The 121,896-nt window shown below is 52.7% G+C and overlaps 4 protein-coding genes, 1 long non-coding RNA gene and 2 other non-coding genes across 15 annotated transcripts in view; 3 read left to right on the plus strand and 4 right to left on the minus strand.

The window, feature by feature from the left end:
* The window catches only part of LOC132245834 (zinc finger protein with KRAB and SCAN domains 1-like), a 4,799-nt gene extending 4,650 nt beyond the window's left edge, over positions 1-149 (plus strand). The window contains exon 5 of one of the 2 annotated variants that reach the window (XM_059718940.1): positions 1-149. This exon is cut by the window's left edge and continues 1,223 nt beyond it. The gene's annotated coding sequence lies outside the window, so the exon portion shown is untranslated. The other variant, XM_059718941.1, reaches the window with a different exon arrangement.
* A 22,066-nt stretch (positions 150-22,215) lies between these two features.
* Positions 22,216-22,287, minus strand: TRNAA-CGC (transfer RNA alanine (anticodon CGC)). The gene has a single exon. It is a non-coding gene; the product is annotated as a tRNA-Ala (tRNA).
* Positions 22,288-24,475: 2,188 nt separating this feature from the next.
* Positions 24,476-106,750, minus strand: LOC132245819 (zinc finger protein 420-like). 3 transcript variants are annotated; one of them, XM_059718885.1, is made up of 7 exons: positions 37,661-37,863; positions 37,380-37,452; positions 36,066-36,238; positions 35,215-35,341; positions 33,464-33,580; positions 32,054-32,238; positions 24,476-31,393 (listed from the first exon to the last, which is right to left on the minus strand). In XM_059718885.1, the coding sequence occupies exons 2-7, from the start codon at positions 37,408-37,410 to the stop codon at positions 29,450-29,452; spliced, it is 2,577 nt and encodes an 858-aa protein (XP_059574868.1). In that variant the 5' UTR covers positions 37,411-37,452; positions 37,661-37,863; the 3' UTR covers positions 24,476-29,449. The 3 variants fall into 3 exon arrangements, with proteins under 3 accessions (XP_059574868.1, XP_059574867.1, XP_059574869.1); XM_059718884.1 differs by having other exon boundaries at positions 37,242-37,452; XM_059718886.1 differs by lacking the exons at positions 36,066-36,238; positions 37,380-37,452; positions 37,661-37,863 and adding an exon at positions 106,697-106,750.
* Positions 37,876-46,251, plus strand: LOC132245845 (uncharacterized). Of its 5 annotated transcripts, none has more exons than XR_009457571.1 (5): positions 37,876-41,116; positions 42,099-43,718; positions 43,843-44,053; positions 44,403-44,585; positions 45,077-46,251. It is a non-coding gene; the product is annotated as an uncharacterized LOC132245845 (long non-coding RNA). The 5 variants fall into 5 exon arrangements; XR_009457574.1 differs by having other exon boundaries at positions 37,876-39,622; XR_009457573.1 differs by lacking the exon at positions 37,876-41,116 and having other exon boundaries at positions 41,185-42,316; positions 42,711-43,718.
* Positions 72,039-72,110, minus strand: TRNAA-UGC (transfer RNA alanine (anticodon UGC)). Its single transcript has one exon. It is a non-coding gene; the product is annotated as a tRNA-Ala (tRNA).
* On the minus strand, positions 74,348-94,844 carry LOC102573576 (zinc finger protein 420). 2 transcript variants are annotated; one of them, XM_059718881.1, is made up of 8 exons: positions 94,761-94,844; positions 89,078-89,390; positions 88,373-88,583; positions 87,188-87,360; positions 86,579-86,705; positions 83,546-83,662; positions 82,222-82,361; positions 74,348-81,636 (listed from the first exon to the last, which is right to left on the minus strand). In XM_059718881.1, the coding sequence occupies exons 3-8, from the start codon at positions 88,539-88,541 to the stop codon at positions 79,504-79,506; spliced, it is 2,859 nt and encodes a 952-aa protein (XP_059574864.1). In that variant the 5' UTR covers positions 88,542-88,583; positions 89,078-89,390; positions 94,761-94,844; the 3' UTR covers positions 74,348-79,503. The 2 variants fall into 2 exon arrangements, with proteins under 2 accessions (XP_059574864.1, XP_019340234.2); XM_019484689.2 differs by lacking the exon at positions 94,761-94,844 and adding an exon at positions 91,912-94,009.
* An 11,063-nt stretch (positions 106,751-117,813) lies between the features above and the next one.
* LOC102573106 (ribonuclease) lies at positions 117,814-119,673 on the plus strand. Its single transcript, XM_006266697.4, has 2 exons — positions 117,814-117,889; positions 118,722-119,673. The coding sequence occupies exon 2, from the start codon at positions 118,748-118,750 to the stop codon at positions 119,198-119,200; it is 453 nt and encodes a 150-aa protein (XP_006266759.1). The 5' UTR covers positions 117,814-117,889; positions 118,722-118,747; the 3' UTR covers positions 119,201-119,673.
* Positions 119,674-121,896: the final 2,223 nt, after the last annotated feature.

The raw sequence follows: 121,896 nt of genomic DNA on the forward strand, positions 1-121,896 counted from the left end.
GGCTGTTGTAAGTAAAACCGACATGCACAAAAACCCTTCAATGCTCTGAAGGCTTCTCATTTGCTCAATTATAGTGTGGCTTGATTGCTGGAACCCGACACCCTAAACCAGGGTATACTACATGATTAACTGCAGTAGAGCTCAATTACTTGAATTGAGCACCTTAGCCCACAAATTGTAAGGCATTGTATAGGCTGTTGTAATAACAGGGCAGAACTCAAAATATTTTCCAGCTGGCACAGACACCTCGATTGGCGAGGGATCTGATAACAAGGGAGAGGCAATCACTTGGAAAAGGGAGCTTACTCATAATCAATTTAGAGTAGTTGGGCTCAGGGTGTACTTGATACCAAAGCCAAAGATGAGATTAACTGTATTGTTATGTCTCAGCTGGCCCCAGTCATGAGTTTGCCTTCTTGTGGAAAAGGGCACTGATATTATAATTTAGTCATTTGAATTTTGCACGGAGGTGCAGACAAGCTCTGTGTCCAGCAGTGTGACAGAAAAGCCAGTGTCTAATTCTCTTTTAATCACACAGTTCCGAATCAGGTTTCTCGTTGTAGACATCCCTTTCCCCCTAGTCCCTACGTTTTCAAGTTTCAATTTTAATAGAAAAGACAAGTGTGGCACGTCAACAAGGGAAGTGCCCATTTGACAGCCAGGGCTCCTCCAAAATGTGCATAGCCCGGCTCTGGTCTTGGGGTGTTCCTGACACTCGATTCTGCTGATGCTTCCCTTTCTGTTTTGGGTTCGAATAAAAACACCCGAAAATACCTTCCTAGCTGACACCATGGCTTGCACAAGTGTACCAGGCTAGAGCTGATCACACATGAACATCCTCTGTAAAAAGAGACCAACGCACACAGTAGTGAACCTGTTTCAAGGGAATATCGGTGCATGCACACGGTGACCCACTACGTTCAGCCCTGTTTGGGTGAGACCGGGATGTGGGCTTTCAATGTGGGATGTGGGGTCCCTGATGGGGTCTGCTCCATGCCTCCTGGCAAGGGCAGGAGCTCTGATCTCTCAGGAAGGGGCTGCCCCTGCCCCTGCCCCTGCAGGATGGGGGAGAGAGGTTTGGGTCTGAAGAACTGCACCCACCCCAGTATCTGCCCAGATTCACACCACGGGTCTCTACCCAGTCCTGCCGGGATTCACACGTGCTCCCTGCAGGAACTCGGTGAGCCTTCCCCATGAGGCGCAGCCCACAGCCCAGGAGCTGTCTTGGCCCTGCTCATGGCAGCCCCGAGCAGACAGAGGCAGTCCCTGCGGCCCTGCCCTGAGCGCTCTGAGCTGGCTTTTGAGGACATCAGCCCCTGAGTGCAGAGCTGTGTGCGTGTTGAACGTGCAGGCGATAATCTGCGGTTGTCGCAGAGCTGCTCATGGCAATCCAGGCCGCGTGTCCCTGGGTGTTCACAACGTTGTCTGCACTGGCCAGGCTGGCAGATCTTTCCCAGACTTGTGGCCTGGAGTCCTTTATTTCTGCGTGCCCTTGGACAGTCTTCCAGAGCCTGTGCCTTATTGGGGGTGCGCGGTAAGCGTGAGAGCAGAGCACTTGGGGCATCCCGGCAGCCTCTTCTGCAGGGGAGGGCAGCTACAGCACAAGCACCGTGAAAGGTGGGACTCCCAACGTCAGCAAAAAAATCTGCTACGAGCTGACGAGGCCTGAGCGATTCTGGTGAAACAGAGGCATTTGGGAATAAAAAGAGGCACTTGTGACATAACCCAGCTCGTTCTGGGTGGCCAGATGAGAGACAGCTGAGAGGGGTTTGGGGAGAGGGACTTCTCTGAAGTGCTCCCCAGAAAGTGCCACAGAAAGGAGGCGAATACAGGAGCGTGGGGCATCTCTGAGGAGACAGCAGGGGCAGTGCCAAGGCTGCTACAAGCCAGGGGAGCCCTTGGACTAGTCTGCCAACTATAGCCCAAGGGCTGAGCTGGGAGTTGTGACCCCGGAGGGCACGTCCCTTTGGGGCAGGCAACGAGTCCCGGCCTGCTGCCCTCTCTGGGGTAAGGTTTCAGCAGCACTTGCTGAGCTTGTTCTATTTCCATCGATGCCCTTTACATCACTGGACCGTGTGCTACGTCCTGTCCTGCAGGGGCAAGCTGCCCAGCCCCTGGCACCCCCTGAGGCTGCATGTCAGTGCCCCTCGCTGTGCTAACATGAGGGGCAGGGAATGGGACACTCTTTTTTAAAATTAGATTATAGTTCTATATATATACAGAGAGAGTTATATGTATACATCCTCTACCATAAGCTTTCCATCGCACATCTTAAAACTGCATTAAAAAACCTGAGCTTCCTGTTACAATAAACTCACCCCATCCCCTGCGCCCCCCCACCTCCAATGGCAATGGGACGCTCGTCCTTTCCTGTCTTGTAGGCTCCGGGTCCATTCTGGGTCCAGTGACCAAATCCCTTCCTGCCCCGTGCCTCTCTCTGGACCATTTGTGCAGGATGTGCTGGCTCCAGTGGGGGCCGCCGGGCGCCTCGTCTACCCTTGCTTCTCGGGCTAGCACCCCTTCACTTTGCTTGCCATACTGTGTTCTTATTCGATCCCTGGAAAGAAAGGCTGCCTCAGGGATCCCTGACCCCGCGCTGCTGTTCAGGTATCAGCGCTTGGCATTTTATTACAGGGCTCCAACTGCCCCTTCCACCACTCCCGTCCCATCCAGACATTATCATTCAATATGCCCTGCTCCTGGGCCTGAGCCCACTCTGGACACACCTCGGCTCTGCTCCTGGGCCTGTTGAAACCACCAGTGCCCCCGTCTCAGCCCTACCACAGCTCTGAGGCTGCCTCGTGACCGCTGGGAGTGCAGAGGAGCTCCGTCCACGTCAGCATCCAGGGGAGACTCCCGGCCCCAGCTCTGCCCAGCCCCAAGGGGTGTGCGGGGACATACGGGGGCCATGGGGCGCAGCAGGAACTATGGGACCATCAACACCCACGGGTGCATGTAGTCTTTGTGAAGAGACCAGCTGAGGGCCTCACAGAGATGGGGCTCCCCGCTCTGGTTGGTGCCTCTGAGGCAGGGCTCATCTCTGGGGCTAGGAGAAAGCTCCATGGCTCTGGGGCTGCACCCAAACCTTAGCCCCGGACTAAATTCACCATCCGCACCTGTGAGATCCTGTGCCAGGTTCGGGACAATGCCAGCCCAAATAGTCTTCAACTGCAACTCACACCCTTGTTGCCCAGGAACGCTTGCCCTATAGGCAACCCTGCAACACAACCCAGTCCACACTCACCATCATCCACCCACCCAGGACCTCAAGTATTAACTCGGTCCCGAGTCTTTCCCAGCCCCTGAGACGGAGCCTCGGGCTCACTGCTGCTCCGCCCGGACCGTCCTCCTGCTTCGCCAGGGTCTGCAGCCCCATTCCCAGCTCGCAGCTCAGCGTTTCTGGCTTCCAGGTCTCAGGACCTTGCCCCTGTTCTCCCCTGTCTCTCTCCATTGCTCGGGTCCCTCTCTCAGGTCTCCCTCTGGGGAGCCTCATTGCTCCCAATTGCATCCAACCCTTCCTCTCCTTCTGGCTCCTTCCCCCCAGGGCCCAGCTCTGCTCCCTGGCTTCTTCCCCCAGGCAGGCTCTCCCTCGGATCCATTTGGGAAGTCTCCCTCTGGCTTCCCCTCCCTGGGAGCCATTTGGCTTCCTGCAACCACTGCTCATCTCCCGCAGCTGGCTCCGTGCTCCTGAGCAGCCTGTGATCAGGGCTCCTGGTGGCCGCCAGGCTGGAGCCTCTGCAACTTGGACAGCGCTCCCCGGCCCCTTGAATGACAGACCGCTCCACGTTTTGAACACCCCCAGGTGCAGATCCATCAATTCAGTTCCTCGGGCTCTTGTGTGTCTGCTCCGGGATGGCTGTGCCCTGGGCTGCCCCCAGATCCGTATCAATTCAGGCACTATGCAGACCTCCATGGGGCCAGGGAAGAAGAAGGTGGGATTGTCCCACAGCCCATCCCCAGGCACTGACTCTGCTGCAGGAGGGAGAAGTGTGCGCTGGAGCCCTGCTGAGCCTGGATCTGCCTGCAGACAGATGACACCATGAATGCCGCGTGCCCTGGAGGCTGGGGGGGAAGGTTAGTCCCTGGCGGCGGTGGCGCTGTCAGGGTGGGAGCATGGTGGCAGTAAGCAGGGAGCTCTCACAGGCGGCTGCAGCGCTGTCGGTGTCAAGGATGTGGGGGATGGCGAGCACCAACCAGTGACCACCCACAGATGCTGCCAGTGGCGATCGTGGACTGCTCGCAGGTGGGGGGTGGCGAGCAGCGACCAACTGCAGGCACCACCAGCAGTGTCGGCAGCACCTTTTCATAGGAGGTGCACCGCCACGCTCAGGGGGCGCATGTGCACCCACGTGCACCCCCTACGTGTCGCCAGTGGATGACACTGCTCAGTTCTGATGCTAACTGGTCCATTTGGTGGGGCTGCCCAATCCCTGGGGCTGGGACAGTGTCCTGGGTTTTAGTACACAGCCACTGGCACGGCTGTTCGAGCACTCGTGGCACTTGGGGCAGGTCCCGGGGGACAAGAAAAGGGCCAATGTGGTCCCTATTTTCAAGAAGGGAAGGAAGGAGGATCCGAATAATTATAGGCCAGTCAGACTCACCTCCATCCTTGGAAAAGTCTTTGAAAAGATTGTTGCACAAACGGCTAGTTTCGTGCCCCTGGAGGCTTGCCCAATCCACCCCAGGAGAGAGTCACACACACAGGCTAGGTTCAATTTCAGATTTATTGTTTGCAAACAGTTCGACCCGGGAGCTGAGTGCTCAAATCAGAGTCGACCACAAATTGTGTTTGCAACTTCTTTTTACAGCCAAGGTAAACAATAGATTTCAACGTATCGTGCAATTATTGGCAGACTTAGCATTACGTCTTGCATTGTATGTCTAGCAGTTACATGTTCTATGACGATTTACATACATGTTTCATTTACATCTTAAATCCCCTCCCAGGGGCAGTTCTTAAGTTCCTTTGGTCATCCTTCGGTCAGGGTAAAATTTCTTTGCATCAATATTTTTCCCTGTCCCTCTTCGCTTATCTCTTGTAAGGAGTTATTTATTGCATCCGTTCCTGGCTCCGTCTGCAGAATTTTAGTTTTACCCGTAAATCAATTGTTAGTCTACTTGTCTTAGTGATAAGTGTGGAAGCGAGAGTAAAAACATGCGGAGTGCATAAGCAATTAGAAAAGCAGGGTGTATAGATTATGCTGTATTTTTACCACAAGATGATGAAGGATCATATTTGTGGGAGTCCAGTGGGAAAAATAATGCAGCAGGGAAACCAGCATGGATTTGTAGCAGGTAGATGATGCCTGAGCAATCTGGTTTTGTTTTATGACAGGGTCACAAAACACTTAGACGCAGGAGTAGACTTGGATGTCATTTTCTTGGACTTTAGCAAGGCCTTCGATACGGTATCTCATCCCATTGTCATAATAAATTAAGAGGCTGTGACATAAACGTTTACGTGGTCCAGTGGGTGGCAAATTGGCTTGGGGTCACACTCAGAGAGTGGTGGTAGATGGGTCGATATCGACCTGGAAGGATGTGGGTAGTGGTAGGATTATTTTTATCGTGGTAGTTTTGCGACCTGTATTCTCACACAGGCAAAACCACCATTGTCCCTGGTCTGCCGCAGTTTGTCCACCAGGTGCCCCTTGGGTTCATTCAGAAATCCTTGCAATTTCTGTTGCAATGTGGCCACTGCACACCAGATGGAAAGGATCAAAATTGTTGTGTTCATAAATCAGGTTAATTAAAAATGCTTTTTGTTGGACTGAAACCTTTTCCAGTGAGTACATTTCCTGTTAGCACACAACACTGGGGCACTGGAGGGACTTCGGCGGGGGCCCACCCAGGGGACCACCAAGGTCCCTGCAGGAGACAAGACACTCTGCTCTTTGCTGGCAGCTCACCACTTCAGGGCAGGGCACTGTTGGGGCAAGCACGCATCACTGGGCACTGGTGTGGGGGCCCCCTGTCATTTAGGCTTGTGTCATTGTGGGGGAAAACTTCGTCCCCGGGTTCGTTGGGTGGAGGCTCAAACGAACAGGCCAATTTTAACTTTAAGACTTAGTTTATTAAAGAAAGCATTCCTGGTCAGCGTCCTACACAAATTCAGAGTTTTGCCATGAGGTCTGACTCTGAACATAGGCAGTGAGGGGGTAATATAGAAAATGTGACATCATAAGCATAGCAACAGTATAAACCGATCTACATAAGCCATAATGCAGACAAGTTTGCACATGTCTTCAACTTGTTACTGGTGAAAAAAACTAGTTTCAACCAGTCTGTAACAGCAAGGTCATGACCGGGCTACATGACTCGCTCACAAACAAAATGGTGGACTGGAACCATTTTGTTTTTCCCCTTCATTTCCCCCCTTTGATCCTTCCGAAGGAGGATCACTCTATTTCTATTTGGCACAGGTCTGTCCATAGTGTAGTGCGCAGCTTTGTTATTACCCTAAAATAAAATAGTTTTCTGATAGCGTACTGTTAGGTTTACAATCATTTGGATTATTAAGAAGTATTAGCTTTACAGCTGAACACAAGGCATGACCTGTGGCCTAGCAATGCAGCTGACCACAAGGCAAAATGATAGCTAAGCCTTTCCTTGTGTCATGTAATCATTTTAACTGTATTAAGCATTTTCTGAGTTAAAAAGTGGATCTGTGTCTGTGTGCTGAAAAATCAGCTACAGCAAGAAGTAAGATAAGACAGGGAAGCCATTGTTCTGGGTGCACTGGTTGTGTCCTTGAGAAGTATCTACTACTGTGCAAGGTTTGGTAACATATTATAATGTTACTGTTACTTAACCTTTAGCTTTTAAAAAAGTGCTAGTTCAGCTTAATAATAATATGCTGTTAGAAAGATTTGTAAAGCACCGCCCAAATATTGCTTTTGTTAACCCTGTAAGTCTTGCCTTATTGTAATAAGTATAAAAGATCGCCTCACCCTTTATGGGGGCCATTTTGCCTTTTGCTGGCTTTATGGTCTTTGCTCGAACAAATAAACAGCTGTCTTTCTTTACCCGCGTTGTCTGTCGATCAGATTAAAGCTAGACAACGAACCTTAGGGAGGTTTCTCCCACCACAATTTGGCACCCCAGATGGGACCCATCTAGCTTGGCGCCTTTGGAGACCTCCATCCCCCGACATCCCAGTGTGCACCAGGTGAGTTCACCTATTGGGTCAGTCTCGGGAGGTGGACGGTCCCCTCAGGACCAATAAAGCGGGATCCTCAAGTCGGGTAAAGGAACGGTACCGGCGAGTACCTCAGGTCAGGTATGTTTTTGGTTTCTATCTGGTTTCTGGTTTTACCTCTAGAGGTCTCTGGAAGCAGTCTTTGAGGGTATCTGTCTGCTGATTTAAACGCTGTTAGAGCCAGCAGCCTGGCCGAAAGGCAAAAGACACGGATATAAGGTAGAAATGCTGTTATAACGGCCAGTGACTAGGGTCTCGAACTCAAGACGCCCCTCCTCACGGAGAAAGCCAGTGGGGTCCGAGAACACCGGTTGTTGTACGTGGACGAAACAGCTTCTAGGCAGGTAGGACTTAGGGAAATAAGACTGCTTGTGCTTGGATATAATCATGGGTTCTGGCCTAGGGAAAGGGAAAGCTATTCCCGATTCACCCCTTGATTTTATGATTAGAAATTGGAAACATTTGGAGGGACAGGCAGAACTGTCCAAGTCTCGTATGGCAGAACTCTGTTTAACTAATTGGACGTCTTATACGTCCCAGTTAGATTTGGGAAGACAATGGCCAGAAAATGGATCATTTGACCTAAATCGCCTGGCTGCCTTACGAAAGATCTTGGAGGACCTCCGCCCTGGCCAAATGAGTTATTGGTATTTATGGGACAACATTGCTAGCAAACAATCAAAACCTTTAGCTACCCTGACCCCTGCATCTTTCCCGAATTTTTTAGCTCCCCTTCAATGCCCAAAACCTGCCGCACCACTGTCATATTCAGAAGATGATTACAGACCCATGCCCAGGCCTCCTAACCTACCGTTGATACCACCTCCAATGTTTGAACCCCAAAACATTGCCCCCGGGCCGGCCGAGGGACTGGGAAGTCTTCGGGAGGCATCACCTCGATTGTCTCTCTCAGAATCCCCGAGTCCCGGATCTGGAGAGGGATCCAGAGATCCAGAGATCCCTCTCCAGATTCCAGTTCCACTCCGATTTCAAATCGCACTCGTCAAAAATTGTCTAAGCCTGCACTTCAGTTACCTCTAAGAGAATACCCTGTGCCTGGCGAGGGTAAAAAAGTTATCAGTCACTGGACACACGCTCTGTTCTCCACCACCGACCTCTTAAACTGGCAAGAAAACACCCCCAGGCTCAGAGATGATCCCGAAGTAGTTCTAAGGCGCTTCAAAACCATTTTCATGACTCATAACCCCTCCTGGTCAGATGTCATGCAGCTTCTCGAAAGCCTCTTAACTACGGATGAGAAGACTCAAGTACTACGCCATGCTGACCAATTTCTAGCCGATCATCCCCATGAAAACCACCCCATGCCTAATGACGTGCCTAGGCAAAATCCAAATTGGAATTACAATCAGGAAAGGGGAAAAAAATCAATACGAATGCTGAAAGACAGCATTGTAGAAGGATTAAAGAAAGCAGGAGATAAAACTACAAACTGGTCCAAAGTGACAGCTACTGTTCAAGGTCCCGAAGAACACCCTTCAGACTACTTTGAAAGACTCTATAAAGCTATACGTCAGTATGAAAACATGGACCCCGAGACACCTGCCACTTTGCCTGTGTTAAGACTTGTGTTCATAAGTCAGGCTAGCAAAGATATTAGAAAGAAGCTCCAACATAACACTGAGGGTGTTAAGGATAAATCCATGGCAGAAATCTTAGCCATTGCTACTAAAACTTTTAATGGAAGGGAAAAAAAAAAAGAAGAAAAAAAAACAAAAGGAAGACCAGTCCAACATTCGCATGTTGGCAGCGGTAATACAGCCCCCAAATCCCTATAGAACCAATCTGCCCCGTGGCCCGAGGCCCTTTGTGGCTAGGCCACGGCGCTGTACCCACCAACCGTATGGGCCCAACGTGTGTCATTACTGTAAACAGGAAGGACACTGGAAAAGAGAGTGCAAGTTAAGACCAAAAAGATCCCCAAGTGATAACCCTGAAAATCAAAAATTCAAGAACCGTCAGTTCATAGATTTCATAGATTTCATAGACATTAGGGCTGGAAGGGACCTCGGAAGATCATCGAGTCCAGCCCCCCACCCAAAGGGCAGGAAGTCAGCTGGGGTCATAGGATCCCAGCAAGATAAGCATTCCAGTTTCATCTTGAAGGTGTTCAATGAAGGCGCTTGAACCACCTCCGGTGGCAGGCTGTTCCAGACCTTGGGGGCTCGGACAGTAAAGAAATTCTTCCTTATGTCCAGCCTGAAACGATCTTGTAATAGTTTATGTCCATTTGACCTCGTCATCCCTTGGGGCGCTCTGGTGAACAAACGTTCCCCCAGATACTGGTGGTCACCCCTGATAAACTTATAGGTGGCCATCAGATCACCCCTCAGCCTGCACTTTTCCAGGCTAAAGAGCCCCAGGGCTCTCAGCCTGTCATCGTAGGGTCTGCTTCCCTGACCTCTGATCATGTGCGTGGCTCTTCTCTGGACTCTCTCAAGCTTCTCCACATCCCTTTTGAATTGTGGAGCCCAAAACTGGACGCAGTACTCCAGCTGCGGCCTCACTAAGGCCGAGTACAGGGGGAGAATGATGTCCCGGGATTTGCTTGAGAAGCATCTATGGATGCAAGCCAGCGTTTTGGTCGCTTTACTAGCCGCAGCATCGCATTGCAGGCTCATGTTCATCTTGTGGTCAATGATGACCCCCAAGTCTCTTTCTTCCTTAGTGCTAGCCAACATAGCACTGCCGAGCCTATAAGGATGCTGCGGGTTTTTTTTCCCCAAGGTGGAGAACCTTGCATTTATCGGCGTTGAACACCATCAGATTCTCATCCGCCCACTTGCTGAGCCTGTCCAGGTCAGCCTGGATCATCCGCCTGTCTTCTGGTGTGGATGCTTTGCCCCAAAGTTTGGTGTCATCTGCGAACTTGGCCAGTCCACTTCTGACTCCCGTGTCCACATCATTAATGAAGATGTTGAACAGTATGGGTCCAAGGACAGAGCCTTGGGGGACCCCACTGGTCACAGGACACCACGATGAGTGACTTCCATCAATTACTACCCTCTGGGTCCGACCCTGGAGCCAATTTTCCAGCCAGTGGATCGTGGAGGACCCAAGGCGACAATTGGCCAGTTTCTCCAAGAGATGATCATGGGACACCAGATCGAAGGCTTTTTTGAAGTCAAGATGTATGACATCAATCTCATCTCCCTTGTCCAGGTGATAGGTCACCTGGTCGTAGAAGGAAATGAGATTGGTCAAGCAAGACCTACCCGCAACAAACCCGTGCTGGCTATCCCTTAAGATGTTGGCGTCGGCCAGTCCATTAAGGATGGCCTCCTTAATAAACTTTTCTAAGATCTTCCCCGGGATAGAAGTCAGGCTGATGGGCCTATAGTTAGCCAGATCCACTTTCCACCCTGGTCACCAATATCGGCTTGCAGGGACGCGTAGCTTTCCTTAACATAGAGAGCTACACCCCCGCCCCTTTTCTCTACACGATTCCTCCTGTACAGGGTATAGCCATCTATCCCCGTGGTCCAGTCATGGGTGGAGTCCCACCAGGTCTCTGTTATCCCTATGACATCGAGCCTCCTCCCCAGGGGAAAGAGGTGGAGACCATCTCTTCCCAGCAGCTTGCTGCCTCTCTCGCCAAAGAGCGGGCTGTGGTCATGAAAGCCAAAGCCTTCCTGACGACACCAGCGCCGCAGTCTTTGGTTGACCACATGGATCCTCCTGTCCCTTCTCAGCCCATAGCCTGAGACTGGGAGGATCGACGAGAACACCACCTGTGCCCCCAGACCCTTAAGCCCCGCTCCCAAATCCCTGTAGCGCCTCATGACCTGGCTGGGAGTGCTCCGAGCCGTGTCATTGGTGCCCACATGAATAAGGAGCATGGGATAGTGGTCTGTGGGTTTGAGGAGCTTGGGGATCCTCTCCGCAATGTCCCGGATGCGGGCCCCTAGGAAGCAGCAGACTTGCCGGGCTAAGGGGTCGGGGTGGCAGATTGGCCCCTCCGTCCCCCTCAGGAGGGAGTCTCCCACAACAAACACCTTACATTTTGTCTTGGGGAGAGCAGGGGCGGGAGCTGCAGTTAGGCCCATGTTGCCTGCGGGAGCCGGCAACTCAGCAGGCTCTGCTGGGGCGGCAAGAGGTGCGTCCCTGTTGCTCAGCTGTGGTGGGGGAGGGGCCTTGGTGCGGCGGGCCTTAGGGCCCTTGACCACCGTGGTCCATGCCCCTGGCTGGAGACAGCAGGAGGTCGCAGAGTCCTCCTTTGGCGTGGAAGGAGACTGTGATCTACCCTCTGCCTCCCGGGGGAGAAGGGCCTGGCAGTAGGAGTCGATCTCCTGCTCGCAGTCCCTGATGGCACGCAGTCTCTGGACTGTGGCCTGGAGCTCCTCCAGCTGGTGCACCAGAGACCCCAAAATGGAGCAGACCCCGCAAGGGGAGGCCACCATGCTCCCAGGCCCCAGAGCCTGAAAAAGGGACAGGCAGCCCCCGCAGCCGAGAGCCAGGGGCTCCGTCCGCGTGGAGCCCGGGACCAGGGGCTCCGTCTGGGTGGCCGTCTCTGAGGTGCCGGGGGGGGCCGCGGAGCCCGAGGGGACCCTCAGGGTGCGGCGCGTGCCCATCCGTGTCATGCCTCTGGTAGGCTGGCTACGGCTGGGGCTGTCTACCCTGGGGGGTGCGCAGGCAGGGTCCGGCGCCCTCCCGCACGAACTCCGCGCTAACTCACGCGCCAGCAGAGAAGCGCGCCTGTTTGTGCAGCCTGTTCGTGCGGCTCCGGTCGCGCGGCTCCCTGGGGGGCTGGGCCAAGTAGGGGCCTGGATGGGGCTTGACCCGGCCCGGCTCCACTCAGCCACCGCCTCCCACACACACACTAAGGGGTTAGCCCCCTCTCTCCACGGGCCCCGCTTACCCCGGCTGTGCTGGGGGTCAGCGGGGGCTCCGTGGCTGCTGGAGGGTCTCTGGGGGGCTTTGGGGGAGCGGGGGCCCAGCGAGCTTTCACCCGCGCGTCTCTCGCCGCTCCCGTGTCTAACTGGGCTTTTTCCCGGTCGGCGGGCCCTTTTAAACTGTGCGCATGTGCAGTGGGCCTGCCGTTGAGGGAGCTGCTCTTAGGGCAATAAGGGAGCCCTGCCCGGGATTTGGGGGACCCTGCCTTACTGGAGGGGGGGCTGGTGAGTACCCCCCCTCCTCTCTCTCTCTCCCTGGGGGGCTGGGCCAAGTAGGGGCTTGGGCGGGGCTTGACAGTTCACTGCTGTTACCCCAGATCTTGCTCAAAACCAATTTAACGACTGACGCGATGAGGGAGATTCTACATGCCACTTTTTACAACTATTCTCTGTCCAACCTAAAGAAGTCACCCTAAACTGCAGTGCTCAAGATCCCCTAATACCCTTAAAGATAGGAGGACACGTCTACGAGTGCCTGCTAGACACAGGGGCAACTTTTTCCAGTATTTCCAAAGGACATCTTTCACCAAGTGGAAAACAAGTCACAGTTATGGGAATTGAGGGAAAACCCTTCCGTTGCTCATTTTCTCAACCCACGAACGTAAAAATTGGCCCCCTCTCAGCAGAACACTCTTTTCTTCTAGCAACTGGCCCTGTTAACCTTCTTGGACGGGATCTTCTTTGCAAACTACAAGCCACCATACAGTGCTCACCTGACAGAATTATTCTAATGTTTCCGTCCTCCCTGGTCCCAACGATAGCCACAGTGCTTGCAGTTACGGAAAACTCGAGCTTGCAGTCTCTTCCCCTTGTTCTAAAAGAAAGGGTACCCCCAGAGCTTTGGGGCCTCACCTCCAGCTCGGTGGGACTCCTAAAATCTGCAGATCCTGTCAAAATTCTAATTCCCACCAATCTCGAGCCACCTAAAGTACCCCAGTATCCTTTAAAAGCAGAAGCTATTGAGGGACTCAAGCCTTTAATGAAAGATTTTTCTAAACAAGGAATTTTAATTCCCTGTCAGTCCCCCTGTAACACACCTATACTTCCAGTAAAGAAACCCAAGCCTGGTCCAGACGGGAAACCCATTTATCATTTTGTTCAAGATCTCAGACAAATTAATAAGTATGTCATTCCTCGACACTCGGTTGTTCCTAACCCCAATACTATTTTAACTGCAATACCCCCTGACACTGCCTTTTATACAGTAGTAGACCTCTGTTCTGCTTTCTTCAGCATCCCCATCCACCCTGAATCCCAATATCTTTTTGCCTTCGCCTGGGGTTCTTCTCAACTGACCTGGACAAGGTTACCCCAAGGATATGTAGAATCTCCCAGCGTTTTTTCTCAAATTCTTCACAGAGATTTGCAAGATGTTACTTTTCCTAACTCCTCATCCCTCCTAATATACGTGGATGATTTACTCTTATGCTCTGCCTCATCAGAAGCATGTATTCAGGACACCATCGTTTTACTCACTGCACTAGCCGCCAAAGGCCACAAGGTGTCACCAAGCAAGCTTCAGTTTTGTAAATCCACTGTTAAATACTTGGGCCACATTTTGGAGCCTGGCCCACGTCGCCTGAGTGATGACAGAATCCAAGCCATCCTAAATATTCCCAAGCCTATAACAAAGCGTCAAGTTCGGGGTCTGCTGGGAATGGTGGGGCTCTGTCACTCCTGGATCCCAGCCTTCGGAGAGTTAACCAAACCACTTGTACAGCTTACCACAAAAGAGGCAGAAGAGCCAGTCTTTTGGGATCATGAAGCCGCCCACAGTTTCAATAATATAAAATCTGCTTTAACTTCTGCCCCTGCCCTAGGGCTACCAGATTATCAAAAACCTTTCACGCTCTTTGTCCACGAGCGACTAGGAGTAGCCTCTGGGGTACTTACTCAACCCTTAGGCACCACCCAATGCCCGGTAGCTTACTTCTCTGCACAATTAGATCCAGTGGCAAAGGGGGGAGTAGGCTGCCTTCGCGCAGCGGCAGCAGCTGCAACAATAGTCGAGAAAGCCCAGGAATTAGTCCTCGGATACCCCCTTATCCTAAAGGCTCCACATGCAGTAGCCCTCCTCCTCCTCCAGAAAAATACTCAACATTTTTCTCATCAGAGAATGAACAAGTATAGAACCACACTTTTAATGGCTACAAACCTGGTCATAGAGAGATGCAATACCCTGAATCCGGCTACTCTATTACCTCTACCCAGCGACGGGGAACCAGACTCCCACGATTGCCTTCAAGTTGCAGCATTTTCAGACAAACCCAGGGCAGATCTTAGTGACTTACACTTAGACAACCCTGACTTGATTTTTTTTATAGATGGCTCTTCAAAATTAGTCAATGGAGTTAAAAAAAACGGGTTATGCAGTAGTAACTCCATTTAAAGTACTTGAAGCTGAACCACTGCCTGGGCAGTTGAGCTCGAAGGCGCCTGAACTTACTGCCCTTACACGAGCTTGTCAATTAGCATCGGGCCACTCTGTAAATATTTGGACTGATTCTAAATATGCCTTTAAAATCTGTCATGCCACTGGACAATTATAAAAACAGAGCGGATTTATAACAGCCTCTAGAACTAAAATATCAAATGCTAAACAAGTCAATGATCTCCTACAAGCTATAATGTTGCCAAAAGCCATAGCTGTAATGCATTGCCCAGCCCATACCAAAAAGGGAGAGCAAGTCTCAAAAGGCAACGCCCTGGCCGACACTGCAGCTCAAACAGCAGCCTTTCAGCCACTATCCACCCTCTCCTTCCAAGCTCATATTCCTCAGTCAAAGGCATATTTGGAAATATTGCTAAAGCCAAAAATGTACGAGTCTGCACCACCTTTAAAACAACAGAGATGGAAAGCGGCAGGAGCCACCTGTGAAAAAGATGGAATATGGCGATTGCCAGATGAAAGGATAGTGCTACCTAAAACAGCCCTTAGACCCTATCTGCAACAACTCCATCAAAGTGAGCATTTAGGTTGTGAAAAACTTGCCACTATCACTAACAAGCTGTTCTATGCACCCGGAGTCTACCAGGAAGCAAAAAGGCTTTTAAAACACTGCAGTATATGCAAAAAGTTTAATATCAAAGGAGAAAAATCAGGACCCCCTGGAGCCCGTCCCTAGGCTCATACTCCCTTTAAAAGACTACAAATAAATTTTGCTGATATGCCTAAAGACAATGGGTACAAAAACCTCCTAGGAACTGTTGACCAACTCACGGGGTGGGTAGAAACCTTCCCCACCAGAAGAGCTACAGCACAACAAGTAGTAAAAATACTCCTTAACAAAATTATACCCAGGTTTGGTCCTCCACGTATCATTGAAAGCGATCAAGGATCACATTTTACTGCTGACTTAAACAAAACACTGGCCAGCTGCCTAGGAATAGAATGGAAATTCCATACCCCTTGGCACCCAGAAAGCTCAGGACAAGTAGAGAGACTGAATCAGACCCTGAAACAAAAAATTGGAAAGCTATGTGCTGAGAGCGGGTTAAAATAGACTAAGACTCTCCCACTGGCCCTTATGTCCATCAGAACCACCCCCAGGAGAAAACTAAAGCTCAGCCCTTACGAGCTGCTGTTTGGACACCCTGTCCCCCAACACTTCCCCTTACTACCGGCTCACACTTCTTCTCTTTTAGGTGATGAAGGACTCACCTCTTATATTTTCTCTCTACAGTCTCAGTTAAAATCTCTCCATAGGTATGCTGCTTTAAGCCAACCCCTCCCTGCCGATGTCCCAGCACATCGCATCCAGCCTGGAGACTGGGTGTATGTAAAAACTTGAAAAAGGTCTCCCCTTAAACCTAAGTAGCAAGGACCATATCAAGTCCTCCTCACCTCCCACACCGCCGTAAAAGTAGCAGAAAAGGACAACTGGATTCATTATACTCGTACAAAGAAGACAGAAGTTTCACCAGAGCTCAGGATCGGCTCCAACGCGAGCTTCCCTGACCTGGAAAAGGGGAAGCCAGAAGAAGACGACTGCGGACTTCGCGGGAGCACCGCACGCCCACCTGACCGCGACAAGGGTGAGCCAGAAGCAGACAAAAAAATAAAACCAAACACCTCCTGGACCTGCAGCCCGTTAGATAATATAAAACTCAAACTAACCAAGGTCCACTAATAAACTGTCACCCTTTTGGGGTGCTGTCCAGCCCAGAGAGCACCGAACTCCAAGTACTGCATCCTCTAAACACTTTTGGATCAGCTGAAACCGAGCACTTGAAACTGTAACATGTCCCAGAAGATCAGTTATTGGAGCTGCAGGGTTGTACATACTATACTGTTTGTGCTAATTTTTGTTATAATATGGTTTTTATAACTATGTTATTTCTAATCTTTCTCTTTGCTGGAAAAATAAGTCTCTCACAGGGGTCGGCTATAGCTGCCAGTTGCTGCAGATGTGCTAATCCTGGTGCCCGAGGTTTTCCTGTCTGAATAAGCGATTCAATCGAACTCTCTGATATAGACGGGAAGGTCAACATTGCCCGTTGGTATCCTCCCTCACATTGCTGTAGTTCAGCAGAAGTTTGGGTATTTACTTATGAAACAGAATATTGTGTAAAGCCCAGCCACCCAGTTTTCAGACAATTTGCAGAGTCTCCTCAGGCTAAGACTACTCTTAAACCTAGTGTTGCCCATATCTGTGATAATAATATATATCTCCAATACGTTGAGAGAGCCGTTAAAACAAAAAACCAAAGTGATTGTTGGGTGTGCAGTCATTTTCCTCTCCACACCCAAGGAGAATTCCCATGACTCCCATCCCCTTGGGCCCCACCGAGTCACTTTTAAACCCCTCTAATAACCAAGCTTGGGACCAAAGTCAGCAGGAGTTCCTTTTAGTAAAGCCTGTTGTTGGAGATTAGTGTTTTTATGTAAACTGCTCAGTATCAGACTGCATTAATTTAGGCACAAGCATATGTCACCACTATTTTACTAGTTCAAGTGGAGGAGACTGGCGTAATAATAATACAGCAACTCCTACCTATTGCAGCTCTTACATTGATTTCTACAGCAGCAAAAATTTAACCAAGGGCACTAATCCTATCTGCACCCCCATCTCCTCTTTAAATAATACCTTGTGGTATTGTTTGTACACTGATACCTCCCGGGGACAATGCTTCTTCAATGGAACTGCAAATCCTTCCTTTAAATCAAAGGGTGAACGCGGGGTGCTAGGATTAGGAAACGGGGGCCGAATACGTCTGTGGTAAAAATATAGCATAATCTATATTTTCCCGTTTTTATAATTGCTTCTGCATATTTTCATAATTGCTTTTGCTAAGGCATATATGCTAATGATAGATTTACGAGTATGCACAAAGACTTCTACAGACAGAGCCAGGAACAGATGCAATAAATAACTCCTTACGAGAGATAAGAGAAGAGGGGCAGGGAAGATGCTGAGGTGGAGAGACCAGACCCTGACCGAAGGATGACCGCGAGGGGCTTAAGAACTGCCCCTGGGAGGGGATTTAAGATGTAAATGAGACATGTATGTAAACCATCATAGAACATGTAACTGCTAGACATACGATGCAAGACGTAATGCTAAGTCTGCCAATAATTGCACGATACGTTGAAATCTATTGTTTACCTTGGCTATAAAAAGACGTTTCAGACCCAGTTTGTGGTCGACCCTTGATCTGAGTGGCACAACTCCTGGGTCGGTCTGTTTGCAAACAAATAAATCTGAAATTGGACCTAGCCTGTGTGTGACTCTCTCCTGGGGTGGATTGGACAAGCCTCCAGGGGCACGAAACTAGCCGTTTGTGCAACACTCCTAAGTATTCAAACCTCGCTGCTTTAAAAGGACAATACTGGGTCTGTGGCTCCCACACCTACCATAAAATCCCTGCCAAAGGAAAAGATATCTGCTATCCGACAATGCTAAAACCCTCTACATCCTTCGCCACACACCTTCCACGGGGCAGGTAGCAAAACAAGAGGGATTTGCAAGAAAGCTGTGATATAGTAGACAAATATCAAAAAACTCCGCTTACCAAAGGAGTATTAGTCGGGTGTTCTTTAGCAGGTATACTCCCAGGAGTAGGCACTGCTTGTCTTGGAAGATTTACACTATGCCTGCAAGCTGTGATAAAAATCATGGCTCATAAATTCAATAAAGGTCACAAAGACCTCTCGAAGGCCGTTGCTGCCTTGGCTAACACCCAAGAAGAACTCCGACAAATAATAATTCAAAACGGCATAGCCCTTGATTTTCTCCTTGCTGCTCAAGGGGGAGCTTGTGCGGTTATCGGACCAAAATGTTGCGTTTGGGTTAACAGTTCTTTTACAATAGTACAAACCGACCTCAGTGATGCAGCTGTCCATATCCAGAAAGCTGAAGATGTAGCTAAAATCCCCAAAGATGCATCTCTTAGCTGGCTTACTAACTGGTTCTCTTCCCTTACAGGATGGCTTAGACCTTTTATGCTAAGTATAATTAAAACATTTATAACTATAGTCTGCCTGTTATGTTGTTTCCAGTGTTTATGCTCTCTAAGACAACAGTTTATACAAAGGCAAATAAAAATATATGGTCAGTTTGTACAAATATCCAGCATCAATCATCAAAACCTAACCCCACAAGAAGTTGAATACCTAAAAGTGTGTTCCAAAATTTCCTCTCGAAAATTGGAACAAAGGGAGGAATTCTAGTGTGCAGGTTTGTTATTACCCTGAAATAAAATAGTTTTCTGATAGCATACTGTTAGGTTTACAATCATTTGGATTATTAAGAAGTATTAGCTTTACAGCTGAACAAAAGGCATGACCTGTAGCCTAGCAATGCAGCTGACCACAAGGCAAAATGATAGCTAAGCCTTTGCTTGTGTCAGGTAATCATTTTAACTGTATTAAGCATTTTCTGAGTTAAAAAGTGGATCTGTGTCTGTGTGCTGAAAAATCAGCTACAGCAAGAAGTAAGATAAGACAGAGAAACCATTGTTCTGGGTGCACTGGTTGCGTCCTTGAAAAGTATCTACTACTGTGTAAGGGTTTGCTAACATATTATAATGTTGCTGTTACTTAACTTTTAGCTTTTAAAAAGTGCTAGTTCAGCTTAATAAAAATATGCTGTTACAAAGATTTGTAAAGCACCGCCCAAGTATTGCTTTTTTTGTTAACCATATAGTCTTGCCTTGTTGTAATAAGTATAAAAGATCACCTCACCCTTGAGGGGGGGCCATTTTGCCTTTTGCTTGCATTATGGTCTTTGCTCAAACAAATAAACAGCTGTCTTTCTTTACCCGTGTTGTCTGTCAATCAAATTACAGCCAAACAACAAACCTTAGGGAGGTTTCTCCCACCACATCGTGAAGATCCCATCGGGATGGGCGTCCACTCGATTTTCCCAAGATAAAATTTCCTCTAGCCCAGAGATGGCTGCAGGTCACCCATCCGGGGGCAGAAACAGACTGATTTTTGGGGCCCAGCGTCTGGCACATCTGAGAAACTGGCAGGAGCTACTGATGGGAGAGCTCCCCGATGTGACAGTGCCGGGCTCCAGAGACGTCTCAGGCCATTCGGCGGTAGGTAAGAGGCACGGGAGACGGGGCGATGCTGGGGCTCGAGGGTGTAGCGTGTCTCTGCCCCTGGGGAACAGGCGAGCAGTCAAGAAGCTACACGCCTGCAGGGCCCAGACTCCAGTGGGTCCCAAGCCACCTGCTTACACAGCCAGCCTGGGAAGGTCGAGGCTCTCTAGCCTACACCAGATGTGGGGTATGCACCACAGCATCGCAGCACGCAGGCTTACGGGTGGTCGCAGGCCATCCAGCCTACCCCAGTGCTGACCCCACCCTGCTCTTTCCCAAAGCCAGATGCCCCTTGTCCTGAGACCCCTTGTCCATGGCTGCACCCATTTCACATGTCGGGGAAACCGAGGTGCCCCATGAAGCCCATAGACCCTTTGCCCCTGCCTGTGCCCCTTTCACAGGTGGGGAAACCAAGGCACTCCATGAAACCCATAAACCCATTGCCCCTGCCTGCATCCATTTGACAAGTGGGGAAAAGCGAAGTGCCGCATGAAGCCCTTAGACACTTTGTCCCTGCCTGCACCCCTTTCATGGCTGGGGAAACTGAGGTGCTCCTGAAAGCCCATGCAACCTTTGCCCCTGCCTGTGTGCATTTCACAACTGGGGAAAACTGAGGTACCCCACAAACCCCTTTACCCCTGCCTGCACCCACTTCACATGTGGGGAAAACAAGGAGCCCCATGTAGCCCACATAACCTTTGCCCCTGCTTGCATCCATTTCACAGGTAGGAAAAACCAAGATATCGCCTGAAGCCCATAACCCCATTGTCCCCACCTGTGACCATTTCACAAGTGAGAAAAACTGAAGCTTCCCATGAAGTCCTTAGACCCTTTGCCCCTGCCTGTACCCCTATCACAGGTGGGGAAACTGCGGTGCCCCCTGAAGCCAAAAGGCTGCTGCATCCATTTTACAAGTAGGGAAAACTGAGGCATCCTATGAAGCCCTTAGACGCTTTGCCCCTGCCTGCTCCCCTTTCACAGGAGCGGATAACCGAGGTGTCCCCTGAAGCCCCTCAGCTTTGCTTCCTAGCCCCAGCCTCCCTGGCCCCTACCTCTGAAGGCCACTCTTTGCTGACAGCTCATCGGTTCAGGGCACTGTTGGGGCAAGCACACACCACTGGGGCATGGGTGGGACTTTTGGGGGTGCCCACCCAGGGTACCACCAACCTTTTGCCAAGTATCTCTTTGAAACCAAGTCCCCCCCACCACAAACTTCTGTCAGCACTAGACAATCTTTCTCCCTCACAGATGTGGGGTGTCCCACTGGCTCCCTGCAATGTTGGCTTTCTTTGCAAGCATCCAAAGTCGCTTTGCCCAGCAGCTAGCCATTTCTTTCAGTCTGCAAATCAGGGGGAAGCTCACAGCACTGGGCATAGTGAGTGGGTGGGTATGTGGGTGTGAATGGGGTTTGTGGGGTGTGTGAAAGGGTAGGGTGGCTGGCGGTGTGTGTATGGGTGCATGCATGTGGTGGGGTATGTGCATATAGCAGTGAGTGGGGTTTCCTCCAGAGGTGTGTGGGTGTGAGTGTGGGGTTTGTGGGTGAGTGTTGGTGGCTGCAGTGTTTATGGGGTGTGTAATTGTCTTTGGGGGAGGGTGGGCGCAGTAGTGGGGCTTGTGGGAGATGGTTTGTAGGTGTGGTGGGGTGTGTATGGTAGCTCTGTGCATGTGCCCCCTTGAACCGGTCAGCACCCGTCCCTGCTGGGCAACAGCCTGACCCCACGTTCTTTGCAGCACCTCCCTGCCATCGCCACTGCCAGCAGCGTACAGCCACAGACACGCCCCACGCCCACTCTGACACATCCTGCCGCCCCCTGGGTATGCAGTGGGGCTGAAGTGGCTCCGCGTTGGGACTGGATTTCTAGGCAGCCTGGGCAGCAGCAGCTCCTTCCGGCTGGTGCTGCCACTGTCCCCAGCCCCGCAGTTCCAGCAGGGACCCTTACGCTCAGCCTCGACCCAGCACACTGCTCCAGACTTGCCCGTTTGGGCTCAGCAGTGGCAGCTCCAAGCAGAAACTGTTGCTCCACATGGGGGGAAAGCAGTTCCTCCCACTCATCGCTGCTGGGCAGTTCTCACTGCAGCCACCCAGAGCCCCACATCTCTGTCACCACTGCCTCTGGGTTGCCCAGCACAGCAGCGGTGACAGTGCAAAGCAGCTGCAGGGCAGGCTGGGATGGTGCGGGCTCCGGGCGGCTGCAGTGAGTATTGCCCAGCGGCAGCGAGGGCTGCTTTCCCCTCACCCTAAGCAACAGCTTCTGCCCAGTGCTGTTGCTGCTGCTGCTCACCCTGGAAGGGCAAGTCTGGAGCTGGTGTTTCCCTACCAGTACCACGGGGCTTGGGCCAGTGGCAGCAGCAGCCAGGAGCCACTGTCACCCAGGCTGCCTAGGAAGGAAGTCCAGCTGCAGAGCCTCGCCCAAACTCATGGCTTGCCCAGGGCTGGCAGGATGCGCCATGGCCAGGCAGGTGCAAGGGACTCACCACGGGTGGAACAAAGCCACTCTGCAGGTCAGATCCAGCTCCCAGACTGTATTTTGCCTGCCCCTGGTTTGGAGGGACAGGAAAAGATGGAGATGCTGAAGATTGAACCCAGGACCTCATACATGCGAAGCATGCGCTCTACCACTGAACTACACCCCCTTCCAAAAAATGTGGTATCCACATTCTCACCCACCCTCACTCCCCCTCACCTTCAGCTCATTGTCCAGATGCTGGAATCTATCCTTGGAGAGCTCTAATCCTCTCTCACCTTCCTATTGCCCTATTTATCTGCATTTAGTGCTGTTCAGGTGTAGGGTAAGGCTGTGCTGAGTCCTGCTCAGGGTTGCAAACTGTCACAAAGTATACTGACTGCCATTAAAAAATAGGGCTAAGAATGACAGTCAGTAAAGTCAGGAAAAACACTGTAGCTCTCAGTAAAAACAATAAACAGCAGCAGCTTGACTAGAGCTCCTACCGACAGAGAACTGAAGTGGTACCTGGTGTCTGAGTGGGAGCACAGGACCCTGCAGGGAATGCTCTCTTAGCCAAGTGCTCCTGCTGCAGTGTCCCAGGATGCTTGTAGTATGGTTGGGTTGCAGGTAAGCTGCTTTGAGGTGTCTGTGCCCGGGCAGTGGGGCACAGACATTGGGGTAGGGTGGGGGCTGGGCTGAGGTGGACAGTATGGTACAGGGTGAAGTCCAGAACATCCGGGTGTGGGGATAAGTAGGGGACCCCTCGTTGGAGGGGACAGCAGAGTGTAAAACCATTGTTGCTGTCAAGCAGGGTTGCAAACTCAACAATATTTTTTATTGTAAGGTTTTTACTGACAATCAAACTTTTTTTTTAAACGTGTTTACCATGGTTGATGCAAAGAAGTAAGAAAGTCTGACACAGGTGAGCATGTTTCTTGACACTCGTTTCCTCTTTGAAATCTTGAGATATAACTTGTGATTTTTCTTTTTTTTTTGCAAATATAGATAGATACATACAGACATGCATATCTCCAACACTTTCAAGTGGCCCTTGTGATTCACTTGGGAGCTCAAAGCAGACTAAAAAACTGGCTACACAGTTTGCACTGCACAACTGCAGACACTCATACCCAACTCCAGACCCATATCCCCACCCACTGCCCTCCTCAGAGGGTCTACTCCAGAAAAAGTCTATGCCAGACCCCTCTCCATCAGATGAGGTCTGCCATTTCTTTCCAGCCATCCTCTTCTGTCTTCCTGCAGTACCAGGACATTTCACTTAGTCCAATTTGAATACAGTCCTTGACTGCGGGGTCTGAGTGTCTGGTTAGGAGCAGGCTCTCCTGGATCCCTCCCAGGAGAGTGTTCAATCAGATAAGAAGGGGTGGAGGGCAAGGGAGGGTCGCTGGTGCAGCAGAAGCCAGCCTGGCACAGGTTTCTCAGCTGGGTCCTGTTGTGCCATTCGATCCCTGCCCTTCAGCCGGGATCCACGTGCTGCTGAAGAGGAAGGCAGGCAGGCGGTGGAGTGGCGGGCGGGCAGGGCGGGGGATTTGAGCGGTGGTGGTGGGCAGGGAAGAAAGGGAAGTGGCAGGGAAAGGCAGCAGTGGCAGGCGGGGCGGGGGTGGGAGACAGTGGCAGTGAGACAAAGCGTGGGACGCCGGGTCTCAGGGCCGGTAGCAGCAGGAGCCAATTGGGAACCACAGGGGCCGGGCTGGCTCCTGCTGCGTTCTGCAGTCCTGGCATTGCAGCTGGGAGCTGTGCTCTGCCGAGGTGCCTGGCCGGGCTGGCCACCTCCATGCCACTGCGTGTGGTTTCCAGCTGCAATGCTGGGACCGCAGAATGCTGCCACCGCTATAGCGGTCCACGTGCCTGCAGCTCCCACGCTGGACGCAGCTGCCTCTCCTACCTCCATCTGTGCGGGTCAGTGGACCCCACCAGGAGTAGATGGAGCCCTGCCCCTCGCTCCCTTCTAGAGTCTAGTGTGGGGCTTCCCTGCTGCGAGTGCAGGAGCTGCAGGTGCACAGCGTGGAGCCCCTGTGATAGAGGCAGCCGGGCAAGGTGCACTTCTTGACCCCTGGCTGCAGAGGTGACCAGAGCCGTGGCCCTCCAGGTGCCAGTGCCTGCGTGGGGCACAAGCTCCCTGGGCTCCCCACCCACCACCTGCTGCTCCAGGCAGCGGGAGCTACACACCATGTGGGGAGTGTGTGGAGGTCCCCACACCCCGCCCTCACTTTCCCTCATACTCTACATACCTTACACACACACACCCTGACCCCCAACCCCTCCACATATACACCCCCACAACATACCCTATGCCCCCCACACAGCCACACCCCCTCACAAACCTCCCCCCCTAGACACACACACACACAATATAAAAGAGTGAGGCTTTATTTTTGAGTTATTATGCAGTCCCGTCTATATACAGTACACTCCCTAATAAGGTCTCTACGTCCTAACCTGTGAGGTCTGCTGCCTCCCAGGGGCTCGCATCCGGGATGTGGCTGAAAGGATCCCAGAACTTGCTTGGCCCTCCGACCACTACCCCATGCTCCTCATCCACATGGGCACGGATGACACAGCCACGAACAACCCTGGGTCATGAGACAGCACAGGGCTCTGGGGGCTTGGCTGAAGGGGTCGGGGGCACAGGTAGTTTTCTCCTTGGTCCTCCCAGTGGTGGCCCACAGATACAGGAGGGATAGATGCAGAGAAGTAAAGAGAAGACTCCGGCAATGGGGTTAGTGCGAGGGCTTCGGCTACTTTAACCATGGCATGCACCTCAGGGACTGCGGCTTGTTGGGAAGAGATGGCATCCACCTCGTGCCGAAGGAGAAGCAGCTTTTCTTGGCTAGAATGACGGACCTCCTGGATAGGGCTTTAAACTGGGATCACTGGGGGACAGACCAGCAGCTACTAGCACAAGCATGAGAAATGGCAACCTCAAAACCAACGTCTCAGGGTACAATAGGAAACATTCTCTGACACTGGCCAATGCACAGATTATCCCACAGCTCATCAGGAAGCCTCGGGCCTCCACTGGCAGGCTTCGTTGCCTGTACACTAACACCAGAAGCATGGGAAACAAGCAGGAGGAACTAGCACTCCTGCTAACCAACAATCAATATGACCTCATAGGGACTACAAAGACCTGGTGGGACTCCACCTATGACTGGACCACAGGCAAAGGGGGATACACTGTATAGGAAGGATGATGTTGGGAAGAAGGGTGGAGGAGTTGTTCTCTACATGAAGGAACATTGCACCTCCCTAGAAGTGAAGTTTGGAAACAAAGGAGGATGACTTGAGACCCTTTGGGTCAAGATATGGGGAGAACACAGGGAAGGGGTAGGACCATAGGAATTTATTACAGACCTCCGAACCAAGAGGAACATCTCAACGACGAATTCTCTAGAGAACTGGCAGAGGCCGCATGCTCTCAGAGCACGGTCATCATGTGTAACTTCAACTACCCAGACATCCTGTGAAATGAAAGATTTATAAGCAATCGGATCTGGCTGAGCGTTCTCACGCTTACTATCTAACTCAGGAAGTCTACAGTTCGACGAGGGGCAAGGCAGTCCTAGACTTGGTTCTGGCCAAATGAGATGATCTACTGAGTAACCTGAGGATGAAGGGGAAACTGGGCGACAATGACCATGAGATAATCACTTTCTCCATGTACCATAAGTCAAGGAAATCGACCAGTAGGGTAGAAATCCTTGATTTTGGAAAAGCTGATTTTCACAAGCTCAGGAGACTGGTTGGCGAGGCCCTGCGGGACCATGGTCTGATGAGGAAGGGAGTACAAGAAGAGTGGCTCTTCCTCAAGGAAGTAATCCTAAAAGCTCAATGGAAGTTGTAAGAAAGGCAGCAGAAGAGCTCAACAGGGAAGTTACGGACATCCTGAAATTAAAATGAGAAGCCTACAGAGGATGTAAGTCTGCAATAACTACCAAAGAGGAATATTCAGCAACAGCCCACATCTGTAGGGAGCAGATCAGGACAGCAAAATCACAAACTGAATACAAATTGGCAACCAGAATCAAGGACAACAAGAAGTCCTTCTTTAGATATGTAGGAAGTGAAAAAAACAAACAAACAGCAAAAAAACCCCAAGGGAAGCACAGGGCCCCTGATAAATGAAATGGGACGGCTGATAACCGACACTCAGGACAAAACCAAACTCCTGAATGAATACTTCATGTCGGTATGCCACAAGTCCAAGGTGTTAGCCTGCTTGACAGGATACAGGATGATCATGGTGGGGGTGATCACCCTCCCCTACTTGCCATACATCTTGTGCAGAAGCACCTACAAAGGCTAAATACCTACAAGTAAGCAGGACCAGATGAACTACACCCAAGAGTGCTAAAAGAACTGGCCGATGTCATTGCATGACCTATGGCTAAGTTATTTGAAGACTCATGGTGCTTGGGAGAGGTCCCAGGAGACTGGAAGAAGGCCAGCGTGGTGCCTATTTTTAAGAAAGGAAGAAAGGAGGACCCAGGAAATTGCAGGCAAATCAGGTTGACCTCAATCCCCAGTAAAATCCTGGAGAAAATTATCAAAGAGCCCATCACTAACAGGCTAACAGAAAGTAGTATTCTGAATGGCAGCCAACATGGCTTTGTCACAGGCAGGTTGTGCCAGACCAACCTCATTTCCTTCTATGATCAGGTAACTCTCCACTGCATACAGGAAATGAGGTTGATGCCATATGCTTGGATTTCAAAAAGGCCTTTGGAAGGTGACCGGTGGTGTCCCTCAGGGCTCAGTACTCGGACCAGTGCTTTTCAACATGCTCACCAATGATTTGAAGTTGGGTATTAAAAGCAAACTGGCAAAGTTCGCTGACGACACCAACCTATGGGGGAGTGTGGTCATGGCCCAGGACAGATTGGAACTACAGGTCAACCTGGACAGGCTTGCGAAGTGGGCAGACCTCAACCTGCTGTTGTTTAATAGAGAGAAATGCAAAGTACTCTTGTGGTGGGATAGTAGGGGGTGCTACTACACTGAGCCACCCACCTCACGTGCCTAACCAAAACCATGCTTCAGGTGTCTCCCCTGGGGTGCTTACATCCAACCAACCCCATAGCTGCAAGCCTGGGGTAATCACTGCCATCACGTGAGCTCTGGGCTCCGTTAGGACTCTGTGGCGCCTGGGGTAGACAGACCCTGCAGACCTTGGGGGTGCTTTTCCCACTGGTAGTATAGCTGGTATAGCCTGGAGCCACCCAGAATGGTTTCAGGTAATAATCCACCGAGCTGTGCTAGGAGTGTAAAGGCCTGTCCCTCCTCTCAAGCATTCGCAGCTAGGTGTGCTAGAACAGATAGCTTTCATGAATCTGAGCGAGGGAGACTGGGGAAGGAGTACAGGATAGAAGAGTATTAGAAAAACAACACCTTGAGCAAAACAGAATGGGCTCGTTGGCCCGTTTGATACATGTCTAGTTCACTTAATCCTAAATTACTGGCGAAATTTCAGGTAAGTTACTCACATGTCCATCCACAGACTGATGGAGGTCTGGAGTCCTTCTGCTTGTTTCAGCATCCCCAAAAATGTCAGCCTCTCCCAAGAGAGAGCGACCTCTTTTTATCACTTTTCTGACCTCATCACTAAGCTCCAACCAAAAACCAGGATCCTCAGAGCACGGCTGATGCAGGCTAGTTAGCTGGAGCAACATCAGCAATGCCCCCACCCCGGCGGAGAGACCAGTGCCTCCCGAGTATCTGGGCAGGAAGCTGGAACAAAGGAAGACCGAGTCCCCCGCTCCCACTGGCATCACCTAGGAGACCAGGTGGATCCAGCAGCCAGAGTTGGAAACCAGAGGTGGGGCTGGGCAGACTCCAAGAAGGGAGGCCACCAAGAGAAAAAGGATTTCTTTACAGCTCCATCTGGGGAGAAATAATCCACAACACACTTACAGGCACGGCAGTGCTACGCTTGCCAGCACCACAACTGAACGGGACTTGGGTGTCATGACAGACAACATGAACATAAGACACCAATGTGATGCTGTAGCTGGCAGAGCTAATCAAACACTCCCATGCATCTGCTGAGGCATCTCGAGCAAGTCTAAAGATGTCATCCTCCTGCTCTACTTGGCCTTGGTGAGACCGCAGCTGGAGGACTGCATCCAGTTACAGGCGCTGCACTTCAGGAAGGATGTGGAGAAGCTCGAGAGAGTCCGAAGGAGGACCACGTGCAGGATTAGAGGCCTAGAGACCAGGTCACGTGAGAGAGGCTGAAAGACTTGGGACTGTTCAGCCTGGAGAAAAGACGACTCAGAGGGGAGTTGGTGGCAGCCTATAAATATATCACGGGAGTCCATCAGGGCCTGGGGGAGCATCTCTTCACCAAGGCCCCCCAGGGGAGGACTAGAACTAATGGGCACAAGCTGACTGAAGATCACTTCAGACTGGACATAGAAAAAAACTTCTTTGGGGTTTGAAACAGGCTCTCCCTAAAGGTGATCTTCAAAAAGTGTCTTGATGCCCATCTTGCTGGGGTCATCTGACCCCAGCAGTCTTTCCTGTTCAAGCACAGGGGGGCTGGACCCAAAAATCTGTAAGGTCCCTTCCAGCCCCTAACAACTATGAATCTGTTACTTGTGGGGCTTGATTAGAAAGGACTCTGTTATAGAGAAAGGAAGGAGGGCGGGGGCAGCTGGCAAACGGTGCTGCAGTTGTGACAAGGGGCTGAGAAGCAAAACTGCCAAACTGGGCTCACGGGGTGACAGTAGCAGCTTCCTGCAGACTCCAAAGGGCATGTGCAGGCCTGGGAGCAGAGTGATGTGGTTGGGAGGAAAGGGAAGGTCAAGGTGGAAGGCAGGAAGTGCTTCCCCAGCCATAAACGGCTTCCTTCTTGCAATGCAAGAGACTCACACACCACAACCCTGGGAGCAGGAGGACTAAGCTGGGAGGCACTTGAACAGTCCCTGTCCCTGGGTGGCATTTGGACCCGGGTGGCATTTGGACCCAGTTGTCTACAGGAAGGCATCCTATCGTGAAGGCACTTCACCTGACCCTGGAAGCACTGGCTGCTTTTAGAGAAAGATGGGGATGGCACAGGCTCCAAGGTAGATGCAAAGATCATCTCCTCACAGGTTTCCCCGGCATCTGGGCTGGCATCTAGCTGAGATGTTTCCTCTTAACCCCTTCCCCTCATCAAGTCTTCAGAGACAGAATTTGTGCCCTTTGGGCTCTGCAGGGCCCTAGCAGAGGGGAATCATGGGGGAACTCTTGCTGCAGTCCACCAGCATGAGGCTGCTTGCCTGGCTACAGACACTGGCAGGTGCTGAGCGGGTAGACATCCCAAAGCCCTGCCTACTTTGCTGGCACAATTATGGATGATCCTGGATGTGGATGCACTGGTGCTGGGCCACAGTAGAAGAGTGGGGGAAGCACTTCCCACACTCTGAGCACTGATATGGTTTCTTGTCTATGTGGACAAGCTTGTGCCGGGCCAGGTGAGAGGATTGAGTGAAGCTCCTCCCACAGTCCGAGCATTTATGTGGTTTCTCCCCCGTGTGGATACGCTGGTGCTGAGCCAGGCCAGAGGACTGAGCGTAGCTCTTCCCACACTCTGAGCATTTATGTGGTTTCTCCCCTGTGTGAATACGCTGGTGCTGGACCAGGTGGGAGAATCGGGTGAATCTCTTCCCACACTCCGAGCACCAATGTGGTTTTTCCCCCGTGTGGATGAGCCGGTGTTTGGTCAGGTAGGAGAAATAAATGAAGCTCTTCCCACAGTCTGAGCACTGATGTGCTTTCTGCCCTGTGTGAATAAGCTGGTGCTGGGCCAGGCTGGAGAACTGGGTGAAGCTCTTCCCACACTCCGAGCAATGATATGGCTTCTCTCCTGTGTGGATACGCTGGTGCTTAGCCAGGACAGAGGACTGAGCATAGCTCTTCCCACACTCTGAGCATTTATGTGGTTTCCCCCCTGTGTGGATACGCTGGTGCTGAGCCAGGCCAGAGGACTGAGTGTAGCTCTTCCCACACTCTGAGCATTTATGTGGTTTCTCCCCTGTGTGGATACGCTGGTGCTGAGCCAGGCCAGAGGACTGAGTGTAGCTCTTCCCACACTCTGAACATTTGTGTGGTTTCTCCCCTGTGTGGATACGCTGGTGCTGGACCAGGTGGGAGAATCGGGTGAATCTCTTCCCACAGTCCGAGCACCAATGTGGTTTTTCCCCTGTGTGGATGAGCCGGTGTCTGGTCAGGTACGAGAAATAAATGAAGCTCTTCCCACAGTCTGAGCACTGATGTGCTTTCTCCCCTGTGTGAATAAGCTGGTGCTGGGCCAGGCTGGAGAACTGGGTGAAGCTCTTCCCACACTCTGAGCACTGATGTGGCTTTTCCCCCGTGTGGCTGAGCTGGTGCTGGGTCAGGTAGGAGGATCGGGTGAAGCCCTTTCCACAATCCGAGCACTGATATGGCTTCTCCGTCATGTGAATAATCTGGTGCCGGGCCAGGTGGGAGGACCGGCTGAAGCTCTTTCCACACTCTGAGCACTGATATGGCTTCTCCCCTGTGTGGATGCGCCGGTGCCGGGCCAGGTGGGAGCGCTGAGTGAAGCTCTTCCCACACTCCAAGCACCGAATTGGTTTCTCCCCTGTGTGGATACGCAGGTGCTGAGCAAGGATGGAGGAGCGAGTGAAGCTCTTCCCACACTCTGAGCACTGATGGGGCTTGTCCCCTGTGTGGATACACTGGTGCTGAGCCAAGCCAAAAGACCTAGCGTACCTCTTCCCACACTCTAAGCACTGATGTGGTTTCTCCCCTGTGTGTATACGCTGGTGCTGGGCCAGGTTGGAGAATTGGGTGAAGCTTTTCCCGCACTCTGAGCACTGATGTGGCTTTTCCCCGATGTGGATGAGCTGGTGGTTGGTCAGGTGGGAGGATTGGGTGAAGTTTTTCCCACGCTCTGAGCACTGATGTGGCTTTTCCCCCGTGTGGATGAGCTGATGCTTGGTCAGGCTGGAGGACTGAGTGAACCTCTTCCCACACTCTGAGCAATGATACATCTTCTCCCCTGTGTGGATACGCTGGTGTTGAGCCAAGCCAGAGGAGTGGGCGAAGCTCTTCCCACACTCCGAGCACTGATGTGGTTTCTCCCTTGTGTGCATGCACCAGTGCCTGGCCAGGCTGGACAGCTGCCTGAATCTCTTCCCACACTTGGTGCAGCAGTGCTGCACACACTGGTGCTGGGACAGGTCTTGCCAGCAAATGAAGTTCTTCCAGCACGCAGTGCAGCGGTGTGTCTTCTTGCCCAGGTGGATGTGCTGGGGCAAACACAGGGAGAAAAAATGGGTGATGGCTGTGGCGGCACAGTAGGGCGTGCTACTACTCAGAGCCACCCTCCTTATTGTGCCAACCCAAAAACCTAGCTTCAGCAGTCTCACATGGGATGCCTACAGCTGGATGTCCTGCTTCCTGGGGAACACCCGCAAGCCTGGGGTAACGTTGCCACCATCCCAGCACTGGTCTCTGATGGGGTCTGTGCAGCACAAGGCACACAGACCCTGCAAGCCTTGGGGGTGCTTTGCCCACTGGTAATATTTCTGGGTGTCTTTCAGCCCAAAGCACCCCAGGATAACCTCATGTAGGACTGACAGTGAGCAGCCAGGGTAGAGGGGCAGGTGAAGCTCTTTCCACACTTGGTGCATGCAGGGGGTTTTTCCCTGGTTTCTTATCTTGTGAAGAGCCAAGAATGATGAACAGTTAAAGGTTTTCCTGACCTTGGGGCAGGGGTAGGCTCTGCCCCTCTGCTTGGCAGGGAGCTCCTGCTTTCCTCTGAGCCACTTCCCAATGCCTTGGCTGGGATGCAGTGCATCTTTCCAGCAGGTCTTTAGGTCTTTCAGCTCCACAAAGTGTTCCCTGCACCCAGGGCTCGTTCTAGGCTCTGCCCCTTCTCCACTCTCATGCTCCAGTGCAGATGGTACCTGGTTCACTGCCACATTCTCCTGCTGGTTTTGTGGCCTCCCCTGACTCGTGTGCCACTGCTCCTTTTCAGGTCTCCAGGAGCCAACCTCACCCAAACTCCCTAGGGAAGTCCATGCTGGCTTCAGGTCTGCAGGCCCTTCCACAGGAGGCTGCTCCTCAGCTCTGCTCAGCAGCCAGGTACCTCCTGCACGGGGAAGTAAAACTCCAGATTAGTCCCTGCCCTGCTGGCAAAGGGCAAACACTGCTATGTCTTCTGCTGGGATGGACCTCAGAGCAGGCCTGGACCTAGCGCTTGGGTTCCCTAAAGAAAACAAGGTCTTCCTGCCAAAACCCCAAGTGCTGGGGGCAAGGGAGGGGCAGGTCCCTGTGCCCAGCTAATGTTCCCTACTCGGTGGAGTTCAGAGCTGGACTCTCAGGGTTTCTGGCCCCGCTCTCAGGCCTCTTACCTCAGACCCTGCTAGCAGAAGTACGTACAGGACATGTGCGTCAGGACAGTGCCTGAATAGCTCCTTGCTCTAACAGCCTGAGGAGGAGGGGAGGAATTACAGGTGTTGCTCTCTTCTGAAAGGAGCAGGGCTATACTTCCTGCCTGCTTCCAGAGCACGGTTTGATGCAGGGAATGAGCCCATGGACCTTTCCTCCACTGACGGGTCTCAGGTGGCCTTCATGTCACAGGAGTCTGCACCGGGTCTAAGGCCTTGACATGAACGCAAACCTAGACTCAGTGCTGAGTTTTGGGCTTCATGACACTCAGGGCTCCAGAGATTAAACTGAAAGGTGGCAATTTTGGTGCAAACCATGGGGGATGCACTTCCACCCACAACTTGAAAGCTTCTGAATCTCACCTGTGCCATGGAGCCATTTCATGCAGCCTGAGACCATGATGAAACACTTCCTGGGTACTAGGTCAACCTCACCAGGGGAAGCCAGGGAAAGCATCAGCTTCTTTCTTGCCCCACACTAATGGCTACACAGAGCCTCTGCATACCATGCTGGTTTCCATGTGGGACTACAAATCCCATCATGCTCTGGGAGATCCTGTTAAACAGGTATGGCTACCTGGATCTGGGGAATCAACTCTTAAGTTGTTGAGTGAAAATGGAAACTTAACATCGTAGCAGCCCAGGGAAACCAAATCTGAGTCGAAAAAAATCAAGACAGCAAACCTGACTGTCCCCTAAAATCTGTCATTACAGGGAGAAGAAAGTAACAGTTACTTGTCTCCACATTGCTGAATTTCAGGAAGTGGGAATAACACCTGCGTGGACACATTACACCATAATATACTGTGTTTGAGGTCAGCACCCTGGAATGGTAGCACAGGGCAGGTCTGCACTTTCCAGGATCCCCTGGGGCTCTGGGCATGGAGCATTACTGAGAGGGGAGTAGGGAGGAGGGCCACAACTCACCTGCTAGCAGGTCGTCTGATCCTGAGATTTCCCCACAGTCCTCATCATCACAGACCCAAAGCTCCACTTGTCCTTGCTGGATGCTGCAGATTAAGTCAGGTGCAGGACCTCGATATCCTGTTTGGGGCAGTGGTTAAAGAGGGTTTGTGACTGGATACTGGATGCAGAATAACCAGCTGGGATTTGGGGAATCAATCTGATGAACATAACGTTTCTATTAGGGCCTTGATGGACATGGGAAAATGGGCATTTAAGGTGAAAGACAAGCCACTACAGGGAGAAGCCTTCAACAGATGATGTTGCTTGTCACCCAGGTGGTGGAGGGATTGTCATAGGAAACAAAGCACCAATCACTCCTGGTTTAGAAAGGGCATTAAAACCGACAGGGTCACCAGGGACAGGCAAATGGATGTCGTGATCCGTGATGTACTAGGGAGCAGAAAGATAAAGCTTTTACACTTTCAAGGTACCAAAAAGAAGAGACATTGAACACACTTATGTATGGATAGACGAGCGAATTGGCCGTCAACAATGATGGGGGTGGGGACGGAGCGCTTCCACCCACCAGCCCGCACTGCCGCCACCTCCCAGGAGCAGGGCCCCCGCTCCATCCCCTCTGTCCATAACGCTCTTGGAGCATTCTGACTGGTTGTTTCAGACTGCTCCAAGACCCTCACGGACAGACGGACGGACAGACGGACTAATCCCTTTATTATATCAGATTTAAAAAACGCTATCAGTGTAATTCCAGCAAAAGGAGTGAAAATGAGCTGAGTGAAGGTTTAAAATGAGACTGGAGCCAGTGAAAGCATACAGGACAAGTGGCTGACAATGCGACTTCTTTGGGAAGAGGGACCCATTCAGAAAAGGACGCATCAGAAAAGCAAACTGACCTAGTAAAAGGTAAGTACCTCAACCCTGCGCACAACCCAGAACAAGCCCCTGTTTTAGAGATACTCTGGAAATGAAAATGGTTTTTACTACGTCTTGCAGATAGCCCATTTTTTTTAATCACAATGATGGGCATCTGGTCTGCAGAGGGTTTTCAGCATGAGTACAAGAAAACTTTTGAGAATGGCAGAGAGGGCTGGAGAGCACAGGTCTTAACAGAAACACAGCAAAGCCAGAGAGTCTGGTCTATGGAGATGAACATGTTAGGAAGGGATGTGGACAGACGATTCCAGTGTAATTCCCCGGTAGAAATACTTCAGTTACATCACACGTACATATGTCACTAGAGGAAGAATTGAGGAAATGCACCAGCCACTGCTGTAGCAACAGGGGCCAATAAGACTTTCTGTTAACTTCTGCTGGGTCATAATGAGAGCAGAAAGGGGATTTAGATCTCACAGAACTGAGCATGCTAGGATTGTTAAATGTGCTTGGAGAGGACACGCTAGGCCAGGCAGGGAGGAAATCAGAATAATTCTCCAAGAAACAGCAACTGGAGAGGATATGCACACACTGAAACGGCAAAGGGAAATCACGCTGGCAAGAAACTGCTGCATACGGAAGAACCAGGAGTTATAAGAATGGGGAAGACGCAAGTGAAGGCGGCTGGATCAAATGAAGGTGGATATATCAGGTTGAAATGTGAAACCAGCCTGATCACTGACAGAGCAGTGGGGACGAAGTGGATAGAAAACTCCAGCCAAAGGTTCATGAAGATGAGACTGTTGAAACACAGGGAGACAATTACAAAACTCCAGAGCTCACATAGCTCCAAGGAGAAACAAGAACCAGAGCTTTACCCAGGGAAACGAGGGTGTTGAAATTCTTCAGCATCTGGTCCTGGTAAAGCACCTTGTCGTCATCTTCCAGCAGCTCCCACTCCCTCCGCGTGAAATACACGGCCACGTCCTCAAACACCTCCCGGACCTGCAGTCACAAGCATTACACCATCAGTGTCTCCCGTCCCACCTGCCTCCAGCCCCCACAGCCCTCTCTGCAATCACTCTGTGCTACAACTAATTGCAATCTTAGCCATGACAGGTACGGGTACACCATTCCCCAGTCTTCAGTTGAAAGGTGATGTGGATGCCGCTGTGGACACACGAGTTCACGTGTTGGCTTCAGCCCAGCTCATCACGTTCTGTTTGCTTGGGCGTGCAGACAGGGGATTGCGGCTCTGCCCCGGCTCCTTGCAGGGGTGACAGCCTGGCCTGCAGCAAGGGCAGAGCTCAATCCCCTGCCTGTGCGCCGCTGCCTGGAGCACGCAGGCTACAGATCAAGACCCTGCCTTGGCTTCAGAGCAAGCTGCCCTGCTCTGCCCTGATGCCTGCCAGTACAACTGGGGCTTGTCTCCATGGCACCCCCACCCTTGAACTCTCACAGCACAGCTGGGGCCGGGGTCGCCATGGAGACCAGCCCCAGCCATGTGGGCAGGGGCTGCTGGGAAACGGAGTCCAGCTGCCGACTGGATCGGCTACTGTACCCACTCCTGCGCCAATGCCAGCTTTGTGCATTTGCAACCTCCACTACCGCAGGCTTGTCTCTCTTCAGGTCTTCTCCACTCCTCACATTCCTTACAGCACCCCTGGCTCCTCCTGGGCTCTGCCCCAGCTGTGCTCCCACCCACGACTGAACCAGGTGCCCTGCTCACCTCCCAGCTCTCCTCCTGCTTTGGAGGCCTGCCCTGCCCCCTCTGCACTTGGCCTGGCTCAGGTGTCAGGGAGCTCCTCTCCTCTAGCCTCCCTGGCGAAGTCCTCTGCAGCTCCAGGTTTCCAGGCCCCTCCTCAGGAGGCTGCTGCTCTGCTCTGCTCAGGGTGCAAGCACCTGTGGGTGGGAAGAGAGTGCACAGGTTAGCCCTGGTGCTGCTGGCACCGGGAAAGCCCTGCTCGTCTCCTGGACTGGCCTGGGACTAAGGAAAATGTAGACTTCAGAGTGTGGAAGAAGGGGGAGAAAAAAGACACAAAATCCCATAGGTCTTTCTAACAGACCTCCATGGGCATGACACTGGAGATGAGCCCCAACAGCTCTGTCCCAGCGTGGGGTGGTGAACACACCACGTCAGAGCCTGCTGGGAAATTGCTCCCTGGGAAAGAAGCTCGAGGGATGCCTGAGGTTTTATCAGCGTGCACGTTTAAGGAGGGGGAGGGGAAATGCAAGGCCAGTTTTCTAGAGGGCACGTGAAATGTTTCCTGGAGAACAAGAACCGCTGATGTGTTGGAGCGCTGACCCCATCAAAATGTTGCAGCAGAGAGATTTCTCCACGGAGGGACGCTGCCTCCGGCTGCGGGAAAGGGTCGAGCCAGCGCTCCTTCCCTGCTCCTGGGGAAGGGCCTCGTCTGGGGCACCAGCTTGAGCAGCTGTTGTCTGCTGACACCTCCCCGGTCTCCTCGGGTCCAGGGGACTCTGCAGCAGGACAGAGCCCTGGGTTAGCTGCACCGGGACCAGCCGGGGGCCACTGGGGAGTCTCATTTCCCCGACACCTGCACCGGCCCCGTATTGGGCTCAGAGGGCTCGCGGGGACAGGAGAATGGGGCCAGTAAACACTGACTGTAGGAACATGAATGACATCCCTCATTGTCACCATGGCAGCATGACAAGGCCCAAGCAAGATACAGCCTCTCTGTGCTGGGAGCTGCACATGAGAAAGATGGGTGCCCCCAGCCTGGGAGCTGCACACGCAGGGATCAGCTCTGTCCCAGCCCAGCCACCTCGGTATGAACCTTGCAGCCTGGTCATGGGCGGGGCAGACATGCAAGCATCTCCCCCATGTGCAGGACAGACCCTCGGGCACCCAGACCCACGTGCAGGCCTCCGTCCTGGACCTCACCTGGCTCCCGGGGGGGCGGGGCATCCCCTCTGGGGACATCAGGTGGGTTGTCCCGAGGCCCCAAGGTTTCCACGTCTCCCGACTCTTCCAGAGGCCTGTCTGCATGACAGGCGCGTGGCTGCTCCGGCCAGGACTCACCAGGCTCCTGCGGTGCCCCTGTGGGCTGCATCGTGTCTGACGACACGTCCTCGACCTTCACACTCGGTGTGACCTGGGGACGGGATAAATACATCACCGGGGAGCTGGGATCTGGGAGAGATGGGGCTGGGAGGGAACATTTGCGGAGCACATGACCGCTGTCTGGCAATAACAGGCATTTACCGAGGGCACGACCTCGGGTTTTGAACAAGGGCCTCTGGTCCGGGACATCTTCTGAACAGACAGACTAGCTTGTTTCAGGGAAAAGTGTCTTTGCTCACCACAGCAGGCGGCCAGGAACTGCTCCAGCACCACCAGCGCCAGGTCTGCTCCTTGCCGCGGCTCCAGCCAGCCCCGGCACAGCTCCCGCGGCCGGCCGCACACCTGCCCCGCCCCCGCCCACTCCACGCCCCGCCCACTCCGCCTCCTCCGGCCTGGGGGCTGCTGGGAGCGGAGCGCAGCCCCCCGTTAACCCTTTGCTGGCAGAGACCCCGTCCGCGCCCGCGTCCCTCCCCCGGGGCCCCGCGACCCCGCTGTGCCGCCCGGGCCGGGGGTGGCGGCCGGGCAGGAGCGGGTCCCGGGCGCCTCCTTCTCTCGTGCCCCCCGGCCTGGAGACCCCCAGGACCAGGACCAGGACCGGGCCCGTGCGGGGGGACGGGGCTGCGGGTCGGGGGAGGGGGCCGCCGTGCTGCTGGGTGGAAGTACACAGGCAGTTTTTATTGTGCAAGCGGATAGTTCACGTAACAAGCACACAGGTTACTTACCTTTGGGTACCTTTTATACATATATTCGCAAGTGTACCGCTCAGTGATTGGTTACAAACCACTGACATAAGACGTTCCCTACTGAGCATGTCTCTATACCTATGTTTTAGCCGTGTGTCTCATTTACATACATGTGTGTTTCATTAACATACTTTGCTCTGCCCAGGAGTGTCATTTTTAGCATTATAATGAGACCTTTTTCTGAACTTCTTGCTATCTTGCAGGTGTCAGGGAGACATTATCCTGCTGGTGTCAGGGAGGCGTTCCAGGACTCCCCCACATCCCACGCTGTGCTCTCAAATCTTAATCTCCCCCAGTACAATCTTATCTTGTAGAACCTCGCATCGGGGTCCCTACAGCCGGGGCCGAGGGGTCTTCGGGCCCCCTGCGCTCAGGTCAGGGGGTCTTGGGTCCGTGATGCTGCCCGCTCCGGTTGCGTCTCGGGGTCCCCCCACGTGCAGTTCTGGGGGTCTCAGGGTCCCCCAAGCTGCCACTTGTTTTTGGGTTTCAGGGTCCCTTGGCTCCTGGCTCTGGGGAGGGCCCCCCAAGGCCCTGCACCCCCCCTCCCCCCCAGACCTGTCGGCATCTGGGATCCTGGAGGACCCCCCCCCCGGCCAGCAGAGCCGGCAGAAGGACACGCGCGGGTCTCCGGGCTCTGCGGGCGAGACGCTTTGGGGGAGACCCGTGTGGTGCCCAGAAGCGCTGGTAGCAACACCTTCACGAGCACCACGCGCCCCCGCCCCATGGAGAGGTGGTGCGTGTGCCACAGGTTCAACCTCTGCTTCCCCTCGGCCTCCTCCCGGGCTCTTCTTCCGCTCAGCTCTGCATCAACCTCCAGCCCAAGGACCTTGACCCCCTCGCAGGGGACCGAGCCCCCCGGGGACTCCAGGCCCCCGAGCTCACCCGTGGCCAGGCAGGTGCTTTTGCTCACATTGAGCTTGGCCCCTGCTGCCACTTCGTAGACCTGTGTGTGCCACAGGGATCTTCCTACTGAACACTTATTCTGGCACAGGTCGTTCAAGTCATCCATGTAGGCCGGGACCCTGGTCTCTTCCTTGCCTCCTCCAGGGATCTGGACGCCGCGCAAGAGGAACCAGTCCAACGCCAGGAGATCCAGGGGCAGGAGGTGATGCAGGCCATGCAGCTCCCGCCTGAGACCGAGTTTCCCACAAAGACCCCACAGCTGGCATCGGGGCACGACCTCCCCACCCCAGAGACCCAGCTGGCATCAAGGCTTCAGGGGCCTTTGCAGCCTGGAAGCTGAGGGGCCGCGGGAGGTTTTCAGCGTCCTGCAAGAGCTCGGCCAGCGCTGGCTGGAGCCGCAGCGCCGCAGCAGGGAGCAGATGCTGGAGCTGGTGGTGCTGGAGCAGTTCCTGGCCCTCCTGCCCCTGGAGATGTGGAGCTGGGAGTCAGGGCACGGTGTGGAGACCTGCACCGAGGCCGAGGTCCTGGCTGAGGAGGAAGATTGAAAAACCCCAGGTGAGAGTGTTCCCACCTCCATGACCTCGGGCAGCGTTCCCTCCCCGCCCCCTCGCTCCCAGATCCTGATGCCGCGGTGACACACTTATCTTATTCCTAGATCACAATGTGTGTGCATGTCAAGGAGGGGCACTTCCGCCGGCAGTTCCGGTTTTGGGGTTGGTGCTTCCAGGGGTGCACAGCCAATCTTGGGGGGTGGAAGTGCACCCCCTATATGTTGCCAGTGGGCACAGAACAGGGAGAAGGGGGAATCAACCCCCTATTCATGACAAGCAGGACAATTCAAGGCAAAGCAAACCTAAAGCTTCTTATGCTGTCAGGGTGCCCAAGACATCTAAGGCACTAGGCTCAGATAAGGTCTTTCCCCTTGTTTAGGGAGTTCTGGTGTCTGTCTGGAAGTGTGGGTCCAAATCCATCCCCTGGCACTTGCTTTTGGCTGGCCACTCACACTTCTGCATGCCAGCCTCCTCCAGCAAGCTTAGCAACACCAGCAGCTTGGCTGCTCGTGCTCTGGTGGCTTGCCCCTTGAGAGCTGTGGCCACACTTCCCCCAGTGCGGCACTGGAAGTGGGTTGGGGCGTCCAGGGCACCCTCCTTTCCCGCTGGAAGCCTCCCCACACTTGTGCTGAAGGTCTCGGTGGCGGGGAGTGCTGCCAGGACAAATGCCGGAGCCCCGGGCAGTTCCACCACCAGCAAAACCATGCCGGAGTCCAAGGTGCAGAAGCACTCGGATCAAGAGGGCAAGAAAGTGGGGGAGACAGAAAGCAAACGCCCAGCTTCGGGGCTCTCTCTCGCAAGACAGCAGCAACTACCTGCCAGAGATGGCAAGGGAAGCTGAGCCCGGCTGCAAGTGGCAGGGCTCGGCGCCTTGCTGCTCCATGGGAGACCTGGGGAATGTGGGTTCGGGCCTGCACCCAGGATGCTGCCAAAAGACTTTGGAAGTATCTGAAGCCCCCGGTGAGGAGTGGAAGAGGTTTGCTGGGTGTAGGGCCACTTATGAGTCTGGACTGACTCATGGATTTGGACTCGATTTGGCTGGGAACAGGAAACTTTTCTTGAGAAAGAAATCAAAGAAGCTTGAGCCACTTGATCAGGAGAGGGCAGGAGCAATCCCCACCCCTGGCTCTGGTCCCCACCCAGGCAGGCTCTCCAGCACCTGACAATGGGCATTCGCGGGTGTGGAGACTCCCTGCTCCCTACCTGCCTACCCTATGCCACCGGCAGGGATCCAGGTTGTCCCTTTCCTACGAAAAGCGGAGAAAACCACGGATTCCCTGTTTTCTGGGAGAAAACGCGGATTTCCCTTTTTCGCAGGGACATCCGCGGGGTCTCCGCTCCTGCGAAGCGCTCTTGCCGGCGGGCGCCGACTGCACACAGGGCCGAGACCCCAGCCCTGCCCGGGGGGGAGGGGGGAGGCGGGGCCTGAGCCTCCGAGGCGGCCACGGCCGGGCTGGGGCTGCGGCTCCCACTCGCCCTTCGCCCGCGGAGCGTGGAGGTGAGCGGGGCTTGGGGCAGGGCTGGGGCTGCGGGAGCGGGGTGCCGCCGGCGGCGGGCGGCACATCGCAGCTGGGAGCAGGGCACGCGCTTTGCGGGCAAGGGACACGGGGCGGGGGGGCGGTGCCCCCATGTGCGGGCCACACGCATGCCGCCTGCCCGGGGCAGGGGGAGGCTGGCATGCGGCCCGAGCGCGGCTCGTCACCCGTCGCGCAGCCAGGGCAGGGATGGGGGCACAGGCTCGCACGCGGGACCACCTCAGCCGCTTGCCCGGGGGGCCGGGACGGCCGCAGCCTCCGCAACCTCCCACTGCGGCCGCGAGCCGTGCGGGGTGGCGGGGATGGCTGCGTGCTGCCCGGCCACCACTGCGCTCCCGCAGCTGCCCGCACAGCGCCGAGCACGGCTCCGCGCCCGCAGCGGGCACGGAGTGGTGCCAGCCTCCCCCGGGCAGGGGCATGCGTGCGGCCCGCACATGGGGGCACCACCACCCCGTGTCCCTTGCCCACAGAGGGGCACCCCTGCCCGACCCCCTGGCCCTGCTCCCAGCTGCGATGTGCCACCTGGGGCTGGCATCAATGCCATCCCCCCCCCCCCCTTATGGTTCTGGACCGACTCATGGATTTGGACTTCATTGGGCTCTTTTGGATTGGAGCACGAAACATTTCTTTAAAAAATCACCCCCCACCAAGCATGGAAGGCTATATCCGCCTGGACTAAAGGAGGGCTTTAGTAGACATGAATAGACAGGAAACCCCCTGGGCCTGTCCCACACTAGAGGTTGCTCTTATCATCTGTTGGGTGCATTGTGGGGTTTTCACGTTGGTGTTCCCTGCCTCAGTTTCCCTTTCTTGTGCCCTCTGCTGTCACCATGGGAAAGAATGGGTTAAGGCTGATGTGACTTACCCGGGGAAGGAAAGGGAGGGGTAACTCAGCTCCTGGGGAAGGGGCCACCAAGATTACAGTGGGCTGGTTTGCATATGAAGACACAGCAGAGCAGCACTGAGGAGGAGCCCCAGCACCTGGAGAGCCCTGCCCTCTCCGGCACACCCAGGAGGGACTGTTGGAAAAGACACTCCCAGGGATACCAGGGGGAAAGCAGAAGGCAGAAGCAGAGGAGACCTCTACCTGCTCTTGTGTTGGGCAGGATCCTCCTGCTTTGCTGCATAGGACTCCCGGTGCCCAGAGTTCATCTGCAAGAGAGGTAAAGTCCCTTTCTGGGAGAGAAGTGAAAGAGAGACCCTGGGCAGTGGGAATGCAGAGAGCCAGGAGGATGGGACTGGGAGGGCTGGGTCAGAGCCCAAAGGGCCAAGGCTCCCCGATGCCTGGGCTGGCTTCAAGGGAAGCTCAAACAGAGCATGTTAAGGTTTGGGGTCCAAATAGAAAGCCCATCTGGGTAGGTCAGCACAGCCAGGCCTGGGAAGCACACAGGGTGTGCGCGGTGGGACTCCAGAGGGTTGGTGCAGCCCAGCCAGCGCCAGGGCAGCCTCAGGAGCAGGCTGTTTGCTGAGAGTTTGCTGCCAGACTGCTGGAGGAAAAGCCTGTGTGAGAGCAACCCACACTTGAAGTACGTCCCAGTCCCAATCTCTTGCCATCAGGGTCTGACTGGGAAAAGATGCATCCCCAGAACAGATGTTTTCTGGATGATCCCCCTCCGGTCTGCAGGACTGACAGAAGCCAGAGGCAGAAGTGAGGCCAGGGGATAGACAGGGAGCTGTGGTTGGGGCATTTCTGGATCCATCCTGGTCCCCGCATCCTGTGCAGGGCAAGAGGAGAAGCAAGAATGACCCTAAGGCTGCTCTGAGTAGGGGACTGTCGAGGCATCAGGGCTGGGCAGACCTCGGGGCTGGGGCAGGGTCTCAGTCCCTGCCTCCCATCACACGGTGCAGTCTGTGCTTTCTGCTTTCCCACAGGCGGCCCTGGAGCCTGGATGCTGTCAGGAGGCACCGTGAGTGAGTGCAGGGAGAGCAAGAGCCCAGGCCCCCGGCTGGAGTGAGGCCTTTCCTGGGGAGACGGTGGATGCTGTGCTGGAGCCCGTGGCAGCCGTGGGCCTTCCCTGCGCAGCCTGAAGTGAAGCTGAAGGAGCAGGACCCAGGAGATCTCCAGGCAGGAGCTGAGGGGGAGAGCAAATCCCTTTTGTGGTCCAGACTGGGACCAGGGTGAGGAGGGTTTCCCCAAGGTGGTCAGCACCTTGGCCAATAAAGCAGGAGGAGCCGGTCCAACGCCAGGAGATCCAGGGGCAGGAGGTGATGCAGGCCATGCGGCCCCCGCCTGAGACCAAGATTCCCTTAGAGACCCCACAGCTGGGGTACGACCTCCCCACCCCAGAGACCTGGCGCCAGCGTTTCCGGGGCTTCTGCTACATGGAAACCATGGGGCTGCAGGAGGTTTGCAGCCGCCTGTGGGAGTTTGCCCTGCGCTGGCTGGAGCCCCAGCGCCGCAGCAAGGAGCAGATGCTGGAGCTGGTGGTGCTGGAGCAGTTCCTGGCCATCCTGCCCCGGGAGATGCAGAGCTGGCAGTGGGGGCATGGTGTGGAGACCTGTGCTGAGGCCATGACCCTGGCCGAGGGGTTTAAGCTGGGGCAGGAGGAGGAGGAGAAGCTGTAGGTGAGTGTTTCACCCTGATCATGGATGCTGCAGTCCCCATCCCCATGTGCTTGGGGGATGTTCCTTCCCAGCCCCGTCTCTCCCATATCCCGGCTTCCCAGTGATATAGTTATCTCATCTCCAGGTCATAGTGAGTGTAAAAGTCGAGGAGGTGTCCTCAGACAAAACACATCCCACTGGGGCATCACAGGAACCTGGTGATTCCTGGCCAGTGCAGCCAAAGGCCGAATGTGTGGACAGGCCTTTGGAGGACTCAGGAGAGAGGGAAGCACCGGGGCACCTGGACAAGCCACTTCAGGTCTCCAAAGAGGATCCTCAGCCTCACCAGGACTCAGGTGAGCTACCAGATGCAAGGCCTGGGTGTGGATTTGGGTGTCTGTCCTGTGTGCAGAGGGAGAGGTTTGAATGTGTTTTTGGAAGTTCAGCACCCAGAACTGGACACGGTACTCCAGCTGAGGTGTCCCCAGCACCAATTAGAGAGGAAGTATCACTTCCTTAGCCCTGCTTGCGATGCATCAGCTAATGCACCCCAGTTTGCTATTAGCTCTGTTGACTACAATATTGCACTGGTGGTTCATGTTCATCCTGTGACCAACCACATCCATGATTCCCGGGAACTTTGTTTTAAACTCTGCAGTAGTTGCCAGCCTGGGCACTAATCTGGAGTTTCTCTTCCCCATGCAGGAGGTGCCTGGCTGCTGAGCAGAGGTGAGGAGAAACCTCCTGTGGAAGAGCCTGCAGACCTGGAGCCAGCGCAGACTTCCCCAGGGAGTTTGGGCGAGATGGACTCCCTGAGACCTGAGAAGGAGCCACGGCATAAGTCAGGGAAAGCCCCGAAAGCAGAAGGAGAATGTAGCGGTGAACAAGGTACCATCTGCAGTTGGGTGTGCCAGTGGAGAAGGGGCAGAGCCTAGAAAGAGCCTTGGGTGCAGGGAAGAAGTTGTGGTGCTGAGAGACCTAAAGAGCCGCTGGAAAGGTGCACTGCATCCCAGCCCAGGAAGTGGGGAGAGCTTCATCTGGAAGCAGGCGCTCACTACCAAGAACAGAGGCAGAGCCTATCCCAGCCCCAAGGTCAGAAAAGCTTTTAACTTCCCATCACTTCTGGCTCTTCATAGATAAGCACAGGGAGATAAGCCCCATGTATGCACTAAGTGTAGGAAGAGCACTAGCTGCCTCTCTGCCCTGGTTGCTCACCTCCACATCTAGTCTGGGGAGTTCCCCCACTGCTTCACCAAATGGGGAAGAGCTTTTTGTGGCCCTCAGGCCTGGTCAAGCACCTACATGTGCAGAGGGGGAAGAATCACTACTGCTGTGCCATGTGTGATAAGACCTTCACCCGTTTCTTCTCCTTGTCTCAGCAACGTCATATCCACCCAGGGAGGAAGACACACCGCTGCAACAAGTGCAGGAAGAACTTCAGCTGCGTGCAAGACCTGTCCCAGCACCAGTGTGTGCAGAGTGGGGAGCAGCCATACCTTTGCACCAGGTGTGGGAAGAGCTTCAAGCAGCCCTCCATGCTGGCCAGGCACTTGTTCATGCACACACGGGAGAAGCCACATCAATGCTCAGAGTGTGGGAAGCGCTTCAACCTGTCCTCCATCCTGGCCAAACACCAGCTTATCCACAAGAGGGAGAAGCCACATCGGTGCTCAGAGTGCGGGGACACTTTCACTCACCCCTCCAGCCTGACTCAGCACAAGCGTATTCACACAGGGGAGAAGCCACATCGGTGCCTGGAGTGTGGGAAGAGCTTCGCCCGTTCCTCTAGCTTAGCCCGGCACGGGCTCACCCACACAGGGGAGAAGCCACATCAGTGCTTGGAGTGTGGGAAGAGCTTCACCCTGTCCTCCAGCCTGACCACACACCAGCTCATACACACAGGGGAGAAGCCACATCAGTGCTCAGAGTGTGGAAAGAGGTTCACCCAGTTCTTCAGCCTGGCCCGGCACCAGTTTATACACGCAAGGAAGGAGCCACATCAGTGATCAGAAGGTGGGAAGAGCTTTATGCAATTCTCCCACCTCGTCCAGCACCAGCTCATCCACACAGAAGAGAGGCCACATCTATGCTCCGGATGTGTGAGGAGATGATCTTTGCATCAGCCTCGGAGCCTGTGCCATCCGCATCCTTCTCTAAAAGCCAGTTCCTTCACAATAGGTGCCCTCCCCAAGACAACTGGCTCCAAGTGAAACCCAGGGACTCTCCTTGGCCAACCCCAGTTTTGCCCTCCCTCCTGGTCCCAGGATTCTGGTATGTGAGGCTCTTGATTTGCAGGAAGGAGGGCATTTATTGCCGGCGAATCATTCCCTGACCTCACCTTTCCTCCCCATCACATCGCCCCTCTCCCAAGTCTGCACATGCCCATCAGGGTCTCCAAGAAGCTGCTGCTGGCAGCCCATGAGCCCAGTTTGGCAAGTTTTGCTTCTCAGCCCCTCATCACAACCACCAGGTGCCAGCTTTCCCGGCCCTCCTTCTCTGCATCCCATTCTCCATAACAGATTCCTTGGTAATAAAGCCTCATAACTTAACATGATATCCCTGTGGTTGGTCTCTGTGTCCTCTTGAGCTGTGAAACGGTTGAAGTCTGCGTCCCAGAACACTTTCCAGGGCCGATCTCTGATTTCCCAGCCTGTTCCCTTTCCAGAGGATTTACCTCAATCCAGGGGTTGTTCCTAACCCTCAGGAGCAGGATCTAGTCACACCCATGCCCTGCTGTGCAGCAAGGACCCTGCCCTTTTGAATTAACCTCTGGCCAGGGGGAAGTAGAGTGTTTTCTGGGCTAACGGCAATAGGAGATGTAAAGGAGGTGCAGCCTGGGACAGGTCCTGCCTCTTCTGTGGGTGGGGAAGGATGAAGCCATCCTCTGGGTGAAATGCAGCATGGTGTAATCTCCCACTGGGAAAACTGGGGCTTCCCCACTAGTGCCAAAGCCTTTTGGCTCCATGAGTGCCTGTAGGGGCTACTCCAAGTGGTTAATCATAACCCAGCCTGGAGCACACTCTTTCGTCTGATCCCCTCCAAGTGTATAAATCTGCCCCCGTTACCTTTATTACAGCTTTTACATGACTTGAATGAGCCTCAGGATTGTGGCAGGAGGGCTGGCTTGCCTGCTTGGAGGTGGCCACGGAAAGAAGGGCAGGAATGGGACTTTGTTCGACACATTTTGAATGTTCACGTTACTTGTTCAATGTCGAAGTGATGGTGAAGGTTAGGGATAATATGTTTAGGTGAGGGAGTGTGGCTTGGTAGTATATGGGTGTACATCTTATCAGACTGAAAAGCCCCGTCCCCTGACAGGTGCCCCACCCCTTGCCCCACCCCCTGACTCCTATATTGCCTGCCATATTGGTACCTTAAATCCCGCCCCTGACCCCTGACCTTTGCCACCAGAAACCTCCCCCCTTCCTCCAGAAATACTCCATTTGGGGTGTTCCTGGCCCTGGAACAGGACGTCCCACCCCATCATATGCCCCTATGACATCAGAAGACCTGCCCTGGTCAGCATGTTTGCAGCCATCTTGGCCACCAACCAGAAGTCCTGCCCCATCACATGCCCTTATGATGTCAGAAGGCCCAACCCCTGGTTGTCATGTTGATGGACATCTTGGCCACACGTTATATCCCAGAACACCCTGTTCCCATCACATTGTCTGGGACCTCATAATGCCTCATAATGTTGGGTCCCTGATGGGGTCTGCTCCATGCCTCCAGGCGAGGGGAGGAGCTCTGATCTCTCAGGAAGGGGCTGCCCCTGCCCCTGCCCCTACCCCTGCAGGATGGAGGAGAGAGGTTTGGGTCTGAAGAACTGCACCCACCCCAGTATCTGCCCAGATTCGCACCACGGGTCTCTACCCAGTCCTGCCGGGATTCACACGTGCTCCCTGCAGGAACTCGGTGAGCCTAAATTCAGCATCCGCCCCTGCGAGATCCTGTGCTACATTCGGGACACTGCCAGCCCAAACAGTCTTCAACTGCAACTCACACCCTTGTTTCCCAGGAACGCTTGCCCTATAGGAAACCCTGCAACACAACCCAGTCCACACTCACCATCATCCACCCACCCAGGACCTCAAGTGGTAACTCGGTCCCGAGTCTTTCCCAGCCCCTGAGACGGAGCCTCGGGCTCACTGCTGCTCCGCCCGGACCGTCCTCCTGCTTCGCCGGGGTCTGCAGCCCCATTCCCAACTCGCAGCTCAGCGTTTCTGGCTTCCAGGTCTCAGGACCTTGCCCCTGTTCTCCCCCGTCTCTCTCCATTGCTCGGGTCCCTCTCTCTCAGGTCTCCCTCTGGGGAGCCTCATTGCTCCCAATTGCATCCAACCCTTCCTCTCCTTCTGGCTCCTTCCCCCCAGGGCCCAACTCTGCTCCCTGGCTTCTTCCCCCAGGCAGGCTCTCCCTCGGATCCATTTGGGAAGTCTCCCTCTGGCTTCCCCTGCCTGGGAGCCATTTGGCTTCCTGCAACCACTGCTCATCTCCCGCAGCTGGCTCCGTGCTCCTGAGCAGCCTGTGATCAGGGCTCCTGGTGGCCACCAGGCTGGAGCCTCTGCAACCTGGACAGCGCTCCCCGGCCCCCTGAATGACAGACTGCTCCACGTTTTGAACACCCCCAGGTGCAGATCCATCAATTCAGTTTCTTGGGCTCTTGTGTCTCTGAGGCATCTCTGAGCCTCGTGGGAGACAGCAGGGGTAGTGCCAAGGCTGCTACGAGCCAGGGGAGCCCTTGGACTAGGATGCCAGCTATAGCCCAAGGGCTGAGCTGGGAGTTGTGACCCAGGAGGGCACATCCCTTTCAGCCATGCAACGAGTCCCTGCCTCCTGCCCTCTCTGGGGTAAGGTTTCAGCACCACTTGCTGAGCTTGTTCTGTTTCCATTGATGCCCTTGTGGTGAGCATGTTTGTTATTACCCTGAAATAAATAGTTTTCTGATAGCATACTGTTAGTTTAACAATAATTTAGATTATTAGGAAGTGTTAGCTTTGCAGCTGAATACAAGGCATGACCTATGGCCTAGCAATGCTGCTGACCACAAGGCAGAATGATAGCTAAGCCTTTGCTTGTGTTAAGTAATCATTTTAACTGTGTTAACCATTTTCTGAGTAAAATGCAGCAAGTGAATCTGTGTCTATGTGCTGTAAACCAGATACAGCAAGGAACAAGATAAGACAAAGAAGCCATTGTTCTAAGTACAGTGATCGTGTCCTTAAGAAGTATCTACCACTGTGCAAGTTTTTGCTAAGGTATCATAATGTTACTGTTACTTAACTTTTAGCTTTTAGAAAGTGCTAGTTCAGCTTAATAGAAATATGCTGTTATGAAGATTTGTAAAGCACCGCCCAAGTATGGCTTTGTTAACCCTGTAGTCTTGCCTTATTGTAAAAAGTATAAAAGAACGCCCCACCCTTTAGCGGGGGCCATTTTGCCTTTTTGCTGGCTTAATGGTCATTGCTCGAGCAAATAAACTGCAGTCAGTTCTTTAACCGCGTTGCCTGGTTTCTATGCAGCTAGACAATGAACTCCAGGGAGTTTTCTCCCACCACAATTTGGCACCCCAGATGGGACTCGTCTAGCTTGGCGCCTTTAGAGACCTCCATCCCCTGACACCCCAGCGCACACCAGGTGAGTTCACCTATTGGGTTAGTCTCGGGAGGTAGACGGTCCCCTCAGGACCAATAAGGCAGAATCCTCAAATCGGGTAAAGGAACGGTACCAGCGAGTACCTCAGGTCAGGTATATTTTTAGTTTCTATCTGGTTTCCGGTTTTCTGGTTTAACCTCTAGAGGTCTCTAGAAGCAGTCTTTGAGGGTATCCATCTGCTACTTTAAAAGGTGTTAGAGCGGCAGCCTGGCCGAAAGGCAAAAGACACGGTTATAAGGTAGAAATGCTATTATAACGGCCAAAGACTAGGGTCTCGGACTCAAGACGCCCCTCCTCACGGAGAAAGCCAGTGGGGTCCGAGAACACCGGTTGTTGTACGAGGATGAAACAGCTTCTAGGCAGGTAGGACTTAGGGAAATAAGACTGCTTGTGCTTGGATATAATCATGGGTTCCAGCCTAGGGAAAGGAAAAGCTATTCCTGATTCACCCCTTGATTATATGATCAGGAATTAGAAACATTTAGAGAGACGGGCAGAACTGTCCAAGTCTCGTATGACAGAACTCTGTTTAACTAATTGGACATCTTGTACGTCTCAGTTAGATTTGGGAAGACAATGGCCAGAAAATGAATCATTTGACCTAAATCGCCTGGCTGCCTTACGAAAGATCTTGGAGGACCTCCACCCTGGCCAAATGAATTATTGGTATTTATGAGACAGTGTTGCTAGCAAACAATCAAAACCTTTAGCCACCCCGACCCCTGTACCTTTCCCGAATTTGTTAGCTCCCCTTCTATGTCCAAAACCTTCCGCACCACCTTCATATTTAGGAAATGATTATAGACCCATGCCCAGGCCTCCTAACCTACCGTTGATACCACCTCCAATGTTTGAACCCCAAAACATTGCCCCCGGGCCGGCCGAGGGACTGGGAAGTCTTCGGGAGGCATCACCTCGATTGTCTCTCTCGGAATCCCTGAGTCCCGGATCTGGAGAGGGATCCAGAGATCCAGAGATCCCTCTCCAGATTCCAGTTCCACTCCGATTTCAAATCGCACTCGTCAAAAATTGTCTGAGCCTACGCTTCAGTTCCCTCTAAGAGAATACCCTGTGCCTGGCGCGGGTGGAGTCGTTATCAGTTACTGGACACACGCTCCGTTCTCCACCAACGACCTCTTAAACTGGCAAGAAAACACCCCCAGACTCAGAGATGATCCCGAAGTAGTTCTAAGGCGCTTCAAAACCATTTTCATGACTCATAACCCCTCCTAGTCAGATGTCATGCAGCTTCTCAAAAGCCTCTTAACTACAGATGAAAAGACCTAAGTACTACACCATGCTAACCAATTTCTAACCAATCAGCCCCATAAAAGCCACCCCATGCCTAATGGCATGCCTAGGCAAAATCCAAATTAGAATTACAACCAGGAAAGGGGGCAAAATTCAATACAAATCTTAAAAGACAGCATCTTAGAAGGATTAAAGAAAGCAGGAAATAAAACTACAAACTGGTCCAAAGTGACAGCTACTGTTCAGGGTCCCGAAGAACACCCTTCAGACTACTTTGAAAGACTCTGTAAAGCTATACGCCAGTATGGAAACATGGACCCCGAGACACTTGCCACTTTGCCTGTGTTAAGACTTGTATTCATAAGTCAGGCTAGCGAAGATATTAGAAAGAAGCTCCAACATAACACTGAGGATGTTGAGGGTAAATCCATGGCAGAAATCTTAGCCATTGCTAATAAAACTTTTAATGGAAGGGAAGAAAAAAAGAAGAAAGAAAAACAAAAGGAAGACCAGTCCAACATTCGCATGTTGGCAGCGGTAATACAGCCCCCAAATCCCTATAAAACCAATCTGCCCTGTGGCCCGAGGCCCTTTGTGCCTAGGCCACCGGGCCGTACCCACCAACCGTATGGGCCCAACGTGTGTCATTACTGTAAACAGGAAGGACACTGGAAAAGAGAGTGCAAGTTAAGACCAAAAAGATCCCCAAGTGATAACCCTGAAAATCAAAAATTCAAGAACCCTCAGTTCGCTACTGTTACCCCAGATCTTGCTCAAAACCAATTTAACGACTGACGCGATGAGGGAGATTCTACATGCCATTTTCTACAACTATCCTCTGTCCAGCCTAAAGAAGTCACCCTAAACTGCAGTGCTCAAGATCCCCTAATACCCTTAAAGATAGGAGGACACGTCTACGAGTGCCTGCTAGACACAGGGGCAACTTTTTCCAGTATTTCCAAAGGACATCTTTCACCAAGTGGAAAACAAGTCACAGTTATGGGAATTGAGGGAAAACCCTTCCGTTGCTCATTTTCTCAACCCACGAACGTAAAAATTGGCCCCCTCTCAGCAGAACACTCTTTTCTTCTAGCAACTGGCCCTGTAAACCTTCTTAGATGGGATCTTCTTTGCAAACTACAAGCCACCATACAGTGCTCACCTGACAGAATTAGTCTAACGTTTCCGTCCTCCCTGGTCCCAACGATAGCTACAGCGCTTGCAGTTACGGAAAACTCGAGCTTGCAGTCTCTTCCCCTTGTTCTAAAAGAAAGGGTACCCCCAGAGCTTTGGGGCCTCACCTCCAGCTCGGTGGGACTCCTAAAATCTGCAGATCCTGTCAAAATTTTAATTCCCACCAATCTCGAGCCACCTAAAGTACCCCAGTATCCTTTAAAAGCAGAAGCTATTGAGGGACTCAAGCCTTTAATGAAAGATTTTTCTAAACAAGGAATTTTAATTCCCTGTCAGTCCCCCTGTAACACACCTATACTTCCAGTAAAGAAACCCAAGCCTGGTCCAGACGGGAAACCCATTTATCATTTTGTTCAAGATCTCAGACAAATTAATAAGTATGTCATTCCTCGACACTCGGTTGTTCCTAACCCCAATACTATTTTAACTGCAATACCCCCTGACACTGCCTTTTATACAGTAGTAGACCTCTGTTCTGCTTTCTTCAGCATCCCCATCCACCCTGAATCCCAATATCTTTTTGCCTTCACCTGGGGTTCTTCTCAACTGACCTGGACAAGGTTACCCCAAGGATATGTAGAATCTCCCAGCATTTTTTCTCAAATTCTTCACCAAGATTTACAAGATGTTACTTTTCCTAACTCCTCATCCCTCCTAATATACGTGGATGATTTACTCTTATGCTCTGCCTCATCAGAAGCATGTATTCAGGACACCATCGTCTTACTCACTGCACTAGCCGCCAAAGGCCACAAGGTGTCACCAAGCAAGCTTCAGTTTTGTAAATCCACTGTTAAATACTTGGGCCACATTTTAGAGCCTGGCCCACGTCGCCTGAGTGATGACAGAATCCAAGCCATCCTAAATATTCCCAAACCTATAACAAAGCGTCAAGTTTGGGGTCTGCTGGGAATAGTGGGGTTCTGTTGCTCCTGGATCCCAGCCTTCGGAGAGTTAACCAAACCACTTGTACAGCTTACCACAAAAGAGGCAGAAGAGCCAGTCTTTTGAGATCATAAAGCTGCCCGCAGCTTCAGTAAAGTAAAATCCGCTTTAACTTCTGCCCCTGCTCTAGGGCTACCAGATTATCGAAAACCTTTCACGCTCTTTGTCCATGAGAGACTAGGAGTAGCCTCTGGGGTACTTACTCAACCCTTAGGCACCACCCAACGCCCGGTAGCTTACTTCTCTGCACAATTAGATCCAGTGGCAAAGAGGGGAGTAGGCTGCCTTCGCGCAGTGGCAGCAGCTGCAACAATAGTCGAGAAAGCCCAGGAATTAGTCATCAGATACCCCCTTATCCTAAAGGCTCCACATGCAGTAGCCCTCCTCCTCCTCCTCCAGAAAAATACTCAACATTTTTCTCATCAGAGAATGAACAAGTATAAAACCACACTTTTAATGGCCACAAACCTGGTCACAGAGAGATGCAATACTCTAAATCGGGCTACTCTATTACCTCTACCCAGCGACGGGGAACCAGACTCCCTCGATTGCCTTCAAGTTGCAACATTTTCAGACAAACCCAGGGCAGATCTTAGTGACTTACCCTTAGACAACCCTGACTTGATTTTTTTTGTAGATGTCTCTTCAAAAATAGTCAACGGAGTTAGAAGAACGGGTTATGCAGTAGTAACTCCATTTAAAGTACTCGAAGCTGAACCACTGCCTGGGCAGTTGAGCGCGCAGGCGGCTGAACTTACTGCCCTTACACGAGCTTGTCAATTAGCATCGGGCCGCTCTGTAAATATTCGGACTGATTCTAGGTATGTGTTTAAAATCTGTCATGCCACTGGACAATTATAAAAACAGAGGGGATTTATAACAACCTCTGGAACTAAAATATCAAATGCTAAACAAGTCCATGATCTCCTACAAGCTATAATGTCACCAAAAGCCATAGCTGTAATGCATTGCCCAGCCCATACCAAAAAGGGAAAGCAAGTCTCAAGAGGCAACGCCCTGGCCGACGCTGCAGCTCAAACAGCAGCCCTACAGCCACTATCCACCCTCGCCTTCCAAGCTCATATTCCTCAGTCAAAGACATATTTGGAAATATTGCTAAAGCCAAAAATGTACGAGTCTGCACCACCTTTAGAACAACAAAGATAAAAAGCGGCAGAAGCCACCTGTGAAAAAGATGGTATATGGCGATTCCAGAAGAAAGGATAGTGCTACCTAAAGCCGCCCTTAGACCCTATCTGCAACAACTCCATCAAAGTGAACATTTAGGTTATAAAAAACTTGCCGCTATCACTAATAGACTGTTCTACACACCCGGAGTCTACCAGGAAGCAAAAAGGCTTTTAAAATACTGCAGTATATACAAAAAGTTGAATATCAAAAGAGAAAAATCAGGACCCCCTGGAGCCCACCCCTAGGCTCATACTCCCTTTAAAAGACTACAAATAGATTTTGCTGATATGCCTAAGGACAATGGGTACAAAAACCTCCTAGTAACTGTTGACCAACTCACGGGGTGGGTAGAAGCTTTCCTCACCAGAAGAGCTACAGCACAACAAGTAGTAAAAATACTCCTTAACAAAATTATACCCAGGTTTGGTCCACCACGTATCATTGAAAGCAATCAAGGAACACATTTTACTGCTGACATAAACAAAACACTGGCCAGCTGCCTAGAAATAAAATACAAATTCCATGCCCCTTGGCACCCAGAAAGCTCAGGACAAGTAGAGAGAATGAATCAGACCCTGAAACAAAAAATTGGAAAGCCATGTTCTGGGTGAGTTTATTGTAACAGGAAGCACAGGTTTCTTAATGCGGTTTTAAGATGTGCAATGGAAAGCTTATGGTAGAGGATGTATACATATAACTCTCTCTGTATATATATAGAAATATAATCTAATTAAAAATAAGAGTGTCCCATTCCCTGCCCCTCATGTTAGCACAGCGAGGGGCACTGACATGCAGCCTCAGGGGGTGCCAGGGGCTGGGCAGCTTGCCCCTGCAGGACAGGACGTAGCACACGGTCCAGTGATGTAAAGGGCATCGATGGAAATAGAACAAGCTCAGCAAGTGCTGCTGAAACCTTACCCCAGAGAGGGCAGCAGGCCGGGACTCGTTGCCTGCCCCAAAGGGATGTGCCCTCCTGGGTCACAACTCCCAGCTCAGCCCTTGGGCTTTAGTTGGCATCCTAGTCCAAGGGCTCCCCTGGCTCGTAGCAGCCTTGGCACTACCCCTGCTGTCTCCTCAGGCTCAGAGATGCCCCACTCTCCTGTATAGGCCTCCTTTCTGTGGCACTTTCTGGGGAGCCCTCGTACCTTCAGAGGAGTCCCTCTCCCCAAACCCCTCTCAGCTGTCTCTCATCTGGCCACCAAGAACAAGCTGGGTTATGTCACAAGTGCCTCTTTTTATTCCCAAATGCCTCTGTTTCACCAGAATCGCTCAGGCCTCGGCAGCTCATAGCAGAGGATTTTTTTGCTGATGTTGGGAGTCCCACCTTTCATGGTGCTTGTGCTGTAGCTGCCCTCCCCTGCAGAAGAGGCTGCCGGGATGCCCCAAGTGCTCTGCTCTCATGCTTACCGCGCACCCCCAATAAGGCACAGGCTCTGGAAGACTGTCCAAGGGCACGCAGAAATAAAGGACTCCAGGCCACAAGTCTGGGAAAGATCTGCCAGCCTGGCCAGTGCAGACAACGTTGTGAACACCCAGGGACACGCGGCCTGGATTGCCATGAGCAGCTCTGCGACAACCGCAGATTATCACCTGCACATTCAACACGCACACAGCTCCTGCACTCAGGGGCTGATGTCCTCAAAAGCCAGCTCAGAGTGCTCAGGCCAGGGCCGCAGGGACTGCCTCTGTCTGCTCGGGGCTGCCATGAGCAGGGCCAAGACAGCTCCTGGGCTGTGGGCTGCGCCTCATGGGGAAGGCTCACCGAGTTCCTGCAGGGAGCACATGTGAATCCCGGCAGGACTGGGTAGAGACCCGTGGTGCAAATCTGGGCAGATACTGGGGTGGGTGCAGTTCTTCAGACCCAAACCTCTCTCCCCCATCCTGCAGGGGCAGGGGCAGCCCCTTCCTGAGAGATCAGAGCTCCTGCCCTCGCCCGGAGGCATGGAGCAGACCCCATCAGGGACCCCACATCCCACATTGAAAGCCCACATCCCGGTCTCACCCAAACAGGGCTGAACGTAGTGGGTCACCGTGTGCATGCACCGATATTCCCTTGAAACAGGTTCACTACTGTGTGCGTTGGTCTCTTTTTACAGAGGATGTTCATGTGTGATCAGCTCTAGCCTGGTACACTTGTGCAAGCCATGGTGTCAGCTAGGAAGGTATTTTCGGGTGTTTTTATTCGAACCCAAAACAGGCAGGGAAGCATCAGCAGAATCGAGTGTCAGGAACACCCCAAGACCAGACCCGGGCTATGCACATTTTGGAGGAGCCCTGGCTGTCAAATGGGCACTTCTCTTGTTCACATGCCACACTTGTCTTTTCTATTAAAATTAAAACTTGAAAACGTAGGGAATAGGGGGAGAGGGATGTCTACAACGAGAAACCTGATTCGGAACTGTGTGATTAAAAGAGAATAGACACTGGCTTTTCTCTCACACTGCTGGACACAGCTTGTCTGCACCTCCGTGCAAAATTCAAATGACTAAATTATAATATCAGTGCCCTTTTGCCCAAGAAGGCAAACTCATGACTGGGGCCACCTGAAACATAACAATGCAGTTAATCTCATCTTTGGCTTTGGTATCAAGTACACCCTGAGCCCAACTACTCTAAATTGATTATGAGTAAGCTCCCTTTTCCAAGTGATTGCCTCTCCCTTGTTATCAGATCCCTCGCCAATCGAGGTGTCTGTGCCAGCTGGAAAATATTTTGAGTTCTGCCCTGTTATCACAGCAGCCTATACAGTGCCTTACAATTCACGGGCTAAGGTGCTCAATTCAAGTAATCGAGCTCTACTGCAGTTAATCAAGTAGTATACCCTGGTTTAGGGTGTCGGGCTCCAGCAATCAAGCCACACTATAATTAAGCAAATGAGAAGCCTTCAGAGCATTGAAGGGTTTTTGTGCATGTCGGTTTTCCTTACAGCAGCCAGAGATGGATGCAAAAGGCTAACATTTACAACACAACCAAAGGACAATGACCTCCACCCTGTCACCTTTGTCCAAACCCTCATCTTCAACCCACCAAGAAAATATACTTAAAAAAACCCAGTATAGAAACTCAGCAGGTTTGTCAGCAAGGCGTGCGCAGTCCAGACCAGAAGCCATCCTGCCACCCAGCCTCCACGTGAAGGACCCAGGCTTTGAGGCTGTACAAGAACGGCCTCCTGCCTGCATCGGGTAAAGATCTCCGTGCTGCTAAGATAACACTGAGGGCTAATAGCTTCTTTTATATTGGGAAAGAGTCTTGTACTGTACCTTAGTGTTGTAGCTTGTTAGTAGTGATTAAAACAAGCCTTTCTGCTATTCATCAACCGGGTGTTGTGTTAATTCCCAGAGCACTCGGTTAAAAATTCGGTTTCTAACTGCAACACATACCACAGGCACATTTCCTCAAAAAAAATGATGCTGATCATTTCAGTGAGAATTATAGATGAGAAATATGGTGAAACGAATTCCTCACGGTTCCCAGGCAAGAAAGGAAGCGGGAGATGCCGGGGTCGCACGGAGCAGAGCCGCGCGCAGGCTGCTCCCTCCTGTTCCTGCTGCTGCTCATCTTCTGGCTCCAGGAGACGGCTGGTACTCTTCCCTCGTCCGCTCAAAACCAAGGCCTACGTTTGCCTCCAGGGTCTGTTCCATCGCTGATGGTGGCTAAGGGTGAGTCCCGAACAACTGACCCCCGCAGGCCTGTCTCGACTACAGGGCTGAGACCGACATGATGCTGCGCTGAACGAGAACAGCCTGACCCGCCAGCGCTTCCTCTGCTGCAGCAGCAAGGTCTGCGCCAAGGGAGCGGGAACCCAGACCGGCCTGGACAGGAAGTTTTCCCAGGGACAAAGCTTGGTCTGAACCAGCAGGATGGAGGAGAGAGGTTTGGGACTGAAGAACTGCACCCCACCCCAGTATCTGGGCATCTAGCGGGGTTGAACGTCTGGGGCCCCGGGGTGGGCCGTGCTGCTTGGGGGACAGCGTTTCCCAGACAAGGAGCAGCCCTTCTCATGTCACGGGGCAAGTGGTGGGAACAGGGTGTCCTGGGACAACGTGGCGGCCAACATGGCCACCAACATGACGACCCAGTGTCAGGCATTATGAGGTCACAGACAATGTGATGGGAACAGGGTGTCCTGGGACATAACGTGTGGCCAAGATGTCCATCAACATGACGACCAGGGCTTGGGCCTTCTGATGTCATAAGGGCATTTGATGCGGCAGGACTTCTGGTTGGTGGCCAAGATGGCTGCAAACATGCTGACCAGGGCAGGTCTTCTGATGTCATAGGGGCATATGATGGGGTGGGACGTCCTGTTCTGTATATATATACAACTCTCTCTGTATATATATAGAAATATAATCTAATTTAAAAAAAGAGTGTCCCATTCCCTGCCCCTCATGTTAGCACAGCGAGGGGCACTAATATGCAGCCTCAGGAGGTGCCAGGGCTGGGCAGCTTGCCCCTGCAGGACAGGACATAGCACATGGTCCAGTGATGTGAAGGGTGTGGTGGGAGAAAACTCCCTGGAGTTCATTGTCTAGCTGCATAGAAACCAGGCAACGCGGTTAAAGAATTGACTGCAGTTTATTTGCTCAAGCAATGACCATTAAGCCAGCAAAAAGGCAAAATGGCCCCCGCTAAAGGGTGGGACGTTCTTTTATACTTTTTACAATAAGGCAAGACTACAGGGTTAACAAAAAGCCATACTTGGGCGGTGCTTTACAAATCTTCATAATAGCATATTTCTATTAAGCTGAACTAGCACTTTCTAAAAGCTAAAAGTTAAGTAACAGTAACATTATGATACCTTAGCAAAAACTTGCACAGTGGTAGATACTTCTTAAGGACACGATCACTGTACTTAGAACAATGGCTTCTTTGTCTTATCTTGTTCCTTGCTGTATCTGGTTTACAGCACATAGACACAGATTCACTTGCTGCATTTTACTCAGAAAATGGTTAACACAGTTAAAATGATTACTTAACACAAGCAAAAGCTTAGCTATCATTCTGCCTTGTGGTCAGCGGCATTGCTAGGCCATAGGTCATGCCTTGTATTCAGCTGCAAAGCTAATACTTCTTAATAATCTAAATTATTGTTAACCTAACAGTATGCTATCAGAAAACTATTTTATTAGAGGGTAATAACAAACATGCTCACCACTGTCCCCCCTTTGTTCTAATTTTCCAGAGGGAATTTTGGAACACACTTTTAGGTATTTAAATTCCTGTGGGGTAAGGTCTTGATGATTGTTGTTGGATATTTGTACAAACTGACTATACATTTTTGCTTGTCTTTGCATAAACTGTTGTCTTAGAGAGCATAAACACTGAAAACAGTACAACAGGTAGGTTACAGTTATAACAATTTCAATTAAGCTTAATATAAAAGGTCTAAGCTATCCTGTAAGGGAAGGGAATTAATTAGTAAGCCAACTAAGAGATGCATCTTTGGGGATTTTAGCTATATCTTCAGCTTTTTGCATATGGACAGCTGCATCACTGAGGTGGGTTTGTACTATGGTAAAAGAGCTGTTAACCCAAACGCAACATTTTGGTCCGATAACCGCACAAGCTCCCCCTTGAGCAGCAAGGAGAAAATCAAGGGCTATACGGTTTTGAATTACTATTTGTCGGAGTTCTTCTTGGGTGTTAGCCAAGGCAGCAACGGCCTTCGAGAAGTCTTTGTGACCTTCGCTGAATTCGTGAGTCATGATTTTTATCACAGCTTGGAGGTGTAGTGTAAATCTTCTAAGGCACGCAGTGCCTATTCCCGGGAGTATACCTGCTAAAGAACACCCCAGTAATACTCCTTTGGTAAGTGGAGTTTTTTGATATTTGTTTACTATATCACAGCTTTCTTGCAAATCCCTCTTGTTTCGCCACCTGCCCCGTGGAAGGTGCGTGGCGAAGGACGTAGAGGGTTTTAGCATTCCCGGATAGCAGATACCTTTTCCTTTGGCCGGGATTTTATGGTAAGCGTGGGAGCCACAGACCCAGTATTGTCCTTTTAAAGCAGCGAGGTTTGAATACTTAGGAGGTATTCGGCTCCCGTTTCCTAATCCTAGCACCCCGCGTTCACCCTTTGATTTAAAGGAAGGATTTGCAGTTCCATTGAAGAAGGATTGTCCCCGGGAGGTATCAGTGTACAAATAATACCACAAGGTATTATTTAAAGAGAAGATGGGGGTGCAGATAGGATTAGTGTCCTTGGTTAAGTTTTTGCTGCTGTAGAAATCATTGTAAGAGCTGCAATAGGTAGGAGTTGCTGTGTTATTATTACGCCAGTCTCCTCCACTTGAACTAGTAAAATAGTGGTGACTGTCACAACCCAAAGTTGTGATTTGTTGTTTGTGTGTGCTTCGGCACCGCTAAATTATGTTCCCGTTAAAATTACAGTTTCCTTGAACGGCAGAGCTCTCTGCTGCGGGAGAGAACTCCGGTGCAACGGGGGATTTCCTGCCAATTTGCAGCTTCTTTGCAGGGTGCATTTCTTTGGCATCTCAGAGATGCACGGTGCAAAGGAGTTCCCGCCATTTGTATTTAGATTCGCGCCACATTATTGGCCGGTTCTAAATGTAGGCATACGTGGCGGCTAGCTATTGGCTTGCTAGCCGTACAAAAGGCTTGGGTAGCTTCCACCCAAGCCGGAGAGAGAGGAAAACTGGAGAGATACAGAACTCGCCAGGAGGAGGAGACTTCGTGCTGTGTGAAGATCTCCAAGCGATGTGGACCCTTGCGGACCCAACGCGCCTCTCTTAAGCAGGCAACAGAGGTCTAAACAGCCTCTGGCCTCTCCCTGTCGCCGAGCGCAATCCTAGACATTTCCCTATCCTATATGCCCGATTTTCGAACCCACGGAGCCTTAACAGCTCCGGGGGCCTGGGAACTGAACAAAACCCACGGAGATTCAGCCGCTCCGTGAGGAAAGAATTGCCGAACCCGCGGAGCCTAAATCACTCCGGGGCCAAAGAACCGAGTTTGTCAGAGTCCTCCAACGAGGATTTAAGCGGAGCTGCACCTGGAAAACTGTCCCGCCTACACCGCGACCATCTTGGGTGTAAGTAAATAATCTTTTCAATCAACCACTGTGCCTCCGTAACTAATTCTAGCTCGCGCGTACCTTACCGCCCTGCGGTTTTCTCTGGCCCCGCGTGCCCGGGCTGCTGGCCACAGTCCGCGTGCGCAAAGACGGGCCCGGCTCGCCCCCGGCCCGCACAGTGACATATGCTGGTGCCTAAATTAATGCAGTCTGATACTGAGCACTTTACATAAAAACACCAATCTCCAACAACAGGCTTTACTAAAAGGAACTCCTGCTGACTTTGGTCCCAAGCTTGGTTATTAGAGGGGTTTAAAAGTGACTCGATGGGGCCCAAGGGGATGGGAGTCATGGGAATGCCTCCTTGGGTGTGGAGAGGAAAATGACTGCACACCCAACAGTTACTTTGGTTTTCTGCTTTAGTGGCTCTCTTAACGTATTGGAGGTACATATTATTATTAGAGATATGGGCAACAGTAGGTTTAAGAGTAGTCTTAGCCTGAGGAGACTCTGCAAATTGTCTGAAAACTGGGTGGCTGGGCTTTACACAATATTTTGTTCCATAAGTAAATACTCGGACTTCTGCTGAACTACAGCAATGTGAGGGAGGATACCAGCGGGCAATGTTGACCTTCCCGTCTATTTTAGAGAGTTTGACTGAATTTTTTATCCAGACAGAAAAACCTCGGGCACTAGGATTAGCACATCTGCAGCAACTGGTAGCTACAGCCGACCCCTGTGAAAGACTTATTTCTCCAGCAAAGAGAAAGATTAGAAATAACATAGTTATAAAAACCATATTATAACAAAAATCAGCACAAACAGTATGCGCAACCCTGCAGCTTTAATAACTGATCTTCTGGGACATATTACAGTCTTAAAGTGCTCGGTTTCGGCTGATCTAAAAGTGTCTAGAGGATGCAGTACTTGGAGTTCGGTGCTCTCTGGGCTGGGCAGGACCCCAAAAGGGTGACAGTTCATTAGTGGACCTTGGTTAGTTTGAGTTGTATATTATCTAATGGGCTGCAGGTCCAGGGGGTGTTTGTTTTTATTTTTTTGTCTGCTTCTGGCTCACCCTTGTCGCGGTCAGGTGGGCGTGCGGTGCTCCCGCGATGTCCGCAGTCGTCTTCTTCTGACTTCCCCTTTTCCAGGTCAGGGAAGCTCGTGTTGGAGCCGATCCTGAGCTCTGGTGAAACTTTTGTCTTCTTTGTACGAGTATAATGAATCCAGTTGTTTTTTTCTGCTACTTTTATGGCGGTGTGGGAGGTGAGGAGGACTTGATACGGTCCTTGCTACTTAGGTTTAAGGGGAGACCGTTTTTAAGTTTTTACATACACCCACCTCACCCACCTCCAATCTCAATGGGATGCTCGTCCTTTCCTGTCTTGTAGGCTCCGGGTCCATTCTGGTTCCAGTGACCAAATCCCTTCCTGCCCCGTGCCTCTCTCTGGACCATTTGTGCAGGATGTGCTGGCTCCAGTGGGGGCCGCCGGGCGCCTCGTCTACCCTTGCTTCTCGGGCTAGCACCCCTTCACTTTGCCTGCCATACTGTGTTCTTATTCGATCCCTGGAAAGAAAGCCTGCCTCAGGGATCCCTGACCCCGCGCTGCTGTTCAGGTATCAGCGCTTGGCATTTTATTACAGGGCTCCAACTGCCCCTTCCACCACTCCCGTCCCATCCAGACATTATCATTCAATATGCCCTGCTCCTGGGCCTGAGCCCGCTCTGGACACACCTCGGCTCTGCTCCTGGGCCTGTTGAAACCACCAGTGCCCCCGTCTCAGCCCTACCACAGCTCTGAGGCTGCCTCGTGACCGCTGGGAGTGCAGAGGAGCTCCGTCCACGTCAGCATCCAGGGGAGACTCCCGGCCCCAGCTCTGCCCAGCCCCAAGGGGTGTGCGGGGAGATACGGGGGCCATGGGGCGCAGCAGGAGCTATGGGACCATCAACACCCACGGGTGCATGTAGTCTTTGTGAAGAGACCAGCTGAGGGCCTCACGGAGATGGGGCTCCCCGCTCTGGTTGGTGCCTCTGAGGCAGGGCTCATCTCTGGGGCTAGGAGAAAGCTCCATGGCTCTGGGGCTGCACCCAAACCTTAGCCCCGGACTAAATTCACCATCCGCACCTGCGAGATCCTGTGCCACGTTCGGGACAATGCCAGCCCAAACAGTCTTCAACTGCAACTCACACCCTTGTTTCCCAGGAACGCTTGCCCTATAGGCAACCCTGCAACACAACCCAGTCCACACTCACCATCATCCACCCACCCAGGACCTCAAGTGGTAACTCGGTCCCGAGTCTTTCCCGGCCCCTGAGACGGAGCCTCGGGCTCGCTGCTGCTCCGCCCGGACCGTCCTCCTGCTTCGCCGGGGTCTGCAGCCCCATTCCCAGCTCGCAGCTCAGCGTTTCTGGCTTCCAGGTCTCAGGACCTTGCCCCTGTTCTCCCCCGTCTCTCTCCATTGCTCGGGTCCCTCTCTCTCAGGTCTCCCTCTGGGGAGCCTCATTGCTCCCAATTGCATCCAACCCTTCCTCTCCTTCTGGCTCCTTCCCCCCAGGGCCCAGCTCTGCTCCCTGGCTTCTTCCCCCAGGCAGGCTCTCCCTTGGATCCATTTGGGAAGTCTCCCTCTGGCTTCCCCTGCCTGGGAGCCATTTGGCTTCCTGCAACCACTGCTCATCTCCCGCAGCTGGCTCCGTGCTCCTGAGCAGCCTGTGATCAGGGCTCCTGGTGGCCGCCAGGCTGGAGCCTCTGCAACCTGGACAGCGCTCCCCGGCCCCTTGAATGACAGACCGCTCCACGTTTTGAACACCCCCAGGTGCAGATCCATCAATTCAGTTCCTCGGGCTCTTGTGTGTCTGCTCCAGGATGGCTGTGCCCTGGGCTGCCCCCAGATCCGTATCAATTCAGGCACTATGCAGACCTCCATGGGGCCAGGGAAGAAGAAGGTGGGATTGTCCCACAGCCCATCTCCAGGCACTGACTCTGCTGCAGGAGGGAGAAGTGTGCGCTGGAGCCCTGCTGAGCCTGGATCTGCCTGCAGACAGATGACACCATTGTGAGGTTCGACCTAGAAACTACTATGCAAAGCCTAAGCAAAAGTGAATGTTATGTGACAAATGCCCATCTGCAATGATAAGGAGCAGACAGTCTTAGATAGAGGAGGCTTGAAAACAAAAGCAGAATCAGAAGTACTGGGACAAAGAGCTCATTAAAATACTAAAAATCACACCCCTAGGTGGGGAAGAAATATGCTAATGAAACATATATGTATGTTAATGAGATACATAGCTAAAACACAGGTATAGAGACATGCTCAGTAAAGAACTCCTTGCGTCACTCCTTTATAGCCAATTAGCAAACAAGGATGCTTATGAAGGTTCAAACCCTTGTATATAAGGGGCTTAGTATTGAATATCTGGTGTGCTTGTTCTGTGAAATTATTCCGCTTGCACCTTTTATTGCTAGCAATAAATCTTTTTTATACTTTCACCCCTGGTATCTTTATTGGCCTTTGCATACCCGGGCATGAACCCAGACTTGAGCTGGGGCCTAACACCATGAATGCCGCATGCCATGGAGGCTGGGGGGCATGGTGAGCCCCTGGCGGCAGTGGCGCTGTCAGGGTGGGAGCATGGTGGCAGTAAGCAGGGAGCTCCCACAGGCGGCTGCAGCGCTGTCGGTGTCAAGGATGTGGGGGATGGCGAGCACCAACCAGTGATCACCCACAGATGCTGCCGGCAGCAGTGGCCAGTGACGATTGTGGACCACCTGCAAGTGCGGGGTGGCGAGTGGCGACCATCTGCAGGCACCACTGGCAGTGTCGGCAGCACCTTTTTCATAGGAGGTGCACCGCCACGCTCAGGGGGCGCATGTGCACCCACGTGCACCCCCTACGTGTCGCCAGTGGATGACACTGCTCAGTTCTGATGCTAACTGGTCCATTTGGTGGGGCTGCCCAATCCCTGGGGCTGGGACAGTGTCCTGGGTTTTAGTATAGAACCACTGGCACGGCTGTTCGAACACTCGTGGTGCTCAGGGCAGGCCCCAGGGGACAAGAAAAGGGCCAATGTGGTCCCTATTTTTAAAAAGGGAAGGAAGGAGGATCCGAATAATTATAGGCCAGTCAGTCTCACCTCCATCCTTGGAAAAGTCTTTGAAAAGATGATGAAGGATCATATTTGTGGAAGTCCAGCGGGAAAAATAATGCAGCAGGGAAACCAGCATGGATTTGTAGCAGGTAGATGATGCCTGAGCAATCTGGTTTTGTTTTATGACAGGGTCACAAAACACTTAGACGCAGGAGTAGACTTGGATGTCATTTTCTTGGACTTTAGCAAGGCCTTCGATACGGTATCTCATCCCATTGTCATAATAAATTAAGAGGCTGTGACATAAACGTTTACAGGGTCCAGTGGGTGGCAAATTGGCTTGGGGTCACACTCAGAGAGTGGTGGTAGATGGGTCGATATCGACCTGGAAGCGTGTGGGTAGTGGTGTCCCGCAGGGCTCAGTCCCTGGACCTGTACTCTTCAATATCTTCATCAGTGACTTGGATGTGGGGGGGGCGTGTACTCTGTCCACGTCTGCAGACGATACTAAATTGTGGGGTGAAGTACACACTCTGGAGGGTCGGGAATGACTGCAGGCAGACCTGGACAGGTTAGAAAAGTGGGCGGTACACAATAGGATGCCGTACAACAAGGACTGGTGCAGAGTGCTGCATCTAGTGTGCAAAAATATCCGGCACATCTACTGGCTGGGAGTGACCCTACCTCTCAGCAGCACGGAAGCAGGAAGGGGTCTCAGAGTCATAGCGGACTCCAAGATGAACATGAGTCGTCAGTGTGACGAAATCACCAGCAAAGCTAACTGCACTTTATCATGAATCAGGAGATGCATGACAACTAGATCCAAGGAGGTGATACTTCCCCTCCATGCAGCATTGCTCAGACCACAGTTGGAGTACTGCGTCCAGGGGGTCGGGGGGCCAGACTCAATGATCTGTTGAGGTCCCTTCCCACCCTAGCATCTATGGATCTATAAATGTTTATTTTTTGCGTGGCCAAATGCTCCGGCGGGATTATTATTTTCACGGTAGTTTTGCAACCTGTATTCTCAAACAGGCAAAACCGCCATTGTCCCTGGTCTGCCACAGTTTGTCCACCAGGTGCCCCTTGGGTTCATTCAGAAATCCTTGCAATTTCTGTTGCAATGTGGCCACTGCACACCAGATGGAAAGGATCAAAATTGTTGTGTTCATAAATCAGGTTAATTAAAAATGCTTTTTGTTGGACTGAAACCTTTTCCAGTGAGTACATTTCCTGTTAGCACACAACACTGGGGCACTGGAGGGACTTCGGCAGGGGCCCACCCAGGGGACCACCAAGGTCCCTGCAGGAGACAAGACACCCTGCTCTTTGCTGGCAGCTCACCACTTCAGGGCAGGGCACTGTTGGGGCAAGCACGCATCACTGGGACACTGGTGTGGGGGCCCCCTGTCATTTAGGCTTTTGTCATGAAGATCCCATTGGGATGGGCGTCCACTCAATTTTCCCAAGATAAAATTTCCTCCAGCCCAGAGATGGCTGCAGGTCACCCATCCCGGGGCAGAAACAGACTCTGATTTTGGGGCCCAGCGTCTGGCACCTCTGAGAAACTGGCAGGAGCTACTGATGGGAGAGCTCCCCGATGTGACAGTGCCGGGCTCCAGACACGTCTCAGGCCATTCGGCGGTAGGTAAGAGGCACGGGAGACGGGGCGATGCTGGGGCTCGAGGGTGTAGCGTGTCTCTGCCCCTGGGGAACAGGCGAGCAGTCAAGAAGCTACTCGCCCGCAGGGCCCAGACTCCAGTGGGTCACAAGCCACCTGCTTACACAGCCAGCCTGGGAAGGTCGAGGCTCTCTAGCCTACACCAGATGTGGGGTATGCACCACAGCGTCGCAGCACGCAGGGTTACAGGTGGTCCCAGGCCATCCGGCCTACCCCAATGCTGACCCCACCCTGCTCTTTCCCAAAGCCAGATGCCCCTTGCCCTGAGACCCTTTGTCCACGGCTGCACCCATTTCACATGTCGGGGAAACCGAGGTGCCTCATGAAGCCCATAGACCCCTTGCCTCTGCCTGCACCCCTTTCATGGGTGGGGAAACTGAGGTGCTCCTGAAAGCCCATGCAACCTTTGCCTCTGCCTGTGTGCATTTCACAACTGGGGAAAACTGAGGTACCCCACAAACCCCTTTACCCCTGCCGGCACCCACTTCACATGTGGGGAAAACAAGGAGCCCCATGTAGCCCACATAACCTTTGCCCCTGCTTGCATCCATTTCACAGGTAGGAAAAACCAAGATATCGCCTGAAGCCCATAACCCCATTGTCCCCACCTGTTATCATTTCACAAGTGAGAAAAACTGAAGCTTCCCATGAAGTCCTTAGACCCTTTGCCCCTGCCTGTACCCCTATCACAGGTGGGGAAACTGAGGTGCTCCCTAAAGCCCAAAGGCTGCTGCATCCATTTTACAAGTAGGGAAAACTGAGGCATCCTATGAAGCCCTTAGACCCTTTGCCCCTGCCTGCGCCTCTTTCACAGGTGCGGAAAACCGAGGTGCTCCCTGAAGCCCCTTCAAGACCCCCAGCTTTGCTTTCAAGCCCCAGCCTCCCTGGCCCCTACCTCTGAAGGCCACTCTTTGCTGACAGCTCATCGGTTCAGGACACTGTTGGGGCAAGCACACACCACTGGGGCACAGGTGGGACTTTCGGGGTTGCCCCGGCTAGGGCACCACCAACCTTTTGCCAAGTATCTCTTTGAAACCAAGTCCCCCCCACCACAAACTTCTGTCAGCACTAGACAATCTTTCTCCCTCACCGATGTGGGGTGTCCCACTGGGTCTCTGCAATGTTGGCTTTCTTTTCAAGTATCCAAAGTCGCTTTGCCCAGCAGCCAGCCATTTCTTTCAGTCTTCAAATCAGGGGGAAGCTCACAGCACTGGGACACTTGGTGGACTTTGCGGGATGCCCACCCAGGGGAGCACCAAGGTCCCAGCAGGAGAAAAGACTTTCATTTCCCCGTCCCCCTGTCCCCCACACCCACCCAACAGCTTCTCAGCCCCAGCCCCAGCCAGAAGCACTTGTCCGCACTTCTTCTCCAGTCTCTGCACTTCGAATTGGCCCTTTGTAAACCCACAAAACCTGTGGTCCACCCACGTCACCCTCCCCACCCATGTCACCCTGCCCTGCCCTGCCATGCCCACACCTGTTGCAATCCTCTCTTGCAATGCACCATCCCACCAGCACCGAAGAGTGTCTGCAGCACACACTACTGTACTGTGCAATACCAACGCTTTTATTTACACAATTGTAAGTAACAACAAACAAACAACAACAACAGTCATTAACATAATCAAGCCCAGAACAATGGTCCCTCATCCAATCACTCGAGATCCTCGTTTTCACTTCTGTCAAAAATACAAATTGGAAATCATTACGACGCCTCCTAAGTACTACTGTGCCGCTGCTTTCTGTGAAAGAAAGGAAGAATGAAAGAAATTTTGCTTTCTTCTCACCCTACATAATTGCATAATTGAGATTTCCACAACTCTCTAATATTAAATACCTACCTAATCAATCACTGTCTTACATGATAGTACAGGCAGTCCTCGCACTTACGACACAGTTGGTTCCTGAAAACCGTGTCTTAAGTCGAAACGCTGAAACTCGGAACTGATTTTTCTATAGGAAAAAATGTTATAAATGGGGGATTGGTTCCTGAACCAAGGCCCAATACCCTATTTTCACCAAAAATAACCCAGAATTTTGTACTCAGTCAATTATAGATGAGTAATATCATTACATTAATGTATTTATATTGTAAATAGCAATCATATTGATTTGGAAGGACTTCTTTGAGGTGACTTTGCTGGACTTGTTGAAGGGTTGTTGGCTGGAGTCTTCTCAGGAGTCTTGGCTGCAGGTTTGTCTGGAGGCTTGTCTGCTTTCTTAAAGAAAGTGTTCAAGGAAGTTTGGACAGATGTTCTCCAGGGAGATGGGTGACGCAGTGAACTTGTTGGCGTGGCTGGTGTCGGATCAAAGGTTGTAAAGTCAAAACTGATGTCAGAAAGTTAAGACGGTGTCAATTTTGTACGTGCCAAATGTTGTAACTTGAAATGTTGTAAGTTGAGGACTGCTTGTATTGTGCTTCAGTCCGGGTGACGGCATCACACTTGGACAGGTGAGGAATAGCTGGGATGGGAAATCTTGTGTAAGTAGGTGCATCACAAACAGGTCTAGGGAGGTGATACTTCCCCTCTCTGCAGCACTGGTCAGGCCACAGCTGTAGGACTGCATCCAGTTTTGGGCACCACACTTCAGGAGGGATGTGGATGGCCTGGAGAGGGTCCAGAGGAGGGCCACTTGTCTGGTTAAAGGCCTACAGAAAAAACCCTATGAGGACTGCGTGGGGGACCTGAACCTCCTCAGTCTCTGCAAGAGAAAGCTGAGAGGTGATCTTGTGCCTGCCTAGAAACTCATTGAGGGGCGGGGACAGGCAGCAAGAAGTAAGGGATCCAGTGTTTACCCGGGCGCCTGTTGGGGTAACTAGAAATAATGGCCACAAACTGGAAGAGAGCAAATTCAGATTGGACATCAGGAAAAAATTCTTTACAGTGAGGGTTGCCAAAACATGAAATAAGGGAGGTGGTGCTGTCCCCTTCCTTGGAGGTGTTACAAGGAGATTGGACAGACACCTGGCTGGGGTCGTCTGACCCGAGCACTCATTCCTGCCCAGGGCAGGGAGTCAGACTCGATGGTTGAATAGGTCCCTTCCAACCATAACATCTGTGAAACGATGACGTTCAGACGTTAGCCCATTTCCAAATCTCAACTCAAAATCAGTGGGTTTTAAGACTTGAGAAGCACCCCACAACTGGGAAATGCACCAATGTCCGGCGCTGCCTCTCGCTATTGGTCCCGAAACAGTGGCTGGCAGTCGGAGGATCTGAACCGGTGCAGTGCTAGCAAAGAGCGGGCAGGGGAGGTGTGGCACCGTTCTCCCCTCCCAGCCAAGAGCCAGAGAAACTGTCCAGTACACCCTGGGCTAGGGAAAGTGCCCTGGGTGGGCACAGCTCTGAACATTACCTGGTGCCCTGCGCTCCCTATACCAGTGCCCTCTGCCTCAGTGCCATGCCCCTGCGATGGGCATTCGCTAGGAGTATTGTAGCACCCACATATGGTGTGTGCCTCTCCCAGCCCACTTCAGAGGACTTCTTGACACAGCTGAGACTTGGGGAAAGCTCTGGCCCCTGTCGGACTGGGCTCAGTGTTACCTTCACACTTGTTATTTCACCCCTTTAAAGCCAGACAAACAAGGTGCATGTACACACGTAATAAATGTGAAGCAATAAACTACGGAGCGTGTTGCTCTGGCGTTTATTGCTCCCAGGTGCACTGCTTGACTGTGCACGTGGGACCACTGCATGTTGAGCCAGGTCGGAGCAGCCCTAGCTGCCAGAGGCCCCCAAGCATCAGCCTGCGAGCCTGGGGATGCTCCGCCTGGCTCAGCACGCTGCAGAGGAGCTGACTGGGGCACGAGGGTGATTCATCGTGGAATAAGCCAACAGCAGCCCCCACACTGAAGCACTTTCTTTCCCCGACCAGCCATGGGAGTTTCTACACATGTGCTGCTGCAGAGTAAAAAACTCTGCAGCAGAATAGTACTAATATTTACAAGTACTACTCCGCTCCAGAGTCAGTCAACTTACTCCAGCCTAATAGGGGTTTATGTGTAGATGGGAGACCTTTACTGCACAACTAACTAGTCAACTCCACAGTAAATGTCTCACGAAGATGCACCAGTAGAGAAGAACGCATCAGTGCAGGCAGAAACGGGGAATGTGATGAGCTGGGTCTCCTCCAGGTGCAGCAGTAGGGGGCTGGCAGGGTCTTGTTGGGAGGCAGTCTGGTGATTTGGACAGGAGCAGTGGGCTGTCTATCTCCCTCGGTAATTGGAGTTGCCTGGCCATGGTGGCCAGGCTCAGCCCAAAGCCAGGTGCACTGAGAAAGGTCCTTGCATCTCAGTGGCTGCCTAAGGAAGGGAACGCTGCATGGTTCAGGGAACTGGTGACTGGAGCAGGGATGGAGCAGGGGCAGCTGCCTGGAAGCAGCGAAGCTTGGGACAGAGAGAGAGAGGAGACCTGGGACTGACTGGGGAGAGGGGACAAGACTTGTGGGAGCGGTGTGGGGAGATGGTGCCAAAGTCTGCAGGTAGGTACCGGACTGCCACAGACTGTGGGGTTCAAATGTTTCATGTTTCCCACAGCTGGTTGTGTCAGAGGGATACAGAGTTTGGAGCAGAGATGGGCAATTATTTTGGCTGGAGGGCCGCTGAATGAGGTTTGGTGAGCTGTTGAGAGCCGCCAGGGTGGCCCCACTCCTTGACAAACACCCTGCCCCCTGGTCACCATCTTGGGACCAGAAGTCCTGCCCCCAAACCCCTGACCTTTGCCCTGGGAAGTCCCTCCCGTTGCCCCCAGTACTCCTTTTGGGAAGGGGGTTTACCATCTTGGAATGGGGGAGGGAAATTATATACAAATGTCAAACAGCCACAATAACATATTTCAATTTTTTTTTTTAAGTCCTTATTTTTGTGCTGTGTATATAGACGGGTGATTGCATAATAGCCCCAAATCAAGTCTTTTGCATACTGGGGGTGTGGGGTGGGGGGAGTATGGGAATGTGTGGGTAGGTGAGTGCTGCCCAGCAGCAGCGAGGGCTGCTTTCCCCTCACCCTAAGCAACAGCTTCTGCCCAGTGCTGTTGTTGCTGCTGCTCACCCTGGAAGGGCAAGTCTGGAGCTGGTGTTTCCCTACCAGTACCACAGGGCTTGGGCCAGTGGCAGCAGCAGCCAGGAGCCACTGCCACCCAGGCTGCCTAGGAAGGAAGTCCAGCTGCAGAGCCTTGCCCAAACTTATGGCTTGGCCAGGGCTGGCAGGATGCGCCATGGCCAGGCAGCTGCAAGGGACTCACCACGGGCTGTAGCTCCCAGGCTGTATTTTGCCTGCCCCTGGTTTGGAGGGACAGGAAAAGATGGAGATGCTGGGGACTGAACCCAGGACCTCATACATGCAAAGCATGTGCTCTACCACTGAGCTACATCCCCTATCAAAAAATGTGGCATCCACATTCTCACCCACCCTCACTCCCCCTCACCTTCAGCTCATTGTCCAGATGCTGGAATCTATCCTTGGAGAGCTCTAATCCTCTCTCACCTTCCTATTGCCCTGGGCCTTTATCTGCATTTAGTGCTGTTCAGGTGTAGGGTAAGGCTGTGCTGAGTCCTGCTCAGGGTTGCAAACTGTCACAAAGTATACTGACTGCCATTAAAAAATAGGGCTAAGAATGACAGTCAGTAAAGTCAGGAAAAACACTGTAGCTCTCAGTAAAAACAATAAACAGCTGCAGCTTGACTAGAGCTCCCACCGACAGAGAACTGAAGTGGTACCTGGTGTCTGAGTGGGAGCACAGCACCCTGCAGGGAATGCTCTCTCAGCCAAGTGCTCCTGCTGCAGTGTCCCAGGATGCTTGTAGTATGGTTGGGTTGCAGGTAAGCTGCTTTGGGGTGTCTGTGCCCGGGCAGTGGGGCACAGACATTGGGGTAGGGTGGGGGCTGGGCTGAGGTGGACAGTATGGTACAGGGTGAAGTCCAGAACATCCGGGTGTGGGGATAAGTAGGGGACCCCTCGTTGGAGGGGACAGCAGAGTGTAAAACCATTGTTGCTGTCAAGCAGGGTTGCCAGCTCAACAATTTTTCTTATTGCAAGGTTTTTACTGACAATCAAACTTTTTTTTAAACGTGTTTACCATGGTTGATGCAAAGAATTAAGAAAGTCTGACACAAGTGAGCATGTTTCTTGACACTCGTTTCCTCTTTGAAATCTTGACATATATCTTGTGATTTTTCCTTTTTTTTTGCAAATATAGATAGATAGATACATACAGACATGCATATCTCCAACACTTTCAAGTGGCCCTTGTGATTCACTTGGGAGCTCAAAGCAGACAAATAAACTGGCTACACAGTTTGCACTGCACAACTGCAGTCCCTCATACCCAACTCCATACCCATATCCCCACCCACTGCCCTCCTCAGAGGGTCTACTCCAGAAAAAGTCTATGCCAGACCCCTCTCCATCAGATGAGGTCTGCCATTTCTTTCCAGCCATCCTCTTCTGTCTTCCTGCAGTACCAGTACATTTCACTTAGTCCAATTTGAACACAGTGCTCGACTGTGGGGTCTGAGTGTCTGGTTAGGAGCAGGCTCTCCTGGATCCCTCCCTGGAGAGTGTTGCATGAGATAAGAAGGGGTGGAGGGCAAGGGAGGGTCGCTGGTGCAGCAGAAGCCAGCCTGGCACAGGTTTCTCAGCTGGGTCCTGTTGTGCCATTCGATCCCTGCCCTTCAGCCGGGATCCACGTGCTGCTGAAGAGGAAGGAAGGCAGGCGGTGGAGTGGCGGGTGGGCAGGGCGGGGGATTTGAGCGGTGGTGGTGGGCAGGGAAGAAAGGGAAGTGGCAGGGAAAGGCAGCAGTGGCAGGGTGGGTGGGGGTGGGAGACAGTGGCAGTGAGCCAAAGCGTGGGACACCGGGTCTCAGGGCCGGTGGCAGCAGGAGCCAATTGGGAACCACAGGGGCCGGGCTGGCTCCTGCTGCGTTCTGCAGTCCTGGCATTGCAGCTGGGAGCTGCGCTCTGCCGAGGTGCCTGGCCGGGCTGGCCACCTCCATGCCACTGCGTGTGGTTTCCAGCTGCAATGCTGGGACCGCAGAATGCTGCCGCCGCTATAGCGGTCCACGTGCCTGCAGCTCCCACGCTGGACGCAGCTGCCTCTCCTACCTCCATCTGTGCGGGTCAGTGGACCCCACCAGGAGTAGATGGAGCCCTGCCCCTCGCTCCCTTCTAGAGTCTAGTGCGGGGCTTCCCTGCTGCGAGTGCAGGAGCTGCAGGTGCACAGCGTGGAGCCCCTGTGATAGAGGCAGCAGGGCAAGGTGCACTTCTTGACCCCTGGCTGCAGAGGTGACCAGAGCCGTGGCCCTCCAGGTGCCAGTGCCTGCGTGGGGCACAAGCTCCCTGGGCTCCCCACCCACCACCTGCTGCTCCAGGCAGCGGGAGCTACACACCATGTGGGGAGTGTGTGGAGATCCCCACACCCCACCCCCACTTTCCCTCACACTCTACATACCTTACACACACACACACACACACCCCCTGACGTCTAACCCCTCCACATATACACCCCCACAACATACCCTATGCCCCCCACACAGCCACACCCCCTCACAAACCTCCCTACACACACACACACACACACACACACACACACACACACACACACACACGCACAATATAAAAGAGTGAGGCTTTATTTTTAAGTTATTATGCAGTCCCGTCTATATACAGTACACAATCACAAATCATAACAAATCATCACAAATCATCATCCTGCTGGAGCCCTCCCTGCTCCTCCCCTTCACACCACCGAGGCCCCCACTGAGACGGAGCCTATGTCTCCAGGCTATGGGGGATGCCTGGCATGGCTGTCAGCAACTGGGAATGGGAGCGAGGGCACCCCTGTTTGTGGGGTATGTTCCCTAATGAGGTCTCTACGCCCTAACCTGTGAGGTCTGCTGCCTCCCAGGGGCTTGCATCCGGGATGTGGCTGAAAGGATCCCAGAACTTGCTTGGCCCTCCGACCACTACCCCATGCTCCTCATCCACATGGGCACGGATGACACAGCCAGGAACAACCCTGGGTCATGAGACAGCACAGGGTTCTGGGGGCTTGGCTGAAGGGGTCGGGGGCACAGGTAGTTTTCTCCTCAGTCCTCCCAGTGGTGGGCCACAGATACAGGAGGGATAGATGCAGAGAAGTAAAGAGAAGACTCCGGCGATGGTGTTAGGGCGAGGGCTTCGGTTACTTCAACCATGGCATGCACCTCAGGGACTGCGGCTTGTTGGGAAGAGATGGCATCCCCCTCATGCCAAAGGAGAAGCAGCTTTTCTTGGCTAGAATGGCAGACCTCCTGGATAGGGCTTTAAACTGGGATCACTGGGGGACAGACCAGCAGCTACTAGCACAAGCATGAGAAATGGCAACCTCAAAACCAACGTCTCAGGGTACAATAGGAAACAGTCTCTGACACTGGCCAATGCACAGATTATCCCACAGCTCATCTGGAAGCCTCGGGCCTCCACTGGCAGGCTTCATTGCCTGTACACTAACACCAGAAGCATGGGAAACAAGCAGGAGGAACTAGCACTCCTGCTAACCAACAATCAATATGACCTCATAGGGACTACAAAGACCTGGTGGGACTCCACCTATGACTGGACCACACGCAAAGGGGGATACACTCTGTATAGGAAGGATGATGTTGGGAAGAAGGGTGGAGGAGTTGTTCTCTACATGAAGGAACATTGCACCTCCCTAGAAGTGAAGTTTGGAAACAAAGGAGGATGACTTGAGACCCTTTGGTCAAGATATGGGGAGAACACAGGGAAGGGGTAGGACCATAGGAATTTATTACAGACCTCTGAACCAAGAGGAACATCTCGATCACGAATTCTCTAGAGAACTGGCAGAGGCCGCATGCTCTCAGAGCACGGTCATCATGTGTAACTTCAACTACCCAGACATCCCGTGAAATGAACACTCAGCCAGATCCGATTGCTTATAAAGCTCTCTCACGCTTACTATCTAACTCAGGAAGTCTACAGTTCGACGAGGGGCAAGGCAGTCCTAGACTTGGTTCTGGCCAAATGAGATAATTGAATAACCTGAGGATCAAGGGGAAACTGGGCGACAATGACCATGAGATAATCACTTTCTCCATGTACCATAAGTCAAGGAAATCGACCAGTAGGGTAGAAATCCTTGATTTTGGAAAAGCTGATTTTCACAAGCTCAGGAGACTGGTTGGCGAGGCCCTGCGGGACCATGGTCTGATGAGGAAGGGAGTACAAGAAGAGTGGCTCTTCCTCAAGGAAGTAATCCTAAAAGCTCAATGGAAGTTGTAAGAAAGGCAGCAGAAGAGCTCAACAGGGAAGTCACGGACGTCCTGAAATTAAAATGAGAAGCCTACAAAGGATGTAAGTCTGCAATAAATACCAAAGAGGAGTATTCAGCAACAGCCCACATCTGTAGGGAGCAGATCAGGACAGCAAAATCACAAACTGAATACAAATTGGCAACCAGAATCAAGGACAACAAGAAGTCCTTCTTTAGATATGTAGGAAGTGAAAAAAACAAACAAACAGCAAAAAAACCCCAAGGGAAGCACAGGGCTCCTGATAAATGAAATGGGACGGCTGATAACCGACACTCAGGACAAAACCAAACTCCTGAATGAATACTTCATGTCAGTATGCCACAAGTCCAAGGTGTTAGCCTGCTTGACAGGATACAGGATGATCATGGTGGGGGTGATCACCCTCCCCTACTTGCCATACATCTTGTGCAAAAGCACCTACAAAGGCTAAATACCTACAAGTAAGCAGGACCAGATGAACTACACCCAAGAGTGCTAAAAGAACTGGCCGATGTCATTGCATGACCTATGGCTAAGTTATCTGAAGACTCATGGTGCTTGGGAGAGGTCCCAGAAGACTGGAAGAAGGCCAGCGTGGTGCCTATTTTTAAGAAAGGAAGAAAGGAGGACCCAGGAAATTGCAGGCAAATCAGGTTGACCTCAATCCCCAGTAAAATCCTGGAGAAAATTATCAAAGAGCCCATCACTAACAGGCTAACAGAAAGTAGTATTCTGAATGGCAGCCAACATGGCTTTGTCACAGGCAGGTTGTGCCAGACCAACCTCATTTCCTTCTATGATCAGGTAACTCTCCACTGCATACAGGAAATGAGGTCGATGCCATATGCTTGGATTTCAAAAAGGCCTTTGGAAGGTGACCGGTGGTGTCCCTCAGGGCTCAGTACTCGGACCAGTGCTTTTCAACATGCTCACCAATGATTTGAAGTTGGGTATTAAAAGCAAACTGGCAAAGTTCACTGATGACACCAAGCTATGGGGGAGTGTGGTCATGGCCCAGGACAGATTGGAACTACAGGTCAACCTGGACAGGCTTGTGAAGTGGGCAGACCTCAACCTGCTGTTGTTTAATACAGAGAAATGCAAAGTACTCTTGTGGTGGGATAGTAGGGGGTGCTACTACACTGAGCCACCCACCTCACGTGCCTAACCAAAACCATGCTTCAGGTGTCTCCCCTGGGGTGCTTACATCCAAACAACTCCATAGCTGCAAGCCTGGGGTAATCACTGCCATCCCCTAGGCTCTGGGCTCCGTTAGGACTCTGTGCCGCCTGGGGTAGACAGACCCTACAGACCTTGGGGGTGCTTTTCCCACTGGTAGTATAGCTGGTATAGCCTGGAGCCACCCAGAATGGTTTCAGGTAATAATCCACCGAGCTGTGCTAGGAGTGTAAAGGCCTGTCCCTCCTCTCAAGCATTCGCAGCTAGGTGTGCTAGAACAGATAGCTTTCATGAATCTGAGCGAGGGAGACTGGGGAAGGAGTACAGGATAGAAGAGTATTAGAAAAACAACACCTTGAGCAAAACAGAATGGGCTCGTTGGCCCGTTTGATACATGTCTAGTTCACTTAATCCTAAATTACTGGCGAAATTTCAGGTAAGTTACTCACGTGTCCATCCACAGACTGATGGAGGTCTGGAGTCCTTCTGCTTGTTTCAGCATCCCCAAAAATGTCAGCCTCTCCCAAGAGAGAGCGACCTCTTTTTATCACTTTTCTGACCTCATCACTAAGCTCCAACCAAAAACCAGGATCCTCAGAGCACGGCTGATGCAGGCTAGTTAGCTGGAGCAACATCAGCAATGCCCCCACCCCGGCGGAGAGACCAGTGCCTCCCGAGTATCTGGGCAGGAAGCTGGAACAAAGGAAGACCGAGTCCCCCGCTCCCACTGGCATCACCTAGGAGACCAGGTGGATCCAGCAGCCAGAGTTGGAAACCAGAGGTGGGGCTGGGCAGACTCCAAGAAGGGAGGCCACCAAGAGAAAAAGGATTTCTTTACAGCTCCATCTGGGGAGAAATAATCCACAACACACTTACAGGCATGGCAGTGCTACGCTTGCCAGCACCACAACTGAACGGGACTTGGGTGTCATGACAGACAACATGAACATGAGACACCAATGTGATGCTGTAGCTGGCAGAGCTAATCAAACACTCCCATGCATCTGCTGAGGCATCTCGAGCAAGTCTAAAGACGTCATCCTCCTGCTCTACTTGGCCTTGGTGAGACCGCAGCTGGAGGACTGCATCCAGTTACAGGCGCTGCACTTCAGGAAGGATGTGGAGAAGCTTGAGAGAGTCCGAAGGAGGGCCACGTGCAGGATTAGAGGCCTAGAGACCAGGTCATGTGAGAAAGGCTGAAAGACTTGGGACTGTTCAGCCTGGAGAAAAGACGACTCAGAGGGGACTTGGTGGCAGCCTATAAATATATCACGGGAGTCCATCAGGGCCTGGGGGAGCATCTCTTCACCAAGGCCCCCCAGGGGAGGACTAGAAATAATGGGCACAAGCTGACTGAAGATCACTTCAGACTGGACATAGAAAAAAACTTCTTTGGGGTTTGAAACAGGCTCTCCCTAAAGGTGATCTTCAAAAAGTGTCTTGATGGCCATCTTGCTGGGGTCATCTGACCCCAGCGGTCTTTCCTGCCCAAGCACAGGGGGGCTGGACCCAAAAATCTGTCAGGTCCCTTCCAGCCCCTAACAACTATGAATCTGTTACTTGTGGAGCTTGATTAGAAAGGACTCTGTTATAGAGAAAGGAAGGAGGGCGGGGGCAGCTGGCAAATGGTGCTGCAGAGTTGTGACAAGGGGCTGAGAAGCAAAACTGCCAAACTGGGCTCACGGGGTGACAGTAGCAGCTTCCTGCAGACTCCAAAGGGCATGTGCAGGCCTGGGAGCAGAGTGATGTGGTTGGGAGGAAAGGGAAGGTCAAGGTGGAAGGCAGGAAATGCTTCCCCAGCCATAAATGGCTTCCTTTTTGCAACGCAAGAGCCTCACACACCACAACCCTGGGAGCAGGAGAACTAAGCTGGGAGGCAGTCGAACAGTCTCTGTCCCTGGGTGGCATTTGGACCCGGGTGGCATTTGGACCCAGTTGTCTACAGGAAGGCATCCTATCGTGAAGGCACTTCACCTGACCCTGGAAGCACTGGCTGCTTTTAGAGAAAGATGGGGATGGCACAGGCTCCAAGACAGATGCAAAGATCATCTCCTCACAGGTTTCCCTGGCATCTGGGCTGGCATCTAGCTGAGATGTTTCCTCTTAACCCCTTCCCCTCATCAAGTCTTCAGAGACAGAATTTGTGCCCTTTGGGCTCTGCAGGGCCCTAGCAGAGGGGAATCATGGGGGAACTCTTGCTGCAGTCCACCAGCATGAGGCTGCTTGCCTGGCTACAGACACTGGTAGGTGCTGAGCAGGTAGACATCCCAAAGCCCTCCCTACTTTGCTGGCACAATTATGGATGATCCTGGATGTGGATGCACTGGTGCTGGGCCACAGTAGAAGAGTGGGGGAAGCACTTCCCACACTCTGAGCACTGATATGGTTTCTTCTCTATGTGGACAAGCTTGTGCCGGGCCAGGTGGGAGGATTGAGTGAAGCTCCTCCCACAGTCCGAGCACTGATGTGGCTTCTCCCCTGTGTGGATGCGCTGGTGCTTAACCAGGCTGGATGACTGGGTGAAGCCCTTCCCACAATCCAAGCACTGATGTGGTTTTTTCCCTGTGTGGATGAGCTGGTGCCGGGCTAGGTCAGAAGATCGGTTGAAGCGCTTTCCGCAATCCGAGCACTGATGTGGCTTGTCTCCCATGTGGATGAGCTGGTGCCGGGCCAGGTGTAAAGATCGACTAAAGCTCTTCCCACACTCTGAGCACTGATGTGACTTCTCCTTCGTGTGAATGAGACGGTGTTTGGCCAGGTTGCAGGACTGGCTGAAGCTCTTCCCACACTCGGAGCAATGATGTGGCTTCTCCCCCGTGTGGATGAGCCGGTGCCGAGCCAGGCTGGAGGAGGACGTGAAGCTCTTCCCACACTCCAAACAGTGATGTGGCTTCTCTCCTGTGTGGATACGCTGGTGCAGAGCCATATTGGAGGAGTGAGTAAAGCTCTTCCCACACTCTGAGCACAAATGTGCCTTCTCCCCTGTGTGGATCAGCTGGTGCTGGGCCAGGTGGGAGGACCGGCTGAAGCTCTTGCCACACTCTGAGCACTGATATGGCTTCTCCCCCACGTGAATAATCTGGTGCCGGGCCAGATGGGAGGACCGGCTGAAGCTCTTCCCACACTCTGAGCACTGATATGGCTTTTCCCCTGTGTGGATGACCTGGTGCCGGGCCAGGTGGGAGCACTGAGTGAAGCTCTTCCCACACTCCAAGCACCGAATTGGCTTCTCCCCTGTGTGGATGCGTTGGTGCTGGGCAAGGTGGGAGGATCGGGTGAAGCTCTTCCCACATTCTGAGCACTGATGTGGCTTCTCCCCTGTGTGGATGCGCTGGTGCCGAGCCAGGCTGGAAGAGTGTGTGAAGCTCTTCCCACACTCTGAGCACAAATGTGCCTTCTCCCCCTTGTGCATAAACTGGTGCTGTGTCAGGTGGGAGGAACGGCTGAAGCTCTTTCCACACTCTGAACACTGATGTGGCTTCTCCCCCGTGTGGATGCGCTGGTGCTGGGCAAGGTGGGAGGATCGGGTAAAGCTCTTCCCACACTCTGAGCACTGATGTGGTTTCTCCCCTGTGTGGATGTGCTGGTGCCGAGCCAGGGTGGAGAAATGAGTGAAGCTCTTCCCACACTCTGAGCACAAATGTGCCTTCTCCCCTGTGTGGGTAAGCTGGTGCTGAGCCAGGTGGGAGTACTGGCTAAAGCTCTTCCCACACTCAGAACACTGATGCGGCTTCTTCCCCATGTGAATAACTTGGTGCCGGGCCAGGTGGGAGGACCGGTTGAAGCTCTTCCCACACTCTAAGCAGTGATGTGGCTTCTCCCCTGTGTGGATAAGCTGGTGCCGGGCTAGGTGGGAGCACTGGGTGAAGCTCTTCCCACACTCTAAGCACTGATGTGGTTTCTGCCCCGTATGGATAAGCTGGTGCCGGGCCAGGTGGGAGGATCGGGCGAAGTTCTTCCCACACTCCGAGCACTGATATGGCTTCTCCCCTGTGTGGACACACTGGTGCTGAGCCAGGCTGGAGGAGTGAGTGAAGCTCTTCCCACACTCTGAGCACTGATGTGGCTTCTCCCCTGTGTGGATTAGGTGGTGCCGGGCCAAGTGGGAGGATCGGTTGAAGCACTTCCCACACTCTGAGCACTGATATGGCTTCTCCCCTGTGTGGATGAGCTGGTGTTTGGTCAGGTTCAAGGACAGATTGAAGCTCTTCCCATACCTTGACCAATGATGTGGCTTAACCCTTGTGTGCATGCACCAGTGCCTAACCAGGTTGGAGGAATGCCTGAAGTTCTTACCACACTTGGTGCAGCGATGCGGCCACTCCCCGGTCTGCACACACTGGTGCTGGGACAGGTCTTCCTGGCAGAGGAAGTTCTTCTTGCACTCAGTGCAGCGGTGTGTCTTCCTCCCCAGGTGGATGTGCTGATGCTGAACCAGGGAAAAGAATTGGGTAAAGGTCTTACCATACTTGACACAGAGGTACTGATGCTTTCCCCTCTGCACATGTAGGTGCTTGAGCAGGTCCAAGGGGCACACAAAGCACTTCCCCAATTTGGTGAAGCAGTGGGGGAGCTCTCCAAAATGGATCTGGGGGTGAACAGCCAGGGTGGAGAGTCAGGTGAAGCTCTTTCCACATTTGGTGCGTATGCACCAAATGTATGCACCTCACCAACAATGAGGGGTGTACGTATGCTCCTCACCAATAATGTATATATGCACCTCACCAAAAATGAGGGGCTTCTCCCCAGTGTGCCTTATCTTGTGAAGAGCCAGGAGTGAGGGGCAGTTAAAGTTTTTCCTAACCCTTGGGCAGGGGTGGGCTCTGCCCTTGTGTTTGGCAGTGAGCTCCTGCTTCCCTCCAAGGGCTTCCCCAAGGCCAATGCTTTGGTTGGGATGCAGTGCATCTTTCAAGTGACTCTTTAGGTTTCTCACGTCCAGAAACTGTTCCCTGCACCCAGGGCTCTTTCTGGGTTTCTGCCCTTCTCCGCTTTCACACCCAACTGGAGATGGTACCTGGTTCACCGCTACATTCTCCATCTGCTTTTGGGGCCTCCACTGATTTTTGTGCCATGGCTCCTTCTCAGGCCTCAGGGAGTCCATCTTGCCCAAACTCCCTAGGGAAGTCCGTCCTGGCTCCAGGTCTGCAGGCCCTCCTGCACGGGGAAGAGAAACTCCAGATTAGTCCCTACCCTGCTAGCAAAGGGCAAACACTGCTATTCCTTCTGGTGGGATGGACCTTGGAAAACAGGTCTTCCTGCCAAAACCCCAAGTACTGGGGGCGAGGGAAGGGCAGGTCCCTGTGCCCAGCTAATGTTCCCTACTCGGTGGAGTTCAGAGCTGGACTCTCAGGGTTTCTGGCCCAGCTCTCAGGCCTCTTACCTCAGACCCTGCTAGCACAAGTACGTACAGGACATGTGCGTCAGGACAGTGCCTGAATAGCTCCTTGCTCTAACAGCCTGAGGAGGAGGGGAGGACTTACAGCTGTTGCTCTCTCTTCTGAAAGGAGCAGGGCTATACTTCCTGCCTGCTTTCAGAGCAAGGTCTGGTGCAGGGAATGAGTCCATGGAGCTCCTCCAGTGACGGGTCTCAGGAGGCCTCCATGTCACAGGAGTCTGCACTGGGTCTAAGGCCTTGACATGAACCTGGACTTGGTGCTGAGTTTTGGGCTTCATGACACTCAGGGCTCCAGAGATTAAACTGGAAGGTGGCAGTTTTGGTGCAAACCATGGGGGATTCACTTCCACGCACAACTTGAAAGCTTCTGAATCTCACCCGTGCCATGGAGCCATTTCATGCAGCCTGAGACTATGATGAAACACTTCCTGGGTTCCAGGTCAACCTGACCAGGGGAAACCAGGGCAAGCATCAGCTTGTTTTTTGCCCAACAGTAACAGCCACACAAAGCTTCTGCATACCATGCTGGTTTCCATGGGGAACTACTAATCCCACCATGCCCTGGGTGAGGGTGTTACAGAGGTATGGCTACCTTGGGCTGTGGAATGAACTGTTACATAGCTGACTGAAGATGGAAATTTAAGATCATGATATCCCAGGGAAACCAGATCTGGGCCAATAAATCAAGACAGCAAACCTGACTGTCTCCAAGAACTGTCATTAAAGGGAGAAGAAGGGAACAGTTGCTTATCTCCATACTGTTGGATTTCAGGGAGTGGGAACAACACCTGCCTGGACACATTTCAGCATAATATGCTGTATTTGAGGTCAGCACCCTGCAATGGCAGCACAGGGCAGGTCTGCAGTTCTCAGGTCCCCCTGGCACTCTGGGCATGAAGCATTTATGAAAGGGGAATCGGGTGGAGGGTCAGCCACAACTTACCTTGCAGCATGTCTTCCAACCTTGATATTTCCCCACGTTCCTCATCATCACAGACCCAGAGCTTCACCTGTCCTTGCTGGATACAGCAGATTAAGTCAGGTGTGGGACCTCGATATCCTGTTTGGGGCAGTGGTTAAAGAGGGTTAGTGACGGGGTACTGGATGCAGAATAACCAACTGGGATTTGGGGAATAGATCCAATGAACTCAAGGTTTCTACTAGGACCTGATGAACAAGGGAAGATGGGCATATAGGGTGAAAGAGAAGGCACTGAAGGGAGACACCTTCAAGAGATGATGGTCCTTGTCACCCAGGTGGTGGAGGGATGGGCATAAGAAACAAAGCGCCAACCACTCCTAGTTTAGAAAGGCCATTAACCTGACAGGCATAGACATGCAGTAAGCTGTGATGTATTAGGGAGCAAAAAGATAAAGCTTTTACTGTTTTCAAGTTACCAAACAGAAGAGACACTGGACACACTTATGGATGGATCACATTTATATTATTGGTGTAATTCCAGGAAAAGAAGTGGCTGGAATTTATTTTCAGTGAAGGTTAAGACAAGAACTCGTGGCAGTGAAAAGCATCCATGACAGATAGTTGACAATGAGACTTTTTTTCTGAGAGAGAGGGTAATTCACCATCACTAGGGCTCAGAAAAGGATGATTTTATAATAACTGTAGCTGCAACTGGGCAATCACCCCAGGCAATGGGAGGATCATCCCAGGAGGGGAGATGAGTGCACAGGTTGGCAAATTCTGCAGGGTTTAAAACAAAGTTCCTGGGAGTCGTGGGTATGGACAAAAAAAGTCAGAAAGAGACCCATTTCACAGTATGTGAAAGGCCATACTGTAGAAATGGTCTATATCACTGGTTCTCAAGCTTTTTTGTACCAGGACCCATTTGTAACGATCAATAATCAGTCCCGACCTACAGCCCCCCAGCCCTACCAGCGTCCATCACTCCTGACCCACAACCCCCTGGCCCTGCTGGTGCCCCTCACTCCCAAGCCACAGTCCTTTTCCTTCTGCCAGTCATGCTTTTGCCCCTCAATCCCAAACCACAGGCCCCGACCCTCCCCAACCCTGGTGGAGGGGGTCTTCAGCTGTCCCTGTCCTGCTCAGGAGAGAGCAAGGTGGCTGCAGCGGCTCCAGCTCCTACAAGCAGCAGAGTCCAGACCCAGCATGGGCTGGACGGAGGAGGAAAGGAGGCTCGTCACCCTGCCCTGGGCTGGGGCTCCAGTGCCGCACCAGGCAGCCTGGTCATGGCCCCTCCTCCTCCCCCACCCCCAGCAGCATTTTCTTGGCTGCTCCAACACTAGGAGCATGGGCAACAGCCCTGGTGCCACTGCCCAAGCCATGCAGCTCCTGGATGCCCCCAAGGACTGCCTGCTTTTCCCTTCACCCACTGGAGGGGAAGGTACCTTCTCCCCCAGCCACCCTGCCCCACCACAGCCTCAATACTCAGCCACTTTCCCCCAATTCCACCGGGCATCTGACCCAGCCGCACACACCCACCCCCTCCATGCCACCCTCCACAAACACATACCCAGAGAGTCCCCAAGCCCTGGACCTCCACCCCCACTCCCTGTACACTTACCTACATCCAGCTTCCAGGGCTGCTCCGATGACCCTGCCTGGCTGCATTTTGGCCATGTCCATGTGCACACTCAGACAAATGTGTGAACACTACTTCCAAGTGCCCCAACCAACTCCTCCCATGCTTTCCTGCATTTTTCTGGGACTTGCTCATGACACTTTCAAATATTCTAGCGACCCACTTTTGGGTTGCAACCCACAGGTTAAGAAACACTGGGTTATATGGTCTTTGCTGAGCAAGAAAAAGCATTTGAGCACTTCCCTAAGGAAATCTGTTGGGTGTGGGAGACTGGTGACACCTTAAATCGGGGCGGGGGGTCCCCCCAGAAGTGGCAGCAGTGCTTCATCCGACACTACCACTCCCCAGCTGGCGTTGGCAGGGGGGGCACTGGCACTCCCGCCTACCCCCCTGCCCATCACCTAAGCGGGGAGCGCGACCTGTCAGGGAGTGCACCAGTGCTCTCAGGGGGTGCACATGCACCCCTGTGCACCCCCTATGCATCACCACTGCTGCTGGGTGAAATGGTGGCGGGGAAAAGCATCAGAAGAGCAAATGAGCTAGTAAGAGGTCAGTGCCTCAACCCTGCACACTAGCCAGAACAAGCCTCTGTATTAGAGATCCTCTGGAAATGAAAACTTGTCTTCACTTGGCACTGCACCTAGCCCACTTCTTTTTACCACAGTGATGGGCATTTGATCTGCAGAGGGATTTTAGGAAGAGGACATGAATTTTTTTCAGAATGGCAGAGTGAGGTTGAGAGCACAGGTCATAAGTTAAATACAGCAAAGCCAGAGTCTCTGATCTATGGAGATGAAGATGTTAGGAAGGGATGTGGGCAGAAGCTTCCAGTGACCCCTTGGTAGAAGTATCTGGGTTACATCACGTCTACATATGTCACTGGAGGAGGAGTTGAGGAAATGCATCATCCACCTGTTGTAGCAGCAGAGGCTGACATGACTTTCTATTAACTTCTGCTGGGTCATAACAAGGAGAAAGGGGATTTAGATCTCACATAGTTAAGCATGCTAGGATTGTTAAATGTGTTTGGAGAGGACACTCTAGGCAAGAGGGGGAGGAAATGAGAATCATTCCCTGAGAAACAGCTCGTAGTGCATTTATGGACAATGAATTGGAGATAATATGAACATGCTGACAAGGCAAAGAGAGATCATGTTGACAAGAAACTGCTGAATATGGAAGCACCAGGAATTACAAGAATGGGGAAAACACAAGAGAAGGTGGCTGGATCAAATGAACAAGGATCTATCAATATGAAATGTGAGACAGGCTCAATCATTAAAAGAGCAGTGGGGAGGAAGTGGATTTAAACCACCAGCCAAAGGTTCATGAGGATGAGACTGTTGAAACACAGAGATGACTACAAAACTCCAGAGCTCCCATAACTCCAGGGAGAAGCAAGGACCAAAGCTTTACCCAGGGAAACGAGGGCTTGGTAATTCTTCAGCATCTGGTCCCGGTAAAGCACCTTGTCGTCATCGTCCAGCAGCTCCCACTCCCTCCGTGTGAAATACACGGCCACGTCCTCAAACACCTCCGGTAGCTGCAGTCACAAGCATTACACCATCAGTGTTTCCTGTCCCACCTGCCTCCAGCCCCCTCAGCTCTGTGCTGGAATTACTCTGTGCTACAACTAATTGCACATTTAGCCATGACAGGTAAGGGTGTAAAATTCCCCAGTCTTTAGCTGACATTTAATGTGGACATAAGAGTTTGTGTGTTGGCCTTAAGTAATCATGTTCTATTTGCTCGGCCCCTTGAGGCAGCCTGGGCAGCACTTTCAGAGGGCAGAGAGCCCTGACTCCATGTGCCCTGACCAGGCCTTCCCATGCCAGCACCCCTGGCTCCCTGCACTTGGGAGGGAGCTCCTGCTAATGCGGCTTGGGATGTTTAAAGAACCTGTCACCACAGGCTTGGCGCTCTTCAGGTCTCCCCACTCCCCAAATTCTTTACTGCACCCTGGCTTCCCCTGGGCTCTGCCCCTGCTCTACTCCCACCCATGACTCAACCGGGTGCCCTGCTCACCTCCCAGCTCTCCTCCTGCTTTGGAGGCCTGCCCTGTCCCCTCTGCACTTGGCCCGGCTCAGGTGTCAGGGAGCTCCTCTCCTCCGGTCTCCCTGGGGAAGTCCTCTGCAGCTCCAGGTTTCCAGGCCCGTCCTCAGAAGGCTGCTGCTCTGCTCCGCTCAGGATGCCAGCACCTGCAGGTGGGGAAGAGAGTGCACAGGTTAGCCCTGGTGCTGCTGGCACAGGGAAAGCCCTGCCAATCTGCTGTACAGTCCTGGGACTAAGGCAGATGAGGCTTCAGAGTGTGGAAGAGGGAGAAGATAGACTCAAAGTCCCACAGATCTTGCTGATAGTGGAGACACCATGACACTGGAGATGAGCCCCAATAACTGTCCCAGTGTGGGGTGGTGGACACAGCACCACATCAGAGCCTGCACAGACATCATTTCCTGGGACAGAAACTTGAGGGATGTTGAGACTGTGTCAGCATCCAAATGTTGAGGGCAGAGGGAGAGGAAATGCAAAGTCAGTCTTCTCCAGGGCATGTGAAATGCTTCCAGGAGCACTGGGAGAACAAGGACAGCAGGTGTGCCGGGGCACAGACCTAATCCAAATATTCTGCAAGAGAGATTTCTCTGCTGACGGATGGTGTCTCCTGCTGCTGGAAAGGGTACAGCCAGTGCTCCTTACCTGCTCCCAGGGAAGGGTCTTGTCTGGGGCAATAGCATAAGGAGCTTTCATCTGCTGACAACTCCCAGGTCTCCTCGGTTTCAGGGGAATCTTCAGCAGGACAGAGGCTGACATTACCTGAACCAGCCAAAAGCCACTAAGGAATTTCACATCCCTGTCACCGACACTGGCCCCTTCTTGGGCTCAGAGGATAATGGAGGAATGAGAAAGGGGCCAGTGAACATTGACTGGTAGAAGGTGAATTACTTCACTAATTGTTATCATGGCAGCGTGACAAAAGCAAGATCCAGCCTCTTTCTGCTGGGAGCTGCACACATGCAGTGAGAAAGATCAGAGCCCCCAGCCTGGGCGCTGCCCACCCACAGAGATCACAGCTCTGTCCCAGCCCGGCTATGTGGTTATAAATACTGCAGCCCTGTCCCGAGCAGGGGCACACATTGAAGTCTCTCCCCCTGCATGCAGGACACCCACTCAGGCACTCGGACACAAACCCGGGCCTTGCATCTTGTACCTCACCTGACTCCTGGTGGGGCAGGGGCTCCTCTTTGAGCACATGAGGTGGCTTGTCCTGAGGCCCCAGGGTTTCCTTCTCTCCCCACTCCTCCAGAGACATGTCTGCATGATGGGTCTTTGGCTGCTCCGGCCAGGAAGCACCAGGTTCCTGCAATGCTGCAGTGGACTGCATCTTGTCTGAGGACACCTCCTCGACCTTCACACACACTGTGACCTGGGGACAAGAAATATGTCACTGGGGAGCTGGGATCAGGGAGAGACGGGCTGGGAGGGAACATGCCCCAAGCACATGGAGATGGGGGACAGCAGCATCCATGATCAGGGTGAAACGTTTTCACCTGGAGCTTCTCCTCCATCTGCCCCAGCTGAACCCCCTCAGCCAGGGCCACGGCCTGGGTGCAGGTCTCCACGCCGCGCCCCCACTCCCAGCTCCGTGTCTCCCAGGGCAGGATGGCCAGGAACTACTCCAGCACCACCAGCTCCAGCATCTGCTCCTTGCAGCAGCGCTGGGGCTCCAGCCAGCGCCAGCAGAGCTCTTGCAAGATGCTGCACACCTCCCGCGGCCCCTCGCCTTCCTGGTACTGGAGGCCATGAAAGCGCTGGCACCAGGTCTGTGGGGTGGGGAGGTCGTGCCCCGGTGCCGGCGGGGGGGTCTCTGAGGGATCCTTGGGCTCAGGCGGGGGCTGCACGGCCTAATTCAGCTCCTACCTCCAGATCTTACAGGGTTGGACCAGCTCCTCCTGCAGCTGCTGCTTTTCTGCTTGTGGTGCCAACCACCTTGGGGACTCCCCCCTGGTCCCAGCCAGGCCGACACAAGGGACGTGTCCTCCCCTTCTGCTCCTGTCCGGAGACCTCTTGTCTCCCGCTCCTCCAGCGTCCCCTCGGGCTGCCCGGGGAAGGCACACAGCTGTCCAGTGCAGTCACCACCCTCTCCACCAGGAGCAGCTTCACCCAGTCTGGGGCCTGAGCTCTGGCTCTCCCTTCACTCACACTGCCGAGGGCATCTGGTCTGCAGGGCCACCTGTGGGAAAGGAGACAGCGCAGACTTCACCATGTGATGGGAGACCCAGGACCGTGACCCTGCCCCAGCCCCGAGGCCTGCCCAACCCTGATGCCCCCGACTGCCCCCCACTCAAAGCAGTCTCAGGGTCGTCCTCACTTGCCCTCCTGCCTGACATAGGTTGCAGGGACTGGGTTGGCTCCAGAAACACCCCAACCACAGCTACCCACCACCCCCCAGCTTCATGCATGCCCCTGGCCTCACCGGGCCCTGCAGGCACCCCTTGGCACCCAGAGTGGCCCAGGTCCCCCTCTCAGATGGTCCCTCACATGGCCCTAAAGCACTGACTCCCCCTCCCCACAGCATCCACAGGGGACACAGCTCCCCCTCCACTGCCCCTGCCCAGCCCCACAGCCCCTCCTACAATGCCCTGCACATGGCCCGGGGCCCTCCCCAGCCAACACCCAGGGTCCTACAGCCACATGTACCTTCGCCCCCACCCCGGGCACACAGACCCCCTGGACACCATCAACATGTCCCACAGCCCACAGTGCCCTGCCCAGGTGGGACTTGGACAAAGTCCTCTGAAATTGGGGAGCCCCTCCACAGCTTCCTCTGGGGGGGCAGGGTCTTCCCACCCTCTGACCCAGCCCCACTCGAGACAGAAACAGCCCTGCCCCCACCTGTCCCCCCCCCCCCAGCCCTGCTGGTGCTCCTCACTCCCACCCTGCAGCCCCTGCCCCCCAGTCCTGCTTGTGACCCTCACCCTGAACTGCAGCGGCTGCCCCCGAGCCCTGCCCTGCCCCTCGCTCCAGAGCCACGGCCCCTTCCCCCATTCCAGGGATCTCGGGGGATCTATTAATTACCTAATAGATAAATAGTTAACTATTTCAACCCAGCAGAGCGAGCTTGGTCCTCTGGCTGATGGCAGAGGCCAGACTATGCTTCCCTTTGGCTCTGCAGTCTCAGGGCAACTGAGCAGCCAGTTGAGCAGCAGAGTGATCTTTCTGCGGGGGGGATGCAACCTGCCTGCCGCTTCTCCTTCTCTTTCTGATGGATGAGGCCAGACTAGAATAGGCTAAAATAAAAATCTTTTCCCTCTTTTGTTGCAGGAACTTGGTAACTCAAGTGAAATAGCAGATTTGCAAAAAATGGAAAGTGAAAATGTTGAGCTGCCAGGTCTGGGGGAAGAAGAAGCAGGACCCTTGCTTTCAAGATCGCTGTCACTAGATATGCGACCCACCACTAGCAGCTGTTCAAGACAGTCAAGCTTTTTATCAAGTTTTGCGGACAAAATGTCAAAAGAAGAGCAAGAAAAAGCATACAAGACATTAGCTTGAGCTATATTTGCAAGTGGTACACCTCTCCATAACTGAAGATCAATACTGGAAGGAACATTACAAACTAATTCGCCCATCATATACGTTACCGTCACGTTATCACTTATCATATTCTCTCTTAGGCAGAGAGTACGACAGAGTTCAAACAGCAGCTAGTCAAAGGACTGGTCAAGCAGAATCACTGACTCTGATGTCAGATGGGTGGACGGATATACAAGAAAATCCTTTATTGAACATTATGTTAGCCACACCTGAACCAATATTCCTGGAAGCAATTGCTACCAAATCGTCTTGTCATACAGGTGAATACAAAGCCAAATTACTGAGTGAAGAGATTGAAAGTGCAGGTCCCTCCAGGGCACAAGCCCTCGTAACTGATGATGCAAGTAACATGAAAGCTGCATGGCAAATACTAAAGGCAAAGTATCCTCATTTAATAGTATTTGTCCGTCTTGCTCATGAGTTGAATCTTCTGGCAAAGGACATAGTAAGTGTGAATACAATGAAGACAATATTAGCAACCTGCAAAGCGATTGTGAAGGTATTCAACAATCATCACATTGCTAATCAGAGTTTGAAGAAATTACAGAAAGAGAAGCAGGGGAAGGAAAGTACACTTTTATTGCCAGGAGAAACTAGATGGGGCTCGGCTACAAAGTGCTGACATAGTTTGCTGCTCACAAGGAACTGTTTGCAGTGTGCTTCAATAGATGACGCAGTATCCCAGGTTATCCCTGTGAACATGCAGAAGCAGACTCTCGACAACGATGTGTTCTGGGTTCGAGTTTAAGAAGCATTCAATTTGCTACTACCAGTTTCAGCGGCTATCAAGAAACCTGAAGGAGGTACACCAAGCCTTTCAAATATTCCAGAGATATTCAGACAACTGAATGAAAATCGAATTGAGCCCTTGCCTTCTTCACCTCTATCCAAAAAAGAAGAAGTAAAAACAAATGTTTACTAAGAGAACCGAGTCTTGCTCTCATCCAGTTCATCTGGCAGCAAACCTTCTGCATCCTCAACACAGAACATTTATCAGATGAATTATCTATTGCTCTCAATACAATTATGGAAGTAGCTAAGAGCGACCCCAACATCAAAGAAATAGTCGTGATGACAGATATTGCTGAGTACCACGCCAAAGAAACACTTTGGAGCAAAGACATCATTTGGCGGGCAGCAGAGAATATGTCTCCTCTCACCTGGTGGAAGGGATGCTGTAACACCCGACTGCTGTCCAGGATGGCTCTGAGGATCCCAAGCATCCCACCAACAGCAGCTTCTTGTGAACGGAGCTGGAAGGCTTTCAGCTCCATCGAGACAAAAAAGAGGAGTAGACTAACAAATGAACGCACCCCTAAGCTTGTTTCTATTTCTCAAAATCCTTTGCTTCTGGACAATCAGTCAGAAGCACAATTAGTGAAGAAGATGCAGTGTGATGATACACTGCCCTTGCCCATAGACTCATTGATAAAACCATCCTCTAGCAAAAGAGAATGTGGCTCAAGTAGATCTGAATGAGATTTGCCTCAATCTGATCCTGAAATGGCACTAATCAGTAGTGCGAGTGATTCTCCAGATAGTGACCGTGAAACTGGAGGGGCTGCAATGACCTCCGTGCACGGGAGTTAAACTCTGTTGCAGTAGATGAGTGGACAACCACGGTGCATCCTGCACAGTTCTTTGGGTGTGCTGAAATGAGTGCGTCAACAGTTGACAGTGGCTTAATTTTTTTTCCTTAAATTTAAACAAACTATGTAAGGGAAGTACAAGCTATTGTGTATTGCCTTTGCATTTTTACAAGTATTCCAATAAAAACAATTTCTTTCCACATGAAGCTTTGAATTTGTTTGAATGTAACAATGAAACCACATTAAGTGTGCTTTATTTAATATTTTTCAAAATCAAATATTTCTGTTCAAATACTTGTGGCTATTGGGACATCAAATTAACATGGGGGTACTTTTTTTAGTTTTGTTTACCAAGTAGAATAAACCTGCTAAATCAGATCACGCTCTATTTAGGGCATGGGCAACTGGTGCCTCCTGAGTCTGGGGGGGCACCAAATCGCCAACGGGGGGGCTCCAGAGGCCGATTGCCAATGGCGGCGGTTCCCCAGCGGCCAATCATGTACTTCCAGTTCCGCGGCTGGCACTTCCCTGGGTGCACATGCACTTGCATGCACCCCCTATGCATCACCAATGATTTAGAGCATTGGAAAATTTTCTGGAAAATTCCAATTAAAAAATTTCCAGAAAACCCACATTTCTGATCTCGGGCTACATGTGCAGGCTGCAGGCTGGCACAGCTATGGGTGAGCATAGCCAACATCACCCAGGGGTGCCTGTGCAGGGTGCAGGCAAGGCAAGGCAGGGGGTGAGTGGTCACGGGTGGGGTCTGTGTGTGGGGCAGATGGGGAGGGCTGTGGTGGGGATGCAGGTCATCAAGGTGTCTGTCTGTGCTGGCAGAGACAGGGCACAATGGTGCCAGGCTGCAGGGTCTGCACACCAGGACCTGCTGCTGCTGCCACCCAGGCGGGGTGAAGTTTCTCCCAGAAAAGGAGGGGCAGCAGCATCCTTGGCCTGGTTCTGTGTCACACGGTCCCTGCAGGAGCTGCCCCCAGTTGTGCTAGGGCTGAGCCTCAGGCAAGCAGCTGCCGGCAGTGCAGGGGGCAGCAGGTTAATGGGGGATTTCTGGATAAGCAGGTGCTGTGGGGTCCTCCCACAGGAGGATGGAAGCTCTGGGGTTGGTGTGTAGCAAACCCCTGCAGTGTCAGACACAATCACTGCAGCCAACAAGGGGATTATTTGGTTTTACATAGAACATCCTAGGAATTACGGTCAGAGGCAATAGGCCAAAGGGAATGGGCACATACAAGTAAACAGGCAGTTAGAGGTGCACTGATATATGCAGCATGCAAGGGATCCTGCTTGGGGCTGCCAGGAGCGAGACACAGAGGGCACCGCATGCATGTGCATGGCCGCATGCGTGCATGGGGCCAGGAATACAGCCAGGCAGCGTGGACAGCAGCTACCTGTAGGTAAGTCTATGGAGTGGAAGGGGTATGGGGGAGGGAAGTGGGCGGTAGGCACAGATCAAGGCCCCTGCCATGAGGGAGGGAGTGGGGCAGGGGAAGGGGCTGGGGGTGCTGCCCAGCCAGGGCAGTGCATGGGACCCAGAGCCACGGGTGGCTTGTCCAGGGGATGTGGGGGAGGTGGCTCCCCGCCACTGCGTGCACCCCCTGGAGGAGGCACGGGGGGCATGCACCCCCTAGTTTTGTGCAAGGGGCAGATGCAGGCTGCTTGCTTTGGGCTTGGGGCTCTCCACTCTGCTGCCTTTCCCACAGGAGCCCCTGCCGGCCACGTACCCCCTGCCCGCCCGGCAGCAGTGAGGGCGGTGAACTGTGCCCCCCGCTGCTGGGCGGGCAGGGCTTGTGCGGCCGGCAGGGGCCCCTGGGGCAAAGGCAACAGAGCGGAGAGCCCCAAGCCCACAGCAGGCAGCCTCCACCCCCTTGCCCTGCTCGGCTCTGCTCCATTTAAAAGTGTCCCCACGCTCATTTGACGAGCTTTAGTTCAAGTGCTCCTGCTGCCATTTTTAAGCGCCGGTTCTCTGATACGTGTGATGCAGGAGGATGCCCGAGCACACCAAAAAAAAAAAAAAAGGTTTATATACGTCAGTCATTTCAAATGCATTGCATCTTAAAGTAAACCGGTTATTGGATTGGCATCAGCCGATACGGTTGGTTAATAATTGGCTAGCAGTATCAGCCGAGGAAATCTTTATCGCTGCATCCCTACAGGCCTTCAAAGTAGAACAGCATACATTTAAAGGGCAAGCAAACAAGCAGTGCTCAGCACCGCTGGGGCACATCCGTTCAGCACATGCAGCCCCCTTCCCCCCCAGGAGTCCCCAAGCACCAGCCTGTAGCCCAGCTCGCTGTGCGGTCTCCAGGGCGGTCAGTGCAGCAGGGCTGTGTCCGTCTGCGCTGGGCAGGGGCTCCCCCCTCCTTTACGCAGCGCCCGCTCCCTCCCCCCAGCTCTTTGGCACCTACCAGCCCGGAGCTGTGAGTTTGCTTCCTCTTCCTGCTGCTCCAGGGCTCTGGGCTTGGCAGTCCGGCAGGACTCTGCAGGTTGCTCATCACTTCCTCTTCCTCCTTCCAGTGCCTCTGGGATCTGTAGTCCAGGGTGACAGCAGGCAGGACCCTGCAGGGGTGTCCCCTTCTGTTACACGCTCCTGTCCCATTGCCAACGCATTGCATTGCACAAGGCGGTCAGGACTTGTAGTAGAGATGATATCTTTTATAAGACCAACAACATTTTTGCTACCTAGGAGAACTTTTACAATCTTTTCTCTGATGCCCTGATGAAGGGTGTTTGTGCCCACAAACTTGCAATTAAAGACATTTTTTTGCAAAAGTCTTGTTCGTTTCATAAAAGATATCATCTCTACTATGAGTCCTGATTGACTTTTCCTCTAGACCAATAAGGTTGCAACCTGGATACCTAACACATGGAAGATACTGAATTTTAGCCGATTTGTTTAAATGAAATCTTCATTTTTTTTCCCAAACAGGAAGCAACTGTGACAGCCTGAAACCTGAGCTCCTGCTCCTGCCTTTGTTTCAAGGTAATTTGCATCATCACAGATCCTCCCAGGACGTGAGAGGCTTCAAACCATCGATGAACAGACTGCCCAGAGAAGTTTTCCATCTAGTGACTCCTCTGTGAAATCCTATGGAATATGAACTTTCATTTCTACCCAGGAGAACTTTTACAATCTTTTCTCCAATGCCTGATGTTTGTGCCTGAAACCTTGCAATTAAAGATTCTTTTTTTTTTGCAAAAATCTTGTTGGTCTAATAAAAGATATCATCTCTACTACGAGTCCTGATAGCCTTTTCCTCTAGACCAATACAGCTGCAACCTGGATACCTGACATTACACAACGTATGGGTTACATGCCCCCCCCCCTTTTACCTGGATGGGCCCCCGCATCTTATGCAGTACGTCAGGTAGTCACTAAGCCCCCCGGGGGTCTCTGCTCCCTCTGCGGTCTACCTGAGAGTTCAGGGATAGGAAAGCCCCCTGGCTGTATTGGATTTCGGGAACCTTCAGTCGTGCACATGTCCGGTCTTCCACTTTGCACCCACTCCTCTTCACTGTCACTGTTCCTACCAGGCCACGGGTCCCAGCCGACATTCCCTGGTCTAGGAACACCCTTTGGCAGCAAACTGTTGGGCTTATCTGGGGCTGTATTGGTGGAGGTTTGATTATGAGCCCCCTGGTAGCAGCTTGCTTGTTGACATCTTGGTTGTTGATGAAAAGGCCGTCCTAGGCCCCGTGTAAGGCCAGAGTCTCTGTTCCATGTTCACACACAGGGTTTCATACAAGGATAATATGTCTGCTGGGCCTGGTCGCCAGCTCATATAGCACCTCAGACAATTTCTTGACGACTGTATAGGGGCCACTGAATTTCTTGCAGAGCTTCCGGCACTGACCTGGCTACCCACGCCAGCTCCCCTGGCTCATACACCTGGCCAATTACCCTGAGGTCAAAGTCCTGGCATGCAGACCAGGGTGCCCTTACACACATACTGAAGGGCATACTGGCCCAGTCAGGGTCTGCAGCTTTCTTGAGGGCCCCTTTTAGGTGGTGCAGGCACTTACCCAGGAGATCGTTAAAAGGAGACTGGATGCACAGCTTGCTGGGGTTATTTGACCCCAGCAGTCTTTCCTGCCCAAAGCAGGGGGGCTGGACCCAATGATCTCATGAGGTCCCTTCGAGCCCTAAACTTCTTTGAATCTGTGAATCTGTGTTTGTAATCCTGCTTGCTTTCACCATCAAGACCATGGTAGACTGCCCCAGCCTTCCCTGTGAGAGGCAGACCCAGGAAGCCTATCTTGATAGCCTCATCCCATCCATTTACCTTAGCCGCCAGCTGGAAATGTGCATGCCAGATATCCCATTCCTGATTTTCCCCGCTATAGGCTGCAGGACTGAATGTGGGCCTTTGGCCAGGACATGGGGCTTGTGTATTTTCCCTTCTCATATGAGGCACCCCTCCCTCTGCAGCATCCCTCTCCCCTGCTCAGAGCCCACACAGTGACAAAGGTATGCACTCATTACAACAGTCTGCCTGGCACCTTATGACCTGTGACTGCTGATCCCACCTCTCCCACCAGTTGTAGGAAAACCCTGGAGGGTTAGGCACAATCACTATAGCCAACAAAGGGTTTACTCTCTTTTATATAGACTGTTATAGGGACTAGGGTCACAAGCACTGGAGTTACTTAACCCCAGCACTCTTTCCTGCCCAGAGCAGGGGGTCAGACTCAATGATCTAATGGGTCCCTTCCAAAATCTATGATATCTATGAAGCCAACAGGCCAAAGGGAAGGAACAAATCCAGTAAACAGGCATCAAAGTATAACAACATACACTGAAAGGGCAAGAAAACAGGTAGTGGTCAGTACCACTGAAGTACATACATTCAGCACCTACACCAACAAGCACATTCTTACCAAATCAGGTCTCTGTCTTCAGGTGACTTTCATCTCTGTCATCTCACATGGGTGCGGGCCCAAGGCTGGGCTTCCCCAGGATTTGCAGTACAATCAGAGAGCAGGAATGAGAAGCAGTTCACACGCATGTATGGCTTGGCAAATGCCTCCCCCTTTTCTTCCTTTCCAAATCTGGCAGCGCAAACCAGCCAGCCTTTCTACAGCGGCTGTGAAGGAAATGCACTTTGCACGTGCCCCTCCCCAGAGCCAGGACATTTCAGTGTAGAGGTGGTAAGGGGTCAGCAGGTCTGAAATGTCCTGCAGCCATCCTTAGCATGTGCTAGGCCCCTGGATGCATCCAAAAAAGGGCTCTGGTTTCACAGGGTCAGGTCTGAAGGACTCTACAGTTTCAGCCATGTGCTCCCACCTGCCCCCGCCCCCATCCATCGCCTAAGCGGGGAGCACAGCGTGTCAAGGGGTGCACCAGCGCTCTTGGGGGGTGCACGTGGACCCCCCTGCACTGCCACTGCCTGAGAGCAGCATGAGACTGCTCAGGCCCCACTCCATGCACAGGTTGGCACATGGAGAGCTGGCCCTGGGAGCACTCGAGGCTGCTCAAGTTAGCCCCGGCTTTAGGCTCAGTAACCAGAGCCCTGCACTATGGCTCCACATTAAAGTAAAAAAGCCCAGTGCCCAGATCAGGGCCCAGGAAAGGGAAGGACCTCCGGTGTGAGGCCAGGGACCCAGAGCCAGTAAGGGCTTGGCTCCCATGGGAGCACCCTAGGTGTCCAGTGTGGGACACCAGGCCATTGAGAGGAGCCGGAGGTGACGCTGGCGAGAGGCCCACGTAGGACTGGCCACCAGGGGACGAGCCTTGGCTGCTTCAGAGCAGGAGCATGTTCCTGGGGAAGTGGGTCCCATGGGGGAGGCGGGCTTGGGAGAGGAGGGTCTGCCGCCTCCAGCCTCCTCCACTGTGGGAGGGGGCGTGTCCACATCCCATAGCCCTAAAGGGGAGGGGCTCCAGGGAGCTCCCTGTGGGATGCTGAGTGCACCCCTATATTTTGTATAGTAGAAGCTTTGCTGAAGCACCAGACAAGACCAAAGGGCTTTCATTTGGTTCATAAGTAGTTCCTGAACTTCCCCAGTTTGCAGCCTGGCACACACAAAACACATGCAAATCCACGCACAAAAAGTGGTGCACATGAAGCCTGCCCAGCCCTGCACAGGGGAGCGCACAGTGGAGTTGGAGATCCCACTGGCTCAGTCTCCCGGGACTGTGGACTGAAGGAGCTGCACTCAGACTTGGGGACAGCTGCAGGTGTCTGATCGCTCCTGGGACTAAGAGCTTGTTTGGGGAACACGTCTAGAGGTGTTGGCAGGGGTTTATGGTGCTGAGTGTCTGTTACCACAATGTTGCTTCTTTACCTTTTACCTGTTTCTGCCCATTTGGCCCACTGACCTGTGACCCTGACCCCTATGATTTGCTATATACAAGTGGGAACTCCCTCTTACTCCTTGTGCCAATTTTGGAGGCCTGCACGATGGCAACTAGGTTTTTGTGATATGTAAGAACTTAAACTTCCCCCTAGCTCTTCAAAGTGTTGTCACCAGGGCCAGAAGAGTGGCCCCCAGGCAAACAAATGTGTGGGCTCTGCGCTGGTCGAGACCCCCTCCTCACTCTGGCACTGTCAGAGCTACTTCTAGGAAGCAGCCACCGCGGGACAGGGATGAGGCGGTCGGGCCATTTGTGCTGCTGCCACATATGCCACTGCCATGGAGGGAAGGACCAGGGCCCCCCACCGCGCAGCTCAGGGCCCTGGGAACATGGCTAGTTTGCTTTTGCATTAATCCAGCTCTGACTACTTGCAAAAGTCATTCTGATGTCCCTGAGTTCACAGGTCAGGATCTCAAGATTTCTTTTCTCCTTAGGTGATTTTATAGGAAAAGAAGATGCAGGCACGCAGGATTTGGTTTGGGCCCTACCACTGTGAGAGCACCACAACTATTACAGCGCTGGATGCATCAGTTTCTACTACAAATGAGAAGGGGCCCGCTGGACTTTCCCATGTTTGCAGTCACTTTCTGGAGCTGCTGCAGGAGAGAAGCAGGCAGCAGAGGTCTTGGTGGACTTAAGTGCCCCCCTGTGCTCCTTTTCAACCCTGCTGAGGGCAACAGATACTGATGCATACACTTGTGTAGCGCATCATTCTCTTCTCCATAAACCTGTCACAGAAAAACAGTGGGAACTTCTTTCAAGAAGTAGCCTTTGAAGTCAGGCCTTGTGAATAGACACTGGGGGACCTTAACTGATCTGCATCCATGAACCCCTCTTGGAAAGGGGTGGTTCGGATTTCAATTCTTTTGACACATGTTCCCTGCCCTAGAAGCATTGCCACCCAGCCTCCACTGCCGGTTCAAAATTCAACAAGTAATGGGCACATTCAAAATGTGTCGCGCAAACTCCCATTCCCTCCCTTCCTGACAGCAAGACAAACCAGCCCTCCTGCCAAACAACTGATGGTCATTCAGAAGTGACACGGTTATTTTCTTAAATGCTGTAATATAGGGAAAGGGTGGGGGGAAGTTTTATACACTGTGGGGTATCAGCAGACAGGACAATGACGAAGACTAATAAGGGTGTTCCAGGATGGGTTATTACCCTGTTGGAGTAGCCCCTACAGGCACTCATGGAGCCAAATGGCTTTGGCACTAGCAGGGAAGCCTCAGTATTCCCAATGGGAGATTACAACGTGCTGCACTTCACCCACACGATGGATGCCTTCATTCTTTCCCCACCCTTCCACCAAAGAGGCAGGACCCCGTCACAGGCTGCACCTCCTTTACCCCTACTATTGCATTTAACCCAGAAAAGAGACTCTACTTCCCCTGGCCGGAGATTTCTTCAAAAGGACAGGATCCTTGCTACACAGCAGGACATGGGTCTGATGACTCCATTGCAACCAGCTCCTGCTCCTGAGGATTATCACCAACTCCTGGATTGAGGTGAATCCTCTGGAAAGGGAAGAGGCTGGGAAATCACTGAGAGATCTGCCCTGGAAAGAATTCTGGCCCCATGTCACAGCTCTGGAGAGGACATAGAGACCAACCACGGGGGTATCAAGTTAAGGTGTGGGGCTTGATTACCAAGGAATCTGTTATGGAGAATGGGATGCAGGGAAGGAGGGCAGGGGCAGCTGGCACCTGGTGGTGCAGAGTTGTAACGAGGGGCTGAGAAGCAAAACCTGCCAAAATTGGGCTCACGGGGTAGCAGCAGCAGCTTCTTGCAGACCCTGATGGGCACATGCAGGCCTGGGAGAGGGGTGATGTGGTAGGAGGGAAAGATGAGGTCAGGGTGGAGGGCAGGGAATGGTTCCCTAGAAATAAGTAGCAACTCAAGAGCCTCCCATACCCTGGGACCTGGAGGGAGGATGAAACTGGGAGCTGGCCAAAGACAGTCCCTGGGTGTCATTTCGAGCCAGTTCTCTTGAGGGAAGCACCCTATTGTAAAGGCACTTCTCCCCCTAGGAGCACTGACTGCTTTTAGAGAACGATGGGGATGGCCCAGGCTCCAAGGCAGATGCAAAGATCATCTCCTCACAGCTTCCCCCAACTTGTGGGCTGGCCTCTGCCTAAGCTGTTTCCTGTCAATCCCCTCCCCACTTCATCAAACCTTGGGGGTGAGCTTTTGTACCCTTTGGGCAATGCAGGGCCCTAGAAGGACCAAACAATGGGTGAACTCTTGCTGCAGTCCACTAGCATGAGGCTGCTTGCCTGGGTGCAGACACTGGTGGGTGCTGAGCAGGTAGATGTCCCCAAGCCCTTCCTACATTACTGGCAGAATTAGGGATGCTCCTGGAAGTGGATGCACTGGTACTGGGCCAGTTTGGAGTGGGGGAAGCACTTCCCACACTCCAAGCACTGATGTGGTTTCTTTCTTGTGTGGATGAGCTGGTGTCGGGCTCGGCTGAAGGAGTGAGTAAAGCTCTTCCCACACTCCGAGCACCGATGTGGCTTCTCCCCTGTGTGGATGCGCTGGTGCTGAGCCAGGCTGAAGGAACAGGTGAATCTATTCCCACACTCTGAGCACTGATGTGGCTTTTTTCCTGTGTGGATAAGCCAGTGCCGGGCCACGTGGGAGGACTGTGTGAAGCTCTTCCCACACTCTGAGCAATGATACATCTTCTCCCCTGTGTGGATACGCTGGTGCTGAGCCAGGCCAGAGGAGTGAGTAAAGCTCTTCCCACACTCCAAGCACTGATGTTGCTTCTTCCCCCTGTGGATGAGCCGTTGTTTGGTTAGGTTAGAAGGCTGCTTGAATCTCTTCACATGCTTGGTGCAGGGGTGTGATTGCTTCCCCCTCCACACACATTGGCGCTGGGACAGGTCTTGCTGACAGATGAAGTTCTTCTTGCACTCAGTGCAGTGGTGTGTCTTCCTCCCTGTGTGGATGCGCCGGTGCTAACGCAGGGAGAAGAAATAGGTGAAGGTCTTACTACGCATACAGCAGTACTTACACTTCCCCCTGTGCACATGTAGGTGCTTGACCAGGTCTGAGGGGCATGGAAAGCTCTTCCCCCATTTGGTGAAGCAGCGGGGTAGCTCTCCAGAATGGGTCTGGCAGTGAGTAACCAGGGTTGAGAGGCAGGTGAAGCTCTTCTCACACTAGGTGCATACATGGGGCTTCCCCCCATTGTGTCTATTCTTGTGACGAACCAGGAGTGATGGGCAGTAAAAGGTTTTTCTGATCTTGGGGTAGGGGTGGGTTCTGCCCCTGTACTTGGCAGTGAGCTCCTGCTTCCCTCTGAGGCCTCCCCACTGCCTTGGCTGGGATGCAGTGCATCTTTCTCGCAGCTCTATAGGTTTCTCAGCTCCACAACATGTTCCCTGCACCCAGAGCTCTTTGTAGGCTCTGTCCCTTCTCCACTCTCACACTCAAATGGAAATGGTACCTCGTTCATCATTCCATTCTCCTGCTTTCGGGGCCTCCCCTGACTCTTGTGCCATTGCTTCTTCTCAGGTCTCAGGGAGTCCATCTTGCCCAAATGCCCTAGGGAAGTCCATGCTGGCTCCAGGTCTGCAGGCCCTTTCCCAGGAAGGTGCTCCTCATCTCTGCTCAGGAGCCAAGCACCTCCTGCGTGGGAAAGAGAAAGTCCAGATTAGTCCCTTCCCTGCTGGCAAGGAGAAAACAATCCTATTCCTTCCGCTGGGATGGACCTCTGAGTAGGTCTGGACTGTGGCACTTGTGATCCTGCAAAAAAAAAAGGTCTCCCTTCCAAAATTGCAAGTGCGTGGGGGGGCGGGCAGGTACTTGTTCTGGGGTAATGTTCCTTATTTGGAGGAATTCAGTCAGACACTCAGGGTTTCTGCCTCAGCTGTCAGCCCGGTCACCTCTGACCCTGCTGAGAAAAGCACACACGGGGCATGAGCATAAGGACATGTGTATGAAGCCTGAATGTCATCATGTTTTAATGAGATGAGGAGGCGGGGAGGACTTTGAGGTATGGCTCTCTGTCCTGAGACCAGCAGGGCTGTGCTTTCTGTCTGCTTCCAGGGCAAAGCCTAGTGCAGGGGATGGCCCCATTGAGCTTTCCTCTGATGACAAGCCACAAGTGGCCTGCATGTCAGAGGAATAGCTACCAGGACAAAAGCCTTGGCATTAACTTGAACCTGGACTGTGTTGAGTTTCAGACCTGGTGACACTCAGGGACCCAGAGATGAAACAGGAAGGGGACAATTCTGGTGCAAACCACAAGAGATTCACTCTCCCCACAACATGAAATCTTGTGAATCCCATCCATGCCACAAAGCCCTTAATGCAGCCTGAGACCATGATGAAACACTACCTGGGTTCCAGGTCAACCTGACCAGGGAAACCAGGGAGAGCCCCAGCTTCTCTCTTGTTCAACAGGACTGGTTACACAAAGAGATTCTGTATAGCATCCAGATGTCCATGGGTGACTACAAATCCCATCATGCCCCAGGAGAGGGTGTTAGAGAGGTATGGCTACATTGGGCTGGGAAATGAAGTCTTACATTGCTGAGTGAAGATGCAAATTTAAGATCATGATATCCCAGGGAAACCAGATGTGGGCTGAAAAATCAAGACAGCAAACTCAGCTGTCCCCAACAGCTGTATCTAGGAGGAGAAGAAGGGAACAGTTGCTTGTCTCCATATCTTTGGATGTCAGGGAGTGGGAAGAACACCTGCCTGGACACGTTACACCGTAACGTACTTGATCGGAAGTCAGCACTCTGCAATGGCAGCACAGGGCAGGTCTGCAGTTGCCATGTCCCCCCAGCACTCTGGGCATGGAGCATTTCTGAGAGGGGAGTAGGGTGCTGGGGACAGCAACTACTCACCTGGGAGCAGGTCCTTCAGTGTTGAGATCTCCCCACCGTCCTCATCATCCCAGACCCAGAGCCCCACCTGTCCTTGCAGGATGCAGCAGATTAAGTCAGGTGTGGGACCTCCATATCCTGTTTGGGACAGTGGTTAAAGAGGGTTTGTGACTAGGTACTAGATGTACAATAACCCACCGGGATTTGGGGAATGGATCCCATGAACTTAAAGTATCTACTAGGGCCTTGATGGACAAGGGAGAATGGGTGTTTAGGGTGAAAGAGAAGACACTGTAGGGAGAAGCCTTCAATTGATGATGGTCCTTGTCACCCAGGTGGTGGAGGGCTGGTCATAGGAAACAAAGCACCAACCATTCCTGGTACAGAAAGGGCATTAAACTGACACTCACCAGGGACTGGTGTGGAGATGCAATGATCTATGATCTATTAGGGAGTAGAAAGATAAAGCTTTTACTGTTTTCAAGGTACCAAAATAAAGAGATATTGGATGCACTGATGGATGGAAAACATCTACCTTATCAGTGTAATTCCAGGCAAAGGAGTAGAAACGAGCTTATTCTCAGTGAAGGTTTTAAGTGAAGATTCGTGGAGGTGAAAAGCATCTATGACAGGGTGCTGTCAACTAAACTGTTTTCTGGGAGAGAGGATAAATCACGACCACCAGACCACAGGAAAGGATGATTTTATAATAACTGTAGCTGCAACTGAAATCGAGCATCCCATCCAATGGGAGGATCTTCCCAGGAGGGGAGATGAGTGCAGAGGTCGGCAACTACTGCCACATTTAAAACGAAGTTCCTGGGAGTCACGGATTTAGACAGAAGGCAGAAAGACACACGTTTCACAACATGTGAAAGGCCATCATGGAGAAATGCCTATATGGTCTTTGATGAGCTACAGAAAGCATCTGAGCACTTCCCTAAGGAAATTCTTTGGGGGAAATGGAGGAAACAGCAAGCATGAGAAAAGCAAATTGCCTTATTGAAACATAAGCTCCTCCACCCTGTGCAGAAAACAGAAAATTCTCTGTATTAGAGATCCTCTGGAAATGAAAACTGGTTTGCACTAAGCCCTGCACCGAGCTCATTTCTTTTTATCACAGTGATGGGTGTCTGATCTGCAGAGGGATTTTAGAAAGAGGACAAGAAAACTTTTGAGAATGGTAGGGCGAGCTTGAGAGCACAGGTCTTAACTTAAATACAGCAAAGCCAGAGTCTCTGATCTATGGAGATGAAGGTATTAGGTAGAAGTGTGGACAAAAGTTTCCAGTGATCCCTGGTGGAAGTACAGGCAACCCCCGCTTAATGCAATTTTGCTATAGTGCTCATTTAAAACACGTACCTCGTTTCACTTAGCCCTCACAGTGTTTTGTTATAATGCTCAGCGCGGGGCTGGGGAGATGCAAGGGCAGTGGCAGCGAGTGAAGAGGTGAGTGACAGCCAGAGGGGTTTGCTCCTGCATGTGGTGCTGGAGCTGGTGGGGAGCAGTGGCAGTGGTGAGAAAAGGGGAGGGGGATGCAGGCAGCATGACTGTGGAGCCAGGGCCGGTGCCCAGGGCCAGGGCCGGCAGGGCCCAGGGTGGGGAGGGGCCCCCAGGCTGCAGCCCATGCCCTGTTCCGGTCATGTACTCACCTGCAGGGCATGGACACTGTCCTGAGCCTGCAGCAATCCCACGGCAGCAAATAGTCCCAGTGTCGGGTGCCCTGGAGGGAGTCCCCACTGGGCGGAGAGGGGTGCAGGCACTGGCGGGCGGGTGGCCCCAGTGCTTCCCCCGTGCTGGTCGAAGCCTCGCGGAGTGGGGTCTGGGCTAGCAGGTTGTGCAGAACCAATTATATTTATTTACATTAAATCCTATGGGGAAATGGGTTTCGGTTAACGCTGTTTTGCTTAGCGCTCGGTTTTTCCAAAACCAATTAAGAGCGCTAAGCAGGGGTTGCCTGTACCTGGGTTATATCACATCTACATACATCACTAGAGGAAGAGTTGAAGAAATGCATCATCCACCTGTTCTAGCTGCAGAGGCTGACAAGACTTCCATTAACTTTTCTGGGTTCTAACCAAAGGAGAACAAGGATTTAAAGAGCACGGATCACGCTAGGATTGTTAAATATGTTTCAAAAGGACACACCAGTGAAGAAGGAGAAAATCAGAAAAATTCTCAAAGAAGAGCTGTTAGGGAATTTACGTACAATGAACTGGAGATGGTATGAACATGCCGAGAAGGCAACAGGAGATCCCATTGTAAAGAAAATGCTGAATATGGAAGCACCTGCATTTACAAAAATGGGGCAGATACAAGTGAAGGTGGATGGATCAAATGAAGGAGGATCAATATGAAACATGAGAGAGGTCTGATCACTGACAGAGCAGTGGGGAGGAAACAGATTTAAACCACCTGCCAAAAGTGCACGAGGATGAGTCTGTTGAAACAGAGAAAGAAGACAATTAACTGCAGAGCTCCCAGAGCTCCAGGGAGAAGCAAGAACCAGAGCTTTACCCAGAGAAATGAGGGCTTGGTAATTCTTCAGCATCTGGTCCCGGTAAAGCACCTTGTCTTCATCTTCCAGCAGCTCCCACTCCTTCTGTAAGAAATACACGGCCACATCCTCAAACAGCTCCCGGAGCTGCAGTCACAAGCGTTACACCTTCAGTGTCTCCCGTCCCACCTGCCTCCAGCCCCCTCAGCCCTGTCTGGGATCACTCTATAATACAAATGATTGCAGACTGAGCCAGGACAGGTAGGGGTGCAATATTCCCCAGGATTCAGCTGACCTGTGCTGTGGATGCAGCTGTGGACACAGGAGTTCAGGTGTCGGCTGTATCCCAGCTCAGCACGTTGTGTTTGCTCGGCCCCTGGAGGCAGCCTGGGCACCACTTTTAGTGTCAGGGAGCCCCAGCTCTGCACACCCTGACCAAGCCTTCCCATGCCAGCACCCCTGGCTCCCTGCATTTGGGACTGAGCTCCTACTAATACCAGCTTGGTGTGTTTGCAGCCTTCATCACTACAGGCTTGATGCTCTTCAGGTCTCTGCACTCCCCAAATTATTTATTTACATCACCCCTGACTCCTTCAGGGGGGGTTCCCCAGATGTACTCCCACCCCCAGCTGAACCGGGTGCCCTGCTCACCTCTGAGCTCTCCTCCTGCTTTGGAGGCCTGCCCTGCCCCCCTGCATTTGATCTGGCTCAGGTGTCAGGGAGCCCCTCTCCTCCAGTCTCGTTGGGGAAGTCCTCTGCAGCTCCAGGTTTACAGTTTCTTCTCCAGGAGGCGGCTGCTCAGCAATATGCAGGGTCCCAGCACCTGCGGGTGGGGAAGAGAGTGCACAGGTTAGCCCTGGTGCAGCTGGCATGGAGAATGCCCTGCTATTCTCCTGTATAGGCCTGGGACTATGGCAGCCAGAGCATGAGTGTGTGGAAAATGAGTGGGAGGTAGACTCAAAATCCTGGAGCTCTTGCTAAAAGACCTCCATAGACACAAAGCTAGAGATGAGCCAATAACTGTCCTGGGGAAACCAGATTTGGACAGAAAAATCGAGGCAGCAAACCTGATTGTCCCCCAACACCTCTCATTAGAGGGAGAAGAATGGAATAATTTCCTGTCTCCATGACTGAATTTCAGGGAGTGGGAACATCACCTGCTTGGACACATTACAGCATACTGTACTGTATCTGAGGTCAGCATTGTGGAACAGAAGCACAGGGCATGTCTGCAGTTTCCAGCTCCCCCTAGCACTTGGGTGGAGGGGACAACCACAATTCACCTGGCAGCAGGTCCTCCAACCTTGAGACTTCCCCACCGTCCTCATCACCACAGACTCAGAGCTCCACGTGTCCTTGCTGGATGTGGCAAATTAAGTCAGGTGTGAGACCTCGATATCCTGTTTGGGGCAAATGGTAAAGAGTGTTTGTGACTAGGGACTGGATGCAGAATAACCAACTGGAATTTGGGGAATGGTCTAAGGAGCTCAGGTTTCTATGAGGACCTTGATGGACAGGGATAGGCATTTAGGGTGGGCATTTAGGGTGAAAGTGAAGGCACTGCAGCGGGTAGGTTTCAATAGATACTGGTCCTTCTTACCCAAGTAGTGGAGGGATAATCATAGGAAACACACCACCAACCACTCCCTGGTGTCCCTAGAAAGGGTATCAAACTGACAGAGTCACCAGGGACAGGTATGGAGATGCAGTAATTGGTGATGTACCAGGGAGAAGAAAGATAAAGCTTTTATTGCTTTCAGGGTACCAAAAAGAAGAGACATTGGACACGCTTATCAATAGGTAATGTTTATCTTATTGGTGAAATTCCAGGAAAAGAAGTGGAAAGCAGCTTATTCTCAGTGAAGGTTTAAAGTGAGGACTTGTGCCAGTGAAAAACATCCATGATAGGTGGCTGACAATGAGACTTTTTTGGGGGGAGGGAGGTTAATTCCTCAACACCAGTGCACAGGAAAAGATGATTTTATGGTAACTATAGTTGCAACTGAGCAATCATCCCATCCAATGGAATGATCATCCCAGCAAGGGAGATCAGTGCACAGGTTGGCACATACTGTAGGGTGTAAAACAAAGTTCCTGGGACTCATGCATATGGACAAAGGAAGAAGCAGACACATTTCACAGCATGTGAAAGTGCATAATGGAGAAATGGTCTGTATGGTCATTGTTGAACTAGAGAAAGCATTTGGGCACTTCCCTTAGGAAATTCTCTGGGGGAAACAGAGGAAAGAAGTAAGAATGAGAAAAGCAAACTGAACTACTGAAACAGAAATATATCAACCCTGCACACAAGCCAGAACAAGCCCCTGTATTAGAGATCCTCTGGAAATTAAAACTGGTTTTTGCTAGGACCTGCACTCAGCCCACTCCTTTTTATCACAGTGATGGGCATCTGATCTGCAGAGGGATTTAAGAAGAAGGACAAGAACATTTTGGAGAATGCTAAAGTGAGCTTGAAAGCTGAGATCTTAACAGAAATACAGCGAACCTAGAGTCTCTGGTCTATAGAGATCAAGATGTTAGGAAGGGATGTGGGCAGAAGCTTCCAGTGACCCCTTGGTAGAAGTATCTGGGTTACATCACATGTACATATGTCACTAGAGGAGGAGTTGAGGAACTGCATCATCCACCTGTTGTAGCAGCAGAGCCTGATAAAACTTCCATTACCTTGTGCTGGGCTATAGCCAAAGAAGGAGAAAAAGCATTTAGATAGCACTGAAATGAGCTAGGACTAGGATTGTTAAATGTGTTTCAAAAGGACACACTAGTGAAGAAGGAGAAAATCAGAAAAAATCCCCAGGGAAGAGCTGTTAATGAATTTATTCACAATGAACTGGAGATGGTATGAATGTGCTGAGAGGGCAAAGGGAGACCATGTTGTAAAGAAACTGCTGAATATGGAAGCACCAGCACTTACAAGAACAGGGAAAACACAAGCAAAGGCAGCTGGATCAAATGAAGAAGGATCTATCCATATGAAATGTGAGAGAGGTCTGATCACTGATGGAGCAGTGGGGAGGAAGCGGATTTAAACCACCTGCCGAAAGTGCATGAGGATGAGACTGTTGAAACAGAGGAAGACGACAATAAACCTCTGAGTCCACATAGCTCCAAAAAGAAGCAAGAACCACAGCTTTACCCAGAGAAATGAGGGCTTCAAAATTCCTCAGCATCTGGTCCTGGTAAAGCACCCTGTCTTCATCTTCCAGCAGCTCCCACTCCTTCCGCGTGAAATACACGGCCACGTCCTCAAACACCTCCCGGAGCTGCAGGCACAAGCATTACACCATCAGTGTCTCCCGTCCCACCTGCCTCCAGCCCCCACAGCCCTCTCTGCAATCACTCTGTGCTACAACTAGTCGCAGGCTGAGCCAGGGCACGTAGGGGTGCAAAATTCCCTAGTCTTCAGCTGACCTGTGCTGTGGATGCAGCTGTGAACACAGGAGTTCAGGTGTCGGCTTTAGCCCAGCTCAGCACGTTGTGTTTGCTCAGCCCCTGGAGGCAGCTTGGGCACCACTTTTAGTGTCAGGGAGCCCTGGCTCTGCACGCCCTGACCAGGCCTTCCCATGCCAGTGCCCCTGGCTCCCTGCACTTGGGAGGGAGCTCCTATTAATACCAGCTTAGTGTGTTTGCAGCCTCCATCACCACAGGCTCGTCTCTCTTCAGTTCTCTCCACTCCCCAAATTCTTTTTTACCCACTGGGCTCTGCCCCAGCTGCACTTCCACCCCAAACCGAACCAGATGCCCTGCTCACCTCCAACCTCTCGTCCTGCTTTGGGGGCCTGCTCTGCCCTGGGCTCAGCCCAGGTATCAGGGAGCCCCTCTCCTCTAGTCTCCCTGGGGAAGTCCTCTGCAGCACTGGAATTACAGGCTCTTTTCCAAGAGGCTTCTGCTCAGCTCTGCTCAGGGTCCCAGCACCTGTGGGTGGGGAAGAGAGTGCACTGGTTAGCTTTGGTGCTGCTGGCAACCCTGCTAATCTCCTCTATGGGCCTAGGACTAAGGCAATCAGAGCCTTCAGTGTATGGAAGAGGAGGGAGAAGAGGACTCCAAATCCTGCAGCGGGTGCCAAGAGACCTCCGTAGGCATGAAGCTGGAGATGAGCCCCAAAAACTGGCCCAGCCTGGGGTGGTGATCACAGCACCATGTTCAAGCCTGCAGTGACATCCCTGGCAGAGAAGTCTAAGGGATGCTGGGGCTGTGTCAGCACCCACGTTATGGGCAGGGGGAGGGGGAATGCAAGGTCAGTCTTCTCCAGGGACTTCCAGGGGCACTGGGAGAACAAGAACAGCTGATTTGTTGGAGCAGTGGCCAAATTAAAAATGGTCTGTCGGAGAGATTTCTACACTGAGGGATGGTGCCTCCTGCTGCCCTGCTCCTGGGGAAGGGCCTCGTCTGGGGCACCAGCCTGGGGAGCTTTTTTCTGCTGACAACTCCCAGGTCTCTTCTGTTTTGAGCAAATCTGCAGGACAGAGCCCTGGGTTAGCTCTACCTGAACCAGCCGGAGGCCACTGGGGAGTCTCATTTCCCTGACACCTGCACCAGCCCCTTATTGGGCACAGAGGGCTCATGGGTGCATGAGAAAGGGGTGAATTGAATACTGATCGTTAAAACATCAATCAGATCATTCATTGTTACCATGGCAGCACGACAGTGTCCAAGCAAGATCCAGCCTCTCTCTGCTGGGAGCTGCACACGTGCAGTGAGAAAGATGGGTGCCCCAGCCTGGGCGCTGCCCACCCACAGAGATCACAGCTCTGTCCCAGCCCGGCTACCTGCTTATGAATATTGCAGCCCTGTCCCGGGCAGAGGCAGATACTTGAGCCTGTCTCCCTGCATGCAGGACAGCTGCTCAGGCACCCAGACCCATGCCCAGGCCTGCATCCTGGACCTCACCTGACTCCTGGTGGGGCAGGGGCTCCTCTCTGGGATCACGAGGTGGCTTCTCCCAAGGCCCTGGGGTTTCCCTCTGTCCTGGATGATGGGCATGATGGGCCTTTGGCTGCTCCGGCCAGCAATCACCAGGCTCCTGCAGTGCCCCGCAGGGCTGCATCTTGTCGAGGACACCTCACCGTGATCTAGGCATGAGACAAATAGGTCACTGGGAGCTGGGAGCTGTGACAGTCGGGGCTGGGAGGGAACAGCCTCTGGGGTCTCCTGGCTTCCCCCCGCCTGACACAGGGGCTGGCTCCAGAAGTGCCTCAACCATAGCTCCCTGCCACCCCCAGCCTCACGCCTGGCCTCTGCCAGGCCCTGCAGACACCTGCGCCAAGCTGGGTCCCAGCGGCTCTTCCCGGCCTCCAGACTGGCCCAACCGCTCCAGGTGCCAGCGGAGCCTCCTGCCTCACATCCCCTTGCGAGGCCCAGGTCCCGCATCCCCCGGGGCCCGCGAGTGCCCCACAGCATCCACACGGGACACAGCCCTGTCCACCCCCACCCCCCGCTCCCCCCTTCCCAGGGCACGCAAACCCCCTGGCAGGGCTCAGAGCCCCCTCCCCGGGCAGGACGCAGCTCCAGCCTCAATGCAAAGCCCCTCGTCCCTCCCCGCTTTGCTGGGGGGGGCACATGGGTCCCAGGTCCCTGCCCCTCTCACCCCTGCCCGGTGCCCCGCACTCCCGACCTGTGGCCCCTGCTCCCGCACTTGCCCACCAAGCAGCAGCGATGTCCGGCCGGAAGGGACGGGGGGAGGAGGAGGAGGGACCCTCCCCTGGCATCATCTTGGGGCAGGGGCAGGGCAGGGGGCAGTGCCCACCTGGGAGCCTGGCAGGACGGGCACTGCGCTCGTGGGCAATGGCAGAGCGAGCAGGGAAGGCAGTGAGGTTTGGGGGAGGTGGAGGCTGCAGGGCCGGGGGTGGCCAGGGTCTGTGCAGGGCGCAGGCAGGGCAGGAGCCAGGAGGGGCTGAGAGTGGGCACGGCTCAGGCAGGCAGGCGCAGGGTCTGTCTGTGCTGGCAGTGCCAGGCTGCAGGGTTTGCACAGCAGGCCCTGCAGCTGCTCCTGCTGCTGCCACCCCTGCCGCTTGTCCCAGGAGAGGAGGGGCAGCAAGGTCCTTGGCCTGGCTCTGTGTCGCTGGGTCCCTGCAGGAGCTGCTCCAGTTGTGCTGGGGCTGAGCCTGGGGCAAGCAGCTGCGGGCAGTGCAGGGAAGAGCAGGCCGAGGGGCGAGGGCAGGGAGCGGGATGGAGCTGGGGGTCACAGAGGAGTTGGGAGGTGGGGGACAGGCTGTGGGGCCCTATGTGGGACAGTGCAGGGGGGGGATGTGGGGCCAGGCGGGCTCTGAGGGCAGTGGTTTATGGGCAGGTAGGTGCTGCGGGGAGGGGAGCTGTGGGGCCATGTGGGAGCTACGCAGGAGATGGGTGGGAAGGCCAGGACGGGCCACATGGGGCTGGGCCTGGGGGCAGGAAGGTCCTATTAAAAAGTGCTTTCATGTGGTTCGGGACTGGCCTCAGGACACTCCCCTCTGCATCCTGCCTCCCGGCTGGTGCCAGCCATATCCTTTCTGCCCAGCAGAGCTAGCTCTGGAGGCGCTGTTCTTGGGGCTGGTAGGGGTGGGCTCTGAGTGCAGGGGAGCACAGCTGCAACTTGGCACCGGGGCTTATTAGTGAGCGAGCACAAGCCTGTAATGCCATGACCATAACCCCCTGGGAGGAGCGGGCTGGGGGAGCAGGGATCTTAGGCAGCCGAGCCCAGGAGGAGGGCTGGGGAACAGGCCACTGGGGCGCCAGCCAAGACAAGGCTCCCCTAGCCGGGAGTGCTGTGGACTCCCCTCTGCCTGGGGCTGGGAAAGAAAATGCTTCCGGCAGCTTTCAAAGTTTCATAGTTGTTTGGGGCTGGAAGGGACCTTACAGAGCATCAGATCCAGCCCCCCCGCATTCAGGCAGGGACAGCTGCTGGTGTTTCAGTTTGTGCCTCAGCTTGGGCATTGCGCCGTCTACGTTTAAAGAATTTGTGCTGGGACAATGATCTAAAATGGCCCCAGAATACACTTAAGGCCCCTACAACATCAGTGGGTGCATCTACACGTGCCATTAAGGCAGTGGCGGGCAATTATTTTGGACAGAGAGCCGCTTACTGAGTTTTGGCAAGTCATTGAGGGCCACATGACAGGCAGTCCAGGGCAGATAAATATTAATTTTCTGAATTTTTTAGGGGCCCCATGGGCCGGATAGAATGGCCTAGCAGGCCACATCCAGCCCCCAGGCCGCATTTTGCATACCCTTGCATTAAGGCGACATGATAAACCCCGGCACAGTTCATACTGGTATTGGCTGCTCTTGGGTGCAGCGTCTTCATGTGCCCTGGGACCACTGCAGTTTGTGCCAGGGCTGAGCAAGCCCAGGTTGGCCGTGGCAGCAGGCCGTGGGGCTCAGCACCAGGCTCTGGGTGACAGCACTGATTCATAGATTCATAGAGCGTAGAGTCAGAAGGGACCACAACGGATCATCGTGTCCGACCCCTGCCCCTGGCAGGAAAGAGGACCGAGGTCAGATGACCCCAGCCAGGTGACTATCTAGCCTCCTCTTGAAGACCTCCAAGCTAGGTGATAGCACCACCTCTCTTGGAAGCCCAGTCCAGATCCTGGCCACCCTTACTGTGAAACATTTCTTCCTAATATCTAACCTAAATCCACTCTCAACTAGTTTACACCAGCTATTCCTAGTCACTCCCTGGGGTGCCTTAGTAAACAGCGCTTCCCCTATTCCCCATTGGCCTCCCCTAATAAATTTATAGGCGGCCACAGGATCTCCCCTCAGCCATCTCTTGTGAAGGCTGAAGAGATTCAGCTCTCTCAACCTCCCCCCGTAGGGTCTATCACAAAGGCCACGAATCATGCAAGTGGCCCTCCTCTGGACCTCTCCAGATTCCCCGCGTCCCTCTTGAAGTGCAGCGCCCAAAACTGTACACACTAATCCAGCTGCGGCCTGACCAGTGCCGTATAGAGGGGGAGCATCACCTCTTTTGATCTATTAGTCATGCACCTGCTAATGCACGACAAGGTGCGATTGGCCTTGTTGATGGCCTCGTTACACTGCCGGCTCGTGTTCATCTTGGAGTCAATTATGACTCCAAGATCCCTCTCTGCCTCCGAGCTGCTGAGAAGGACACTCCCCAACCTATAGGTGTGCTGGGGGTCCTCCTTCCCAGGTGGAGTACCTTACATTTATCTTTATTAAATTGCATCCTATTTCTCTCTGCCCATTGATCCAACCTGTCCAGGTCAGCCTGAATCTGCTCTCTGCCCTCCAGTGTACTAACTTTGCCCATAACTTGGTATCATCAGCGAACTTGGAGAGGGTGCTCTCCACGCCCTCCTCCAAATCGCTGATGAAGATATTGAAGATATTGAATAATATTGGTCCAAGGACCGAACCCTGCGGGACCCCACTGCCCACCTCCATCTAAACCGAGAAGGAACCATCCACCACCACTTTCCGGGTGCAGTCCCTAAGCCAGTTGGCCACCCACCTGACCGTGTAGGCGTCCACTCCACAGTCTGCTACCTTCCCAATGAGGACAGGGTGCGAGACTGTGTTGAAGGCCTTCCTGAAGTCCAGGCAGATGACATCAGCCTTGGCTCCTGCATCCAGGCAGTGTGTGACCTGGTCATAGAAGGCTACAAGGTTTGTCAGGCAGGACCTACCTGTGACAAACCCGTGCTGGTTTCCCCTCCGTATTGTTTCCCCTGCTGGGCCTGCACAAATGTGCTCTTTGATTATTTTCTCTAGCATTTTCCCAGGAATAGAGGTAAGACTGACTGGCCTGAAGTTACCCGGCTCATCCCTTCTCCCTTTCTTGAAAATGGGCACCACATTGGCCCTTCTCCAGTCCTCAGGGACCTGGCCGGAGCACTACGAGTGCTCGAACAGCCGTGCCAGCGGCTCAGCTATGACACTGGCCAATTCTTTCAGCAGCCGTGGATGGAGGTCATCCGGGCCTGCTGACTTGTACCCATCCAGCTCCGCCAGGAGCTCCTTAACTATTTCAGAACTGAATAGTTCTTTCAGCCCCCTTGGGCAGCAAAGGGGCTGGCAGAAGCAGGGGATCTGGCCCCTGGCTGGCTGGGCTGACCAGGCACAATTAACATGCCCTATCAGTCTCTACATGTGTTTTTAGGTGCAGTTATTTTCACTGCCATGAGATCGTACTATCCCTGACAGTGCTATCTTACGCAGCAAAAAGTAGTTTTTAGCAGGGTAGTGTGTGGTGTGTGTGTGTGTGTGTGTGTGTGTGTGTGTGTGTGCGCGCGCGTGCGCGTGTGCACATGTGTATGTGGAGGGCAGAACTGAGGGGGCACGTGACAGTATCTGCTTGGTTGAGTTGTGTCTCCACCAAAGATCATCCCTACCCACAGCACCCACCCCCAAGACCCCAGAGTCACACACCCTGGCCCCACTCTTTCCTATCCGCTGGCTCCACCTTGCCCTCATACAATGAGCTGTCCACTAAATACTCACTCATTCTGCACAAGGGTTTGTACCTTGGAGGTCACACCCCTTTCCAAAATCTAACAGCCTCTTGTGCCCAGAGATGTTACGATCCAAGAAGGTAATCATGATTTCTTCGTGCTCCTACTGAAGGGCATAATTAAGCCCAATTACAAATGGAGAAACCAAGGCACACCAAAGGGAAATAGCTTGCCCATGTGCATTAAGACAGTCTGCAAAGAGGGCTCATAGAGAGCTTATTATCCTGGTCCACAGCACCAAAACATGCAGCTCCGGAGCCCCTGGCCCCTGTGAACCAAGTGCATTAAGATGAGCCCTCCGGCAGCTGCAGGTGCCAGCTGGAGTGGAGCAGGAACACCTCTGGACACCTCTCCTCTGCCCCCTGCATCAGGGATAGTGGCACCGGGCGGGAGGGGGAGATGGTGAACGGCACCAGAGGAGATGTGCTACTGAGGGCAGAGGGGAAGGGGTATTGACAGTAGGGGAGGGGAACAGGGGGCTTGATTTGGGCACTTTAAAAAGTCCCTGCTGCTCCCACCACATGGGCCTCCCACCTGGGGTGGAACAGGGAGCCAGGAGCAGAAGGTGCTGCCACCCCTGCCACGCTGGCCACTGCTCCCACAACCCCCTTCACAACTTTCTGGGTCCGCACCGGGGAACAACCCTCCAACACAACCGCCAGGCCTAATGCTTGAAGCATCCAAACCACCCTTTAACTTGCCTCAGGGAAAGCAGGGAGACAAGTGCCCTCTCAATGTCCTGCCACTACAAGGACAGGAAGTGGATGTTCAAATACACTTGAGAGATCCAAGGAAGAGGAGCTCCCCCATCACTACAGAGGGAGGAAAAACCCCACCTGGCCTGTGCTGATGTGACCATGGGGTAAAACTCCTTCATGACCCCGAGGATAGGGAATGGTCTGAGTCCTGTTCCCAGTCCTGCTCTGAGCTCACAGACCTGGCCCCCTGGAGCAGACTCTCCTGTTCTGGGGTAAGCAGTGCTCCTGGTGAGAGCAGCCCCGTCTGGTCCCTGTCGATCCTCCCCTTCATCCCAGGACCCCAGGGCTGCAGAGAGGTCATGGCCACAGCCAGGGGAAGGACTGACCCAGTTCCTTAAGCTGAGCAGGTGCCCAATGGAGGCCAGGGTAGCTGGGTCCTGTCCCAAGCTCTGTCCCCAGGGAGCCTCAGCACAGATGGAGCTGGGTGACATACCCTGGCCTGTGCAGCATTGGAGGCTGCACAAGACAATCCCATGGCGCTGCCTTGCCTTCCCTCCGGGAGTGCAGCTGTTGGACCCTCCTCCTCCCAGGGTGTTGGGGATGAAGAGTGGGATGTTTCGGGACCCCGGGGGCAGGTGCATTGGTAGACAGACCTGGGACACTGAGGCAGGGGAGGGGGGCCGCAGGGCTGTGGTGGCAGCTGTGGGCTCTTGTCTGCATGCTTGATCTCCTGGATCTTGCTGTGTCACTGTGAAACCCTTGTGCAAGCAACACGGGTGTGTAACAGCTGGGCAGTGGGAGATAAGGGATGGGCAGGACAACCGCCCATGCAGCCCCTCCCATGATGAGGACAGGCTCCAGGGGTCTTGTCTGAACTCTGTCCTCAGGACAAGGCTTAGGCTACATGGGGGCTGACTGAAGTTGGCTTGGGAGCTACAGTGGATGGGCCTCAGGACCATATGGTTAAAGGGAGCTGGTAATAAGAGCTCTTGGCATCTATCCCCAGCTGAGGGTGGGGAGTGGGGTCCTTAAGGCTGGAGGACTAGAAGTGCAGTGTCTGCTGTTCATGCACTGGATAAACCACAGGCATCAGTGCCATTAAACACTCATCTTGTGATGGACACTGTGTGTACCTCAGTGGCTGGCTTTGCTGCCTGCTTTTGACTGCCTGGAAAACATCCTCTGAAAACTGGGGTTTTCTTTGCAAAGCTCCTTCCACCATGACAGAAGCCAGGACTCCTGGGTTCTCTGCTGGGCTATGGAGGGCAGTGGCCTGTCCTATGTTAGGAGTGTTGGCTGAGATTTAGGACTCTTGGATTTTTTCTCTGAGTTTGGAGAGCAGTGGGATGCAGGGTCACAGCGGGGGGCTGGGAGCCAGCACTGCTGGTCCAGGTCTGTCTCTGCAGTGGTGCTGGGCTGGGAATTGCTGGGTTATTTTCAGTGCACAGAGGACAGAAGGGTCTAGAGGTCGTGATGCTGGGACCCTGGGAGGCAGCCCCTGCCCAGAGCTCCCTGCCCCACACAGTGCCTCTGCACCTCCTGGGAGGAACTGCTGGGCAGATGCTATCTGAGCCGCCCCTCCCTGGCCCTTAGCTACCCAATAAAATGGGGCAGGCAGGGCAGAAGAGTCAGAAACTCAGCTCTGCAGGAGCCTCAGCACCAGGACTTGGGTAAGTCTAGGGCCTGCTACTCCACAGACCCAGCCATGGACGAGTGCAGAGGCAGTCGGTGCGGGCTGACCCTGAGAGTGCTGAGATCAGACTCTCGGCAACAGAAAGAGGCAGAAAAAGGACAAACGAGAGTCAGGACTCCTGGGTCCTGTGTCCAGCTTGGGCATGGGGGGTCAGAGCAGCTGTGCTTGGAGTGAGGGTGAAGGACAGAGGGGCCAGGTGAGACCAAGGGCTCCCGGCAGGCTGGGCTGGGCTCAGGAGCTCTGTGCGGGGTTGGAGCTAGGCTGGTTTCACATGCCTGGTGGGCATTTGGAGGTCAAGTGCCAAGCCAGGGCATCCTGGCACTCTCAGGCATGGTTTGAAATGCAGCCGTGATTGCTCTGTGCCTCAGTTTGTCCCTGCAAATGCCATTGCGTGCCTCAGGGGTGCACATATCCAAGGGTGTAAGGCCAGTTTGGCATGGCTCCCAGCACTGACCAGCACAACAGGGGCCCTGACCCAGCTGGGTCTGCGCAGCCCCCAGCACAAGAGGGGTCTGGTCCTAACTGCGGGCTGCGCAGTGCTCGGCATAAAGAGACTTCACCTCAGTCAGGCCGTTGTGATGTAGTTGTCAGCACCAGCTACAGCTCTCCTGTCTCCAGGCGATGAGGATCAGTATGTAGTGCTAGGGGCTTGGGGGCACATGTGCGGCTTTGAGATCTTGAAAGATGGGGAGCGAGATTTGCGGTGGGGGAGGTGAGGGGAAGGGGTTTGGGTCAGTGACAGAGGGGGTGGTTAATCTCCAATTCTGTCGCTGACTCCACCCATGTCTCCTGCCCCTTCCCCGCTGCAGGTGGATCGAGGGGATCTGAAGGAGCCATGTATCCAAGGGCTCCCCATGCCGCCCTGCTGCTGTTCCTCCTGCTGACCCTGGTGTTGTCCTTGGTGGTGGGGGATCACAAGGAATCGGCCTACGAGAAGTTCCAGAGGCAGCATGTAGACGAGGATAGTCCCTCTCCATACGATGATGCCTACTGCACTCAGAGGATGCAGGCCAAGAATATGACCCAGCGCACTTGCAAGATCATCAACACCTTCATCCACGCTGCCTTACCAAGCATAGATGATATCTGCACAGGGGCTGGGAACAACACACACGACAACTATTACTATAGCTACAGTGACTTTAATGTCACCGACTGCACTTTTGTAAGCCGCTCCTCCCCAAAAGAGTGTATGTACAGTGCAAGGAACAATACCCAGAAGATCTGCATTGCCTGCACTGAAAACCTGCCTGTGCACTATGGCCCAGTGAGCCAGTGCAAGCCGTGAATCCTGCACTGCCCCGCAGCTTTTGTTTGCAGTGCAGGCCCTCATTGCCAAAGCCTGCACTATTCAAGAAGAGAGAGAAAGAGAAGAGAAAAAGATGCTGATGCTGATACCATGTGTTTCAAAATGTTCTAAGATAAGAAAAAACCTTCATGCCTTGTTTTATCTTGATATATTAAGCTCTGCGTGCAGATGTTAACCTCCTCCTTTCCCCTGAACCAGCAGCTGATAATTGTTCCCAAAACACAGTGTGGTTTTTTTTCTGAATAAGTAAACTGCTTACGTGTGACAAACGAATGATAGCATCTTTCTGTTTCTCTCAAGGTTGCTTTGTCTGAACCCTGCATCTTTTCTCGCTGTCTAAAGTATAAATACACTTGTAAACTTGTAGAGGTCAGAGTACCTTTGAGACCCCTCCTTGTGATCACTTGTATAGCTTTAAATAAACCTAGATGGCTCTGCCAATTCTAATACAACCACAACGCGAAGTTTGATTTCTTCCACAATTTGGTGCCGTGACTCAGATAGAGATGCCCGGAGTGATCAGTTGAGATACAGACCGTCTCCTCACTGAAGCCCCGGCACCAAACTAAGGTAAGAAACCTTTTGAAATCTCTATTGGGGCTTTTCAGTGAGAGACTGCCTGTGTGTCTTCCTGTTCGCTGCTTGAGGCTTACCCTATCCGACCCTTTTGCTGCCAGAATTGTCAGACCCACTATGTAAGTAGGAACTGTGAGTAGAAAGGAGTTTGAAACTGTGTTGCTGTTGTCAGTGAATGCGTTTCCCCGTGTGAACTGAGTTAAGTTCTGTAAAGAACTATGAGCTCTTTCTGAAGCTGGGAGTGGAAACCTTGTGCGGCCGCCCCGAGGATGCCAGACTTGTTCTGTGTGCTCTTCGAAATCAAGGGTGCAAGGTGGAAACTCTTAGACTGAAGGAGATCAGGGTTGTGTGACGAATTTTCCTTACCCCCACTCTCATGAATGAGCCGTGTCTAACAGTGAGTAACTGCATTGTGTGCCGGTGCTGCGGAGTCTTGTCTTTGGACACTAGCCACAGCATTCCTGTGCCACTAGCAAATCTCACAACCTGACCGGACACCCTCAATAAGCCTCTCCTGTGTGAAAGACCTGTGTGAATTGAGCTTAAAGACATGGGGAGCGGAGGGTCTAAAGACGTACTGGCTCCGCCGAAAGGGACTCCAGCATTGTACATGTACACACACCATGGCCATAAGAGTTGTAAGTTTCTAGACAAATGGAATGGGTATACCAGAGACGATGCTAGCTTGCAGTTTCCCCTGGAGGGAACATTTGATTTAAGTAAAATCCTTCATCTCTGCGGAGCCCTTGAGTCGAGGCAGTAAAACACCACAGACTCAGTGGGACACATTTTTTGATTGGTATGCAGAAGCTTCCAAAAGACGTCAAGAATCTCGAGTTTGCAGCCTTAAGGGCTCCCAAGAAAAACTAAAATCTCAGATAAAAGAATTAAAACAGAAAAATGCACCAACAGGGGATCCCCCATCAACAACATTATCAGCACCAGCACAACTTGATCCACAGTTGACTGAGAATGAATCTGTAGAAGACATAACTGATTTTTTAGTGTGCCACCCCCATACCGGTCCCAGGAGATCTCCTAAACCTTGTTAAGCAATTCCCCAATATCAGGGAAGAACCCCAGAAGTTTAGAGATGAATTGGAAACTGTAATCAATTGTTATGAGCCAACATGGGCGGATTTAAACCAATTAATGAGAAATGTTCTGCCCTCCAAGGTCCATAACCACCTCATCGCACAGGCTAATTGGCCTCCTCAAGACCCCAGAATGGGAGGTTGCTTTGTAGGTGCCCGAGAACGCCTTCTTGAGGCCGTGCTTAAAATCTGCCCCAGGAAAACTGACTGGGCCAAAATAAATAACTGTAAGCAAAACAAAGGAGAATCCCCAGCAGACTACATGGATCGCTTGAAACTCATATTTGAAAGACATTCTGGCATTGAAGATGCAGCTGAAACTGCCCCAGAAGCAGTTGCCGCCATTTTTGTCCAAGGACTTCTTTCTAAAGCCCAGGAACAGCTGCGTATAATTGCTGTAGGTTGGCAAACTAAGACGCTTACATAATTAGTCACCATTGCTAATCACTGTGCAGCCTGCCAAGAAAAGAAAAAGGAATCCGCAGAAACTAAGCTAATGTCTTTACAAATACAGACTTTAGGCAGAGGTAGAAGCCGAGGTTTCCATCAAGGACAATACAGAGGCAGGGGACGTGGTCATGGGATGGGACAAGGAGAATTTCAGTCCCAAAATAATGACAGTTGTTATTATTGTGGTCAACCAGGACACTGGAAGGCTCAATGTCCTCACCGACCTGGCCAGCCGGGGATGACATTTAACCAGCCACCACCTCCTCTCACTCAATTCTCTGTCCAGAATCAAGGAGCCTCCTGCTAGGACAGCCTGAGGAATGATAACATCATCACAGCCCCGCTTCTCTCACTTAATCAAGAGGATCCCTTCATTTCCTGTTTAATAAGTGGCACTCCTACAAAACGTTTAGTAAACACCGGCACAAGTCACTCTACTCTCCGAGCTGAAGAATTTTCTACAGCCCCCCTCTCCTCTGCTGTTGTAAACGCTGTAAGAATTTCAAATCAGATAGTTCCTCATCCTGTTTCCTAACCCTTACATGTTTCTCTTGG

The sequence above is a fragment of the Alligator mississippiensis genome, chromosome 15, assembly GCF_030867095.1.
Source record: "Alligator mississippiensis isolate rAllMis1 chromosome 15, rAllMis1, whole genome shotgun sequence".
In the NCBI taxonomy this organism is placed as follows: Eukaryota; Metazoa; Chordata; order Crocodylia; family Alligatoridae; genus Alligator; species Alligator mississippiensis.

Coding starts and splice junctions, on each gene's coding strand:
- LOC132245819 (XM_059718884.1), bottom strand. CDS start 37,410: ATGCAGCCCACAGGGGCACCGCAGGAGCCTGGTGAGTCCTGGCCGGAG. Junction 36,239..37,241: donor CCCGCCCCCCCGGGAGCCAG/GTGAGGTCCAGG, acceptor TCCCACCCACAG/GTGCTTGCACCCTGAGCAGA. Junction 35,342..36,065: donor AGCAGGAGGAGAGCTGGGAG/GTGAGCAGGGCA, acceptor TTGTGACTGCAG/GTCCGGGAGGTGTTTGAGGA.
- LOC102573576 (XM_059718881.1), bottom strand. CDS start 88,541: ATGCAGTCCACTGCAGCATTGCAGGAACCTGGTGCTTCCTGGCCGGAG. Junction 86,706..87,187: donor AGCAGGAGGAGAGCTGGGAG/GTGAGCAGGGCA, acceptor TTGTGACTGCAG/CTACCGGAGGTGTTTGAGGA. Junction 81,637..82,221: donor AGAATGTAGCGGTGAACCAG/GTACCATCTCCA, acceptor TCCCTGGTTCAG/CATCAGCACATCCACCTGGG.
- LOC102573106 (XM_006266697.4), top strand. CDS start 118,748: ATGTATCCAAGGGCTCCCCATGCCGCCCTGCTGCTGTTCCTCCTGCTG.